Consider the following 144,179-nt stretch of genomic DNA (forward strand, 5'->3'; position numbering starts at 1 on the left):
AGGGCAAGCCCACTCCTGTTTGCCTCTGTTTAGTAATGAAGTAGAAACAGAAAGAGTATTTCCTAAAATCAATGAGTCATAATAATATTTCATGAATAACTCTTTTCTTTTGCCTGACTTCTAACTCTCACATGTTAATAAACCTTAAATTTTATTATTTAGGGGATTTAACTTACTATCTATGCTTAACATTATAACTTAGTATGCACATTTAATGGGAGTGTGATTTTAAAATCATGTTACTTTATGTGGCATGATTTGAGTCATGTTGCAACTAATTATATTTATTAAGGCTTAGCAGAGGGAAAAAGAAAAAAACATGGCTTCCTTGCCTTTGCGTTTGCCCATTTCTCACCCTGTTCCCAAGAAATGGAATTATTTTATTCTTGTAGAGAAACCTAAAGGAGATGGTCTTTAAGCTTTTCCTTTTTATTGCAAATTCAGAAATGTAAAGCTAACCTACAGTGCTTGTTTACCCAGAGGTTAACAGTTTAAACCAAAACATTTCCTGATTATCATTCTGGCTTTTAGCTAAAAAGCATTATGCTCTATTAGTTGCAGTCCCAAGTAGTATAAACTAAAAATTCCCCCCAGCATCATGTAGCAGCTAGTTAAAAGTAACTGATGAGGCCTCTCCACTGCCTGTCAACTACCAAGCAACATCTCTCCAATAAGTACCTTTGGATATGTTGAGCAGATTGCTGTCAATTTTCACCTAAACTGGGGACCACTTTGTCACCAAAGAGTTCTCTTCCTTTTTATGGGTTTATGTCTGAGGCATTGTTTCAACATGGAAGGTGATAAAAATAAGCAAATGTGAGGTGGCAACCTCAGAGTGGATACATATAAATAATCAGAGTTAACCTAGAAATTTTAGTTATTGCATACAAAGGGTTTGTCTACACCTCTTTCAGTTGCTAGAGGGAAGGTTCCACAGGCAGTAGAGATGATCTCCATGTTAACAAATTATAAAAGATCATTCGTGGTTGTTACTACTTATGTCTGGCTAATATTCCAATTCTCTGGGAAGGTCATGAACATCTATGACTACTTTACAAGAATCGCTTTGTTTTTTTTATTATATTTAGAGTACCTTTTGTATTATTGGTTAGGGTCGAGTTGTGATGTCACAGAGAGTGACAGCAGCCCATCAGTGACAGTCCCAAGAAGAATTGTACAGAGGTGGCATGAAAATTAGAGCAAGCATTAAGTTGCTTGCTGGTACTGTGGCACTTGAGGCAAGTTACTCCTGGTTCTCCTCCCCAGTTAGCATAGGGAGACAGATCTAATATCCTAAACTTCCATATTTTCTACACACATCATTCTAACTTGAACAAACCACCTAAAAAAGATTCTCTTTTCGATCTGTCCTCCCACTTTCTGTCAAGGAACTGTCACAGGATAATCAAACAAATTTAGAATTGAGAGGTCATCGAATCTACCCAATCCCTTTTAGAGATGAAGAAATTGAGGTAATAAAGGTAATAAACAATAGAATCAGGATTTGGATACAAGTGGTTTGCCTCCAGAGCCAATGATCTTTGTACCATACCAAAGATTTTGTTTATGAGAGTTTGGACTAAACTGTAGTACGGAAACAGGTTTGCTCATTGGTCAAATGGGGATAATAATAACACTTCCTTCTGAGTTGTTTTCAGGATATAATGAGACAATATTTGTATAGTGCTTTGCAAACTTTAAACCACTCTATGAATGCTAGTCTAAATAATTGCTAGAAAAGTTCTGTTTCCATGTGACTTCTACTTTTTGATCATGTGACCAAGAAAAGAACAGCCTAGAAAAATGGTAGGAGTATCACCAACGAAGAGGGGTTTTGAACTCACAAGATCCAGAACTGGAATGAATATGATCCAAACCACTCATATTAACAGATGAATAAACTGACACCCAGAGAATCAGAGTAAATTGCCAAAGATCATAGAAGCAGGGAATGAAAAAGATGGGACTTGGACCGAGGTCCTTTGACCTAAAAGGTCATTATACTTGACATTATACAGAGATACTTTTTGACCTGTGAAAAGTCCAGTAATTTCATCACAGTCATAGGTCAGCATGTGTAGTTATGAAATCTGTTCATAAGTATTGCTGAGCTCTGTAATCCTGTCCCCCTTCCCCCATGATTTTTTTAATTATGTATCAAGCTATAAAATTTTAATTGTAAACAAGAGCTTTTTTATTTGTTCACTGCTGATATCTGTTTTGTGAATTATTTCAGACATGGTAAATGCAGGACCTTCTGTGGTGGAGATGAGAGGAGGTCAGGAAGAACTCCTCTGGTGCTTTGTTATAAGCCATCATCAGTGATGTTACCAAATTGTTATAGTCAGGGGACTGAAAGCTGGGCACACAGAGAACCTTGCCACTGCTAATTATGGGTGCCACTGAAGAACCCCCTTCCACCTGTAAATTGTATATGAGATTTTGAATTCCCTTCAGTAACATTCATTGAACACTTCCATACAAAGTACATACAGGATAGAAGGGACCACAAGGCAGTAAAGATGAGACCTTTAGGTCGGTTACAGCAGCCCCACAGCCTCCTGACCATGAATAGATCAGTTAACAAGCATTTATTAAGCACTTGCTTTGTGCCAGGCACTATGCACTGTGCTGTTAGGATACAAAGAAAGACAAAAACGGTACCTGCTCTCAAGGAGCTGACATTTTAATGGAGGAGATAAAAAGCAAACAACCTTGTGCCTACAAGATATACACACAGTGTAAGTGGAAGCTATTTTCAGAAGTCAGAACAATAGCAAGGAGGTCCAGGAGAGGCCTCTTGAAAAAGGTTGGACTTGAGCTGAGTCTCAAACAAATACAAGTCTAGATAAGGAAGGTGATTATTCTAGACATGAGGGACAGTGAGTGCAAAGGCAAGAAGTTGGGAGATGGAGTGTCACATACAAAGAAGAACAAAATAAAAAAACCAGTTTCATTTAGTCTAGATCAGTCCAAGGGAATTTGCCTATATTGATTAAAAAAATCTTTAAGCAAAAGTCTGGTACGTAAGAGGACTTTAAAATTCATCTCGCCCAACTCCTTCACTTCACAGATAAGGAAACTGAGGTATAGTTTTAGGGACTTATCTAAGTTTACACAAGCAGTAAATAACAGGGTCAGGTTTAGGGAACCTATATCATCTGGCTCTAAATACAATGTTCCTCCAACTATTCTAGGGTATAAAACAAGCATAGGACCCACAGGATGAGACCATGTAACCTCTGTGGCAGAGAAAGGTGATCATGGGAACTATTATTAACTAATATTAACTATTATTAACTATGCATATTGTATATGGATTTGGGGAAAGTTCTGTAACTTGGACTGGGATATTGCAGCTCTTAGAATTCACCTGAAGTTTGGGAGGAGGTAACTTGAGGGCAGTGACAGCTAACGACAGCCATGGTGGATAAAATGGTAGCTACAGCCTGGGCAACACTTCTGAACTCTTCCAAATTCCATTTAGGTTTATATGTGTTACAAACAACAACATCGACAACTTCCAACATTTCTATCTCCACTGTATCTCAGCTAACTACAGGTGGCTACAACTTTGGCATCACCCCAAAATTGTTGAACTTTCATGATATTGAACTATGAATTTCCCTTCACTTAATGTAATCTATGTTTTCATCTCCCCCTTTGTTTCTTTCCTTCTAAATCTAGTCTTCATCCCCACTGGGTCTTCCAGTTTCTCTATCCCTCACTGTTCTCAGTTCATCAAACTCACTTCAGCTTCATTTTTTCCTTTTACAATCTTGTCCTTATGACTTAACTCTGCACTGTCATCTATCTATTGATTCCTTTGCCACCTTGTCCTTTCATTATTCACATCTTTCTGGTATTCAACCATGTGTCATTCCCATCACTGAATTTTCTGCTTCAACTCCCAAGTTGCTAATGATGGAGGAGGTCACACAACCATGTCATAAATGTGACCTAATTTCAAGTGGGCCCTTACTCCTACACTACAATGTTTTTTTTTGTTCTCAATTGTTTAGACCTTTAGCAAACTCCCCAAAACTGTTCCAAATCTTTTCTTCCAACCTCAACCCCTCAACTTCAGTCTCTCTCTTCCCTCTGCTCTCAAGACATGACCTTATTTCCTCCTATTTTGCTAAGGAAACCAAAGCTATTGATCTCAAGTTTCTCTCCACTCTCCCCACCCAGAACCAAATCTTTTTCCCAAATTATTAACTCACATTCCATTTTCTTAATCCAAGTTAATGAAAAAAATCAAGCATTTTGCTCTTCCTGCCACCAAGGTCCTAAATCTTCCTTGGGAAGGGAAGAGAATGATCCATTAACATGCTGGAGCTCAGAACAGAGCTTGCAGAAAAGGGAAATGACAAGTCACGCAGAAGGTTCTGGGGATTAACTGTGCCATTGCATTGGTTTCTTTAAAGAATTACATAAAAACACAGAGACTAACTATATCTGACTTTTTTGTAAAAGGACAAAATTTGGGATGAGGAATATACTTAAAAGGTAATAAAAAATATTCTTAAGTGCTTGAAATTGGGAAAATTTAACCTCACAGAACTAGAAAGAATATTGAGATATATCTGTGGTGGGTAACCAACTCTTAAGACAACTTAGTTTTACCTTGTTTTATTTTTGACTTAAGAAAAGTTTTTCAAATGCAATCCATGTTTAAAAAAAAAGACTGAAAGTTTTTCTTAGGTCAATCTTTTGTATTAGTGTGAAATTACTGAACATTGTGAAATCCTTAGCAACTTTATGAGCCAGTTAAAATGTTCTTGCTTTCTTTCTGCTTAATGACTGGTTGTGGAGCTGAATTCTTTTAAAGGGTTTTAGGAGCAAAATAAGCTATTTGTAAGGTCATATACCTACCTTTTTTCCTTAGGACTTCTGCTAGGACAAATTAAAGATTATAATCTGAGATGCAAATTTTCCTCCAATGTCGAACATTAGAGCAATGCTGACGTAGCAACAATTTTCTTGTTTGTACTAAGTACATGAAAGCTTTATGGTAAATGGAAGGCTTTGATACTTCAGTTTATGTTAAAGCAGTTTCCTCCTCTCAATTAATTCACAGAATCATAATATTGACCTCAAAGATCATCTAGCCCAACCTGTACGTGAAAAAGATACCTTTCCAAGACTTTACTTGAAATATCATCATATAACTAGATGACTAGACAGCAATCCATTTGAAAAAGATCTGGAAACTTTAGTAAACCACAAGCTGAGAGAGCTGGCAGTGTGATAGGACAGCCTATTAAGCTTTAAATATGTCCTCTTCTGAAGAAGTGATGGGAGCCTCCGAAGAGCCTCCTAAGATATCTCATGCCATTTCTGGATAGCTCTAATTTTCAGGAAGTTTGTTTGCTATGCTTTTGTTGTGTTTTCTTTCTTGACATTTTCTAAATTTGCCACTTTATATCTTCTGCTTTTCAGCTCTGCCTCTGCCTTCTGGCATTGTTCAGATCAAGTCTAACCCTTCTTACATATTTTAGTCTTTGAAATACTTCCCAAAATCATTTACGTAAAGCTGAAAGATCCTTTAAATGGCATCTAATCTAACCATTTTAACTTACACATAAGGAAACTAAATCCTATAAAGGTTAAATGAGTTGTCCAAAGCCCCATAAGTAGTGAGCTGCAGGACTAAGATTAAAACTCATGTCCTCTGACATGTCCAGGGCTCTCACCACTAAATGGCAGCTAGGCAGCTAGTGGGGCAAGTGGATAGAGTGCTGGACCTGGAGTCAGGAAAACCTAAGTTCAAATCCAGTCTCTAACACTCACTCTGACAAACATTCACTTGACCTTAGCCAAGTCATTTAACTGATATTTGCCTCAGTTTCCCCATCCTCAAAATTAAGACAATAATAGCCCCTACCTCCCAGGGTTCTGATGAGAATCAAACAATATTTGTAGAGTACTTGGCACAGTCCCCAGCACCTATTAGGTGCTATATAAAAGTTAGCTATTTATATTATTAGCTGGCAATATGTTGTTAACTAGTAGCAGTAAGATGTTGCTATATTAAAAATATCAATATTGTAGTTTAATATTAACTAGTTAACATTAATGTTTTAATATTATTAACAAATATATGAAATAGAGGTTATTAAATAAATACAATAATAATTAATACTATAAACCACATTGGCTCTCAGCTGTCATCTTCCCCTGAATATTCTTTTCTCTAGGCCAAATATCTCCAGTGACTAAAACTTCTCAGGTCCTTCTATGACCTGATTTCTACACCCTACACCCTACCCTCCTCTGAACATGTTTCAGCCCATTCATGTCCTTCCTGCAAGGTGAATATGAGCCAGGTGCTCTCTGACTAGATGACATTCCTGAAATGTACAGTACTATCACACTTCTACTTCTATAATCAAGGTTCCCCTAAATGTATGAATGTCATTTAAAAGTGCCTTAGCTTATCAGGCTCTCATATCACAACACTGACTCAGTGGGCTTGTGGTTCACTAAAGTCTCCAGATCTTTTTCAAATGGATTGTTGTGTAGCCAAAGCTTCTCCTATCTTCCTTTTGTGAAGTTGATTCATTGGGAGACTTTGCATTAATTTCTCCTGAATTTCATCTTATTAGATTTAGTTCAATATTCTAGCCTGTTTCTAAGATTCTGAATCCATAATCCAACTGTTAGCTACCCCTTCTTGCTTTGTGTCAATATGCAAATTGGTTAAAGAGTGTGTTAACTAATCTAATAATTTGATAAGTATGTAATAAGCTCTTAATTTATACAGGGCACTGTGAAAGTCACTGAAGATGCAAAGACAAAAGTGAAACTATTCATGGCTCCCAAGGGACTTACATTTTCCATTAGGGGATGCAGAGGAGACAGTATAAATCTGGAAGTAGTTAAGGTATGGCAGTAGACAGCTCATTATCTTGGGGCGGGGGGGAGAGAATGGAAACTTATAAATTCTCCTGGTATACATTTAAGTGTCCAATGGATCTAAAATCTATACCAGGTTAGAAGGTCAGGGTGAGAGGTGGGAGAGAAGACAGAAATGATAGTACTCTTCTATTTCCTGTAGTGAGTCAAACTGCATTCTGTTTTATGGAGTAAGTATAGCCCTTTCATGAGTTCCTACCTTATTCTCCTAACTTCTTATAATGACTCCTCTATCAGCCCAAAATTCTAAAGTGGCAGATAGTGAGATTGGGTTTCCTACTGAACAAAGGAAATGAAGAGGATGGAGGGCACTGAGATTCATATAGGCATGTGCTGGTAAATATTTAACAATCGGATATTGAGAAGGGGAAATGTACTAAGATACATCTTTAAATTTAATCTGAATTATTAACATTTTTTCTATCACTTCATAAGGCTAAGTAATCAACAAAACAATAAATCAAGCTCTAATTTGTTACATTTGCTGATTTTTGAAAAGTAAATGGTCATACTGAAAGTTTAACAGTCATAGAAACTGAAACTAGCTCCAGCCTATCCCTAGATCCATAAACAAAAAATGATTATAATATTCCTGATCTGCCCAGAAAAACTCAAAAAGAGTAAATCTTTGGGAAATTTGATATGAAAAAGCTATATACAAATAAGGGAATATGGCAATACTCATCATGCTTTGCAGTCTTCATTAGAAAGGAATGAAAAGGCAAACTGGGAGAAGTGAGACAAAAGATACCATCTTCCTAGAATGGATATTCAAAAGGAAGTTTGATGTCAAGAATTTCAGACACTAGGGAGTTTAAACTTGATAAATTCCCATCATCCTCATGGGCAAGAAAGATGATTTATTTAGTGTTGTTGCTGACATTATCATAATGCTCAAAAATACACACACATAGATTAGAGAGAGAGAGAGAGAGAGAGAGGGAGGGAGGGAGGTAGCTAGGCTGGTTAGATAGATAGATAGATAGATAGATAGATAGATAGATAGATAGATAGAGAGATAGATAGATAGATAGATAGATAACCTGTAGGTAAAAGTGAGAATATTCTTTTTATCTCACAAAAGTGATAGGAGGATAAATACTTTGTATTTCTAAAACATTTTGAAGGCATAAATGTAATAAAAGTACTAATTATTACAATTGAAATGGCTTTTAAAAATTAAAAGAACATAATTATATGTATCCTATTTGGTTTCATAAAAACTATCTAACTCCTTAATATCCACATAGTAATATTTCATTCCCATCATCTTTCTGTCAAAAGTAAATGCCAACTAATGTCTAAGGAGAGCAATTATCAAATCCATGAATTATTCTTCTGTTTGTTAAGCAAAGAAACTAATAGGTCATGCTTTGATTGTAGGACATTGGTAATCTTTAAAGTTTGGGGGGTTTTTCATGGTTGGAATTAAAGGATAATTTATTATTTTCTCTAATTGCTCTATCCCGGTGAGGAAATTATGAAACTTCTCTCTTTAGCAAAAATGGAGGAATTTGGTCCATCTTTATTACCCAAAATGCCTTTCTTTCATTTCTATGACCTAGAACGCTGGATTTTTAAAACATGAGACAGTATGGTGCAATCAGAAAAGCATTAAAGTAGAAGTTCAGAAACATGAATTCTTGTTCCTATTCAGCCTCTAAGTAACCTTGTGACTATACCTCCATGGACTTCAATTTCTCCATTTGTCATATGAGGGATTAGAACTAAATAAACTCTAAGTTCTCTTGAAGCTCTAAAATTCTATTCATTTATGCTACTTTTAAGTGAGATCACCAAGTCCAACACACTAAATTGAGGCCCAGAGAGCTGAGAAGCTTGCCCACAATCACACTACCCATTATAAACAAGTAATAAGAGAAGCTAGGCTTTCTATAAGACCAGTATTCATAATCAAGTTTCTTTGATTGAATCAAGAGCTTTTGATTAAATCAAGAGTCTTGGACTGAATCAAGAATCTTGAATTCAATCAAGAGTCTTTGATTGGAAACTGTGTATATATATGCATACATATATACATACATATACACACACACACACACACACACACACATATATATATATATATATATATATATATATATATATATATATATATATTGCTTGTAGGGAGAGGAGAGAGGACAGAGAGAAGCAGAGCTAAGAGAGAGAAGTGAGCATGAGCAGGCCAGGGGAGCTTGCTTGTGGAGAGGCCTAACAGAATGTTTGTGATATCAGCACCCCTTCTGTTCATCTGTGTTAATTTCTCACACAGAAGTCCTGTTTGTTGGTCTGTGTTGATTTCTCAGATAGAAGCCCTGTCCTTGGGTCTTTATGAGTGAATTTAGCTGAAGAGAGGAGATCTGCCTACAGGACAGGGTCTTAGCTTAAGTCCTTTTAAAGAACTGTTAAAGTGAATTGAGATGATGGTGTTGGTAATGTGTATAGATACTGTTATAGCCCTGTTAAGTTTTGTTTTCCTAGAAAGGGAAGCTATGGGCAGGAGACACTGGAGCCTGCAAAAGCAGGAAGAGTTTGGAGTTAGACAGTCCCTATGAGCTGAGTCAAGGAGCAGGAGCAGAGAGTTGCCTGTGTGTGAAACCAGGCAAGAGCAGGGGCAACTGGCCCACAAAGGAAGAGCTGTGAGGTTTGGAAGTCAGCCTCTAGTCAAGATGAAAGAACACTTTAATTGGACACTGTGTGTTGATTAAGAAGATTATTCTTACAGTGACCCAGGAGTAGATGGTGTGGTATTTTATGCTACCCTTCAAGGATGCATCACGCTAGGGAAGAACCTAGTCTGGGATCCCCTGACTTTGGGGATGCAATGATATATACCATATGACATACTGAGTGGTACAAGGTACATATATGTATTAGATGATATGTTTTTCTTGGTGATGTTGCTATGTTATGCTTTACTTTATTGAACAATGTTTAGTTTATTGCTGAACACATACAGAGTTCATTATACTATGCAATTAGACCCTTAAAATCATTCACAGCAGCAGTCCTCAGGTGTGCTGCCACGATTGGCATTACACCACATAACATAGTTCCTTACACATAGTAAATCACTTAATATCTATTGACTAAGTGTTCATTGACTGACAATACCAGACCAGATGTATCAGTTAAAACCATCACCATTAAAAATAGTTGCTATCAATCTGTGGCTCTAGAATGATGAATGATGACAACATAGAGGAAGGGGAAAGTTTATAGGTTGAGGGATTAGAGCTTGAAAGAACTTTAAGGCCATTAACTCCATCCTCAATCAACAAGTATCTGTTAAGCACTTTCTATGTAGCAGAGATTGGGGATAAAAGTACAAAGAATGAAACAATCCTTATTCAAAGCGAGCTTACATTCTATTAGGAGAGACAAGAACTTATGCAAATGCACAAAGGATAAATGAAAATGTCATTTTAACAAATAACTGAATAAAAATAGTCATTCACAAGTTAGTTTGAGAGGGAGGCACTAGCAGCTGAGAAAATCAGGAAAAATTTCACACAGAAGACAGTCCCTGAACTCCAACAAAAAAGGAAAAGAGGGATTCTTTGAGTGAGAGAATACCAGAAGAGGACAGCTGTGCAAAGACACATAAGCAAAATATGTGGTGTTGTGTATGAGGAGTAAAGATAAAGTCATTTTGACTTGATGGGAAAGGGTAGGAGGGGAAGTAATGCACAAAGAAGATGGAGAGATAGGTTGGAGACAGAGTGTGTAGGATTTTTGAAACTAAACAAGGTTGTTTTCGTTTGATTCCAGAGGCAACAGAAAGCCACTGGCATGGATGAAGTAGAGGAGCAATAAGGTAAGATCTGAGCTTACAGCATATTACTCTGGCAGTAGTGGGTAAAATGGAGTGGAAAGGTGAGAGGCTTGAGTTAGGGAGACCAAGATGTCCAAAATTGAACTCATACTCTTCCTACCTGAAATCTCCTCTTTTCTATATCAACACAGAGACACACTGATACATATACAGATGTGTATGTCATCAGCATAGAGATGATAATAAAACCTATGGGAGTTGATGAAGTTACTGAGAAAGAGTTTAAAGAGAGAAAAAAGAGATAAGAGAGGATTTGAGGGCACATCCACAATGTGGGAAAAAGGGGGAATGAAAGCTTGATATAAACGATGAGCCAGCTTTTTATAGATGAAGTCGAGAAACAAAGGTTTTGTGACTTATCCAGGTCCACAAAACTAGCAAGCCTCTGAGGGTGGGATTTGAACACAGGATTTCCTAAGCCCAAGTTCACATCCCTTCCACTAGTTAATGTTCTTTATTTTTTTTAACATATTAAAAAAAATCTTGGCTCCAATGCTATAAAAATGGAGCATTTTCTTCAGTGCTGATTGTGTGTTTGTAATTTTATATTCATTTTTGACCTCTTCAATCTAGAAAAGGAAGAGAAGCAAAATAGAGTAGAAGAAGAGGGGGTGGTTGAAGTTTGGTTTAAGCCTGACAACTCTAAAAACAGTGGCATACCTTTTACTTGTCTTTGGTAGGCAAAGATTAAGACCCAGTTGTTTCTTATGCAAAGAGAATGATGTGGCCTGTCAAAGAGGATCTACCATGAAAAGAATTGAGCTCTGAAAAAACAATACATCTTTTTTATTTATGTTTGGCAGAGCAATTTTTAGTAGCTGCTTTTAAAATGTTCCTAGTGATTTAGGAAGAAGAAAAACAGTATTTGGCAGTAATCATTACAGGAAGCAGTATTCAAGGGAGCCAAGAAAGTTGGGTGATTTAAGAGATATGTTTAGATCTACTCATCCTGCTTATTGGAGGTTTATGGATATGCACAGCAAATCTCCAGGTATAATTGGACATGAGTCTGCCTTAAGCAATGAATATAGGCAAGGAGCCTTCTAGAAAGCTTGCAAATTCAGACTAGATGCCAAACCTTCTAAGAGTCCTCTTAAGCCCTATGGTAATACAAAATTCTTAAACAGCCAGACATAGAATCTTGGAGGTGCAAAGGGACCTTGGGGCTCATCTAAGAAGCAGTGTGATAAGATAGAGAGTGTTCTACTCTTGGAAACAAGAAAACCTAGGTATGAATCTTGCTTCAGATGCTTAGTAGCTCTGTGCCTCAGTGTCCTAATCCATAGAATAGGGCTAATAACAACTATACGTAATTACCTTAATGGGTTCTTGTTAGGCTCCAAAGAAATTATATAAAGCATTTCTTAAACCTTAAAGTAATGGATTCATGTCAATGATCATTTTCCAGTTCAACTCCCTTATCTAATGTAAGGATCCTTTTCTATAGTATTTAAGACAGGTACTTAAAAACAAAATGCTTAACCCTTAACCCTCATGCTAAAGAAGGAAAGGGAAAAATGTATTCTACTGAGTATTTGTAGGCACAAAAATAAATGCATATACATATTTAAAAACACATTAAATACTTTAATTCCCCCTCAGACTCCTTTTTCTGTAGACCCTGGTAAGCATACACTTCCTGGTCTGCAGGACCTTCTTGGCAGAGTAAAAATGCAGGGTCCTGTCTGGTGGGTATATTAAAGTTTATACTATCAGAGAATCATGGATCAAGGGCTGGAAGGGCCCTCAGCAGTCTTTGTTTCCAACCCTTCCATCTTACAGATCAAGAAAACTGAGAGCCAGGGAAGTTAATTCACTTGACTAAGGTCACATGAGTAATAAGCTAAAGGGCAGTTGGAGATGATTTGAATACATACCTTATAATTCCAGAGTCAGTGTGTGTTTCACTGTATTCTAGGTCTTCCCTTACCCAGTATAGGGTTTTCTTTGGGTTCAGATTAAATCTAAAGTTCTAGGAAATTTTTTGGTGAGGCACATTTGAGACTATATGATTTTATAAGGATACCCAGGTTGAGCTTGAGCCTACCAGGATAGCCCAAATGAATGAGAAACCCTAGAAAGAACTGACTTCCTGCCTATATACCCAAGGAGTGTTCATATTTTTGAGAACTTTTCCAATGGCTTTGTCTCAAAATCAAAAATCTCTTAATTAAACAGAAGCCATGTGGTTCTACACATGTTCTCTTCCCCCACAGCCACCAACACCACCCCCTCACCAAAAAAATCTCATCACCAGGCTTCTAACAAACCTTGATTGATACCACCTCCTCTCTCCTTTGATTGGAAGGGTAGGATGCAGTATCAAACTCCTCTTTACTTTCCTTTATGGAAGGCTGAAACTGGACTCTACTGTTTTGTCTGGTTCCAACTCCATAGAATAAGAGGTGAGTACCCTCTGGGGTCCTGTCCATGTCCCACTCCTCACTTTCCTGATTCTTTTTGTGTATTATCTCCTGCATTAGATTGTAAGCTTCTTGAGAGCAGGAACTCTTTTTATTAATTGTATCCCCAGTGTTTAGCACAGTGCCTGATACATAGGAGGTGCCTAAAAAATGTTAATTTTGTTGGATTTGATTGGATACTAGGAGTTATCTTCTCATTTCCCTATCATCAAACTAGGTACATTTACGAGTAAGCTGTAGGTAATCCTTTACCTAAGTGCTCCCCTTCCCCCCCCCAATTGCCACACACACACGCACACACACACACACACACACACACACACACACACACACATCAGTTCTCAGCTATGGGAGAAAGACAACCTTATAGCCTGGAATTGTTGGTTCTCAGTGAATCCCCTCCAAGCTGCATCTAAACATTCTTTTTTGGTTTTGTTTTTGCCTCTTCTAGGCTAACGTGAATTGTTGTAAAGGTATATGTATGTTCTCTGATTTCTAACTCTTGTTTTTTTGTATCATAGTGCTTGAAGCTGACAAGGGAGCTTAAGATATTCAAATAAATAATGAATTACTCTCAAGTAATATTTTTATATGTCTTATAAATGTTGAAATACAAAAATACAGCCAGATACCCTAGGGTGTAACTTACACTGGTGCAGTATTAGACTTTCCTTTATTCAAACAAACAACTTCTTTTGCTCTTTCTGCACTCTAGTTTCTATACTACATACCACCACCCCCCAAACAGGCAGATCAAAGGCATAGAATTACATATGATCTATGTTCCTTAAATTGGGAGACCACAGGATTCTCAATACCTCACATCATATCCTGCGACCTTCTTTCAAAAGTATATCTCAGGACGATTCCTTCTCATTTTGTAATAACTTACCAAAAAGCTGGTATTTGGGTAAAAATTAACAATGTAACAATGAATATGATGATGCCAGGTAAAGGTATGTTTCAGAACTAAATTTGAGGGGACTTCAGGTAAGTCTTACACCAACTATTCTCTAGGGATTTGTTTTCTTGAATGTAAGCTTGTATCACCTACTGAAGTTATATAAGAAATGTGAGTAAAAAGCCTAGCATATAGTAATATGATATGGGAATACAATGGTTTTGTGGCGGTTTGGGGAAGATTCAGTTTCATTAGTACTTACTCAGTACCTATCCAGCAGGCAGTGGAAATGTCAAAGACAAATGCCCTCAAATAGTTGACACTCTGAGACAATTAAAACAAATTAAAATAATTAATTTATGAGACACAGAGAAGACTAACAAGCGAAGGTCAGCACAAATTCAACTTGCAGTCAAATGAGCAGGGCAGCAATTGTGGAAGAGAGGTGGGCCAGGCCCTTAGATCTAATCCCTTGGGAAAGAAAGAAGGCCATGGTGCAATTGCTATAAACCAGAAAAGAGAATCTCAAATTCGGTGCCATGAATAGAAGGAGCCATCACTCTGTAGTAGCAGGATACCAGGTAAGATAGGCTAGGTTTGCATAAGGACACCACAGTCCTTCCAAGAGTGTCCTGAACCTAGTTCTAACACAAAATTCCTGAAAGCAAAACTAAATGAATAATCAAAGTTAAAGACTTATTGTGAAGCCAGGAATATTCAAGAAAAATACTGGTAGAAACAAATAATATCAAAATACCTAGATGCAACACCTCAAAAAATAACATAGTTGAGTACAAGATAAATTAGAATTTCTATGTGAAGTAATACAAGACTTTAAAAAAATTATAAATTAGTTGAAATAGTTTGAAAAAATAAGAACTGTTAAAGAGAAACTTGGAAAGAGAGTTAACAACTTAAACCAAGAGGTACAAAACCTTACCCAAGTAAAAGACTTCTTAAAAACTAGAACCGACTGAATATAAGTTAATTACTGTACAAGGCAACAAGAAATATTAAAACAAAGTAAAAAAACTGAAAGAATAGAAGAAAATATAAGATGCCACATAGCAAAAAGGGTTGACCTGGAAAACACATCAAGAAAAGACAACTTGAGAATCATTAGACTACCTAATGCTATCACCTCCCCCCAAAAAAATAAAAAGGTCTGGATATTATATTTTAAGAAATCATGAAAGAAAACTGTTCCAACCTCTTTTATGTGGAGGAAAATGTGAAATTATGATCTACTCGTCACTTCTTCAAAGAAACCCCAAAGTGAAGGAGAATCATAGACACAGATCAAAGAATAAATACTGTATGCTGCCAAAAAGAAGGAGTATAAGTATTAAGGAACTATAGGGCAGGGGAGATTTCATGACCAAACAAGGAATAGAAAGAATCATAAAGGATGGACAATTTTGATTATGTAAAATTAAAAAGATTTTATACAAACAAATCCTAAGATTGAAAAGTAAAGAGTAAGGGGGGAGAAAAAAGGGAGAAGTCTTTGCAGCAAATTTCTGTGATGATCATCTCATTTTCAAGATATATAAGGAATGGGAATCAAATATATAAGAATAAAAGCCATTCACCAATTTACAAATCATCAAAATATATAGACAGGAAGTTTTCTAAGGAAGAAATCCATGTTATTTCCAGCCATATAAAAAAAATGGTCCTAAACACTAATAAGTAGAGAAATCCAAATTAAAGCAAAACTGAGGTTTTATCCCATAACTATCAGATTAATAAAAAAATTAAAATGTTGAAGGAGCTATGAGAGAACAATCACGTTGATACACTGTTGGTGGAACTGTGAGTTGTTCCTATCATTCTTGAAAGCAATTTGAAATTATGCTGAATTGTTAATGTATTTTTGCAAAATACATTTCCCATCCATTAATAGGCCCATGTGACCTACTTGAGTCACATGGAAGCCTGAGTCACGCGAGTCTGGTGGGAGGAGCTTGCAGAACAGGTAGAGTAGGAAAGGGTGGAGTAGGAAGGGTGGGGCAGGAAGGGTGGAGCAGAGCTGAGAGGAAGTTGGTCACAACAGTTAGAGCTAAGGGAAGGAGAGGAAGCAGGGAGCAAGCTTTGAGTATTGGTTTGTGGGAAAGCCCTAGCAGAGGGAAAGCTTGGGGAGGATGGTGTCCCCTATATTGTTATTGTGTATAGATTTCTTTGTTACTATGAGGGATTTGGCCTTTTGGTGTTGGGATTCAGCTTTCTGGTGTTTAAATAAACATTTTGGTTCTATCTTCCATGTGGAGAGTCTATTATATTTTGCAATTTAGAATTACACCAGCATATTCATAGCTGCCATAGGTGCTATGAATATTGTGTTGGTGCTATACATGCCCCCCAAAATATTATTAAAATATGCATATCCTTTGACCTAGACAGATATGCTATACCCTAAAAAGATCAAAGAAAGAGATAAGGTCTTATATATGCAAATACATGCATATATAAATATACATATATGCACATATCCACATATTTGAATTCTTTTTGTGATGGCAAAAAACAAACAGGTGCCCACCAATTGGGGAATGACTGAACAAATTATGATATATGAATGTGAATGAATATTATTTATACTGTAAGAATTGATGAAATGGACATTTTCAGAGAAATCTAGACTTTTAAGAAATGGTACAGAGTAGAGTGAACAAAACCAGGAGAAGAACTTATACTTTAATATCAACACTGTAATAAGTAAATGTTTGACTACACTCAAAAATTGAGATCAATACAGTGATCAGCCATGTTTCCAGGAAACTGATGATGAAGAATGTTACCCATGCCCTGACTAAGAGGTGATGGATCAACATGCAGAATGAGACCCACATTTTTTGACTTGGCAAATATGGGGATTTGTTTTGGTCAGTTATCCTTACTTGTTGCAAAGGGATTTGTTTTTCTTTTTACAGTGGGGAACATAAAAATAAATAAATAAATGCTTGACCATTAAAAAAAAATAAATTTAATTAAGATAGAAACTAAGGGGAATCAAAAAAGACTCCTTCTATCAGGTGATGCCTAAACTGAGCCTGGAGGGCTGGGACTATTTCATTTTCTTAATTAGTATCCTAATCACTTAGCCCAGAACAGATGCTTAAGAAATCCTTGTTGATTAATTGGTTGACTAATAAGCAGGAGCTAAGTGTTCTAAGAGACAAAGTTGAGAAGGGAGCACATTCCACATATGTAGGATAGCCTGTGCAAAGGTATGTGTGGCAAAAAGTAAAAATGTAAGTATAACTATATCATAAGATAGATACATGGAAGGAAATAAAACACAAAAAGACTAGAAAGATAGGCTGAATGGATTCAGAGTACTGTGGATTTTAAATGGCAATCATTCATTAGGCAAAAGGGAAAAAGCTGCAACTTTGTAAAAAAAAAAAAGAATACTTCAAAATTGAGAAATATATGCAATGAACTAGACTGAAAGTTGAAAATGGTGCAAGCAAACATATATATATATATATATATATATATATATATACATACATATATACACACATAAATCATCTTCCTCATAATACTCAACATCAACTACTATAATTGCCACTAGTGGGAACATAAACCAAAGAACCCCAGGAATGCCAGTACTCCCAGACCACTGGTCCTGCCTTCAATTCAACCCCTACAGTTATCATTTGGGGAAGCAACTGTTATGGAAAAGGGGCTAACTATCCCCAATTACCAACCAAATGCCACATACAGAGCTGAGAGAATTATAGGAGGCAGTATTTGTCCAGGCAAATCAAACAGCCATCACTAGCTCAACCACCATCTCCCCTCAGTCTCTGATGGAATTAACCCAGGACCCTCAACCCAAGAACAAAACATAGCAGTGCCCCCTAGACCACTAACAATGCTTCCCAGCATCGTAGAAGGAAGCGGTTTCTGCGGAGAAGGGCCAAAGTTCCTCACCATCGCCAACACCAACTACAGGCCAAATGTCACCAATGGGCACACAAGACCAAAAACTCTGAAAATTCTGGTCCCCACGCTGATGTCCTTCTTCACTTCCATTCTAGTCTCTGCAGCCATTACCCTGGGAAGCTACCTCAAGGGAAATGTGACTTGGCAACTGTTTCTGCAGATACTAAGGCCACCAACTCCCTTAGCAACAACAGCAACTGAAGACCCAGAAATAAAGCTCTTGACACCAAAGTTCTTAAATTTATTAAATGGTTCAAAATTAGAAACAAATAGGATTTTCATCAGTGAAAACAACATTAAAGACCCATTACCATCTGCTTTGCTGCTGTGTGCTCAGGACCATGGGATTTCCTCATCTGACTTGCAGCTGAAACCTATAAGTGTTGTCTCTTCTGTTACATAGTGAATTGATTCAGAAAAGGGACTGTCTCTCCTTTTCTACCTGTAAGTCTTTTACTTAGCACAATGCCTTGACTATAATAAGTATTTAATACATGCTTTTCAACCACCCATCCATCCATCCATTCTTTCATTTATTCATTCATTCATTCAAAGTCAATAGTAGACTCATTCTCTTCACTCAAGGAGTTTAAAATCTAATAGGAAAATGATGTGTGTTTCTGCATGAGTTCAGCATATGTTCGCATAAGTTGTTAACATAAGTCTACTGTTGTGATATTTTCAAGTGCTTATGAAATCATGTACTATAAAGTTATAAACCACAGCTCTGTGGAAGGAAAATTTATAAACTATCATTTAGCTAATCAGGAGACCTAGAGAAAATTGTATATGGAATATTTGCCCTGTGTCCTCTGAAAAAGAAGCATCTGTCAATATTTCCAAAGGCTAACATTTGACACAGCAAATTTTTACAATTTACTACCCCTAAAATTTACCTTTTTTTCTATATAAGAACATGCCTTGAAAGATGGGGACCAAATAAAAGACAAGGGACCCCAAATTGGTGTAAAGCTAGATATAAAAGATGTGTCTACTCCAAGTGATCTCTTTATGAGGTACAAACTAGTTTCTTGAATTTATCAGAAAGGAAACAATATTATGTAATGAAAAATGCTAAGTCATGCCTCTATATGACCTATAAGAGCAAAGCAATTCTTGACCAAAGAAAGGTAGAAGTAAGGTAGAAGAATGGAAGCTGAAGGAAATCACACAGAGCTAGATATTTCTTCAATTTTACAGTTAATTGAACACCTTATTATCCCATAAAAGTTAATCATCTCCAACTACATCAATTGAGTTTGAGAGCAGGCAACATCACATCACTTCTCCTCATATATTTTTTAATCACTTTTTATTGAAGAGATCCACTTTAAATTGACCTAGATACCTGAAGTACTGAGCAAAGGGAGGAAGTTTTAGAGGAAGGAGTGATATGGTAAAGGCCATAATGTACCAGTATAGGGCCATTTGGGAAAATGCTGTTCTTTAAGAAAATCCAAGGTCACTAAAACTTTCAAGGCCACCTGGTAATGACAAATACAAGAACTTGAAGAGTAGATCAGGCTTTGCCCTCCATTTTTGTACTCCAATGGTCAAAATTATCTTCCTAAAGCATATTGCTCCTTTCTCAAAAAACTTCTAGAATGTTGCTTTTAGGATAAAATACATTTCATGTTCGTCTCTAGAATTGTAACTGAAGATAAATTCATCTGGATTGAGGGGAATTTTGAGGTCAGTTCCCATCATCCTTGTGGTGATCCTCTTTGGTATAGGACCCCAAATCAGAGATTGTACAAGCATGAACCCCAGTTGAGTACAGTTGTATCAATATGGCAGAAGGAGAGTTGTCATTATTGCTACTGCTGCTGAGGATCCTTCATTTCTGAAGAGGACCAATTCCATCACAAGGATCATATCTTGACCTGGGTTAAGTGAGGCAGAACTGTACGAAGTCCTCAGCCTCACTTTGTCTTCCAGAGTCACCAGGGCCCAGTGGCAGGCCTCCAAGAAGTGCCATGAGGATGGGGATACCTTTGGAGAACAGCAACGTGGGACCTGCCCAAACAGTGGAAGGAGAAGTGTCGCTTCTCCCCCATAGACAGTGATGCCATGACGTATTAGAAAGTCTTTCCCATCTCTATACTATGCAAAGAAGAAAGGTCCCTGCTCTAACTCCTTCAGGGTCAAAGATTCATTCACCCCTTGCTAACTGGGGCCCTGACCATTACACTGTGGCTCCAACCTTCTTTTCTAGATATATGATACTCATCATGCACTCTAGGTTCTAATCAAATTGGCTTATTTTCTGAAATCAACTTTTCATCTCCAAGCACAGATACTTCCATGAAATTCATGCCTTCATCATCCTAGAGCCCTTAACTTCTTTCAAGGCTTATCGCATGTATCACCATCTAGGGTAAGAATTCTTTACCTGGTCCATAAACATTTTTTTAAAATTTCAATAAGCACATTTTTAATAGAATTGGATTTTTTTGTAATCAACTCATTTTATTGATTTTAAGACATTATTCTGAGAAGTGGTAGTCATAACCCATAGTTGCCTGGCCTATGAGATGGGGTGACTAGAATCCTGTGTACCAATGGACATTGTTTTTACTGACCTAAGGGTCACTAGGCTTCACCAGACTTCCAAAGAGGTCCATGACACAAAAGGTAAAAAAACCACTGATCCAGAGGAAACTTCCTGATGCTTCGGATTCTGAATGTTTTCTTCCTCCTGAATTTGTATTTGATTTGCTTGTATATATAACTGCTGCATCTTCTGAATAGAACGAAGGTTGCCTAAGGCCAGGGACCAGCCTTGGTCTTCTTTGTCTTGTCTGAGCACAGAGTATAATGTTTTGTATCTAGTAGTACTTTATAAATGTTCACTGAATTGAACTGAATTCTTTCAAGTATTTTTTACTAGAGCAGAGTCTTTATTCCTGGAAATGAAGATGTCCACTATTATGATCCTTTTGTGTGGTTCACTGCCGTGATTGAGAGAATTAAAATAATATTGATATTGTACTTTAAGATTTACAAAGCACTTTTATTTATGTTAATTCATTTGATCTTCACAATGTGTAAGGTAGATTATTATTCCCATTTTATGGATGAGAAAACTGAGACACTGAGAGAGGTTGCACCTCCATAAAGTTTCCTTTCTGAAAATGGCATAAGTCAGCATGGTGTTATTACTTTAGGCACCTTGGAAACATAGCCACTTTGCTGTTGTAGTTATAGCAACCATTTCACATTTTGAATTTTAAGGAACAATATGGTATTTTAGGAGAAAAAAAAAAACTGAACTAGAATAGAAATAAGAAAATTTGAGTCCTTGTTACAGCTCGGTGGCTTCCTAGCTATGAGAATTGGGGAAAACCTATTCAGGTCAATGGCACTGTGTTTTATGAACTCAATAAGCATGTATTAAACACCTACTCTGTGTCAGGCACTGGGGATGCAGTGAGAAAAATTACCTAGCTCTTGCCCTAAAGGAGCTTACATTTTGTTGTATGGGCACAGATTTTTTTTTTTTTTTAAGATGTTAATTTGAGAAAGGAGAAAGCACTGCTAACTGGGGAATGGAAAAAAGCTAATTGTAGGAGATGGCACTTGAAATGAGTTTCAAAGGAAAATAATGATTATAAGAGGTAGATAGAGGTGAGGACAAAATCCATTCCATAAGCATCAGGTCAGAATTCTAGTCACCCCATCTCCTATGGACTATGACTGCCACTCGAAAAGTAAGTCCCTTGTCTCCTACCCTTGTGCTTTTATCCTGTAGGAGAGAAGGGAAGATATTGAGCATTTGTTCATTGCCATTATGTACCAAGCACTGTGCTAACGGCTTTACAAAAGTTACCTCATTTGATCCTCACAACAACCCTGGGATTTATATGCGATTATTGTCCCCATTTTTACAGTTGAGAAAACTGAGGCACAAATTGAAGTGACTTGCCTACAGTCACACAGCTAATAAGTGTCAAAATTGGATTTGAACTCTGGTTTTCTGACTCCAGGACCAGTTCTCTGTGCATTGCTCCAAGTAGTTGAAAGTAGAAAGATTGTAATTGTTGTTGTTTGCTAACAATGACTACGGTGACATTCCTTTCCCCTTACCCTCCTAGGAAAGCATTGATCTGGTCCAAAATTTATGACTGTTTCTTTACAGTCAATTTTGGATTTTAGCTCACTGAGTCTAAACGGAAGTATTAAGATCAAACTGTGGTGAACCCAATGCATTTCAGTGTTGTATGTTTTTAATTTGCTCAAAGGCATCTGAGAGGAATGCTAGGGCAGGCGACCCAGAGAAAGAAGATTCTCTTTCTAATTTGCTGGGATTGCTAACTGGGAGACTTGACGCAAACAAGAGATTTTTACTGAAACCTATTATTAAAGCTCTCAACAGCAGGGAAAAGATGAAATTAATCCAGCCTCAAAATGAACCAGCATTAGTTTGGTCTGAATGAGCTTGGTAAGTAGAGAGCAAGTCGCTTCCATGGAAGTCTATGGCCTTCAGCAACTTCTCTTCCCACAGTTCTCTTCCCAAGTGCATTAAAGACCCCTGTTTTCCATCAAACCCAAGAAACAAGAGTCCAGGGTACAGGACATTGACTAGAGAAAAGTCAGCACAGGAAGGAGCTTGGGAAAGAGTGGCTCTGCTTACACCAAAGAGGAGGCCAAAGAGAAAGGCTATTTATGAAACCACCATTTTTGGACAATCATTTGGGACAGCTATTACAGAGGCAAGGCAATGGAATATTGAGGTGAGTAAAGAGCTAATAGGCCAGTCTGGCCAAAACATAGGGTCTAAGAAGATGAAATATAAAAAAAATCTGAAAATGTACTTAGGTTGGAGACAAATTCTGAAGTACTTTAAATACTAGATTTAGGAGTTTGTATCTTATCTTAAAGGCAGTAAGCAGTGGTTTGAGCACCAGACCTGGAGTTAGGAAGACTCATTTTCATGAATTCAAATCTGGTCTCAGACACTTACTACCTAGATGACCCTAGGAAAGTCACTTCACCGTTTTTACGTCAGTTTCTCATCTGTAAAATGGGCTGTAGAAAGAAGTGGCAATCCACTTCTTTGTAACTTTGTCAAGAAAACTCCAAATATGGCCACAAAAAGTCAGACATGACTGGAAACTGACCAACAAAAGCAAAGTACAAATACACTGAATGCATTAAACTGTTTTCTGCTTTCTCTGGATTTTTCTTGTTTTTGATATAAAGGGAGGGAATCAGCTCTTTTATAAACACAGAGGCAGCTTAGGGTGTTTTTGCCTTTGAAAGAAAAAGAAATCAATAAACCAGCAGAGTGGATAGGAAATCCATAAACTATCAACAAAAGTAAAAGCCCATGCTTTTGACAAGAGTCTGTGCCTCGTGATGCTAATGTAGATATGAATCCTAGAACCTAATGTTCTTCAGTGTCTTAGATCAGATAATATCAAAACTGTTAGAATAATCACAATCGTAGAGGAATTGAAGAGAAATGGGAAAATACATGGTTATTACAAACACATAGTAAAAATGAGTTGCACTTAATGAGTGATATATGATATCACCAAGATCATATATGACCAAAACCCAAAACAAAAAATATAACCTTATGCAATAATAAATTAATGAATAAGTGAATTAGTGAATAAATAAGCAAATAAAGAGATGTAGGATAATGAACAAATACATGGACAAAAATTGCTAAAAATTAATGAAAAAACAAGTAGATAAACAAATGCCTAATGAAATAAAAGACTGAAAATAAGAAAAAAGAGAATGAATGAAGAAAAGAAGGATGAAAAGAAGGAAGGAAAGAGGGAAGGAGGGAAGAAAGAAGAAAAGGAGGGAAGGAGGAAGAAAGATAGGAAAGGAAGAGGAAAAATAGATGTATGTTTTAATGCAGACTTCCAAACCTCAGGGTCACTAGATGTTTAATCTTTCCTATTTTAACTGCTGAAGGACTGCAAGTGATGACAATCCTTTAAATCCAGCATTCTGGAATTCTTCCCAGGCAGGCAGACAGGCAAGAAGGCAACAGGCATTTATTAAATACTTACTTTGTGCCAAGCATTGCTTTAACTCCAGCCTAGTTACAGTTCTAGGTAAAAGGATTCTTGATAACAATGAGATCATGGATCCTTTGAAGTTCTTAATTATCTTTCAACCATAAAAGAAAAGATACCAACATGAAAATTGATTTCCACACACAAAAAATATAACCTAGGTTAATCCTGATCAAAATTTTAGAAAAAAAAAAAGAGGGATAAAAAGTAAAAGAGAAACTAGTGTGATGAGTCAGTCACTAAATTATAAATGACAATGTTTGGTAAAATACATATTTTTGTTTTCTTTGTTTTTTATATGCTGAAGTGTTTAAACAATCAAGTAAGTTTACTGCTTAGAAAACACAAGTCAGCATACATCAAGAGAGAACAGATAAAGAAATAAAGATTACATTTGAAATAATAGAAACTTTTCCAGATAAAAATACTGATTTAAAGTTATAGAAAAAGTCACCTTCTATGAATTCAACAAAGGAATAAAATTTACATTGTTCTCCTGATGAAAGAAAGTCTGTAGAAAGCATCACCTTTCCCTAATAAGTAATTATAATATTAATGATTGAGTTTCAGAAATATTATCAGTATTTCATCTAACAGGACAAAAATCTGAAATATCACTAAGAAAATGAAAGCTATTACCTTATGAATTATGACAATAAATTTTATGCTAGTAAGAAATTTGAAAATTAAGAATGGGAAAGGGAATTCCATTTTAATTTTGATGTTCCTATTACTACAAATAGTAATAATAATAATAGCTAGCATTTATATAGCTGAAGTTTACAAAGGCTTTATATGTATATATATATATATACATATATATATTTATATATTAATGAATTTGAGTTATTCACTAAAGTGTTTGTTCTGTAAATCTTGAAATCTGCTATTTTACTTTTATAGAAGTGGTTTGCCATTTTCTTCTCCAACCCATTTTACAGATGAGGAACTGAGGCAAATAAGGGTGAAGTGACTTTTCTAGGGTCATACTGCTATATGTATATATACACATATGTAAGGTTATGTGTCAGCCAGGACTATGGTATCCAATCAGGAAACTTGTGGCTGGAAAAGTCTATAGAAGATGAATCCTGGGAAAAATAATTTTTAAAAGGTATAGATGTACATACCTACAACCACTGATGTGGTCCATAAATAATTATTTTATTTTCAGTTGTGTGTTTTGTGAATTCTTTTATTTTCCAATTCTTGAAAACTTTTGTATATTTCTGCTTTCATTCGGAGCGGTGGTGTGGGTCGTAATGGAGAACCACTCTTATAGGTAAGAAGACATTAGTTTAAGTCTTATCACTGACACCTACTGGTTTTGTAACCTTAGCCCAGTCATTTAATCTTGAAGTCCTCTAGGCAAGGATATATTTGTATTTAACATCCAACTCTCAAAAAAGTAACCACAAAATATGCCTTTAAGTTTAATCTGCATAATTTACATTTTCCCATTGTTTTCTCAAGAATAAAAAATCCACAAAAATAATGAATCAGATCTTAATTTGTAGCCTTTGTCATTTCTTAGGTATAAGGACTCATGTTGAAAATTTAACAATCAACTCTCCAGAGCCAGTATGAGCTGATTCCATCATGCCACTGCCTCTAGACACCTCTCAAAGGTGTTAGCATACATAGAGGAGTTTCTTCATACAACAGTTCTCTGTACCAGTGAAATCGCTGGTCTACTACCTATTTCTATACCTAATTTCATTGATGTGTGCTTCTACTAGATAGATGAGGGGGATTTTAACTTGAGGTCCTAAAACATTTTTTAAAAATTATTTTGATAATTACACTTCAAAATTGTTACATTTTCACCAATACGCATTTTATTTCATGGATTTAAAACTTTTTTTTTGAAAAGGTCCATAAGTCTCACCAGACCGCTAAAGGGACCCATGAGATGGAAAAGGTTCTAGACTAGAGGTTCTAGATTAAAGTCCTCTCTAGTTTTTAAAAGGTAATCTAGGATCTCGTCCCAGTTTCAGTGGCTCTGATTTCCTGTGTAGTTTGGTACTTAACAAATAGCTATGGGGAATCTGACCTTATCATTATGAAACTTCAGTGCTCTTTGAAAATTACAAGACTAAAATGTGAAGCTTTGAGACAGGTTGCACAAGAATCCAAGGACCTCTAAGTAAGCAATAAGAAAAGTTATAACTGGCATTTATATAGTACCTTTCATCCCAGGATCAGGACAAACTTGATGAGTTTCGAAGACCCTTTATATTTACCAGGGATCACTTAAATCCAGTGCTGAAATGCAGCCACACCCCAGCGAGGGAAGAGAGCTGCCTTAAAACCCCAGTACTCCACAATCCATTAGCATTTCAAAAGTTGAAACACTTTCTTTGACAACAAGATATTAGGAATAAATTACATAGCTGCTAAGTGAGCTGAATGAGCAATATCTTAAACTTTTAGTCCTCTAGGAGCTGAAGTCCTTAACCTGTAGTATGTTAATTTGCTACTTTCTTAAAATGCGAAAACTATATTTTAATAAAATTGGTTTCCTTTGTAATCGTATTATTTTATTTTATGTATTTAAAAACGTTCTACTGAGAATGGATTCATAGCTTTCACTGGATGGCCAGAGGGGTCCATCACACACACACACACACACACACACACACACACACACACACACACACACACACACACACACTCTGACACATCAGTTAAAAAACCTTGCTCCACAGAAAGCAAATTATTTCTATTGAAGGTAAAACTCCCTTTGTAGTAAGTACCATTAACAGGAAGGCTGTGTATAAACAATTTCTGTGACTTGTAGCAAACAGTGCTTTCCTGGATTTGATTAAGAGGAAGCCTCTACAAAGAGCAACTCTCTGCAACAAATGAATTTTCTCTCCTCAGTTCACGTTATAATTTTCTCAACTGAAAGTACCTTCATTGTGTGCTATTTGGATTCGAGACAAAGAGGGAAGATCAAAGATAACTTTGTTAAAGTCCTTTTAAGTTTTTTGTTTCAACTATCAAACAGAAGGTTGTTAATTCAGTCACATTGGACTTTTCATGACCCTATTTGGAGTTTTCTTGCAAAGATACTGGAGTGCTTTGCCATTTCCTTTTTTCAGCTCATTTTACAAAGGAGGAAACAGAGGCAAACAGGGTTAAGTGATTTAGCCAGGGTAACACAGCCACTAAGTATCTGAGACCAGATTTGAACTCAAGAAGATGAATCTTCCTGACTGTAGGACTGGCGTTCTAGCCACCTAGCTGCCCCTTCAAATAGGAAAAAGCAAAAACAAAACCCTACTAGAGTCATGCACGAAGTAAGAGTTCAAATCCCTGTTCTTTCATGTGTTTTCTATGTGGCATTGGTCAACTCACTCTCCCTCGGCCTGTCTTTCCTCATCTGTACAATGAAGGGGGTTAAACCAGTACCCTCCAGGTGCTGAAAAACTTCTCTGTTCTTCTAATTCATTAGAGAGAAGCCTGACATGACTTCCTTTTCATTTTCTAAGCCTGTGGTCTATAAATGCAATTTCTGACAACATATGCATTACAGAATTAATCTTCATTTGAACACACACACACACACACACACACACACACACACACACACACACCACACACTTTGGAATTCCTTATACTGAGATTTTATCCTTATCTCTTCAAATGCTCATATAATTGTTTTATCACTGTGTCACTTGACCTGTTCTTTTCCCCCCTAGATTCTTAAAATTCTCCTATCAACTTTTCATCATTTCATTCTCTCATATGCTCAAGGAGGTCTAAATTTTGTTCTGCAACGTTGCAGGAACCAAAGTGGTAAACCTCTACAAATAGTCACTATAATCTTATTTATGACTAATCACCTCCATCCCCCTAGCCTTTCATACAACTCTGGGAACGCAAATAGAAGAAATTACTTTGCTAACTCCCTTGTATGTCTATACATTCTAGGAAGAATCTAGCTAGGGCAGTGAATTTATTGTACTAGATGTAGAGTCAGGAAGAGCCAAGTTAAAATTCAGTCTCACACGTTAGCTGCCCCAGTTTCTTTATCTGTAAAGTGGGAATGATAGAAGTAACTGCCTCAGTGATTGTTATAAGGATCAAATAAGATAATATTTGTAAAGAGTCTTACAAACTGTAAAGAATAGAGGAACAAATTATCGTAGCTCGTGGTTAGCAAGTATAATTAGCTAAAATTAGGAAGTTATCAGGCGATAGTCATGTCCTTTCTCTGACTGCTGCATTCCATTCTGGGGGTAAGTTCTCCACTTCCCTAAGGCAAAAACAGCATTGATGTGGACTCTCTCTACTTAAAAAGTTGATTTTATATGCATAAATAAAATTAGACTAAAAGGAACATCAGCTATAAATAGAAAATTTTCAATGTGGGACAAGCTTCCCAAAAATCCAGATGGGGCAAGTTACCCCTCAAATCAGGGGTAACTACCCTTAACTTTGGGTAACTAACCCAAAACTACCCTTAAGTAGTTCACACTAATGCTGTTCCTGCCTTGGGAGATAGAGAACTCACACCAGATTGGAATGTCCCAGTCAGAGAACAGACAAACCTATTACCTGATAACTCCCTAATTTTAACTAATTATTCTTATTAACCAAGTGCTAAGATTATTTCTTCCCATGTTTCAGGAGAAGTCCTACAAAAGTCTAGGGGAGATGAGGGAGTGAAGCCCCTTTCTCACCATCCTATTTACAGTTCAGAAAAAAAAAAAAAACTCCTGAAAATAGGGAAAGCAATAACAATGAATGCAGCCAGACTTTGGGTATAGGACCCATCCATCTATGGTCATGGTAATGATGAGGTTTTTATTTTTGTTTGTTTGTTTTAGTGAGATGGAGTATTGGGAGCATAATAACTTCAGGAATTTATCTACTTCACAACATTCCACCCCAAAACTCTACCCTTCTATTCACCCTCTTCAGCCAAAACATCATGAACTTTGAGTGTCTATCAGATTGCTGGTGGAAATTGAAGCCAAATCCCTGAGAAGTCATCAATAGTGGGAATGAGGAAGAGTATCTCAAATTGTTTTCCCCTCTTCCTCACACTTAGCTAGAGGAATACCTTGTGAACTTAGAAAGGATGATTGGATTCATATTTCATGTGCTTCTTAGCAACATTCCCAGAATCACAGGGGATCGTAGGAGTGTATCCATCAAGAGCTGAGGATAGATTTGTCATTATAAGGAAAGGCAGATTCGAAGCTCTACACAATCACCCCAGAAGGAAAACTATACCACACTTAGCTACCACATACACTTGTCTAGCAAAAGTACTTCCCTGAATCTGATTGACCCCTTTGCTACATGTGGTCTCTAAGCTTGAGCCCACATTCCACTTCACAGGGTATGCTTTGGTAGGAGAACATGTCATAGAATTTTTTCGGGGGGTCCCTAACTGTGACAGTGATCCTGACTCAACTCTGGTCCCCTGTGTTAGTTTAAGTTTTGTTTTGGAATGAAATGAAATATTCATAGGTCATTCAACAGTTAACAAAAGTCATAACATAAAAAGGCTATTCAACAAGGATACTACAGATCAAGTAGATCCTGTCATTCACATACACAAAGTCTGAAGGACTCTAAGCCCCAATGAATGGGTCTTTTTATGTCTTTGGGGGAACAAGAAGTTATATCAATATGACCAAAAGCAACCAGGAAATCCAAGCCTCCATTTTAACCCCCGAGGTCAATCAAATCTTTGAGACATCTTCCTTGACTTTTAGGGAAAGAACTAGCCTTATCAATATGGAGACATGTGAGGAACCCTGGTAAATAGTGATCTTACCATTTGAGGAGGAGAGAAGGAAGAAGAGAGGAAAGAGATAAGGGAAAAAGAAAGGAAAAAAGAGAAAGAAAGTAGAGGGAAAGAGAGAGGAGAAGAAGAAAGGGGAAAAGGGGAAATGAGGAAAACAGTTGAAAAACATGGATGAGAATCATATAGGATGAGAAAATACATGCATTGTGAAATTCTGTACATTTGTAGAATACTTTTGTAGATGAGATCATGAATGTAAGAAAAGCAGCACAACTGATGCCAACCAGTCCTTTATAATGATAATTGGTTAACAAATTACGTTACTTCTTAAAATCTTGCTAGTTCAAAATAATAAAACCATTTTATCAGCATTGAGGAAGATACTTGTCTTCCCGATTTCATTAGCTAGAGGGCATGCATCCCATCTAATAATTGCATCGTTATTTTAAATATAAGTAACAAAGGAAAGAGCTAGAACATCCCTGTCTTTTATAGAACTTAGAATTTTAATTGCATGTGTCATTCTTCCTGTGTCACCCTAATTCTGACAGATATGATAAAGGCCTTGAAAAAGTATCAGCTTCAGATTTATACTGTCATGACATCTTTTTTTTTTTTTTTTTTTTGATCTAACCCATTGTGGCCATTGGGCTGAGAAGAACTAGATTTATTTGAGTACTTCATCAAACCTACATAGCTCTCCTAAAAACTGATGGGGAACAAGATTGCTGCTCATGTACAGTTGAAGTCTAGCTTCCCCTCTGGGTACACATGACCTCATATATTGGTAGCCACATCCCACTGTCCTTTTCATCACCAGGATGCTAACAGGCATTCTTCCCTTAATTCCCCCTATAAATGTCACTAAAACATCCATCTCTGATATCCTGTCTGTGTTGTTGTTTGGGCTTGTTATAATGTTTTTGACATGCATTTTCATAGTCTTGCACATGCTCAGTAATTGGAAGGTTTCTCCATTGTCCTGTTAACAATCTTAGGGCATTTGAATAAGCCTCATTTCGTGCTTTGGTTTTTGCTTGATCTGATATCTGCTGATTCTCCAATCCAATTCTTTTCTATAAACATTAAGTGTATTATAGTGTAATGGGTACTGTAGACACAAAAATAAAAAATCAGTCCTTGACTTCAAGAAACTTATATTGTACATTGTACAATGTACATAAGTACATTGAGAAATACAACTAGTAGTCAGTTGCCCAATAAACATTTAAGGGTTTACTATGTGCCAGGCACCACGTTAAGCAGCACTGGGGAGAAAAATACAAATAAAATCAAAGACAATTCTTCCTATTGAGGACCTTACAATCTTCTGATACATTAAAAAGAAAAAAAAAAGAAAACATAAACTCCATTCCTGAAGTGGAACTGAGTGTCTGGAGGGGTGCTAGGTCTACCAAGAGAATCAGAAGAGCCTAGTCTACAGTCATGGCCATCAGAGAGAAGTAGCCATTCCATAGTATAAACACCACCCTAAGCAAGGTCAGGTGGAACAAGGCATTTTTCAGCTTTAGATAACAGATCAAATGTTTAAAATGAACAGAGCAACTGAATTCCTCCCCCTAATTCCCCATCCTAGGAACATATAAGTGACCATGAGAATATCAAGCTGAGTGAAGTGGCTAGTCCAGTTATCAAGAGAGATTTATGCTTCTATAGTTCTTCTGGCAGAAACCATACCACAGGCACCAAAGTCTCAGAATCTGCATTTGTTATGGATTCTGATGGCTGTGTACAAAATCTCCCATTGGGATCTATTATAGTCCAGTTGTTATCTGAAAGGATAAATTGCTTGTTAAAAAAAAAAGGAAAAAAAAAGAGAGATGTGACCTTAATAAGTCTATGTGTGACTTCATCTGAGTTACACTTGAGATGTTGTCTGGATAACTTCACCAGGATGTTTTGGCTCCCTTACAATGCTTTTTTTTGAACCAAGACATAGAGGGGCTAGTCTTTTGATTAGCCAGGAGGTGGGCTGTCAAGGTTGGTTTCAGCAGGGCTAGAAACTATTGATGTATAGTTAAAGAGAAAGCTTCTCTCAGAAGACAGTCTGTTAAACATTCTTTAGTCACGAGAGCATTGCTCATGTAATTAGAAACACCCTGGCTCCATTTGAACCTCCCTATTTTATAATTTTACTGTTGAAACCATATTTGATCAGACTCAGGATCAACAATCTATAAGGCTGGTATACGTTAAGGGGAAAATGACTTCACTTTTGACTCGGTCTAAAACAGTCATGTCAGAGACTTCTGGAAGCCAAAATGGCAGAGAAAGCAGTAAATTGCCACAACTCTCCCATTTTCACCTCCAAACAACCATAAAATAGAGCCCCAAACCAAATCCTGGAACAATAGAAGCAGCAAAAAAGATGGAAGGGAATAATTGTCATGTGCCTCAGTATAGCCAGGGAAAGGGCAGACTCCAGCACCAAGAACTGCCATGCACTGAAGTATAGCCCATATAAACAGGTGACACCAATTCTATAGGTGCCTAAGCAAACATGAAGTCACCAACCCTACCCCCACCATGTGTTTCAGCACTGCCCTAGGCAAATAGGCAGCCTCCAGAAACTATCACATGGCTCAGTGTAGCACCAGGGAAAGGCAGAAACACTCCACTAGCATAACCACATACTAGCTACCAGTACTAGGACCCCAGCTCAGTACCAGGAAAGCTACCAGAACCAGGGGTGGGGAACCTGCAGCCACATGTGGCTTTCTAGGTGCTTGAGTACAGGCTTTTGGCTGAGTCCAAGTTTTACAGAGTAAATTTTTTTATTAAGATAATTACTTCTGTGAAGTTTGGGTTCAAAGGACCACACTTGAGGACCTGAAGGGCCACATGTGGCCTTGAAGTCACAGATTCCCCACCCCTATGTCAGACACTACAGCTTCCAACAGAGCCAACCACCCCCCACCCAACCCCTCAATACAACACCAGACAAGAAAGTTCACCATGTGCCTCAGAGCCACATCATTGTAGCAGCAAGTAAATAGTCAAAGCCTACAACCCCTAGCACAAGAAGCTTGAGAAAGTGCCAAATCTACATAGGTAGCAGAGCTCAAATTTAAAGGTCAGGAAAAAAGTGAGCAAAAGACAACAACAAAAGAGAAAGAATCTAACCATAGGAAGTTATTTTGGCAACATGAAGATCAAGATACAAGCTCAGAAGAGAACCACGTCAAAACACCTCTGTGCAAAGTCTCAAACAAAAACAGAAAGTGGTCTCAAGCCCAGAAAGAACTCATGGAAGAGCTCAAAAAGGAGCTTAAAAATTATGCATGAAAGGTAGAAGGAAAATTGGGGAAAGAAATGAGTGATGCAAGAGAATTATGAAAAAAAGAGTCAACAGAATGGTAAAAGAAAATAACTGCTTAAAAAGTAGAATTGGCCAAATAAAAAGGAAATACAAAAATCCACTGGAGAAAGAACCCTTTAAAGACTATAACTGGCTAAATGGAAAAGAAAGTACAAAAACTAACCAAGGAAAACAACACCTCAAAAGTTAAGATTGGGCAAGTGGAAACTCATGACTCTATGAGACATCAAGAGTCATTCAAACAAATCCAAAAGAATGAAAAAATAGAAGAAAATGTAAAATGCTGGTTTCAACAGCAAGATTATAAAATAAGGAGGTTAAAGTGGAGCCAGTTCTCATTACATGAATAATACTCTCAATAACATTTAGTTGAAAAACAACTGACCTGGAAAATAGCTCCAGGAGAGACAATGTCAGAATCATTGAACTACTCAAAAGTCATAATCTCATCTGAACAGCATCTTTCAAGAAATTATCAAGGAAAAGTGCCCTGATATTCTGGAACCAGAGGGAAAAATATGAATTAAAAGAATCCATCAATCACCTCAGGAAAGAGATCCCAAAATAAAAACTCCAAGGAACCTTATAGCCAAATTTCATAACTATCAGGTCAAGAAAAAGCAAGCAGCCAGAAAGAAACAATTCAAATGTCAGCGAGTCACAATCACAATTACACAGTACTTAGCAGCTGCAGTATTTAAAGGATTGGGGTCAAGGAACATGATATTCCAGATGGCAAATGAGAAAGAACTACAACTAAGAATAACCTACCTGTCAAAATTAAGCATAATACCTCAAAAGAAAAAAAAACAGTCATTTGTTGAAATAGAAGGATTCCAAGCTTTCATAAGGAGATCAGAAATGAACAACAACAACAAAAAAAAATGTTCTCCAATACAATATCAAGACCCAAAACCTGCAAAGATAAAAAAATAAAAGAAAATATAAATGATTCAATGGAGTTGAACTGTTTACAACCCTATATGAGAGAATGATGCTTGTAATTCTTAAAAATCATACCAACAATAGTACAGTTAGAAGAAATATGCATAGACAGAGGGTACGGGTATAAAACAAATTTGAGGGAATGACATATAAAAAGAATTAAGGGATGAGAAAGAGGAATATACTGAGTATAAAAGGAAGGGAGAAGTAGAATAGGGTAAATTACTTCATGTAAAGAGACACAAAATCCCTAATACAGTGAAAGGAAAGATAAGAGGGGAGTATCGGGCATCATTTTACCCTTACTCTCTTCAGTATTGACTCAAAGAGGAAATAATATACATAATCCGTTGAATATAGAAATCTACCTTACTGGACAGGAAAGTAGGGGGAGGAAGGAGATAAAGTAAAGGAGTAGGGAGTACAAGTGACAGAAAAGAAGGCAGATCAGGCAAGGTAGTGGACAGATGCAAAATACTGTCAAGGAGGGAAAGGGTTAAAAGAGAAGGAGAGGAAAAACAGAAAGCAAAAAAGAATAGAGGGAAATACAGAGTTAGTAATCATAACTGTGAATGTAAATGGGATGAATTCTCCCATAAAACAGGAGAAGATAATCAGAATCCTATAGTATGTTGTTTACAAGAAACACATTTGTAGCAGAGAGACACACACACAGGGTAAAGGTAAAAGGCTCGAACAGAATCCATTATGCTTCAGCTGAAGTAAAAGAAAAACAAAGCAGGGGTAGTGATCCTGATCTCAGATATCAAAAGAAAAAACAGACCTAATTAAAAGAGATAAGGAAGGAAACTACAATGTGCTAAAAGGTACCATAGACAATGAAGTAATATCAATACTAAACGTATATGCACCAAGTGGTATAGCATAAAATTCTTAAAAGAGAAGTTAAATGAATTACAGGAAGAAATAGAGAGCAAAACTATACTAGTGGGGAACCTCAACTGTCCCCTTTCAGAACTTGTTAAATCCAAGCAAAAAATAAACAAGAATGAAATTAAGGAGTTGAATAGAATATTAGAAAAGTTAGATATGAGAGACCTTTGGAGAAAACTGAATGGGAACAGAAAGGAATGTATCTTTTTCTTAGCAGAACATGACACCCACACAAAAACTAAGTATGTTGTTAGGGCATAAAAACCTCAAAATCAAATGTAGAAAGGCAGAAATATTAAATGTATTCATTTTGGATAATAAGGCAATAAAAATAATATTCAATAAAGGACCATGATGAGAAAGATTAAAAAGTAACTGAAAACTAAAAATCTAACCCTAAAGAATAAGTGAATCAAAGAAAAAATCATGTAAACAATTAAAAATTTCATTGAAGAGAATGACAACAATGAGACAACATCCCAAAGTTTATGGGATGTGACCACAGCAGTACTTAGGGGAAATCTTATTTCTCTAAATTCTTACATCAATGAAAAAGAGAAAGAGCAGATCAATGAACTGGGTGTACAATTAAAAACAACTAGAAAAAAGAACAAATTAAAATTCCCCAACTGAGCACCAAATTGTAAATCCTGAAAAATGAAAGGTGAGAGTAATAAGATTGAAAGCAAAAATAACTATTGAGCTAATAAATAAAACTAGGAGCTAGTTTTATTAAAAAAAAATAATAATAAGGGAGCCAAGATGGTGGAGTGAAAGCAACAACTCACCTAAGCTCCTGGACAAACTCCTCTGGATATCTCTGAAAGGAAAATCTGACCAAACTTTGGAGGTGTGGAATCCAGTGGGTGACAGACTTTGACAGATTTGGAGCCCAGGTTAGACTGGAAGGTCCACGGGAAGGATCTGTTCCGTGGGGGTAAGCCCCCAGCACACAGCGCAGCGCGGTCAGTGCAGCAGGGCGGAAGGGACCTGAGAAGCCCGAGAATGGCGGGAGAAACCAGCGGAGCAGGAGACAAGCCAAACCGAGCCGGTGAGAGCCGCTGAGCGCCAGATATCAGTGCAGCAGCCCTTGGAACCTTCAGCCTGAAGATTAAACTTTGGTAATTCACCTACTTGAACTTCTGGGAGCCAGGACGGAGGAGTGATCAGTAAATGCTCTCTCCTCCCCCCTGATGACCGTGAAAGAACCATAAAATATTTCCCCAGAAAAATCCTGGATCAGCGGGAACAGCAGAAGGGGGCAAATAGTCTCATAATACCAGAGGCTAGAAAAATAGCAAAGGGGGATTCTTCTTACCGTGGCGGAGGCGATCTGGAAGGACAGATGACCCAGGGCAGAGAAAATTCGCACTGAGACCCAGGCAAGCCTCAGCGCCAGGAGATGAGCCCCAGGAGGGGCGGGAACACGCATTAGCATCTAGGCGTGCCCCAGCCCTTCAGGGGAAAAGGGAAGACAATAGGGAAGCTGGGATCACCATCCCCTGACCTTGCCTTTGCCTCAGGTCAGCTGAGGAGATCTCCTGAGACCAGATCACCCCTCCCACACACCTAACAAGCTAACCCCAGGGTTGATCTGGGAAACAAAAAACAAAAACCTGCTTTTAGCCTCGACACACATCAGCTCAACACAAAGATCTGTACCTTCTGACTGAAAGAACCAGAAGCTACAACACTCAGTCAACATCATGAATTGGAAAAAGCAGACGAAAAGTGAAAAAACCATAGAATCTTTCTATGGGGATAAGGACCAAAACACAAACACCAAAGAGGTCAGAGCTGAGACTGTACTTCCATCTGAAACCTCAGAAGTGACTATGAATTTCTCGCAAGCTCAACTAGATTACCTGGAAGAGCTGAAGAAGGAAATAAAAGAAAAACTAGCCAATGATTTTAAAATTATAAAAAAAGAATTCACTGATGAGAACATCACTCTGAAAAGGAAAATTGAACAAATGGAAAAGGAAGTTCAAAACTTAACTGGAGAGAATAATTCCCTAAAAGGAAGAGTTAATCAAACGGAAAAGGAAATGCAAAACCTAATTGGGAAAATTGATCAAATGGAAAAGGAAACAAAAAACCTAACTGGGAAAATTGGTCGAATGGAAAAGGAAGTACAAAAATTAAATGGAGCAAATAGCTCCTTAAAGGGAAAAATTGGTCAGATGGAAAAGGAGATGCAAAAGTTAACTGAAGAAAACAATACGATGAAGATTAGAATTGGGCAAGTAGAAACTAATGACTCAATGAGGCAACAAGAATCAGTCAAACAAAATCTAAAGAATGAAAAGATAGAAGAAAATGTAAAATATTTAATTGGAAAAACAACTGACCTGGAAAATAGATCCAGGAGAGAAAATTTAAGAATTATTGGCCTGCCAGAAACCCATGATGAAGGAAAGAGTCTGGACAATATCTTCCAGGAAATCATCAAGGAAAACTGCCCAGAAGTACTAGACCCAGAGGGCAAAATAGTCATCGAAAGCATCCACCGTTCCCCTCCCGAAAGGGATCCCAAACTCAAAACCCCAAGAAATATCATTGCCAAATTCCAGAGCTATCAAGTGAAGGAGAAAATACTACAAGCAGCCAGAAAGAAACAATTCAAATATCAAGGACATACAGTCAGGATGACACAGGACCTTGCAGCTTCTACATTAAAAGACTGAAAGAATTGGAACCCAATATTCCGTAAGGCAAAGGAGTTGGGACTTCAACCAAGGATCAACTACCCAGCAAAGTTCAGCATAACATTTCAGGCAAGGAGAAAGTCATTCAACGAAATAAGGGATTTCCAGAGCTTCCTGACCAAAACACCAGAACTCAATAGACGATTTGATCTTCAAATGCAGGTCTCCAGAGAATCATAAAAAGGTAAACAGAGGGGAAAAAACAAAAACAAAAACTTGCTACTCAATTAGGGCAAACTGTTTACCTCCCTATAAGGGAAGATGATACCTGTTAATCTTGAGAACTGTGCAGCTATTATGATAAAAGGGATATATGTAGAGAGAACGGGCATAAAGTAAATGATGTCATGTCAAAAATATGATTTAAGTATGAGAAGGGATTGTAATAGGAGGTGTGAAAAGGGGGAAGCAGAAAATGGCAAATTATATCACAGGAAGAAGTACAAAACTATAGTAGAAGGAAGGAGGGGAGGGAGATGAGCATTGTTTGAGAAGTACTCTCATCTGATTTGTTCAAAGGAGGGAACAATAATCTTAAGTAGATAATCCTAACTAGCTCTATAGGTAGTAGGAGGGGAAGGGGGAAGAAAGGGGAGGGTGGCTAAAAGGGAGGAAAGAAGCAATAAGAGTAAAGGGGAGTAAAAGGGAGGGGGGCTAAAAGAAGGAGGGAAAGGCTGCAGGAGGAGGGGGAGAAAAGTGAATACTATTGAGGAGGGGAAGGGAGACGGGAGAGCTAAAAGCACAAATGGTGGGAAAGAGGTTGGAGGGAAATACACAGATTGTAATCATAACTGTGAATGTGAATGGAATGAACTCTCCCATAAAACGGAGACAGATAGCAGAATGGATTAAAAGCCATAATCCAACAATATGCTACTTACAAGAAACACATTTGAAACAGGGGGATACACATAGGATAAAGGTCAAAGGATGGAGCAGAATATATTGTGCTTCAGCTCATGTAAGAAAGGCAGGAGTAGCAATCCTAATCTCAGACAAAGCGAAAGCAGAAATAGATCTAAGCAAAAGGGATAAGGATGGAAACTATATCCTGCTAAAAGGCACCATAGACAATGAAGCAATATCATTACTACACATGTAGGCTCCAAGTGGGATAGCATCCAGATTCTTAGAGGAGAGGTTGGGGGAGTTGAAGGAAGAAATTGATAGCAAAACTATACTAGTGGGGGACCTCAACCTCCCCCTCTCTGAACTCGATATATCCAACCTCAAAATAAACAAGAAAGAGGTTAAGGAGGTAAATAAAACTCTGGATAAGGTAGATATGATAGATCTTTGGAGAAAATTAAATGGGAATAGAAAGGAATATACCTTTTTCTCAGCGGTACATGGAACATTTACAAAAATTGACCATGTACTAGGACATAAAAATCTCACAATCCAGTGCAGAAAGGTAGAGATAATCAATGCATCGTTTTCAGATCATAATGCATTAAAAATTACATGTAATAAGAGGCCATGGAAAGAGAAACCAAAAATCAATTGGAAACTAAATAATCTAATTCTAAAGAAGGGTTGGGTTAAAGAAGAAATCATAGAAACAATCAACAATTTCATTCAAGAGAATGACAAAAGTGAGACAACATGCCAAAACTTATTTGATACTGCAAAAGCAGTTATTAGGGGAAGTTTTATATCTTTGAATGCTTACATAAATAAAATAGAGAAAGAGGAGATCAGTGACTTAGGCTTGCAGTTGAAAAAGCTAGAAAAAGAACAAATTGAAAATTCCCAAGTAAATACCAAATTAGAAATACTGAAAACCAAAGGAGAGATTAATAAAATTGAAATTAAGAAAACTATTGAATTAATAAATAAAACCAATAGTTGGTTTTATGAAAAAACTAATAAAATTGATAAACCTTTGGTCAGTCTGATTAAAAAAAAAGAAAGAAGAAAATCAAATTACTAATATTAAAAATGAAAGGGGTGAACTCACCTCCAATGAGGAGGAAATTAAAACAATAATTAGAAACTACTTTGCCCAACTTTATGCCCACAAATTCGACAATCTAAACGAGATGGATGAATATTTTAAAAAATACAAATTGCCCAGATTAACAGAAGAGGAAGTTGATTACTTAAACAACCCCATCTCAGAAAAAGAAATTGAACAAGCCATCAATGAACTCCCTAGGAAAAAATCTCCAGGGCCAGATGGATTCACAAGTGAATTCTATCAAACATTTAAAGAACAGTTAATTCCAATACTACATACACTATTCTTGAAAATTGGGGAAGAAGGAGTCCTCCCAAATTCTTTCTATGATACAAATATGGTTTTGATACCCAAACCAGGAAGAGACAAAACAGAGAAAGAAAATTATAGACCAATTTCCTTAATGAATATAGATGCAAAAATTTTAAATAAGATTCTAGCAAAACGAATACAGCATCTTATCACGAGATTAATACATTATGATCAGGTAGGATTCATACCAGGACTACAGGGCTGGTTCAATATTAGGAAAACTATTAGCATTATCGATCACATCAACAACAAAGCTAACAAAAACCACATGATTATCTCAATAGATGCAGAAAAAGCTTTTGACAAAATACAACATCCATTCCTACTAAAAACATTGGAGAATGTAGGAATAAAGGGAACTTTCCATAAAATAATAAGCAGTATCTATCTAAAACCTTCAGCAAGCATTATATGCAATGGGGATAAGCTAGATGCATTCCCAATAAGATCAGGGGTGAAACAAGGTTGTCCATTATCACCACTATTATTTAATATGGTACTAGAAATGTTAGCTGTAGCAATTAGACAAGATAAAGATATCCAAGGAATTAAAATAGCCAAAGAAGAAACTAAGTTATCACTCTTTGCAGATGATATGATGATTTACCTAGAGAATCCCAGAGATTCAAGTAAAAAATTACTAGAATTAATAAACAACTTTGGCAAAGTTGCAGGGTACAAAATAAACCCACACAAATCTTCTGCATTCCTATATATTAGCAACAAAGTCCAACAGCAAGAGATAGAAAGAGAAATCCCATTTAAAGCTAGGGTAGACAGTATAAAATACTTAGGAGTCTACCTGCCAAAACAAACCCAGGGATTATATGAACGCAATTACAAGACACTTTTTGCACAGATAAAGTCAGATTTAAGTAAGTGGAAAAACATTAGTTGCTCATGGGTAGGCCACGCTAATATAATAAAAATGACAATTCTACCTAAATTAATATACTTATTTAGTGCCATACCAATTAAACTATCAGACAATTATTTTCTAGAACTGGATAAAATAATATCAAAATTCATTTGGAAAAACAAAAGGTCCAGAATATCAAAGGGACTAATGAAAAGAAATGCTTGGGAAGGTGGCCTAGCGCTACCAGACCTCAAACTGTACTATAAAGCAGCAATTATCAAAACCACTTGGTATTGGCTAAGAAACAGAGATGTAGACAAGTGGAATAGACTTGGCACTCAAGATGCAGTAGGCAAGGAATATAGCAACCTTCTGTTTGATAAACCCAAGGACCCCAGCTTCTGGGATAAGAACTCATTGTTTGACAAAAATTGCTGGGAAAACTGGATAACAGTGTGGCGGAAATTAGGCATAGACCCATACCTGACACTGTACACAACAATAAAGTCCAAATGGGTACATGATTTAGGTATAAAGATTGATACCATGAATAAACTGCAGAAGCAAGGAATAGTGTATTTATCAGATCTATGGAGAAGGGAAGAATTCTTTACTAAAGGAGAGATAGAAAGCATTATAAAATGCAAAATGGATAACTTTGATTACATTAAACTGAGAAGTTTTTGCACAACCAAACCCAATGCAACCAAAATCCGGAGGGATGTAGTAAATTGGGAAAGAATTTTTAAAGCTAAGCTCGGGGATAAAGGCCTCATTTCTAGAATATATAGAGAACTGACTCATATGTATAATCATACAAGTCATTCCCCAATTGATAAATGGTCAAAGGATATGAACAGGCAATTTTCAGAGGAAGAAATTAAAGCTATCTATAATCATATGAAAAAATGCTCTAAATCACTATTGATTAGAGGGATGCAAATCAAAACAACTCTGAGGTACCACATCACAGCTATAAGATTGGCAAACATGACAGAACAAGAAAATGATAAATGCTGGAGAGGATGTGGGAGAGTTGGAACACTAATTTATTGTTGGTGGAGCTGCAAGCGCATCCAACCATTCTGGAGAGCAATTTGGAACTATGCCCAAAGGGCTACAAAAATGTGCATAACCTTTGACCCAGCAATATCGCTACTAGGACTATATCCCCAAGAGATCATAAAAATGGGAAAGGGTCCCACATGTACAAAAATATTTATAGCAGCACTCTATGTAGTTGCCAAAAACTGGAAGTCAAGGGGTTGTCCATCAATTGGGGAATGGCTGAATAAATTGTGGTATGTGAATGTAATGGAGTACTATTGTGCCATAAGAAATGATGAACAAGAAGACTTCAGAGAGGCCTGGAAGGACTTATATGACTTGATGCTGAGTGAAAGGAGCAGAACCAGGAGAACTTTGTGCACAACAACGAACACAGTGTGCGAGAGTTTTTTCTGGTAGACTTGGAATTTTGTAATAACGCAAAAACTTCTTATAAAAAAAAAAAATCCCAAAGGTGGTTCTCAAGGCAAAATGCCTTCCACGCTCAGAGAAAGAAATATGGAAGTCATTCACAAAATGTAGCAGATCATGTTTGTGTATGTGTATGTGTTTGTGAATCATGTTTTGATTTGTTATATGATTTCTTTCATTTATTTTAGTCTGACTACATAGCATGACTACAGTGAAAATATACTCAATAGGAAAGTATATGTAGAACCTATACAGAATTGTATGCAGTCGTGGGGAGGGAGGGGGGTAGTGGAGGGTAGGTGTGGGGGGGATAAAATCTCAATTGTATGGCAGTGATTGTTAAACATTAAAAAATAATAAAAAAAAATGATATATTTTTTTAAAAAATCAAATCTCCAGTATCAAAAATGAAAATGGCAAAATCACCACCAACAAACAAGAAACTAAAGCAATCACTAGGAAATATTTTCTCCAATTATATGCTGACAATCTGAGCAAAATCAATGAATATTTACAAAAGTATAAATTACCTAAATTAAGAGATCAGGAAATAGAATGCCTAAATAACCCCATATTAAAAAAAAGAAAGAAAGAAAGAAATTGAACAAGCAATTAATGAATTCCCTAAGAAAAAATCCCCATAGCTAGATGAGTTCACAAGTGAATTCTACCATTTATAGAACACTTAATTCTGATACTATATAAACTATTTGGAAAAATAGGTAAAGGAGTCCTATAAAACTTCTATGACAGAAACATGATGCTGATATCTAAACCAGGAAGAACAAAAACAGAGAAAGGAACTTATAGATCAATTTCCCTAATGGATATTGATGCAAACATTTTGAAAAAATATTAGCAAATTGATTTTAGCACAAGGACAATACACTATGACCAAATGAGATTTATACCAGGAATGCAAAATTGGTTCAATATTAGGGAAACTATCAAAATAATTGACCACATCAATAACAAAATGAACAGAAATTATATGATTGTCTCAATAGATGCTGAAAAAGCTTTTGACAAAATATAGCATCTATTCTTATTTAAAAAAACACTAGAAAGCCTAGGAATGAAGGGAACATTCCTTAAAATTATAAGCAGTGTTTATTTAAAATCATCAGTAAACATTGTCTGTAATAGAAATAAGCCAGAAGCCTTCCTAATAATATCATTATCACTAGTATTCAATATAGTACTAGATATGTGAGCTATAGCAATAAGAGAAGAAAAAGAAGTTGAAGGAATTAGAAGAGAAAATGAAGAAAGCAACCTATTACTCTTCGCAAATGATATGGTATACTTATAGAATCCTAGAAAATCAATTTAAAAAACTGTTCAAAATAATAAACTTTAGCATAGTCACAGGATATAAGTTAAACCACATAAATCATCAACATTTCTTTACATGACCAGCAAAGCCCAGCAGCAAGAGATAGAAAGAAAAATTCCATTTAAAATAACTGTAAACACTACAATTGACTTGTGAGTCTACCTGCCAAGAAAACCCAGGAATTCTAGGGACACAATTACAAAACACTTTTCACACAAACAAAAAGACATTTTAAAAGCTGTAAAAATATCAATTGCTCATGAGTAGGTCAAGGTAATATAATAAAAATGACAATTCTACCCAAGCTAATTTACTTATTCAGTACCATACTAAACTAAAAAGAAAAAAAAAGCTAGAAAAAAAGAGCTAGAAAAAATAACAACAAAATTCATCTTGAAGAACAACTAATGGAGAATAGATTGAAGTGGGAAAATACTAGACCCAAGCAGACCTATTAGCAATTTATTGTAATACTGCGGGTCTGAGGTAATGAAGGCCTTTACCTCAGTGGTGACAGTGTCTGAGAAGAAAAGGATGTGAGAGATATTGGAAAGGTAAGATTGACAGACCCTGGCAACAGATTGGATATAGGACGTGAGAGACAGTGAGGAAAGAAGGGAGCCTGAGGGAAAAGGGAGGATAGTGTTGCCCTTGATTAATCACAGTGAAGTTAAGAGGGCAGAAAAGTTTAGAGAGAAAGATGATTGAGTTTAGTTTTGGACATGTTGAGTTTTTAATATGTCTACTAGATATCTATCCATTTTGAGATATCTGTAAGTCAATTGGCAATGAAAGACTGGAGGTCCACAGAGAGGGTGAGACAAGAGAAGTAGATTATAACTCTACAGGAAAGAATTGGTTTTTGCTATCCCTAGCACTTAACACAAGGCTTGACACATAGTAGATACTTAATAAAACTTATTGACAAAAGATCACTAATACTGTCACTTTTAGAGAAACTGGAATACCTTGATTTATTCTGTAGTCAAATTCTCCTGAGACTTAGTCTACTCTCCAATGTACCTTTGGGTCTTCTGCGATTATCATTTCTGTGCCAAATAGATCGGGCTAGGAGAATTGCTAGAATAGCTTTTCTGTGTGTTTGAGTGTTTTCTTATTCTAATATTATGCTAGGATTTTGCCTCTGAAAGCAATTACCTCTGTATGATTTCATTACTCAGACCACACATTTGTTTTTCTGTCAACAACTCATTGAGATCATCTTCAAGATCAATTATTGGAAATGTTTAGTTGTGTGTGTGTGTATGTGTGTGTGTGTGTGTGTGTGTGTGTGTATTTTAAAGCATTGAAGAATTAGTCAATTTCTTTAGTTCTTTCCATAAAAGAAACCTAAATTTTTTAGTAGTCACTACTGGCTTGGAAAATATATATAGGAAAACAGAAGGCCAACCAGTATTTTCTATGCTGTCATAAGGGTTAATTTATTTAACCCATAACTTTAAAAGTTATGCTTCATTCCAAATTTTTTGTTACAATATTTATGGGCATAATTGTACTAAAAAGAGAACTAGGTTTAGAGTCAGACGAACTGACTCTAAATTCTATTACCTGCTGTCTTTAGAATCTTGTTAACAACCTCTGGGCCTCATTTCTTTATCTGTAAAATAACCCTGTTATATTAGATCACTTCTAAAGGTCCTGTGAATTCTAAATTTATAATTCTGTATATGGGGGTTCTAAACCTTTGCCATTTGAACTGGAATTAGTTTGGATTGGAGATCAGAGACAACCTTGAAAATGAACTCATGAAGACTTTTCAGTCAGTAGATAGTAACACTGTAGATGAACTGGAAATTTCCTTATGTCCATGTGTAATCAAGAATTCACAAGAATTTGTCTATTTGAACTTTTGGAGAGCCATGAGACAATGACTAAAAGCTTAGCTCCATCTCTGGGAGAGAGTAAGACAAGCTTAAAGAAAGTGATGGATAACATGTTACTAAGGCAGATTAAACTTCACTGAGGGCCAAGGGATTACATATTTGTTTTTCCCCCTGGGAGACAATTGTTAAACATTTACCAGCACACTCCTAGGGCTAGGTCACTTCATGTCACTGCTGTAGCCCTGTGTGCCTCGATCACTGTTACCTCTAACTGTATCTTAGGCTGATGGTACCAGGGATAAAGTCAGAGAAAGAAAGGGAACTTGTACCAGGAAACAACTTTACTATAAACTAAAACAAGGAGTGAGAAAAGAATTTAAAAGAGAGACCAATAACTAGTAGCAAATTTACCAATCCCAATGTTTATTTCTGTTTTTTTTTTTTTCTATTTTGCATTTCGGTCCACCCCTAGTTGTTTGGTTGGTTGTTGTTTTTCACTTTCAAAGAGGACCAAAATGACATCACCATGACAAAGTGAAGTTCCAGTGTGTCCAACTGTGGCTGATCAGACCAATATGAGCTCAGAATGCTCTACCACAAGTTGGGCACAGATAGTCCGTGTGAATGTTTGGGGTGGATATTCCAAATTTGAGCATTCTACAGTTACTTTGTGCATCCTACATTTACTTTGTGCTGACTCAATTCTGCTTTGCTCATAGAGCACAGCATCCTTTATGATGTGGGCATGCCATGCTGAACGGTCCTGTGCCAATGTCTCCCATGTTACACAGTCAAATCCAAATTTCTTGAGAGATATCTTGAGAGTGTCCTTGTATCGCTTCTTCTGCCCACCATGTGATAGCCTGTCCCATGTGAGTTCTCCATAAAACAATCTTTTTGGCAAGTAAACATTTTGCAATCAAACAACATGGCCAGCCCATTGAAGTTGTGCTCTCTGAAGTATAGTTTGAACACTTGGCAATTCAGCTTGAGCAAGGACTTCAGCGTCTGGTACCTTTTCCTACCAAGTGATCCTCAGAACCTTCCTAAGACAGTTCAAATGGAACTGATTCATTTTCTTGGCATGGTGCTGGTAGACTGTCCATGTTTCACAGGCATACAACAACGAGGTCTGCACAACAGCTCTGTAGACCTTCAGTTTGGTAGTCAGTCTAATACCTCTTATACTTTCCTTTGGAGCCTCCCAAACACTGAGCTAGCTCTAGCAACTTATGCATCAACCTCATTATCAATGTGTACATGCTTGAAAGTATACAACCAAGGTAAGTGTACTTATCCACAGCATTCAAAACTTCTCCATTTGTTGTTACTGATGGTTCCACACATGAATGGTGTGGTGGTGGCTGATGGAGCACCTGTGTTTTCTTGGTACTAATTATTAGGCCAAAATTAGCACAGGCAGCAGAAAATTGATCCATACTTTGTTGCATCTCAGCTTCAGAGGCTGCATTGAGTGCACAATCATCTGCAAACAGAAAATCATGCACCAGCACCCCTCCACTTTGGTCCTGGCTTGTAGCCTTTTCAAACTGAAGAACTTACTATCAGTACAGTAGCTGACCTTGATGCTGTGTTCATCCTCATTGAAAGCATTTGACAACATGGCTGAAAACATCATGCTAAAAAGCATGGGAGCAAGTACACAGCCCTGTTTCACAGAAGGCATGAGAGCATTGTCTACTATCCAGAACCCAGGCAAACATACCATCATGAAAATGAGATCCAATACTGATGAACTTCTCCAGGAAAACAAATTTTGACATAATTTTCCACAAACCCTCACAACTAACAGTGTCAAAATCCTTGGTCAGATCTACAAACATTGTGTACAGACCTCTGTTCTGCTCCTGGAATTTCTCCTGGAGTCGTCAGGCACCAAACACCATATCAACTGTTTCTCAGCCCTTTTTGAAGCCACACTGCCTCTCAGGTATATGACCATCTTCCAGGTGAAGGATTAGCCTAACAAGGAGGACTCTAGCAAGAATTTTGCCAGCAACAATTAAGAGAGAAATCACCCTGTGATTGTCACAGGACAACCTATTCCCTTTACCTTTATAGAGATAGATAATGGAGGTATCCTTGAACTCCTGGGGGATGACTTCCTCCTGCCATATAACTTGGAAAATTTCAGTCAGCTTTTGTATGAACAATGGTCCCCCTACCTTGTAAATCCCAGCTGGAATAGAATCAGCACCAGTTACTTTACCACATGAAAGGAGCCTTTTGGCCCTCAAAATCTCTTTTTCAGTTGGAAGTTCAGCTAAGGAGGGATTGACTTTAACCTCAGGCAAATGGTCAGTGGCCTCAGCATTGATTGATGATGGTCTGCTGAGAACACTCTGGAAGTGTTCAGCCCATCTCTCTAGGATCATGTCCTTATCACTAATCAATATGACTCCATCAGCTCTGAGCAGTTGTGATGCACTATAGGTTTTTGATCCATAAATAGCTTTCAGGGAATCATAAGAGCTCTTTGGATTGTTACTATCAGCATAAAACTGAATTTGATCTGCCTTCTTACTGAGCCAAGAATACTGTATCTCTCTAACCTTTACTTGCACTTTGCTTTTGATGGCACTAAATGCTGCCTTAGAAGTGGATAAATTATCCTGCTGGTATATCGTGTAGAGTTCTCATTTTTTGTTCAGCAGCTTCTGAATTTCCCCGCCATTTTCATCTAACCAGTCTTGGTGTTTGTGAGTGTTCTGACCCAGATGAGCAAATGCAGTGCTATAGACCAAGTCACTGAAAGCTGCCCACTCTTTTTCTGCTCCACTGTTCCCAACTATGTGTTGACTGAACTTTCCTTCCAAATTAGCAACAAACTGTTCACACTCAGTGAAGAGCTCTAATTTGTTGACATTATTTCTTCTGGTAGGCATTTTGCCTTGGGTTGGCACTTTTGATGAATGTGAATATTTAGCTTGAAAATGAGAAGTCTATGATCAGTCCAGCACTCTGCACCACACATTGCCTTTGTTACTCTCTCATCTTGTCTGTCTCTTCTCCTTACAATCGCATAGTCTATTAGATGCAGTGTTTGTTGTGAGGGTGCATCCATGAAGTTTTATTGCATTTAGGTAAACAGAAAACAGTGTTCATAACAAGAAGGTCATGCAATGCACAAGTCTTCAGCAGTAAATGACCACTGCTGTTGCTGTATCCAACTCCATTCCTCCCTAGGACCCCCTACCAAGTTTTGTAGTCTGAGCCTACTTTAGCCTTAAAGTCACCCAGAATTATAAACTTGTCTTCTTTTAGCACATTGATGATAAGGATCTCTAGGTCTTCATAAAATTTTTCTTTGACCTCATCGGGGTTTGTCATGGTGGGAGCATACGCACTGATGAAGGTGGCATGGCGTTTTCCTGTGAGTGGCAATCGCATTGTCATGAGCCTGTCATTCACTCCTTTTGGCAGGCATACCCACTTGCTGACTAGATTAGTTTTGATGTAAAATCCATGCCAGCTTCACAATGCTTCCCTTCACTGTGCTCATTCCAGAAAAATGTGTACACAGTTCCAACTTCAGTAAGCTGACCTTCATTTGTCAACCTTGTTTCACTTAGGGCTGCTATTTGGATGCGATACTTGTGTTCTCTTGCAATGAGAGCACTTTGTATTTCAAGTTTACTGGATTTTGAGTTGTCTATAAGTGTGTGCACATTCCATGTACTGATGGTGTGTGGAATCATTTTTGCAGATGGTTTTGTACATTTTGTACGTTGTGTGTGTGTGTGTGTGTGTGCGCATGTGTGTGTGTTTCAAGCACATCATGGGATTCCCTGCCTGCCATGGTAATCATGCCAGCGTTGGATAAGAAGACAATGTTTAGGGCACATTTTCTAGCCCCCTTCCTCACATCAGGAGGTGAGCAGTGCAATCCTTAAAAGGCTGCTCAGACACCCAGGTGGCTGCCAAGTCCCGCTGTTGCTTCCAGTGACAAATGACTTTACGGTCTGGGTGTCCTGTATGCAGGGTTGTGACCATAGCTTCCAGTGTAGCCACACCTGCTGTTTTCTCACTTGCCTATTGCCACAGGATTTTGAGGCATAATAGTAAAATGGCATGGGTGATGTCTTTTGATTTGTGTGTAAATTGGATTTAAGTGAGGCAGAGTTTCAGGAAGTCATCAGCCTCGCTCTCTCCTCCAGAGTCATCATAGTCCAGTGGCAGGACAGAGTCAAGATGGCTGGCAATGGCTCAGGATGCAGTGGATGACCTTGGCATCTTTGGTGTCTAATCAACCTCTAAGCACTCCACATCACCTGCTTCAGCTGCCTTCATGGCCATTGGAACAAATTGTTCTCATCTGCTCATTCCACCAGAGGAAGTCTTCACATGTTTTGGGGTAGACATCCCCCTAACTCACCAAAGGGTTTGAGACTCCTTGGTTACTTTCAACCAGGTTTGGCTCATCTGCTAAAATGGTTTATTGGGCTGTGGCCACTGCACGTACTGCAGCTTCTTGGAGCCACAGGTGAGAGTTGGGTGGAACAGGTAGATACCAAAGGTGTACCAAAAAGCCCCCAAAAGTGCCTGACGGCCATCACACCAAAGTGTAGGACATAGGGTGTGTTCAGGGAGGACCAGTAACTTTGGTGTCCACTTAGTATTGAAAAGCTGGCATTAAGATAAAACTGTGTTTAACTATTGCATTGGTACCGTCTGTATGTCTGTCATTTTCCCTAAAGGCTTCTAAGAAAGAGGGTAGGGTTGGCTAGTTACACACAAAGAGAGCTTTCTTCTAATCGATAAGACAAAGATGTAGTGTCTAGAAACAAAGAAAAGGTTCGGGTTTTGTATGTGTGTGTGTGTGTTGTTTTGTTTTTTTACATATTATTACAGCTTTCCAAAAGCAGAAAAAAAAACAAATGAGCCTGAACCTGGCACAAAATGAGCCAAAGAGCTTGGTGGAGTCTAGATGTGGTATCAGCCTAGGGGTAAAGGGTAGTGTCCACTTGAGAATGGGAGCTAGTCAAGAGGGAAAAACAATTCTCAGACAAATTTCTTTTGCCAAACAAACTGCCAAAACATATCACTAGCAATGCCAATATTTCATTGGTCTATTTTAGTTTTTATGGGATGCACTTCTTGGATAAGGTTAACCACTTTTTCTTTTAAGCTGTTTTATGCCCCTTTCAATTCTTTCCTGAAGAAATTTAGTTCCATCTTTTATTTATTTCCTTTAGACATTCATTTTATCCTTGGGGAAAATGACACCCTCCTCCTCCTGCCTGCCATTGATTCTTTGCTTTCAATTGTTATTGAGTTACTTTCTCCTTAAAGAACTCTGGAGCTACATAACTCTTACACTAGTGGATGTCTTCTTTGGTTTACTCATCTCAACAGCTTTAATTCTTATAAACTGGAGCTCCGGGCCAGTGACAGGCTCTCTTGCCTGGTACATTTTTGCATTGGGTGTTTGGCTCTGTAATGTCTCACTCTAAGACACCTGGGTTCCTGCACCAACCACCAAGTGCAAGGGCTACTGGAGTTTCAGCACTCTATGGCATCATAGGCTAGAGCGGTAGGAATCTCCAAGGCCCTAGGCAATTGGACTGTGCTGTTATACATGCTGTTATCCCATACTGGTCACTGTAGGGCTTCCAAATCCTCATTTTTTCCCCAACTTTATAACCATCTTAGGGCTGCCTCCAGACATGGAAAGGGCAGGATAGGTGAGTCTTTGGCCCACTTCTGGTTGTTAGTTTGACTGTGCTTATACTGGTTTTGTTTGATATCTCTTTTCTAAATCATACACCTATTTTGATCTCATCTCGTTAAACTTATTATGTGATGTTAGATGTGAGTCTATCCAGGGGTAGGGAACCTGCACCCTCCAGGCCACATGAATCCATCTAGGTTCTCAAGTGTGGCTCTTTGCCTGAAACAAACTTCACAGAACAAATCCTCTTAATATAAGAATTAAAAAAGTCTTATGTATACCCTTTGATCCATCAGTAAAACTACTAGGTCTATTTCCTAAGTTACTAGGGAAAAAGAAAAAGATCTTTTATGTTCTAAAATGTTTATAGCAGCTCTCTTTGTAGTGGCAAAGAATGGAAAATTTCAGGGATGGTCATCAAGTGGGGAATGACTGAACAAGTTGTGGTATATGATTATGATGGAATATTACTGTTCTATAAGAAATTATAAGTTTTGTGACCTTAGAAAAACATAGAAAGACTTGCATAAAATAATGAAGAGTGAAATGATCAGAACTGAGAGAATATTGTATATAGTAATAGCAATACTGCTTTGAGAATGACTTTGAGCAAATAAGTTATTTTGACTATTATAAATACCCAAATTAACTATAAAGGGCAGATGAAGAAAGACACTATCTGTATCCAGAGAAAGAACTGATGAATAGAAGTATGTATAGAATGAGATTACAAACACATATATACACATATGCATAATACATATATATGTAAATTATATATATTTGAGTGTGTGTGCATATGTGTGTATGTGCATGTCTAATGGGAGCCATGCAGGGAGGGAAGAAAAAATAAATTTACATGATAATCATGTGCAATCATCTTTTCTATTGTACTATGTTATGGAAATGCTGATTTTATTTCATAAATTAAGAATAAAATTTAAAAATATATTGAAAAAGTAAGACAGAAACACAGGTGGGTATTCATGAAATGACTTCTTTTTCCATAACTGATTCTCTTTTTGATTGACTCTCCATAGTCCCATCGTTAAACTCTTAATTGTTCCATTTCCTTACATAAATGAGTAAGCATTGCACTAAGATTAACTATCAGGGACAAGTTCACTTACTCTGCCAATCCTGACTCTTATGCAAATGACTCTAATGCTCTTACAAATTAAAAATGGATCACTTTATTGTCTAAAGCCTTTCCAGTACTGAAAAAGGGCTACTCAAAACGTAACACTTTTAATTTCAACAAGTAGATAGGGGTAGTGGGGACCCAGTTGTTCAGAAATTCCCTGATCAACTTCCAATATACTTGACAAATTATTTCCATTGGACCTTTGGTTTCATTAGACTTGTCCAAAGGATCCTGAAAATGAACAAGAAAATGGTAGAGTATGGGACAGGATCCAGTCGACCTCTTCCAATATTCCCCTACAAACAACTTTAAAATAATGTTGAAATCACATTTTAAAGTGGCAGAGCCAACAAAAGGTTAGAAACAGACATTTCCTAGCTTGACAACTGAGGTCCTCAGGAGAGGTCTGTAACATGGGTGCGTGTACAGGTCAGGAACATGGCAAGAGCACTAATGGTGGGCCTTGAAGGCAGCTACAAAACAGCAGCATCAGTAGCTTTGGGAACTTTCAGCCCAGAGATGGTAAGAGAGTCAGACAAATGGTCAAAAAGAGACTACACAAGACCCTTTGATGGCACTCAGTAGAACTGATACTAATTGGCAACTCTACTGCCCATAAGCATCTCTAGATCACAGTTACAGAGTGGAAAGAAGTGCCAGTGGTCAGACACAGGGCAGCAGGGGCCCTGATCACAGTTTCAGGGCCAATAGCCCTCGTGGTTTCAGGAGAGCAAGGGCCTTAGATAAAGACCAAACCCAGACCAAAAGATCAGTCACCACATCTCTCCCAAGATAATTCCACCTCAGAAGCATCAAAAACTTGCAAACTCCCCAGAACTAGCTCCGAAAGTAACTGCATGAAATAGCCTGAAGCTTGGCACAGTGCCTCCTCACACTCAGGTGAGCAGAGCCCAATTTCAAAATAAAGTTCAAAGTGAAGAAATAGCCTAGGAAAATGAGAAAACAAGTAAAAAAGAAATTTGATCATCAAAAGTTACTACAGTGTGAGGGAATTAATTTTTATCTTGTATTTTATATTTGATTTTATACTATAACAATTCTGTTCAGTGTTGGGTGAAGCAGACAATTTTTAGGACACCTTCTCTAGACCAGGATGTGAGCAGAGTTGTCCTTTAAAAAGGTTGCTCAGATACCCAGTGTGCTGCCAAATCCCACTCCTGCTTTAGTCCAGTGAGAAAACACTATGGCCTGGGCCACCTGTGTGCAGGGTTGTGACTACAACCCAGTGTATCCTCACCTGCTGCTTTGTCACTTGCCTTTCACCACAGGACTTTGAGGTAGGTAAAAATGGGATGGGTAATATCTTCTGACCCAAGAATAAATTGGATTTAAATGAGGTGAGGTTGAGGGTAGTCATCAGCCTCTCCCAATGTCATCAAGAAAAAATATAAATTATTATGGCATTAAGAGCAAAATCCAAATATGTAAGTTTTTTGTGAATAGGGGAATATTTGTGTATTATTGAGTAGTTCTTGGTAGAACCAAAACCCCTCTTTCCAAATATTAAAAATGATCTCTTAGTTGCCATATTCAGTGGCCTTTTCTCAGTCTTCATTTTCTTTTACTTCTCTGTAGCGTTTAACACTGTTGAACATCCTCTCCTCTTTGATATTATCTTCTCTCTAGGTTTTCCAGACTTCATTCTCTCCTGGTTCACCTCCTACCTACCTATGGGACCTCTCCTTCTCTGTCTCTTTGGCTGCATTCTCTTGCTGATAATACCCTCCAATTGAAAGTGTCCCATAGGGTTCTGTCCAGCTCACTTTTCTCTTCTCTCTATACCACTTCCCTTGGTAATCTCACCAGTTCCCATGGACTTAATTACCATCTCTATACACATGATTCTCAGATCTCCCTATCCTGTCCCAACCTCTATACTGACCTCCAATCTCACATTTCCAGCTGCCTTTCAGAACCATGAACTGGGTTTCCAATAGACATCTTAAACTTAATATATTCAAAACTTCATCTTATCTTTCCACCTAAAGCTTCCCTCACCACCTGCCCTATTACTATAGAGGGCAACAGCACCCTCCCGGTCCCTCAGGCTCACAATCAAGAAGTCATTCTGGGATCCTCACAGTCTCTCACTTCCATATTCAATTCGATTCTAAGACCAATCAATTTCATCTTTGTAACATCTTTCATATGTGCCCCCATCTCTCCTCTGATGCTGAACCAAGCTGGTTCAGACTTTCATCACCTCACATCTGGACTCTTGCAATAGCCTGATGGTGTATTTGCCAGCCTCAAGTCCTTCCCCACTCCAATCTATCCTCCATTCAGCCACCAAAGTGATTTTCCTAAGGCATCAATCCTACCATGAGATTTCTCCATTCAATAAACTCCAGTGACTCCTCATTGCCTCTTGGATCAAATAAAACATGTTCTGTTTGACTTAGCTCCCTCTTATCTTTCCAGTATTTGACTACCTTACTCCATGCCACGTACTTTTCAGTCCTTTGAAAAGGGTCTCCATGTTGCTCCACAAACAAGATACTCTCTCAGTTCTGGGCATTTTCTGTGTTTGTCTCTCATGACTAGAATGCTCTCCCTTCTCAACTCTTCTTACTGACTTATCTAGGTTCCTTTAAGTCCCAACTAACATCGCATCTATACAGGAAGGTTTTGCCAAAACCTTTTAATTCTAGTGACTTTCCTCTATTATTTATTTCATAATATGTGGGTATACAAATACTCACACACACACACACACACACACACACACACACATATGTTTGCATGCTGAGCCACCCATTAGATTTTAAGTTCTTTGAGTGAAGGGACTATCTTTTGTCTCTTTCTTTTATCCTCAATAATTAGCACAGTGTCTGGCACATAGTAGAAGCTTGATAAATGTTTATTGTTTGATTTGATTCATATCATAAATAATGAATGGATTAAAAATCAAATCATAGAAACAATTAAAAATTAAAAATAAAGGAAACAGTAATAATACACATCAAAATTTATGGGGTATACTTAACATAGTTCTCAGACACGTGTGTGCATGTGCATGTACAAACATACACATATACACACGTGTACTTATGCATACATATGTATATATACTTCAACATTAATATAACAAAACGTAACAAAGAAGAATAATAAACTGGTCATGCAATTTTAAAAATTAAAAAAGCAACAAAACAACAAACTCTTATGAAAGCAAAAGGAGGAAAATTTCAAAACTAAACACAAATTAACCAGAATTTTAAATGTCAGTGATACTGCAGAAAACAAGCACAAGAAATTTGTTAAAAAATTAGTTAATTTAAGAATGAGTAAGAAAAATTAAGATTTCTAAAACTCATATATGAAGTGGAAGAAAATATATGTGGAGAAATGATAGAGAAAAATAATAAGAAAAAACCTTAAATAAGTGGACATTTAAACATAAAATAATGAATCAGAAAAAAAGTAAATTGCTTTACCCTAAAGAATTAAACTCAATGGTAAAGTCATAAATGAGTTGCTACAGAAAATATATCATATGTTAGGTATAAAATATATTTCATTTAAAATTGAATTCTTAAAACAAAAGGATAAATTGTCTCAATTCCAAATAAACATTTTCAAAACTGAAGACAAATGTCTAACAAGTTCCTTCTATGAGATCAGTATTGTTTATACCCAAACCAAGGAGAGATAAAGGAAGAGAACCAAGGTTAATATGATTAATTAATAGATAATGAAAGAAAAAATATTGAATACTGACAAATAGTGGACAAAAAGTTGATTAGTTGTGCCAAACTTGAATTTCTATCAGCAATACCAGGATGATTTTAAATGAGTTATATAATTAGAATAATAAAGTAAATAAATAACAATAAAATATGATTATGTAAATAAATGTTGAGAAAGACTTCATGAATCTAACTTACTTATATGACAACCAAAATGATGAAAGAATATCTCCTTTATACAATTTGTTGTTGTTGCTCAGTTGTCTCAGTCATGTCTGACCCTTCATGAACCCATTGGAGGTTTTCTTGGCAAAGACAATGGAGTGGTTTGCTACTTCCCTACTGGATATAGGATGCAGTAGATGCATTTTGTCAAACAATAAGAGGTTGAATGGATTCTCAGGTTCGTATAGCTAGGAAGTGTCTGAGGCTGAATTGGAACTGAGGTCTTCCTGACTCCAGGCCCAGTGCTCTATCCACAAAGCCACTGCCTTCCCTTCACAGAGGGAAGCTTCTATGCAAAACTAAGTGCAACACAAAGAAGAGGGGTGCATCAACTCTTGTTTATTTTAATTATTTGTATGGTACACTGTACTAGAAATGCTGGTTAAAGCAATAAAATGACAAAATAATTAAAGGAATAAATATTAGCAAAGTAGAGACAAAAATATATATCTATTTTGGATAATATAATTGTAATATCCTTAGAAAACATGAGGAGGGAGGGAAAGAGAGAGAGAGAGAGAGAGAAAGAGAGAGAGAGAGAAATGCCATTTAGATTAAGAAAGAAATCATTATAAATTAACTAATAAAGACAGATAGGGATTGTACAAATACAAGAAAATATTTTATACAAATAAAGATCTAAGAAAATTATGGAGGTATATTATCTTGATGACTTATATGTGATAATGTAGATATTGTGTATGTAGACAAATACAGATATAATTTACCCTATGACCCTTTTTACCCACTGCTTAATTTAGACTTCAGGGAGATTATTGAGAGGAAAGATCAATCTGTACAAAAATACTTATAGCAGGAATATTTGTAATAGCAAAAATGCCATGCACCCAGTGACTGGGAAATGGCTGAATAAACTGTTGTACATGAAAATAATAGAATGTTTTTATGCTATAAGGAATATGGAAATATGGAAAGATTTATATGAAGTAATACAGAATAAAGAAAAGCAATAAAAGTTACATATACTAACTTTATAATTATTCAAGGTAAGAAAACATTAAAAGTCAATCTGAATCAAGTTAAGTAGTAACACTACTTTTTTAAAGGAAAGAAAGAAACAAGCATTTTGTAAGTGTCTACCATGTGCCAGGCAGACTATTTTCTCTCTTATCTTTCTCATGATTTTTCCCTTTTGTTCTGATTCTTCTTGTGGAAATAAATTTAATATGATTGTACATGTATGGCCTATATCAGATTGCATGCTGTCTAGGAGAGAGGGGAGGGGAAGGATGGAGGGGAAAAAAAGAGCTTGGAACACAGAATCTTATGGAGGTGAAAGTGGAGAGTTATCTTTGCATGGGGTTGGAACAAATAAAGTGCTATTAAGTGGGTAAAAATAAAATAAAATAGTCAGTGAATGATTAAATATACAATTCATTATAACAATTGCATCATTCAGTTTTATGAAGAAAGTATTATTGCTTCATTTGTATATTTTTCGTTGAAACAAAATTTATCCAGTTTTAAGTCATAATGAGAAAGATATTCTCTTGCAAATTCCTCCTTTTTGTTGGTTTTGTTGTTTTTTGGAGGGCAGGATTTTATCAAACTACAGAATACCACCAGAACTCCTGAGGTATATTCAAACCTATTATTAAATATATTGAAATAATTACTCGCACATTAAAATTAAGTGAATAAAAATGCAAACTACCTAAATTAAGACACACTGTTTGAACAGTAGCCTGTTGAGTTAGCTCATTTCTATATATATGTATCTTAGATTAGCTTTTCAGATGAAACTGAATGAGACCCAGATTAAATAAAACAAGGAGAGACGACTAGATTTCATTTGGGAAATCATGATGTCCATTTAATGATCCCAAGCTTTTCCCTGACACAAAGATCAACTTTTTTTTCAACACCAATATTCTTCTGATGATACTACATGGTTTCAAATTATGGAACTTCATGATCTACAGAAAAACAAAATCAAATAGAGGGTGACTGAAAGGGCAACAGAAAGATAAAATGGTAGAAAACCGTCATTAAGGATATGTGTGGTATTAAAAGTGAATAGGCCTATACCGTAAGAGGAAGTAATAAGTGTATGATTAAACATGACATTGACACTCACAATATTAAAAGATCCAAAGAAAGGCCTCCAGCATGTTGGATAGGTCTTTATGACAGAATTATTAAAATTAATGGACAGGAATAACACAGAAATTGAGAAAGTATAAATGGGTTGAAATATATATCAGGGAGTGAGTAACCACACCAATGAGATCCTGTGTCCATTAGAATATTGAATTATTTGACTTTCAATTAATCTTTTGTTCCTTGAAGATCTGATTAATTTAGTTATCGTTCATTTTTTTTGCATAACAACACCACATTTGTTTCCTAAATCTGATTTCATTCAGACAGAGACTTTATTCTGACATGCATTGCTAAAGCCAGTGAAATATTAATACAGGTGAGCTCATTTGGGAGACATAAAGAAGTATATAGACTTCCTTCACAGTAACTACTAAGAACTAAATAATGCAGAGCTCTACACAAGTCTTTGGTAAAATTCAGTAGATGCAAAATGTGAAAACTGCATAATCATTATAAATACCTTAGCAGCATGAAAATGAAAGATTAGAAATTATCTGGGGGAAATGAAATAGGCACAGTGCATCATGAATGGTAATAAATTACACTGGAAAAAGTGATTCTTAAGGCTGTGGAAAAATCAGCTCTTCCATTCCTTTCCCACAAAGCTGTGGGGAGTGACCATCAATCTGGAGAAAGGCAAAACTTGGACTACATCAGGAAATAAGATAATAAAATGAACCACCATGTGTATAAAGACTCTTTTCCCAAAGGTTGCACTGAGAGTAGAGAGGGAGGAGGACACTCAAGGAATTTGTAAGGAAGAAAATCCTGTTTCATTCAGGGAAATAAATGACCTTGGAAATTCTTTTAAGTCTCCTCATTTACAGTGAAAATGGAGTTTTCTTACAAAAGGAACAAAATGCATATTGTTGATTTATTCAATTTTTACAGTGACTTTTTAAAATTAAGTCATTAAAATATTATGCCAACCTTTCTATCTGACTCACACAAATATGAAACAAACAATTATGGCATGGAAGATTTCACAAAATCCATTCCATTTAAAATTAATTGTACATGAATTATAAAACACTAGGCTTTGCACAAATGGGCTATAAACAAAGTTTCCTTTTATTCCATTTAATTAGGTCCCATGTCCCCACCAGGGAGGTTGAAGAAAAAAGAAAATTTCTGACTCCTAAATAGAATGGGTTTTATTTTGGGGGGGGGGGGGGGAGGCAGCAAATGAGAAAAATATATCCTAATGGCTAGACTGTTTGATTTCAATGACCTTGCAGGTGGGTTTTGCATGGCTTGTTTGGAAAGGACAACTGTGTTTTCTAAGCACCATTATGCACATCTCCAGCCATAAAGGACAGAACCTTTCTGAGTTTTTGACTCCTACAAAATAATCACCTCATACAGATCTTCTTTAATAATATCTCAACCTTTCCCGTCCTCAAATCCCCCACACACTTAGGACTATAAGCATCCTGGGGCACTTTATAACACTAAACAAAATCATTTAACACAAAACCTTGGTTTCATTTTCTGTAAAACAGGGATAACTCTTGCACTGTCTGCCTTACAATTTTGTGGAGATCAAATGAAATAATGTATATACAGTGATTATTTTGGACTCACTCTGTCAAAGTGAGAATAGCTATAGCTCACCATGTCCATGTCAGCATTCTAGGGATACCCTGAGGGATTGGATAAAGATTTTTCAAATGTGAATGACTCAAACCTCCATTCCAATATGATTCTTCCTAATTCCTCCAGTGATTAATGTCTGCAATCCACTTAATTAATGTCAGTTAACTTTTATAAATATTTAATTCAAAGATATCAAAAGTAAATAATTGATTAATATTTTCCTCAAAAAACTAAAGGCACACTTATTCTTTGCCACCTCTATCCCTGAGGAGAGCAGACTAGGCTCAGACATCGTGCAGTTGATCCCTCCAAGTTCATTTCCAAAAGGAGCATGGCCAAGGTATAGATCAGCCGAATCTCTGCTGCGACTGGACTGCCTTGGACTGGGCACTTGAGATTTTGCTCTTCATCTTTTAGTAAATTCCTAGCATGGACTCTGCTTTAGAACCTTCTCGTGGTTCACTCTTCTGACTTGGGAAGCCCCCATGGTTATAGCAATCTACAATCTCCTAAAGTAAGGAAAGTATAGAAATAGAAGCAATAAATAAAGAGGAAGAGATGGGAGGAGTCATGGCACTTCAACTTCCCTTTCATTTGAATTTATTAAGGGAAGAATATACACAGAGAACTGGGTACAGAAATGAATCCCACTAAAAAAGGAAATAGGAGGGAAAGGGAAAAGAACAGAAGAAGAAGGGGAAGGGTAGATTAAAGGATTGCAAAAAAAAAAAAAAGCCCAAATTTTTTGTCATGAAGAGTCAGACAGAACTGAAATCAGTCAACAATAACAAAAAATTAAGGGAAGGATTTCTACTTAGCAAAATAAACTATTGAAAGATGTACAAAAATATTTATAGGAACTCTTTGAGGTGTCAAATTGAAAATTGCACTTCAGTTGGGGAATGCTGGACAAGTCATGGTATAAAGGTTCTATGTAATGTTATAGTGTTGTAAGAAATAATGAAGGAGATGGTTCCAGAAAAAGCTGAGAAAACTTACATGAACTGATGCAGAATGACATGAGAAGAACCAGGAAAAGGTTTATACAATGACAATAATATTCTAAGGACCAGCAAGTTAGAAATGCAAGAACTCTACTGGGCATAATGATCAAACCATCAATCGTCCCCATTCCAGAAAATTCATGATGAAACATTCTACCCATCTCCTCATAGAGAAATGAGAAACTCAGAATACAGAAATGGCTTATTTTCTGACATAATCAATGCAGAATTTTTTTCCTTGCCTTTGCAATGGAGTTTTGTTTTTCTTTTTTTTCCTCAATGGAGTAGGGTAGTGAAAGGGGGAGAAGACAGATTTTTGCTGATTGAAACAAAAATTTAATTTAAAAAAAGAAATGCCCTGTTCCCCAAATTAGAGCATCTGCAGATGTTCTGTATCTAGCTCCAGTCTGCCAGCCATGTGATGAGGAGATGAACTGTTGTTTGGCTGCACAGATGGAAGTTGCATGCATTCAAAAAAGAATGGAAATTTTTATTTTGGGTTTCTCTTTCAGGAGGTGAGAGGTGGATCCTTTCTATTTCTATTTTACCCTCTCATCTTAAGATATCTGAAGAGTTTTATTTTATGATTTCTGTAAATATAATTAGACTAATTTTCTCATCATGGCTTTCAGGTAGTCCAATTTTACTTAAATTATCTTTCTGCAAACTATTTTCCAGGTTGATTGCTTTTGTTATGGATTAGCTTATGTTTAATTCATTTTTTCATCTTTTCACTTTGTTTTTAACATTTCTTGTCACATGAAATTACTAACTTTGATATGGTCTAATTTTCAGGGAGTTTGTTGCTTACACAAAGTTTTTTTTTTGTTTGTTTTTGTTTTTTTTGTGTGTGTGTGTGTGCCACTATTAATTACCTTTCCAATTTTCTTCAGTACCTCTCATTTCTTTTCCAATTCTTTCCTCTAGCATTTTCATTTTGTTAATAAAGAACATTTTTACTTTAAAAAAAAACCTACCTATTCATGTCTTTTAGTAATTCTAGTTGAACTTGTGCTCAAACTATGATTTTCTTTGAGACTTTGCTTCTAGACCTTTTGGAGTCAATTCTTTTTGGGGGTTAGTATCTTAAGTATTCCTAGAAACATAATAATCTTTTTCATGGTGATTCTTTTTGTTGCTGTCTGTTTGCTCATCCTTCCAGACTGCTTTTTGACTTCAGGCTTTATATAACTATTAAGTTCTGTGAATTTCTTGAAGGAATGTCTGGAAGAATCCTACTTCTGCTTTCTTGGGGTAGCAAGTATTATGCTATTCCAGGATCTCAGGAACTGCTCAGACAGAGTGACTACAAGTTCCCAGTGATCCCATAGTGATAAGGTCCAGGTTCAACTCTGACCTTTGCTTTTCTTATCTGAGCTGTACAAGTTCTTTATCTGAATTGAAGTTAAAGCACCGCTTTTAGGGGCTTGCTCCATTTAGAACATGAGCAGACTATTTCTGGACTCAGCCATTATTAACTGTTGGGGTGTAAGCTTGGTTCTCACGTGAACGGTCTCGGATCAGGTAAAGGTGAGGGCTCTTGAAACCACCGAGCTCTCACGAGGCCCCCCAGGGAACAGCTGGGAATTGAGGAGTGAGACACGAACTATCTTGTTTTTCCACCTCTTCTCAGTGGAACCTTGCTGGGGAGAGCATCCCACCCTTGAGATTGGTCCGTGGTCTGAGCACACCTTTTGTTAATTAGCTAAGGGGCTGAGAGCATGCACATGTCCCCGAGCGAACTATGCAGCTGGGAGAGCTTAAATGGGGACAGGAAAGCCTGAGGGTTCTCTTTTTCCTTGCTCCTCAAGAGGAGGAAGGGGGCTCCTCAGAGAGAAGTAGCCCTGCATGTTGACATCATGTAGCTTGTATCAGGAATAAAGCCTACAACCCCTGTTTGACTCTGGAGGTCTCTTCTTTCATTATGTTTATCTGGCTGGCCTAAGAAGGACCTAACTGCCCACGGCAGTTAGGCTGGACAATTAACCATCTGGAAAACTGGTCAGAGTGACAGAACAGCAAGACCCCTTTTAGTCTGGGATTTCTGTCCTGGTCATTTCTCTGTGGGTTAAGACTGAACTGGAGGCTGGCACTGAGGCCTTAGAATCAGGACCACACAGCTTTTGCTTGCTTCTGAACTTCCTCTGTGGTCAATAGGCTAGGGCCCTAATGTTCCTCATGCTGGAATTCCATTGCTAGTTCTCCTCTTTAATCAGCATTGGATCTGTGACCTGAATCTAAGGAATGAGAAAATTACTTCTAGTTTGCACCTACTGTTGTACCCTGGGCAAGTTTAGAGCCCCTAGATTGGATCTGGGACCTCTTTTTCCCTTGGTATACAACCTCTTCTTTCCAGATCTATCCTCAATGTCTGTAGACCTCTCTTTTGCTGACTAAGACTGGAAAAAAAAAATGATTCACTGTGTATCAAGATTCAGTCCGGCACTTTTTCTAGATCTGTTTGGAGGAGTTGAGTGGGAATAGAAAGGAGAACACTGTATATTTTCTCATTACTACATTGTCTTGGCTCCCTTCACTGCCTCCCTCCTTGGTCAGTGTACTTCTATTACATATCAACTGCATACTCTAAAACCACTCATAGTTTCTGCCTCAGTCTCCCTTCCTCATGACCTATAAACCCACAGAGGATGACTGCAACATGATATAAGCCCACTTTCTCTGTCTAGAGACAAGACTTGGCCTTGATAATGACACAAAACTTTCGAAAGTTACATCAGCTATAGTGAACATTTTCTGGGAAATGGTCTGCTGAATTGTCGGATGCTTATCTCAGCACTGAGAAACATAACTCTAATTAACCAGAACCATAATCTCCACCAGGCTTTAGTGCTAAATGAAGTGGAATATATGAACCTGTTGGAGAGCTGTATAGGGTCTCTGGTTGTAGGTCCTTATTTCATATTCATTTCAGTGTTATATACACATTACACTCCCCCTAGGATGAACTTTTCATAAGGCAAAAGACCAGGGAAAGAGCTCTGCAGTGAACAGCCTGCTTCTAAAACCAATTTTAAAATCAATTCTTAGCTTTAAACAAACCGCCTATTGCCTCATTAATCATGGTGACCTCCTCCTCATGGAGCAATATAGTCTCCCTTAAAAGAAAACAGAATAATTCTCATTTCAGGTTCAAGCACTTGAGATGTTGGGGAGCAAATGGGGCAAGGGAGGAAACAAGTAGAGGAAAGGGAAGGAAGATGCATTTTTATTGTGTCTACCATGCTCCAGGCTCTGTATGAAGGTGCTTTTGACAAATATCTCTTTTGATCCTCAGCACAATCCTGTGAGATAGGTATTATTATTTTCCCCATTGTACAGTTGAGGAAACTAAAGCAGAAGCTAAGTGACTTGCCTACGGTCACTGCTAAAAAGTGTATTAGGCTAGATTTGAACTCGTTTCCCGACAATAGGCCCAACTCTCTGTGCTCTATATTACCTACCAAGGACTGAGAGTGCTCAATATTTTGACATCTTTGACTCCTCCCCCTCGCTCCTGAGCAGCAACAAAAATCCCTCCAGATTGTCCCCACCACCCCATTCTTGTCTCCTTTCTTCTGTCTTTTTTTTTTCCTTTCCTTTTTTTCTTTCCTGCTTCTACTGAAAGTCTAATAATGAGTAGAAATAGGGAGACAATGTGAGGGAAAGTGATCAGGTCTGAAAAAAAGAGGGAATAATGAAAGTTTTATTTTATTCTGACCTCACCTTTCAGAAGGCATGTTCTATTCCAGGCCCTTCCTCCAAGTCAGAGAGGGCTGCAGACCCAGCAGGAAAGGATCTCCTCCTTTCCTGAAAACCTCAAGGAAAGGTGAGGAAATAAAGGCTTTACTTTGGTGAGGCATTCTGGCATTTTACAACCCTGTAAGGCATAATGTTTACAATTCTAATTTAAATCTGACCCTGCACAACTTTTGCAAGAGAAAATATCAATCCACTGTTTTTACTTTCTGCAGGTGGCCTGGATTTAGATGCATTTGTGAATACCTTTTCTCTAGGTCATGCATGGGATCTTAACTTGAGGCCCAGGAACATTTTTAAAATATTTTGATAATTGCATTTCCATATAATTGCTTACCTATGTTATCCTGTGTATTTTATTTTATGGACTAAAAGACATTATTTTGAGAAAGATCCAAAGGTTTTACCAGAACACCAAAGGGGTACATCACCCCCCACATCCACATATCCACATCCCCACACACACATACATCCCCAGACCAGTACCCAGTTTCTTCATTGCCTTTAGTAGTTTAAAGGAGAAAGTAAAGTCCCCTCCAAAGATCTCTTCCAAATCCTCCACTATTTGAAAATTCGTTTGAGTTAATAATACAAACGTCTGCTTGGTCACACCTTGTGTTTAACTACTTTAATAAGAATGTCTGCTCAAGATCTTAAATGAAGACAAGGATTATTGCTGTAGTTAGGGATGAAGGATCAGGGAGAAAAGGAAGAAGGACAAAAGGGGAAACTGGGAGCAAATGTGCCAGAAAAGCAAGAGAAATGCATCAGGAAGCTCAGAATCTTATTTTCCATGACTCTCCTCACCTTTCTTCTCTCTCGATTCTAAGTAGGTTTGTTTTTTATTATTATTAATGTCTTTTGCTTTTTAAGTCAGAATTTCTCCCCATATGCCTTCCTCTCCATCCTTCCCTCTCAGAGAGCCATCTCATATAATAAATAATATGTTTATAAAAGAGAGGAAGAAAAGGACTCAATAAAACTGATCAATACACTGAAAAAAACTGAAAAAAAATGCAATGTACCACACCACACCCATTGACCTCCAGTCTTAGCAAAAGAGTGAGGTAAAGGTTTCTTCTCATATTTCTTTGCTGGGGCTAGGTTTGTTTTTTATAATTTTGAAATATTCACTTTTAACACATTAGTGGTATCCTTTCCATTTACTTTGCTCCACTGTTCTCTCCCTCTCTCTCTCTTTACATATATGTACACATATATGGGCATACAGCTAGATTTCTGTCTCAAAGGCCGAGCCTTAAACCCAATTCATTCTGGAGCTCATAGACTAGACTACAGGTCCCCACACTCCTAGTACAGAGTGAATGTAAATAGTAAATAGTAACTATTTCTCTTTTAGAGGAACCTTGAGGGTCTTCCCCTCCCAGTTAGATTTTTTTTTTAATTAAAGGGGCCATCCCTTGAATTGTTGTGTTCATCTTTCATTTTCAAAGAAGAGAAAGACCATGGCATCAGAGAAATGATGACATGCCTTGCAATTGACTTTGATTTGAGTGAGGGAGGGCTGTGCAAGGTCACCAGATTCACTTTCTCTTCCTGAGCCATCTGGATCCAGTGACCAGATATTCATCAAGATGACTGGAGATGGCCCAGGATATAATGGGAGAACTTGGCCTTTTTAGCCTGACCTTTTCAGGTACTCACTTAGAGTGAGGGTGTGCCCATTGAGTGAATAGGCCTTACAAGTAGTCAGGAAATGGGCCTTTTAATGAACAAAAGAAAAAATAACTAAATCAAGCTGGGAGGGAAACAGAAACTGTTACTATTGATAATCACTCTAAGCCAGCCATTAAATGGAGCTTGAGCAGGGACTTGTTGTCCAGTCTATGGGCTTCAGAGTGCATTGAGTTTAAGGTTTGGGGAAGAAGAAAGAAGGAAGTCCCTTGAGTAACTACTTAAAGAAGTCTATTCATTGAATAGGTGTATCTCACTCAAAGTGAGAATCTGATAAGACCTTACCCTAAAATGGCCAGGGTCTCCCATTGCAGCCTGGGCCATTTCCAGTCATCTTGATGAATATCTGTCCACTGGACCCAGATGGCTCTGGGGAAGAAAGTGAGGTTGATGACCAGGTCACTTCACTCAAATCAAAGTCAACTGCAACTCATGTCATCATCTTGATGTCATGGTCTTCTTCGAGAACAAGGACAAACACACCAACAATAATACTTCACGTATACATACACATGTACGTGTATGTATGCACACACACACACACACACACACACACACACACACACACACACACACACCATTTGTTTACCTTGATCTTTATTTTCAATCTAGAGTCCAGGCCTCTAGAACTTTTCTCCTAGGAATCCCAAATACCTTCTCCACTGTATTCTACTCTCAGAAAGTGTTGAGTTTAAATGTTAAATAACTGAACCAAACGTTTAGATTCTCCTTATAATAATTTAAACACTATCAGGTTTTTTTGGTCTTGTCCTCAGACAGAGAACAATTATCATTCACCTTCCCAACTTTGATTTAGTTCATCGTTAGCCTTTTCTCCACTCCTATAATTATTCTTCATTCTCCACTCTTTCCCCATGAAGGAGTGATTTACTTTTCTTTAAAAGATTCAAGTCTTACGATTCTTCTTTAGACTTTCCACAGAAAATAGTCTCTTCCTATTCCCTGGAACAGTCTCAATGAGGTCTTTTTAAGGCTTTGGCATGCTTCTTAAAATGTCCTTCTAGAAGAGCCTGTTTTATGTGTTCAAAATGGGCTGATATTTTAAACTGTTTTCCAATGGACTTAAAGTCCTATGAAAAGATATTATTTGATATTTTATTGTTCCTATCATGCTCAAATTGATGTCTGCATGGTAAAAGTAAATTTAAAAATATCTTTAAAAAAAAACCATGGGTAACTCAATTAAAAAATTCAACAAACATTTATGAAGGACATAACATGAAAAATGTAATATTTAAAATTATGTTACAGCATAGCAGGAATTCAAAGAACAAGTAAAATTGTCCTTACTCTCAAATACCCCAAAATAAATGAGGGGAGGGGAGAAAGCAATGGCATATAAACAGATAAGTTAAAAATAACTGACATTTACATGGTGCACTGAAATTTGTAAAGCACTCTATGTTTTCTCATTTGATATAAAGTACTTAAAGAGTAATGCACAATAATTATAAGAGAATATAGAAAGAACGACTGGGGGAATCAAAGAGGAACTAAGCTGTGTTTTGAAGGAAGAAAAGATTGTAATAAACAGAGGTGAAGTGGGACTGTGTTTTAGACATAGATCAGCTTGTCAAAACTATGGGGTCTGGAGATGGAAAGTAAGGTCCACCAAATAGCAATGCATCTATTTGACTGGAATATGTGGTGCATGAAGAGGAGTAATATGAAATAACATTGGAGAGGAAGGTGGAAACCAGAGCGTAGAGGGCACGGTCTTGAGTCTCAGGGAACTTACAATACTATAGGGAAAAGTCAAATGAATATAGGTATAAAGCAGAATGCAGAGTACAAAAATTAAAGACTAAACAGTATGCTATGAGAAATTTAAAGAGGAAAAGATAGCATTCAGTAATTTTGTAGACATAAAACTTTTCCTAACCTAGTACTATGGCCTAAACTGGGGGGTAGGGGGGTGGGGGTGAGGGGTAAGGAAGAAGCAGTAGAGGGCAGCTGATGTTGAAGATTTTAGAAAAGAGGCCTTGTGGATATAGTGTACAGATCTAGATAAGGCGCAAGGTTTGAGGGTGGAGTAATTCAGTGATAGGAAACCCACAGCCTTCCATATATGCCACACTTCTTCAAGTCATATACTGAAATGCAGCATAATACATTGAAAAAGGCACTAGTATTTGGAGTCAGAAAAGCCAGGTTCAAACCCTCACTGTGATCATTCCTACTTGTATGACTTTGGGTTAAGTCACTTAAATTCAGTTTGTTCATCTGTGTAACGCAAGGTGTGATGGCAAGTAAAATAGGATCTTTTGCTGATTTTGTTTTAGTATAATCAAGTTCCTCTGATTGAATCTTGCCTTTATCAATCTTTACAAGGAGTAAAGTACAGGAACCAGAGTTTCTTTAACTGGAAACAGTGTGTGCATTTGTATTATTAATTATCTTAATGTGATTAAAGATCTCTCCCACCCATTGATGGGCCTGCCCATTGTGAGTAGCTTGATTAGGGGAATTGTTTTGTAGGAGGGTCCCAAGTACCTTTTGTTTTTTCTATTGAGGCACTGGGTCAAAGGATTGTGATGCCCTCTGGCTCTAAAAAATGTATAAATATTCTGAGTTGAGGTTTTACTCTGCAGCTTGGCTTTTGCAAGAAGGTTTGAGTGCCAGATGAGGACTCTGAGAAGCTCCTTTAAGGAGACCCCACGCTTTGAGAACCCAGATGTCATGCTTTCCTCTCTGGTAACTATGGTCAGAGTTGAGGTCCAATTGTCTGTTGAATTCAGGCTGAGGAAGTGATGTCTGCTGATTTCTCTGCATTTTCTTTGAAATTCAGGGTGCTGACTCCCTGAACTAACTGAATGATATATATACTTGGTTAAAGGAATGATACATATGCTTGATTGAAGTGATTGTTATCCCCTTGAAAGCTGTTTTCTCTTCATGAAAGAAGATCTAAGAACCTGTGATAGCAGGCCCCACTGTGCATGTTGAGGTGCTTACTGTTACACAGGGTCGGACTAGATCAGAAGTAGGGAACCTGCAGCCTTGAGGTCACATGTGTCCCTCTAGGTCCTCAAGTGCAGCCCTTTGACTGAATCCAAACTTCACAGAACAAAGCCCCTTAATAAAAGGATATGTTCTGTAAAACTTGGATTCAGTCAAAAGGTTGCATCCAAGTACCTAGAAGGCCATATATGACCTTGTGGCCGTAGATTCCATGCAGTACTCTGTAGTAAAGACTACTCAGTAGTCTTTGCTAATGATTAATGAGGTACAGACTCTGGAAACCTCCTTGAACTCTCCTTGAATCTTTCCACTTAATCTAGCTTTTCATACCCAAAGATATTACCCTTAACCTAGTCTGGCCCTCTCCATTGTCTGTTAGCTTTGACTTGCCCTGCCTGCTTCCTACTCTAGCCATCTACTATCTGTTATCTCCCAATCACCTGCAGCAGCTTTCCACCCTTGATCAAATCAGAATCCCACTCTCTTGATTCTGACCTGTAGTCATCCCAGTCCCATTAAGATCCTCCTTGGACTCCTCCTTGAGACCTTCCCTAAATCCCCCTTCCCATCACACCAGACTACCAGACCACTCCCAGATCCCTCCCACAGTTTTCTTGTATGGTTCCCTGATCTCAACATGATAATTGAAAATGTGACTCCAGAGACACCTACTTTTGAATGCCATAGAGATAAGAAATGGGAAAAAAAAAAAAAAAAGAGGAATCCATAAACACAAAATGCTTCCAATGATATCACTAAGAGATAACAATCTTCAAAATGATGAACGTAAGGTATTGAGGTTTAGCAAGTCAACAAGAGATGTCTTGGGAAGCATTTATTAATCTCTCTTGTTTCCCCACTCCCCACTTCCATCTCCATCTGTCTTTGTCTCTACCTTCTGTTTCTTTCTCTTTTCTCTATTTCTCTTTGTCTCTCCATCTCTATCTTTGCCTCACTCTCTTCCTTTCCCTCTCTCCTTTTCTGTTCTATCTTCTGGAATAAAACTGGTAGGGCAATACCATCTACAAATATAAATTGTAATTTGTATGTAATTCAATCTTAATGAGGTTTTTTTTTTTTGAGGCTTAAATTTATATATAGATATAGATATATAAATTTATTTTTCAGTTCTTAACATTCACTTCCACAAGAATTTGAATCCAAAATTTTCTCCCCATCTCTCCCCAACCCCTACCTCAGAACAGCATGCACCCCATCCACCCCTTCCTTCAGTCTGTCCTCCCTTCTATTACCCACCCTTCTTCCATCCCCCTTCCCTTCTATTTTCCTGTAAGGTAAAATAGATTTCTATACTCTGTTGCTTGTATATCTTAATTTCCACTTGCATGTTAAAAACAATTTTTAACATTCATTCTTAAAGCTTTGAGTTCCATATTCTCTCCCTTCCTCCCCACCCACTTTCACTGAGAAAACAAGCAATTCAATACTGGTCATACATCTGTAACAATGCAAAGCACTTCAATAATATTTATGTTGTAAAAGACTAACCACATTGCCCTCTGTCCTATCCTGTCCTTCATTTACTTCATTCTCTCTCTCCTGATTGAAGACCTCCCACAAGTGTTTGCTTCTGATTATCTCTTTCCCCATTTTGCTGTTCCTTCTATTATCTTCCATCTCCTATCCCCTTCCCCCTTGCCTTCCTATAAGGTAAAATAGATTTGCATATCCAATTAAGTGTGTGTTATTCCCTCCTTAAGCCAAATCCCATGAGAGTAAAGCTTAGTTATTTCCTTTCATCTCCTCCCTCTCCCTCTCCATTGTAAATAGCTCTTTGTTCCCTCTTTTGTGTGAGTTGATTTGCTACATTCTACATCTCCCTCTCTCTAGCTACCAGTACCTTCCATTCAACAGCAAATTTTATTTTTTAGGTGTTCTCCCTTCATATTCAGCTCACCCTGTGCCCTCTGTCTATGTGTGTGTGTGTGTGTGTATGTGTGTGTGCGTGTGTATGTGTGGGTGTGTATGTGTATATATGTATACTCATACACACATGTACATATACATACCTACACATATATAATATAATCATATAAACATACCCATACACACACACACACACACACACACACACACACACACACACACACATATATATATATTCCCTCTAACTACATTAATACTGAAAAAGGTCTCATGAGTTACAAATAACATCTTTCCATGTAAGAATGTAGACTCCAACTTTAATGAGTTCTTTAGGGCTTCTCTTTCCTGCTTACCTTTTCATGTTTCTCTTGATTCTTGTATTTGAAAGTCAAATTTTCTATTAAGCGCTGGTCTTTTCAACAAGAATGCTTGTAAGTCCTCTATTTATTTCACTGAAATTCCATTTTTTTCTTCTGAAGTATTATACTCAATTTTGCTAGGTAGGTGATTCTTGGTTTTAATCCTATCTCCTTTGACCTCTGGAATATCATATTCCAAACTCTTTAATCCCTTAGGGTAGAAGCTGCTAAATCCTGTATTATCCTGATTGTATTTCCACAATACTTGAATTGTTTATTTCTCACTGCTTGTAATATTTTCTTCTTGACCTGGAAATTCTAGAATTTGGCTAATATTCCTAGGTGTTTTCCTTTGGGGATATCTTTCAGGAGGTGATTGGGGGATTTCTTCCATTTCTATTTTATCCTCTGGTTCTAGAATATCAGGGCAGTTTTCCTTGACAATTTCTTGGAACATGATGTCTAGACTCTTTTTTTTTGATCATGGTTTTCAGGTAGACCAATAATTTTAAAATTATCTTTCCTGGATTGATTTTCCATGTCAGTTGTTTTTCCAATGAGATATTTCACATTGTCTTTCATTTTTTTCATTCTTTGATTTTGTTTTATAATTTCTTGGTTTCTTATAGTCATTAGCTTCCATCTGCTCCATTCTAATTTTTAAAGAACTATTTTCTTTAGTGAGCTTTTGAACCTCCTTGTCCATTTGGCTAATTCTGCTTTTTAAAGCATTCTTCTCCTCATTAGCTTTTTGGACCTCTTTTGCCAAATTGAGTTAGCCTCTTTTTAAGGTGTTATTTTCTTCAGCATTTTTTTTGAGTCTCCTTTAGCAAGCAGTTGACTCACTTTTTCATGATTTTCTTACATCGTTCTCATTTCACTTTACAATTTTTCCTTCATCTCTCTTACTTGATTTTCATCCTTTTTGAGCTCTTCCATGCCCTGAGACCACTGCATATTTATTTTGGAGGTTTTGGATGGAGAAGCCTTGACTTTCTCTGATAGTATGCATTGTTCTTCCTCACCTGAAAAGATGGAAGAAAATACCTGTTCCCCAAGAAAGTAACCTTCTATAGTCTTATTTTTTTTCCCCTTTTTGGGGCATTTTCCTAGCCAGTTACTTGACTTTTGAATCCTTTGTCAAGAGGAGGGTATACTCTGGGGACCTGTAAGTTCTCAGTTTCTCCAAGGTGGCACAATCAAGGGAGAGGAGTTCACTCCTGTCCTGGCCTGCACTGTGGTCTGGAAACAACCAGAAGCACTCTGTTCTACCCAGGATCTGTCAGCAGAGTTCTCTCTCCAGAGCCACCCTCAGCTTCACTGCCAGCACTCTTCCACAACCCAGGAGAGCCACTCTGGGCCAAGATCAAGATCAGTTGCTCAATTCCCCTAGGGTCTTTAAGCAGAGAGCTCCAAAAATGGATGCTAATGCTGCAGTGGCTGCTCCTGGCAGGTCCAGATCATGTTCCCTTCTCACCCAAGTGAAAGATTTTTCTCACTGACCTTTGAAGCTCTTTTTGGCATTTGTGGGTTGAGCAGTCTAAGAACTGCTGCTTCTGGTGGTGCCCTGAAGCCTGTTCCATTCCTGTCCCTGCCACACCATGTGGCCCACATTGGGCTGCACTCTGCTCTGTGCTGGTGTAAGAGACCTTTCCTGTTGGCCTTCTAGGCTGTCTTGGGCTGGAAATCTTTTTTGCTCTGTCATTTTGTGGCTTCTGCTACTCTAGAATTTGCTTAAAGTCATTTTTTACAGGTATTTTATGGGATATGTGGGGGAGATTCTACAGGCCTGTCTTTCTACTCCACCATCTTGGCTCCACCCCCAAGTTAGTCTATTTTTAATGGTGTTATTTTCTTCAGTATTTTCTTTGGTCTCCCTTGCATCACTTCCATTTCTCTTTCCAATTTTTCCTTCATCTCTCTTACTTGATTTTCAAAATCCTTTTTGAGTTCTTCCATGGCCTGAAATCATTGCACAGTTTTTTGGAAGTTTTAGATGCGCCTTGACTTTGACATCTTGCTCTGATGGTATGCTTTGTTCTTCCTCATCTGAAAGGATGGAAGAAAATACCTTTTCACCAAGAAAGTAACCTTCTATAGTCTTATTTTTTCCCCTTTTTTGGGCATTTTCTTAATCATTAACTTGACTTTTGAGTCCTTTGTCAAGTGGAGGGTATACTCTAGGGACCTGTAAGTTCTCAATTCCTCCAAGGTGGCACAAGGAGAGTAAACTCTTCTTCTGGCCTGCACTCTGGTCTGTGAGCAACCACAAGCATTCTTATCTTCCCAGGATCTGTGAGTAGGATTCCCTCTCCACAGCTGCCACCAGCTCCACCAAGCCAGCACTCCTCCTCACTCTAAGACCGCCACTCAGAATTGATCAGCCACTCAACTCCCCCAGGGTTGTTAGGACAAGGGCTGCAAAAATGGACACTGCTGCTACTCTGGCTGAGGCCAGACAACACACCCCTCTTACCCATGTGAAAGTTCTTTCTCACTGACCTTTGAAGCTGTCTTTGGCATTTGTGGGTTGAGAAATCTGGGTACCGCAGTTGCTATTGGTGATTGTTCACCCTCAAGCCTGCTCCAGTCTGGTCTGTGAAGTGCCACATGGCCAAGGCTGAGCTGCGCTCTGCTCTGAGCCTAGTGCAATAGACCTTTCTTGTTGGCCTTCCAAGCTGGATTGGGCTGGAAATCTCTTTCACTCTGTTGTTTTGTGGCTTCTACTGCTCTATAATTTGTTTACAGTCATTTTTTTTAGGTGTTTTATGGGCTATGGGGGAAGAGCTAGAGCAAGTTCATCTTTCTACTCCACCATCTTGGCTTTGCAATCTTAATGAGTTTTATTGTGCCATTAGATGTTTGGTGACTTCACCGGAGTGAGAGGAAGGACTCCAACATATGTCTTTTTGATTTAAAGGGAAGCTTGTTATATATACCATTGCCATGCTGCCTCTGACCAATATTCTTAGAGGCTTTAAGAGTTTAATGCATTTGAAATTCCTTAGTTTTAAGAGTATTTTGCACTTGGAATTTTCCCTTATCTTTAGCTTTACTGGTTTTACAGAAGAGATCATTTTGGGAATTCTCTTATCTGACTGTACAAAGCTATCAAATGAGAGAAACAAATTGTGAGGGTCAACAATCATGTAGTTCTAGGAGAAGGATTGAAAATTGCATACCAACTAATGTTATCAAAAATTAACATAATAGCTATATTACTTCCTGGGTAGACACTAGGTCCTTCTACCCCCAAAGAGTGAAGAACAGAGAGCTAGAGTCACACAAGGACATATAAAGGTGAAGTAACTAAGGTTAGAAGTTAGTGACAACAGGATCTCTCTCATCCTATGCACCAGCCTTTTGGTCACTGGATAATATAGTGACAGTATTTCTACAGTCAGAACAAATTGTAAAGTCTTGAAAATTCCTGATTTGAGAGGTTAGATAATGTTTGTAAGCTAGTAGCAATCTGCTGAATATTCCTAAGACCAAACATCACCTTAAAAAAGTCCTTGTTATTTTGACACTTTATCACTATGCATCTCAACCTGCAAAATATACATATTAGCATGTTAGTCTAAAAAAAAATGTTGCTGTGCGTACTTGCTAAGCAAAAATTTGAAATAGACCCTATTTACAGAACCCAGCTTATTCTGAATAGCTCATTTTTTTCATGCAAATTGTAGGTTGGATTGCCCATCCTCTCCTTATTACTAAAGCCAAGCACACACCAGGGGACTTTTGTGCATGATATGCTTTTAGATATTTGATTTGAATGGAGTGGTTTAAGTTCTATTTACTCTTTTTATTTTCCTCTCTCTTTCAAATATAAATAGCCATCTTGGAGCCTCTATCTGACATAAAATGTCCAACTAGGGGACAAAACATGATTCAGGAGAGAAATTCCTCACTCTCACAGTGATAGAGCATCTTTTAATACTGAGGAGTTCCTGGAGAGAGTCAAAGGCATTTTTGCAATATGGTAAGTCCATGGTTTCATGATTGTGTTTCAAAGAGTAACCATTTATTCAGTCAAGAAGCAACAATTAAGCATTTATTACATGTCAGTCATTGTGCTAAGTGCTGGGAATACAAAAGAAGGGCAAAATGTGCCCTCTGCCCTTAAGGAGTTCACAGTCTAACAGGAGAAAGACAACATGCCAAGAGCTATACACAAACAAGACATATAGAAGATAAATTGAAGGTAGTCAATAGAGGAAGGCACTAGGATTTAGAAAGATAAGGTAAGGCTTCATGTAGAAGGAGGGATTTTAGCTAGAACTTGAAAAAATCCAGGGAATTCAAGATGTAGAGCATGAAGGACAATCAATGAAAATGGCCAGAGCCAAGAGGTGGATTGACTTGTATGAGAAAAAGCAAGGTGGCCAGGGTTATTGGATGGTAGAGATTATGTGGGAGGCCTGGCATAAAATGAAAGAAGACTAAAATGTTAGGAGTAGGCTAAGTTATAAAAGGCTTTGAATGCCAAACAGAAAATTTTATATTTCATCTTAAAGGTGACAGAATTCACTGGTATTTATTAAACAGAGGAGCAAGATGGTCAGAAGTGTGCTTTAGGAAGATTTGACGATTGAGTGGAGAATGGACTGAAGTGGGGAGAGACTTGAGGCAGCAAATGCCAATAAGCAAGCAATTGCAATAGACCAGGTATGAGGTGATGAATGCCAGATCAGGGTAGTGGTAGTGTCACAGAAGTAAAAGGGAGGAATTTATAATAGAAGTACCAAAAGTCAACCCAACACAAGACTTAGAGACAGATTGGATATGGGGCAGTGAGGTGGCTCAGTGGATAGAGCACCGGGCTAGAATCGATGCCATGGGGGAATCTAATAGAATCACATAATATGAGATCTGGAAGTAACTTAAAAGGAATTCCCACTACAACGTATCCAAGAAGTTATCTACCTTCTGTTCTAAAACCTCCAAAGAGGCAAAATTCACCCCAACTCTGGGCATCCCATCTCATTTTGAGGCAGCTCTAATTGTTAGGAAATTCTTCCTGACATCAAGCTTGAATATGCTTCATTGCAAAGTCTACCCATTGTTCTGTTAAACAAAACGAATCTAATTTCTCTTTCACCTGATAGCCCTTCAAGTACAGGGGGACCCAGCTAGTGGGTAACCCAGCTCATCCTCTCCCTTCTGTCCCACTCTCCCCTTTATTTGGGGTTTACTGGTTAGATGTTCCTTCCTTCCTTCCTTTCTTCCTTCCTTCCTTCCTTCCTTCCTTTCTTCTTTGTCATTCCCAAAACCTTAAACCTAGTGCACTCTGAAGGCCATAGGTTGGACAACAATAGGTCCCTGCACGACCTCCACTTCATGGCTGGCTTAGGGTGATTATTAATACTAAGTTTCTTTCCCTTCCAGTGTAATTTAGTTATTTGTTTCTTTCTTTTACTCATTAAAAGGGCCATTCCCTGACTACTTCTTAAAGAGACCTACTCACTCAATGGATGCTACCTCCTTCTAAGCAAGTACATGAAAAGTCTCCCATTGTATGCTGGGCCATCTCCAGTCATCCTGATGAATATCCTGTCACTCAATCCAGATGGCTCAGAAGGAGAAAGTGAGGCTGGTGACCTTGCATAGCCCTCCCTCACTCAAAACAAAGTCAAGTGCAAGTCATGTCATCATTTGTCTGATGGCATGATCTTCTTCTGGCAAGGGAGGACAAACACACAATCCCTAATCAAACTCCCCTTAATGGGCAAGCCAATGGTTGGGGAAGATCTTTAATCGCATTAACAATACAAATGCATATACTATTTCTATTTAAAGAAATTCTTTTTCCTATACTTTGCTCCTAGTAAAGATTCTTGGTTGATAAAAGCAAGATTCAATCAGAGGCATTTGATTATACTCAAACAAAAACAGAAAATGATCCCACTTTGCTTGCCATCACATCTTTGGAGTTACAAATTTCATCTTTCCATGTAAGAATGTCAACAGCTTAATTTTAATAACTATGATTTCTCTTTCCTGTTTTCCTTTTCATGCTTCAGAGTCTTCTATTTGAAAGTCAAATTTTCTATTTAGCTCCCATCTTTTTTTAAGAAAGGATGAAATTCCTCTATCTCATTGTATATCCATTCCTCTTCCTCATGGACTATACTCATCTTTACAGGATAGATGATTCTTAGTTGTAATCCTAGGTCCTTTGTCCTCCAGAATATTATATCCCAAACCCTCTGATCCATTAATTTAGAAGCTGCTAAATCTGGTGTTATTCTGACTGTGTTTCCACAATAATTAAATTGTTTCTTTCTGACTGCTTGCAATATTTTCTCCTTGACCTGGGAACTCTGGAATTTGGCTAAAATATTCCTGGGGATTTTCATTTTGGGATTTCTTTCAGGAGGTGATTGGTGGATTCTTTCAATTTTTATTTTACCTTCTGGTTCTAGAATATCAGGACAGTTTTCCTTGATAATTTCTTGAAAGATGATGTCTAGGATATTTTTGGATCATGGTTTTCATGTAGTTCAATAAATTTTAAATTATCTCTCTTGGACCTATTTTCCATGCCAGCTATTTTTCCAATCAGATATTTTAGGTTGTCTTCTATTTTTTTTTCATCCTTTTGGCTTTGTTTTATTGCTTCTCAAAAAGTCATTAGCTTCTCTTGGCTTCATTCTAACTTTCAAGGAATTATTTTCTTCATTGACCTTTAAGACCTCCTTTTCCATTTGACCAGTTCTGATTTTTTTAAGGCATTCTTCTCCTCATTGGCTTTTTGGAATTCTTTTGCCATTTGTTCTAGTCTATTTTTAAGGTGTTATTTTCTTCAGTATTTTTGGGGTCTCATTTACCAAATTGTTGACTCATTTTTTCATAATTTTCTTCCAGTACCCTCATTTCTTTTCCAAATTTTTTCTCTGCTTCTCTTACTTGATTTTCAAAATTTTTTTTTGAGCTCTTCAATGGACTGAGACCAATTCATATTTTTCTTAGAGGTTTTGGATGTAGGATCATCGACTTTGCAGTCTTGTTTTGAATATGTGTTCTGATCTTCCCTATCACCATTGTAACTTTCTAAAGTCAGTTTTTTTTCCCATTGTTGGCTCATTTTCCCAGTCTATTACTTGACTTTTTAACTCTTTGTTAAGGTAGGTCTCTACTTCCAGTGTTGATGGTGAACTGTCCAAAGCTTCAGGGGTGTTGTGCAGCTATTTTCAGAGATACTTCTAGGGACCTGTAAGTTTTTAGTTCTTCCAAGATGGTATGGTTCAAGGACAAGTGTTTACTCTTCTCTTGGCCTGAGCTCTGATCAATGAATGACCACAAGCACTCCTTTCTGCCCTGAAACTGAGAAGGGTTCCCCTTTCCACTACTGCTGCAAGCCCTGCTATTCTGTGCTCCTTCTTTCCCAGGACTGCCACCTATATCTGTGACCCAGATCCAAATATGGGTGAAGCAACAGAATCCTGCCTCAGTACTATCAAAGAGAAACCTATAATCTCCTGACAAGTTGTGCAATTCCTTTACCATCTGTGGGCTGACATCTCCAGTAACAACTGGATGATGGATGATAGATGATGGATGATGGTGGATGATGATGATGATGGATGATGATGATAATGACTACAATAATGATGATGATGATGATTCAGTCACTCAAAAGACCTGCTCCTGTTTTGCTGGGGCCAAGCCTATGATGGTGAGGCCTGCACTGTACTGTGCTCATCTCTCAGTCTGGTACAACCAACACTTCCTTCCAAGGTTGTCTTGGGCTGGAAATTTGTTTCACTCTGTCTTTTTGTGGGATCTCCTGTTCTAGGATTGTTTTAGAGTCATTTTAAATGTATTTGGAGGGATTTGGGGGAGAGCTCAGGTGAGTCTCTGTCTGTACTCAAGTCATTTTGACTCCATCTCAGTTCTGACCTTTAAAGAGCACAGTCATCCTTTCCTGTGCTTCCTAAGTATCATAACCTGTAAAATCCACTCCTCCTGCATATTGTACTCATCTCTTTGCATTGAATGAGCTTTTTTTTTTGTTTTTTTCTTAGTATACTCAGTTTATCACATCATGTATCATACAGCAGAGAGTTACAAAAACTTGAAAAAGCTCTAGGCATAATGAACAAAGAAAATGGGTTTCACTGTTTCAATTACCTGGGCATTGTAGAATTTTTATACCCGAAAGTGAACTTAGAGATCATTTAGCCCAACTACCTCATCCTACAAGTGAGGAAAGGGAGACCTAGAATGTTGAATGGCTTGTCCATGGTCACTGTCAAAGTTGAGACTACACCAAGGTCTCCTCCTGATTGTCCACTCAGGGACCGTTATATGCTATCTGCATTAGAGTGTACAATATGTGAAAAGTCTCTTTGCCAACATTATGGTGTAATGAATGCTCGCCTAAGAGATCCTTTTCTTTGTTCCCATCACAAAAGGTATTCAGAGCTGGCTTCCTTGCCTTCTGGCACAGTTGGTTTGGAAAACAGAAGACTTCCTTCTGAAACTCTCTACTTTACAACCAACTTTCTTGAACAGAAACTAGTACATTAAATGTGTGCTTGGGAGAGCAGGAGCATTTGCTCCCTCTTCCCTCCATCATAGTTGAAATAGTAGCAGAATAGAAAGAGTAGATAACTGATAATGAGATATGAATGTTTAATAATGTGTTAGTGTCTACTGATCTCTTTATGAAGTATGAACCATTTTCTTTGAGTGAATAAGAAGGGCCAATATTATTGACTTTGCTGAAATAGCTTACACCCCTGGATGCTTTAAATAGCTAAACTCTGGAGAGATGAAATATGGTTTAGTAGTTTAGGCAAGGGTATGTCAGGAACTGTCTTTTGAGGAAACCTCCTCATTGGAGAAGTAGGAAATATCTCTCCTCTTTTCTCCAATGTCCCTTCTGGCTATGTCTTCTTGCCCAGAAGGAGACACCACAGCCATCAATTGGAGAGTCATTTTGAGAGATATTGAGGCATAAATCATAAAACAGGGACACACACAAACTCCAGATAGATAATGAGAGAAAGCATTCTCTCTCATTAGAGAGAAAGAGAGACAGCCACTTTCAGAAGCAGTACTATGGTAGCAAAAAAGAGAGTTAATTGTCAGTTACGGACCAAAGAACTACCTTCTCTGGCAATCAAGAATCAAGATATGGAAATCAACAAATGCTGAGGGCTCAGATGAACACCCTACCCACCAGAGGCACTGTGTCCAGGAGTGAGCTTTGTGAGGATCCCTTTAAGAAAGATAGCATTTCTAGCCCTTCAGGATCTGAGTTTTGAAAAGCCTTGAGCACACTCATGCCTCATTACCATTGCCTTCTAGGTCTGTGCTCACTCTTGTAGTTGACAAGATGTGCTTTAGTGGGAGAGTATGCTCCATATTTATGGGGAGATGGTTGTGAATACCATCTTTCTGGTGATGCCATCTTGGTAAATGCTTTTGCTGGGAGTTAATTTTAAGTCTTGGGAGACTGTGAATTGGAATGAAGTGGAAGTACACCCATGGGAGATTGTGGGAGAGTGTACCCACAGGGTGCTCCTCAAAATGGAAAGTAGCATGTGTTTTCTGAGGACCCAATTCCCAAAAGTGAATGCAGAGTTAAGAAAAGAGCTCAAAAGAAATAAAATACATGTAATCAACACTGAACTACAACTTTCATTCTTAAGGCAATATTAACATTTTAGGGTATTTTGAGGTTGGGATCATAAATTACAAAGATTTATACACAAATATAAAAATCAGAACTAAAACTATAGCTATCCACAGATAATTCATAGGATTTAAAACTGACAGAGCCCTTAGAGATCATAAAATCCAACAGTTCTCAATATTTTTGGCCTCAAAACCTCCTCACACTCTTAAAAATTATTGACCATCCAAAGAGCTTTTATTTATATGGGATATATCTATCAATATTTACCATGTTAGAAACTAAAGAACCTTAATTTATTAGGAAAATAGTTTTTACCTCATGAACTCTGAGAGAAATGATTATTAAATGACAAATTATTGGGGAGATTCCTGATCTTTCCACAAAATTTATCCCACCTAGACTTTCTTATCTAGGTGGAGCTGCTGCCCCACTCAACTAGAAAATCTTGCAAAGAATTTAACCTAAGGTAAATTCTGGATCATTGTAGGGTCAGGTTTGGGCAGAGGGGTAGATTTTTTGTCTAGATTGCCCAAGGCTGGTAGTGATTTGGAAGTAAATGGCAAAATCAAAGTTATATCCCCCAAATTCTCATTAGAATAAGTCCATTTCTCATTATAATATTCATTCTTCTCATTATTCATCAATCAGAGTTGATTGCCACCCTCAGGAACACCTATTCTTCCAAAGACTATTAAGTTTTGAGTAGATTCCATGAGTGGCATTCAAGAGTACCACTGATCCCTTCTATTAATTATTGCTAGAATTAAATAAAATGATTAATGACCTAGAAACTATGTCTTTCAGACATTTTATATGTCACAATTCCCTAAAAGACTCCAGGACTCCAGGAAACCACACTTTGAGAACCTCTAATATAATCCAACTCTCTCCCCACAAGAGAACACTGAGAAGTGATTTGTTGCAGTCACTGAGGAAACAATATATAGTCCTAAGATTTTTAACCCACTTCTTCTGGCTACAAATCAAGTATGTTTACTCTTTTCTCTAGACATCATTTATTTAGTCGCATGGCAAAGAAAGACTAGTGATTGACTATGTGGTAAGTGTTCAAAAACAGTACACCTCAGTGCAGATAATAATTGAAATAACTGTGCCATCCCAATAATCATAGCTTTTAGAGCTGGAAGGGAACTTAGAGACCATTAGTTTCAACTTCCTCCTTTTTTTAGACAAGAAAACCTAGACCTAAGAAGGTGGAGTGGGTGGTCTAATGATCTCATCAGTGACATAGCCAAGACTGAGTACCAAGTTCTTTTTTTCTCCTTCTACTACATTATCATGTTCTCTTGCCAGAGTCCTCAGTGGTAGGAATTAGAGAAAGGTTCAAAACATAAATGTATTCATCACATGAGACTTGAATCAATTTGCCTTCTAGTACACATAGCTCACTGTCAACCAATCTTGGATTGTAAGTTCTTTGAAGGTAAGAATTACTTCTTCTTTGTCTTTCCATGTACCCAGAACCCAGATGATATACAAGTAAGCAATTGATAAATAATGCATGAATGTATGACTGAATGAATCAATGAATGAATGGACATACAATGAACAAAATGTCCACTTGACTTTTTCATTAAATCTCCTCACCACTATTCCTTTAGTTTTACAAACTGAATCACTGTGCTCTAGCTGTTTCCCTGGTAAGACAGATAACACTGATCCTTACATACAGTTTGCCAGTTGATGCAGAATAAATACAAAGAATAAGTTGAGAATAAAGGTTAAATAGGCCAAGGGTTCACGGTACTTCAGTACAGTGAATGTGGTGTGTCAGAAACACATTTGACACTAAAAGGTATCAAGGAAAATTTATTACAGCAGAGTTGAAAGGAATTGAATGCTTTGGCCAAAGTGAACCGCACCCCTCTTTTCAGGAGGAGGAAGTGTCTAATACAGAAGTGAGGGCATTATTATAATGTTAGTTCAGGACAGATTCTCCCATCAGAGGACTGATTGATCCATTCTCCTTCAGATCACAAACTCTTTGACAAGACCACTACACATCACTCCTTGGTGTGTTCCCCCTCCCAAGCATGTTTCAACATAGGACTCAAGAACAGAAAATGGAGGGATAATTTTATGCGGGGTGTGTCTGTTTATGTATAAATTTCTGACCTTTTAACCTAACAATGCTAGGTTACAACTCTGATTAACTGTCACCACTCAAAGTTGGGAGTTTTGATCCTGTGGAAACATAACTCCTTTGTTTCTCACGGTGAAAGTAATAAATTCTCTTTTTGTTGGAGTGGGGGAAGTTTCATCAAGGAAATACTGTTTCTGGAATTGTTGGAATAAAAAAAATATTTAAGAGTCATTAAAGTTTTACAGGGGACGGGAGCTATTCTAAATCAGGAGTCTTTAAGCTAAATTCATATGTTTGGATAAAAAAATATATTTAAAAAAATTTTCACTATCAACTGTAAAGTAGCATTCACTTTAATTATACAACATAATCAGGGGGTCTGTATATTTCACTAGAGAAAACTGAACAGGATAGAAAAATTGCTTAGAGCCCCTGCCAAAAAGAAAAAAACCAATGTTGTACTTGAAGTGAAATCTCAAATACGGTAAGTAGTAAGACACTGGCCAAAAGGAGGGGAGAGGGAAGGAAGAATTAAGCACGTAGCCTATCAGAGGGATGGGCAGGAAATAGTCTCGAGGACAATATAAGCTATTTTTTTCTTCAAGAAAGACACTGTCATTTTTCATCTTCACATACCCAGTACTTAACACATAATAGACACTTAAGGACTATTAGTTGTGTAGCACTTGTGTCTCCCAGGTACTCTTTGGTCTCAAGGCACTCTTTGCCTCTCTTATCTACAAGAAAAGCATGGCTCATTAATGTCTACGCATACTTTTTTTCCTTCTTTTTTAAGCAAAAGTAAGAGTTGTCATTGACATTTTTCTTTTATTTTACATTACTTGTATTTCCAAATACAGAATATGCCTCCCCCAAGGTCTACTAGGTGAGGACACATTGAGTTTAAAGCAAAGTCATTTAATGAAAAAGCATAACCATAGTAGCCATGGAACATTTTCCTCATATGCTCCAGGCGCACTCTCTCACAAATGCATCTACTATCAATGGAAAGAGTGGACACTCTTAGGCAATGCACATAAAGTGGCACACAGACACACTAGTTCTGACCCAGGATCCTAGGGCATACGCGTAGAGTACACATGATGTAAACATCACATGTAGTCTGATGCAGGTGTGGGAAGAAGGAGGACAGACACATAGAGGCTGGGGAACTTACAAGAGGGCGGCAATTCAGCGTTCTGCTGCAGCAGCACAGATGCAGTCTTCTAATGCTATCACCCTTTGGCTCCTGTAATGTTCCTCCCTGCTAAGCTCCTCACTTGCTGTAAAGTTTCTGCTGACCTCATGGGTGTGGCACGTGGTATCTGTTGAGCATTTCTCCCTTCCCATCTTCTGTGGCCAATGTATGACGATGTCTGCAGGGAGAGGCTTCTTTGGGCATGAGGTTGGGCAGCTATTCTGTCTCAGCAGTTTCTGGCTTCTGCTGGAGTCATCTTCTGAGGAGTTGCTAAGACAAAGAGTGGGCTCTATATGAAATCTAAAGACTTTTAAGCCTTTTAGAGATCTTTTAGAGATACAGGGTTGTCATGCAGTCATCAAATCACAGAAAAACTGCCCTATCAAAAGAGTCTGTCAGCCATCAGCCTTTTGCTTGTTTCTTTTTTAAAAGCAGAGTCCTCATAACAGGGACCATGCACAGAATAGCCAATTAAGTATTGGCCACAGACTTTATGTCTACATTCTGAATCTAAATTTCTTGTTCACCTTGTTGTCCTGAGGTTGAACTGAATTGAATTAAAATCAGTTACAAAAATGTGATAGTCTGGGTTGAGGATCTCAAGAACAGTATTGGTAGGAGTATTAAGAAAGTTGATATTGCTCCAGCCAGGGAACTCAGAAAAAAAAGGAAGGTTGAAATAAGACAAAATACAACCAAGACCTGAAGCAAAGCTGTGGATGTCAGATGAAAGGGAAGGACATCTGAGTGTGGGTGTGAGGGTGTGTTTGGGTGTCGGGGAAGGAGCTGGTATCTCCACATTATGCAACACTGTTTGTTTTTATTTTTTACATTTTATTAAATAGTTGCCTCTTTTCCTTGGGAATATCAGTAAACTTAATTTTGTCTCCTCTTTCTTCAGAATAAGATTTCTTATTTATTTATTTTAAGGATGCACATCTCACAATGATGCTACAGGATTCTTATAGAAATTAACCTAGGATCTCCCTTTCTCATTAAGTCTCTCAGATCAAACTGGCTCAATACTGATTGTTCTTGGAGTGTTGTCTCTAGAATGTGTTGCTGTCAGCGTGGGTCTCCTGCTTCAAGAACAGTTAGCAGCTGGCTAAGCATTCACCATTTTCCTCCTTTCCCTTAATTGCAGAAACCTTCTCTGTCTCAAACACTTGATTCCAAAGGAAGAAAGCTAATTGATTTTCCTTTCGCCAACATTAACAAGACCCACCTTTGCTTTGCTGCTTAAATCTTTTGCATTTCTGACTTGAACACACACTCTGTCATGAATTTTAGCAATTCAAATGCTTATGTTATTGTTAGTCATATAGTTGCAAACCTATAATTAACACTTTGGTACATAATTAATATTAACATTTCATCCATGTCTTACAGCTGACACATTTCTGATTAACTGAACTAACTGAATAATTACATTTTGCTGTCTGAATAATTAAATGCTTGATTTTTTTTTTCCTTGCTTACTTTGATTGGGGGGATGAAGAGGTTTATGGAGAGCAGGACAAAAATAAATCAACCTCTTTGGTGATTCTGACAATATCTTGAAAGTAAGGATCCTGAAAATTTTCCTGAGGGATAGGTCTGACATACTTACTCTAAGGTAACTAGAATAGAAGAGGACTTTCTTTTAAAATGGCATATAACTATGTTTCTGTGTATATGTAGCTATTTACTAGGTGTTGAACAAATAATTTCTCTTTATTACTGTTATAAGAAAAACTATTCAGTTTTCCTGATAGTTAAGTTTCACATAAACAAATAAACAAAGAGACAAACAAGGATTTGTATCTTGGATCATTTGTTTTCATATTACATCCCTCACAAATAGACACAGTAATTCTATATAGAGAAATCCCAGAGCATATCCAAATTCTTAATGCAACTTTGTATCAGAGGACTTAATTGTTTGGCTTTTGTAATATTTTTATCTTTTTAAATTATAAATATGTTCGTAATTGTATCTTTAGAAGGGTAGCAAAAACCTTTTTAGGGGGGGTGTATATATTCTAGAACAGGAATCAGCAAACTATTGCCCACAAATCTGGCCTAAAGTACATTTTAGTGGAGCTACTCACTGAGTAGTTTTTACATTGGTAAATAAATTATTTTATTCAAAAATTAAAAAAAAACAAAACACCGTTAGCTCCCTGGCCTTACAAAAAAAGTAAGCTTCCCAATTTGGCAGTTTTTATTGAATGCTGACTCCTAACCAAGAAGAATATAATTTTGCTGCTTCAAGCCTTGGGAAGATTTCAGAGACTCCTAAATGAAATGTAAAATCACTCAAAAATTCAGCCTAACAAACTATTCAAGAAGAAGCAAGTGGATAAAGAATGTCTGTTGTCCAAACACAAATAGTTCCATAGATCTGGTCCCTGAGTTCATATATGCTGGACAGGCACTACAGATGGACAATGAACTAAGCCTAGAACTGAACAAGAGAAAAACTACCTTCCTGCAGTAATCTTTCCATGATGCTATATGGCTACATTTCATGTAATTTCAGTTTCTAAAGAATTAAACTTGAAGGTTATCCAAGAAGTAGAGGAGAAGCATCATAGGGGCATGAGTAGACTGCAACACTTGACCAATGGAGAATTTTGTAAGAGAAGCAGTATCATCACCATCACAGACCCCCTTATATGAAGGAATTACGGGAAGATGTGTATAAGGGTCCCACAAGATAAAAAGGAATGTGGTGTTGCAGTCTACAACATTGAAAGATCCTAGGGTCATAGATTTAGAGTGTCAGTGGGGGTGGTGATAGGAATTCATTTAATATAATCTCTGATACAACTCATATTGAAAAAAAGATTCATTAAAATATCAAAAAAGGGATTCATGGGTAGAAAGTATTTCCTAGGATCATATTATTTTAGAATTGGAAAGAACTTTATAGGTAACCAACTTGAAGCATGATTTTCCTATTTTTCTTTCACCCTTTCAAAATGATTGGTAATAAAGAGCATGGACCAGTAGCTATTTTACAACATCTGATAGGTATGATAAATCCATTAACATTTTTACTCTCAAAGATTAGGTTTCAGCATTCTCTACTATTTCTTTATAATCTACCACATTTTTTCATACTTAACTAAAAAACAAACATACAAAAAACACTGAGACCTTCCTCAAGAGATTCTACCATTCCTCATTTTTCCCTGAAGAAATGAGGTGAACAAGTCCCTTAACATGTTACTTTAAAAAGCAGTTCTAATTTAGACATTATTGATCCAATTTGGTCTCAATATCTTAGTGCCTATAAGTAAGAGGGAAATTTTATAACTGTCTTGAGAGTTTATTTTCAGTATAAAAAGCAAACACCAGATTTTTGGCAATCAGCTTGATGAGATTTCAATGAGACTGCCTATACCAGTGAAAGAAAAGACTATTGAAGCATCCGACTTTAACATCATGGCATAATCAGGGAAAATTGCCCAACTGAGACATCCCATCCTTCCATTAAGTGACTAAACCAAGTACAATTGAATGCATTTTCATGTAGGAGAGAATTTTATGTTTATACCATAAAAGCAGATTCAATTATAAAATGTGAATATTTATGGTTTTAATATGAAACTCAGACACAAAGCAAAGACGATGCCATCTGTAATGTATCTTTATTCCCACACATAAAGGGACAGAGCAATTCTTCATTGTTCTCAGCTCCTAAAAGGAATCATATAATGGCATAAACAATTTATCATCAAGTACAAAGAGAACCCCACAAAACAACCATCAATGTTTTCTAGATAAATGAGAGTGATAGTACAAAGGAGCGGTATTCAATATTTTTAAGTTGTCAGCTAATCAATTTACCTTTATTACTGGTATAAGGCACCTACAATGCTATTTTCCTAGAAGTAAAAAGCAGTTTTAGTCAATGAATGGTTTGTTTCCATGTCATATCTCTCCTAGATGGACAAAATGACTGGCATTTTGGGCACATATAAGGATGGAGCCTCAGGAAAGATAAACCAAAAGATAGATGAGAAGAATATATTTCTGCTTGTGTAGAGTAGTTGAGAGCTGACAACAAAATACACAACCAGAAATATACTATTGTCATAAGGAGATAGGAGGCAGAGGCTTTGAAGAAGCACTGAATTTCCTGTCCAAGGATATCAAATGGAACGTTGAAGAACTACCTAAAGACTGCAAAGGAAATGCTTCAGATGAATTATCTTTAAATCTTTTCACTTGAATCAGAACCAGAATGGAAAATTCTACCCACACACGCACTGTAGCCAGTTTTTACTGGCTCTTGACTGTACTTCTTTGCCCTGTCCAGTTTCAGAAAGAGGGAATATTGAAAGGGAAATTTAAAAAAGGAAAAGTCAAAATGGAATTTCTTTTCTTAACTTTTTAACTTCCTAAACTTCCTAACTTCCCCATTTTTCAACACTTCAGGAGCCTTAGGAGTTACCCTCAACTTTGCACTCTCATTAATTTGCCCACATCCAATTAGTTGACAATATTATGGATTTTGAGCCCCTAACATATCTCAGAATCCATCTCTCTGCTTAGATGGATACTTAACCTATGCTTTCAACACCTCTCTTTATAATGTTCAGTAAGGAGGGTACAGGAGAAGAAGTGTGTAGAAATATGATGGAAGGTGTACAGCAGTAGACATCTCTTGATTCTCACTATTATCTCAATGATAAAAGAAGAGTTGAATTAACACATGTGGAGTTGAACTTACACAGACAATTATGAAGAAATTCATAAACTCATTGGGGTCCATGTAAGACACATTTTTTAAGTTTAATGTACTGTGCTGAGGAGATAGGCACATGGCACTGCTAGAGATCATAGGTGTCTGAGAGTTTAATTCATCTTTCCCCACCCCCACTTCTACCCATTAATAGGCTTCAGGTGAAGCTCAATTGAGAGAAGCTTGATTAGGGGACACTTGTTTTGTTGGAAGGCTCACACCTTTTGTTAATTTCTATGAGGCACTGGGTCACAAGGGGGATGATGCCCTCTGGCTCTGAAAAGTTTATACATACTCTGAGGTGAGTTTTTCTTTAGAGGCTTGGAAGAAGGTTCACGTGGTGGATGAGACACTGGATAGCCTTTAAGGACCTTCCTGACTTTGAAAACCCAGATGTTGGCACTTCTCTTTCTGGTAACTATGCATGTATATAATGATCAAACAGTTGGATCTGTCTGTTGATCTGTATTGCTTATGGCCAGATAGTTAGAAGCCCTGTCGGTTGGTCTTTATTTCTCTGCTTGTATTTCCTCTGATGGTGAATATAATTAAAGTAGATGTTGACCCCTCAAAAGTTGCTTTCTTTCTAGAAAAGCAGACCTAATAACTTGTGCTAGAAGGTCATCCTGTGTACACAGGAGTCCTGGCTGTTACAGGTAGCTTAAATGGTGCTTAGCTGGGGTCCTACTGGTGGTATCTGGCAGGTGCTGAGGCCTGGTGGGGTGTTTCTGCATTTCTCTGGGGCTACACTGAAGCAAATGGAAGTCTGGCCCCTGGAAGATTCCTCCTCTAAATACTTTTGTCAAAAAAGTGAAAAGGAATAAATCAAGGAACTGAGTACATAACTAACAATGTTAGTAAAGAAGAAAATAAAATATGTTATTAAACACAAAGAGAAAAATTCTTAAATTAAAGAAGTGATTGGCAAAATAGAAAACAATAAATAAAAGTATGAGCTGTTATCTCAGAAAGCCCAATAAATAGGAAAATAATATAAACTAACTTGATTTTTTAAATGAAAGAAAGCCTGTATCACAAAGAAAGGGGTAAAGGACACAGACAGACAGACGCATACACACACTCACTCACACATTTATACATACATACATATACATAAACACACCATATCTATCTTTTTGTTTATGTACACATGCAAATAATAGTAGCAAAACCCTAGAAACTGATATGGTATCCATCATTGGAGAATGACTAAACAAATTAAAATAAATGAATATAGTGGAATAAAATTGTACCATAAGAAATAACAAATTAGATGATTTAAGAGAAATCTGGGAAGACCCATATGAACTGATGCAGAATGAAATGAGAAAAAGTAATATAACATTTTTTTACCATCAAAACAGCCTTATAGTTTTTTTTATAAAAAAGGCTTTGAAAGACCTTAAAACTTTGATCAAAGCAATTACAAACCTTAATTTCTGAAGACCAAAAGTAAAGCATATTACCACAGCTCAAGAGAGATAATTGACACAAAGCAAAATAAGACATGTTTTTGGACATAGCTACTGCAGGAATTTGCTTTGCTTGACTATGCATATTTACGAAGACTGGGACTTTCTTTTTCTATTTTTCTTTTTTATTTGGGGAAGGAAGGTGGATGAGAGAAAAGACAAATACATTAATTGAAAAAATAATTTTTAAAAAAGTCAAATTGCTAATATTAAAAATAAGAGAACCAAAATAAATGAAGAGAAAATTAAGATGATCATTGGTAACTGTATCCAAATATATACCATTGAAATGATGACTTAAATAAAATGTATGGACATTTGCAAAAAATAAACTATTCAGATTAATAGAATTAGACATAGAAAATATTTAATTAACTTAATTTAATATTAATTCAACATCAGGGAAAAAAATTGAATGAGCCACAAAACAATTCCCAAAGGGAAAAGAAAAGGAAGATGTGGATTTCAGGTGAATTCTATTAAACTTTCAAAGAACAATTAATTCTATTTACATAAATTGTTCATAGACAAATAGGGAAATAACGAATAATAGCAACCTCCTTCTAAAAGTTAAGGATAGATTATTAGACAAAAAGAGCAGAAAAAATCAGAAAGTGACTCTCTAGAAATTAGACCCTACTGCATACCACAATAAATTCCAAATGGATACAAGATCTAAATAGAAAAGGTCATAACATAAACAAGGGAAGGAACATGGAAGTAGATATCCTTCACACTTATAGGAGTGGGAAACCTATTGACTAAATAAAATATAGAGAAAATCACAAGATAAAATGAACAATTTTAAATGCATAAAATTAAATATAGAAATATCATAAAAATAAGTTAAAAGTATCAATAAATCAATTATAAAATAAAGATAATAGAGGAAAGGGAAATTCAGAAAGAGATAAACAAGCAGGGCCATGATATAATTACCATGATGAATCCATTACATGCTTTAAAAATCAAAGATTTTTCTCATATACAATTTTTTTTCCTATTCTTCATATATGGAAATGGATAATTTTTTAATGCTTGTCAAGTTCTTAATAAAAAATAAACTTAAAGAATCAAAGATATTATCCTACAGACAAAACTATTTGGTGGGCAAAGTGCATGATTTCTGTTTTGAATTTGAAGGACCCCTATGGGAAAGTGGAATCTGACTTGTTCTACTCAGTCCTAGAGGACAGAACTGGGAGCCATTGATGGAATTGACAGAGACAGATTTTAATTTAGTATAAGGAAATCCCTTTGAACAAACAGACCTGCAATAAAGAAAAAAAAATTGACATTAGTGGATTCCGTATTTTTGGAGCACTATCTGGGTGACCATTTTATTGGGTTTGTTTCAAAAAGGATTCCTATTCATGCACCAGTTGGACCAGATAACCTGTCAGTGTTGTTATTATGACACAGGATTACCTCATTGCTATCCAGATTGGGTAGAAAATGATCAAGACAAGGTCCTGAATTCTTATCTCAGCTTTGCTGTTAAGCTGTGTGACACTGGACAAGTTAGTTCATTTCTCTATGACACTCTTTCCTCATCTGTTAAATCATCATTAAGATCCTTTCCTCTAAACAATCATGATGTTTGTGTGAATTGAAAGCTTGAGCCCCAAACAAGCTGTTCATGGGGCAGAATGCTATACTCCAAATTATGGTCAATCATTTTGCAGATCCATTCTATTACTCAAAATGAGGACACTTTAAGATAGAAATTCATTCCTGCTATTAGCAAAGTAACTCAAATTCAGAGTCTAGCAAATAAGAAAGAGTTGCACTATCTGTAAACAAAAAAAAAAATATTTTCATCATTTTATTAAGGGTTCCCAAAACACAGAATAGCCAGCTAAGTGGTGCAGTGAATAGAGCCCGAGGCCTGGAATCAGAAACATTCATCTTTCTGAGCTCAGTTCTGACCTCAGACACTTTGTTACCCTGGACAAATCACATCCCTGTTTGCCTTAATTTCCTCACCTATATAATGAACTTCAGAAGGAAGTGACAAACCTCTCCAGTATCTTTGCCAAGAAAACCCAAAATGGGGTCATGAAGAGTGAGAAATGGCTGAAAAACATCTCACCAACAAGAAAACATAGAATTCCTTCTTTGATACTAGTTTATAAGTAAATGGTGACCTTTCCAATATTCAATCATTACTTTATCAGAAAGCTGTATCTTAGTAATAGCTTCACTTATATATCCTGAGTCTGTCCAGTTAATATATCATATGTAGGCATCAAAATGATTCCCCTCATCCTCCAATAGAATACAAGTCCCTCAAAGTCAGAAATACTGTTCTGTTTTGGTTTTTATTTTTCTTTTTTCATAGTTCCAGTGCCTCACAGGCAGCATGATATAAAAGCTAGACACCTGGACTCAGAGTCAGAAGACATGTATTCAAGTCTCTCCTCTTACACATAGATAACCCTGGATAAATTATTTAACCTCTTAGAACTCCAGATTACTTTCTAAAATTGGAAAGTACAGCAGAGTTGGTTATCTTCATTGATACAGGTTAATTCCTTTCTGGGATCCCTTGAGTAATGAAATCACAGTTATGGACAAAAACAAACAATCACAAAATAAGAACTTCCAGTGCCTACTGGATTCCTTGCATACAGTAGAGTTTAGATTGAATTGAAAGTTATCCCAAATGTACCAATTTGAAAATTATACCAAATATATATTGGTCTAATAGCTTTGAGAGATTTTCTCAACAGTCAGTTGTTTTCACTATTTCTATCAACGTCCAAAATCATTGAAACAGTCCAACTAAAGTTATGTTCTACAAATCTACGTAATAATTTTTAGGTCAAAAGAAATACGTAATAGTGAAGAGAGAGGAAGATTTTTTTTCAATCCTTTTTTTCAGAAGTATTTTTGTGCAAAGTGGAATTGTTTCATAAGGTCCACATTAACTAGTTGAAATCTCCTCACAACCTGTATTATGGAGCTATAAAATTTTATCTGCTTGAATGCCAATGTAGATGTGCAGACTCTGTCTTTACTATACATGAGCTATAAAGAGTCTGAATCATAATTACAGAATTTAGGAGGCACAGAACAACATTACTGCCACTGATTTACCACATCAGCCTCGACAAGTCTCAATTTTTAGTGCCATAGCTATTGCACAAAAGTTGCAGAGTGATGGAAGGAAGAAGAAATGAGGATTTTATAAATGTAAATTGCTAGCACAATATGGAAGCAACCCAAAATAACACAGAAGCTTGTGCTTATTTTCCACAAGGAAGATTCAGAGACCCAAATATGTTCTGTTTATGTCAGGCATGAGTGGAGAACACATGTAGGTCTAGGTAAACTAGTTATTGCTTCTATCAGTATCACAAAAATGAAACAAAAAGTAGCACATTAGAAGGGTTTCATAATATTTGTACTAAGTTCATTGCAAAATAGGTAAATGTTCTAAAATGCATACATTTCTTATCAGCATGTTTTGTAGTAGTTAATGAATAACTATATAGAACTAATTCTGCCTGAAATCTATACATAGTTAGTCTAGTTGATGAATGTATGTTGTAAGTAAGGCAACTTAATTATGAGCTCCTTGAGGTAAGGAGCACTTTTGGGGTTGATTTCATGTAACACTCTCTACAGAAAGCTCTTTCCTGATGACTTTGGCTGTTTGAGGTTTTACCCTCCATATACATATGTAAACACATACAAACATACATGCACATGTATTTGTACATACATACACATATGCACATGTATGCGTATATATGCATATACGCATACATGCATGTATGCATATACATATACTTATATGTGTGTATAAAGAGAAAATGGGGAGAGAGAGAGATGTTATATTATCTCCTTTATTCCTCCCCATGCTACGGAGAATATAAGTTCATGAATGGAGAGACTTTATTGTTGTCTTTGGATCCCATTGCCTAACAGCAGTAGCTGACACATAGTAGGCATTTAATGAATTCATTTTAGATTGGATTGCATTGCATCTCTGCCACTGTACCCAATAAAGCATTAGGCATATTACTTAAAACTCACAATTACTTGCTTATTGCTTACTAATGAGGCAAGGTTGCACTTTTAATCCTGCATGGGCTAGTTAGCTTCAGTCTGTTTTATGACCCCAAACTGTACCTCTGATCTTTCAAATGTTTGTCATTAGTCATAAAACAATAAGATGGATACATGTGAATAGAGTCAGCATAAATCTAACCCTATTGCAAGAAGACTTCAATCTCTATCCCTACTAAGAAGAAAAACAGACATATGATAAAGTCTCTCATTTCTCCTATTGAATACCTAATCACTCTTCTTGCCTGAGGGAAAATTGGTCCATCTCCTAAGGGCTTGTCACTCCTCTGTATCCTCAGTATCCTCAGGAACTTGCCCCACATCTCTCTTTCTCTCTGTCTCTGTATGTTTGTCTTTCTCTCTGTCTTCTTCTCTCCCAACTCCCATAAATTCTCACATCTCCTATTCTTGAAAAAAGCAAACCAAAAAAATAAAAACACCCCTCTACTTTACCCCTATAATGACTTAAGCCATTGTCCCTTAACTTTCCCACCTTAAACTTCTCAAAAGAATCATTTACGTTTTCTGTCTCCATGTTCTCAATACTCATTTCTTACTCTCTTCCTAGGTAATTTCTAATCCCATTACTTTGCTGAAATTGTTCTCGTCAATGTCACCAGTATCTTAATTGTAAAATATTACAGCCTTTTTTTCTGTCCTCATCTTCCCAGACCTCATTGCAACTTTTGACATTGTTAACTGACTAGATACTTTCTCATCCCTTTGTTTCTTTCTCTGGATTTTTCTCTTGTATCTCAAGCTCTTTTGCTGTATTGTCTGCTGACTCTTCTATGGCAGCTGGGTAGCTCAGTAGATAGAGAGCTAAGCCCAGTCAGGAAGACCTGTATTCAGATTCAAACACATTAGCTATGTGACCCTGGAAGACACTTAACCTCTGTCTACCTCAGTTGTAAAATGGAGATAATAATAGTACCTACCTCCCAGAGGTGTTGTGAGGACCAAGTGAGATAATATGTGTAAGTAGCTTAGGAGAGCATCTCTTCCCTCAATCTCCTGTACCCCAAGGTTCTATTCTGCCAGGCCTAGAGGCCTGTATTGGGCTACCCGAGTCTTTCTTACCTGTCCCAGGTCTTCGGTTGGCCAAACCGGATAAACGTATGAGAGAAAGGTTGTTCCAGAGTCGAACAAGGGTTGAGCTTTATTACAGGGTCTAGTTACAAGTGCAGGGGGGTCTTCCTTAGGAGGAAGAGGGGGAGATTTCCTAAGGAGGCTAAGCTTAAGGGATTGGAAGTAGAAGTATAAGCGGGGAGAGAGGGGGAGGGGAGCGGAGCCTACTGTCCTCTTGGCTCCACACTGCTAAGAGAAAACTTTCAGGCTTCCTCAATCCTACTTAACCTTCAGCCGCACAGTTTGCATCTCAATACAGTGCTGTTAGGTAACTAGGTGTGCTCCAATCCGGGACAATCTCAAGGGCAGGGAGACTCCACCCATCACGTATCTCCCGGGGAGAGGCGGAAATACCCGAGCTAGCCGAGCTAGCTCAGTCTGACCTTCTCGAACCCCCGCTGTTCATGGAGGGCCTCGTAAGACTCTAAGATTTAGAAGTCCCACTTTTACCCGCCCGAGACCATCCACACGGAATTGAGCTTCCAATCCCAACACTATTCTAGGTCATATTTTCCTCTCCTGCAATGTGTTGACTTATCAATCTCCTTGGGTTCAATTATCAGTGCTGTCATATTAGAGGTGTTGGTTGTCCTCTCTGTGTGTGCCTTAGGCATAAATACCTTTTGCATGTGCATTCTTTTCATTCGTAAGTCCTAGATACACTCACACACACAGATGCTGAGGCCAGTGCAGTCTGGCAGGTCCGGGGCAGTTACGGGGCTCACAGAGTGAGGATGAAAAGACAGGCGGGACACAGCAGTCTGAACAAGCTGAGTTTATTCTGGACATACTGAGCCAATAAATCAGGGGATCAGGGTGTTTAAATAGTAAAAAACCATAAGGGTAGCTATTGAGGCATGAAACAGAACAGATCATGATAAGTAGCAAGGGAGGCCTCAAGGCCTCTTTATCGGAATGCTATCATGTATAACAGGGGCCCTGATTCCTGGAACTTCAACACCCGAGTTTGAGGACGTGCACCTGAGAACAATATATCACTTAACTTCTCAAGTCAGCTACTCTTCATTAGATGAGGGGAACTCTTGATAAGGGGCTCTTTCAAACCCCTCACGGTTCTCTACACACAGACACACATGCACATACAAATTAATACAAACACACACAAATATATACATATATAATTTGTATGTATCCTAACATATGATCCCTAAACATGGTCACTTTTCATTTGAACTCTATTTTTACTGGTGAGAGGAAAATGTTTTGTTGTTATGTTATTACTGTTCTGTTTTATTAAATTACTTTTATTTTAATAGATATGTCCTTTGTCTTAATGATTATAAATTAACACACTAATGGGATCATTGAGGTATGATTTGAAAAGTATTCTGACCAGTTATCCAATCTATTCCTCTGCTTTATCCTCAACTGTATGCCAAACAATTCATGGGTGATCCATTGGTATCTTAAACTCAAAATGTCCAAGAGAACTGATTATCTTCTCCCCACCACAAATTAACCTTTCTCCAAATATTCTTGTTTCTTTTCAATGTTTCAGTAACTTCTTACTAACCCAGTTTTATAGCCATGGAATCATTCTCAAATTTTTCCTCTCTTCCATTCTCCATATATGCCAGGTTGTCAAATGTTGATTATACCTCTACATTTCTCACATCCATATCCTTCTCTCCAAAAACACATATATCAGCCTAGTTCAGGCTTTTATTATCTTTTGCCTAGACTATTGTCATAGTATGTAGTATAGGCTTAAGACTTTATAAGAGATCTTGGGAAGATTGGAATGAAATGGCAAACTCTGAAACATCATAGCTCTTTTAGATTTGGCATGGCTTTCACAGACCATCACATCATAATTCTGATGGGTGATGCAGATAATTATAAGTCATAAGTTTAGAGCTAAAAGGGAGCTTAAACGCTACCAAATTTGGCTTGTTTTTAGATGAGGAAGTAAGACCAGAGAGATATAGTGATCTTCCTAAGGGAGGGGGATGAAAGAGGCAGTGAAGAAAGAAAGATCTGAATCCAGATCCTTTGACTTCAAATTCAGTTCTCCTTCCAGGGTAGCATACTGTTTTTGGTACATTATAATTCTGTGGTTGCCAAAACACTTTCAAATAAATTATCCTCATTAGATCGTCTTAATTATATATAGCTTAGAACACTATTAAAATTAGTTTATGTGCCTTGAGCATAGGTCAAGTAAATAGTGAAGGGAGATGACCTAGCCATGAGTTGGGCCATAGGCAGAAATTTGTCTGTGATGGTCAGAAGTTCCAATTTTGTTCTATGAGATACCAGTTCTCTGTAGTAAGGGCTCAGAGTGCCAAAGATTAAATTCCCTTTTAACTAGAAATCAGTGCAACGTCCTGAAAAGGTTTTACTAATTTTTTTTTAAATTTATTTCCGGGGGTGGAGCCAAGATGGCAGAGTAGAAAGACGCACATACACATAGCTCCGAACCCACGACCCATAGAACATCTGTAAAAAGGAACTCACGGTGAATTCTGGAGCAGTAGAGGCCACAGAACAGTGGTGCGAAGGAGATTTCTGTTCCAGAGGGACCTGCAAACTTCTCACAAAAGGTCCTTCGTGCCGCGGACTGAGCGCCAGGACTGGGAGCCAAGCAGAGCCCTGCCACGCCTGCGGCACCAAGAGGAGCTGATCTGAGCGGACTTCAGGGACGGGATCTCCAGCGGCCGCGCGGGTCCCTCCACCCACAGGTGACAGGGGTCGGTGAGAGGGTCTCTTTGGCGGGTCGAGAGGGGAGTGGGGTGCCCCCATAACTCAGGCCCCCTCGGGAGGCAGCAGCTGAGACAGCTGCAGACCAGGGCTCCCCAAGCAGGCAGGAGCCTGGATCCATTGTTGAAGGTCTGTGCATAAACCCCCTGAGGGAACTGAGCCCAAGAGGCGGCCCTGCCCCCACCTGAGCACCTGAACTTAATCTCACACTGAATAGCAGCCCCACCCTCACCAAAAGCCCTGAGGCTGGGAAGCAGCATTTGAATTTCAGACCCCAAGAGCGGGCTGGGAGGATCAGGAGGTGAGGTGGGTGTGAGGAGAATATTCAGAGGTCAAGTCACTGGCTGGGAAAATGCCCAGAAAAGGGAAAAGAAATAAGACTATAAAAGGTTACTTTCTTGGTTAACAGGCATTTCCTCCCTTCCTTTCTGATGAGGAAGAACAATGCTTACCATCAGGCAAAGACACAGAAGTCAAGGCTTCTGTATCCCAGCCCACTCAATGGGCTCAGGCCATGGAAGAGCTCAAAAACGATTTTGAAAATCAAGTGACAGAGGTGGAGGAAAAGCTGGGAAGAGAAATGAGAGAGATGCAGTCAAAGCATGAACAGCAGGTCAGCACCCTGCTAAAGGAGACCCAAAAAAATGCTAAAGAAAATAACACCTTGAAAAATAGACTAACTCAATTGGCAAAAGAGGTTCAAGAAGCCAATGAGGAGAAGACTGCTTTCAAAAGCAGAATTAGCCAAATGGAAAAGGAGATTCAAAAGCTCATTGAAGAAAATAGGTCTTTCAAAATTAGAATGGATCAGATGGAGGCTAATGACTTTATGAGAAACCAAGAAATCACAAAACAAAACCAAAAGAATGAAAAAATGGAAGGTAATGTGAAATATCTCATTGGAAAAACAACTGACTTGGAAAATAGATCCAGGAGAGACAATTTAAAAATTATGGGACTACCTGAAAGCCATGATCAAAAACAGAGCCTAGACATCATCTTTCATGAAATTATCAAGGAAAACTGCCCTAATGTTGTAGAACCAGAGGGCAAAATAAGTATTCAAGGAATCCACACATAACCACCTGAAAGAGATCCAAAAAGAGAAACTCCTAGGAACATTGTGGCCAAATTCCAGAGTTCCCAGGTCAAGGAGAAAATATTGCAAGCAGCTAGAAAGAAACAATTCAAGTATTGTGGAAATACAATCAGGATAACACAAGATCTAGCAGCTTCTACATTAAGGGATTGAAGGGCATGGAATAGGATATTCCAGAAGTCAAAGGAACTAGGACTAAAACCAAGAATCACCTACCCAGCAAAACTGAGTATAATACTTCAGGGGAAAAATTGGTCTTTCAATGAAATAGAGGACTTTCAAGCATTCTTGATGGAAACACCAGAGCTGAAAAGAAAATTTGACTTTCAAACACAACAATGAAGAGAAGCATGAAAAGGTGAACAGCAAAGAGAAGACATAAGGGACTTACTAAAGCTGAACTGTTTACATTCCTACATGGAAAGACAATATTTGTAACTCTTGAAACTTTTCAGTATCTGGGTACTGGCTGGGATTACACACACACACATGCACACACTCACACACACATAGAGACAGAGTGCACAGAGTGAACTGAAGAGGATGGGATCATGTCTTAAAAAAATGAAATCAAGCAGTGAGAGAGAAATATATTGGGAGGAGAAAGGGAGAAATGGAATGGGGCAAATTATCTCTCATAAAAGAGGCAAGCAAAAGACTTATTAGTGGAGGGATAAAGAGGGGAGGTGAGAGAAAAACATGAAGTTTACTCTCATCACATTCCACTAAAGGAAAGAATAAAATGCACACTCATTTTGGTATGAAAACCTATCTTACAATACAGGAAAGTGGGGGATAAGGGGATAAACAGGGTGGGGGATAATGGAAGGGAGGGCATGAGGAGGAAGGAGCAATTTGAGGTCGACACTCATGGGGAGGGACAGGACCAAAAGAGAGAATAGAAGTAATTGGGGGCAGGATAGGATGGAGGGAAATAAAATTAGTCTTATACAACACAACTATTATGGAAGTCATTTGTAAAACTACACAGATTTAGCCTGTATTGAATTGCTTGCCCTCCAAAGGGAAGGGGTGGGGAGGGAGAGAGGTAAAGAAGTTGGAACTCAAAGTGTTAGGAACAACTGTCTAGTAATGTTCTTGCCACTAGGAGATAAGAAATACAGGTAAAGGGGTATAGAAAGTTATCTGGCCTTACAGGATAAAAGAGAAGATGGAGACAAGGGCAGAGAGAGATGATAGAAGAGAGAGCAGATTGGTCACAGGGGCAATTAGAATGCTTGGGTTTGGGGGGGGGAGGGGATAAAAGGGGAGAAAATTTGGAACCCAAAATTTTGTTAAAATGAATGTCAATTAAATAAATAAATAATAAAAAATAAAAAAATTTTATTTCCACTTTTAACTTATTCTAACCTAAATGCCCTGCCTCTGATATATAAGAGCTTGTAACTATGGATGTGCCAATTAATAATTTGATATCCCACGCTATAAATTCCAGATGGATTTCCCATTTGCTTTAGTGAAAGTGGTTTCCACTTTTGAAGTTCCCCAAAATTGATTAAGTTCCTGACTGGGTCATGTCCAGTTGTCCTGGTCTATATCTGTCCATTGGATGCAGAGGGCTCTGGAGGAGAAAGTGAAGCTGATGACTGTGCACAGCCTTCTCTCACTGTAATTCAGTTCACTTAAAAGTCATAGCATCATCTTCCTGATGTCATGATCCTCTTTGAGAATGAAAGGCAAGTCACAACCTGTGAGTAGTCCAAGTTGCTCAATGGGACCCAATTGGCCAGATCTAGTTGGGCAACTCATCTCCTCCTGTCCAGTCCTGACCTGTCCTGTCCTGTCCTCTCCTCTCCTCTTTTCTCTTCTCCTCTCTTCAGAGTGTCATGCCTTGTCCTGAGGGTACTCAGCAAAATGGAAGGTAAATTTTGAAGGATGAAGTCTACCTTGATATATTGGCTAAATTTCTTTCTTAAAGACTACTCCTAAAACCCAGTTCACTCTAGCCATCATAGATTGGCCAACAATAGCTCCCTGCTCAAGCACCATTTAATGGTTATTTTTTGGGCCCTGATGACTCAGAGTGAATGTAAATAGTAATTGTATCTCTTTGGGCCAGAAACTACCTTGAGGGTCTCCTCCTCCCAACTGATTTGATTTTTTTTTTTTATTAAAGGGTTCAGCCCTTGACTCACTTCTCAAACAGCCCTAATCACTGAATAGATGTTGCCTCAGTCAAAATGAGATGTTGGAAAGATTTTAGTTTTAAAGATCAAGTTCTCCCAGTATTTCCTGGGTCATCTCCAGTTGTCCTGTTCTGTATCCAGCCACTGGATCTATATAGCTCTGGAGGAAGAAGTGAGGCTAGTGACTACACAGCCCTGCCTCATTGTAATCCAATTCACTTGCAAGTCATGGTATCATCTTCCTGATGTCATCGTACTCCTTGAGAAAGAAGGACAAAACTACAACTACACACAAATTTCTGGTGCAGACCAAAACAAAACCAAATAAAATGAAAACACCACATGGATTAAAAAACAAGAGCTCTATCTCTCATTCTAAAGGTTGGCGCTCGTTACGTTTCTTTATTCTAATGCATTTAACTTTTATTAATATTGATAGCCACCTCCATTCAACACTGAACACTTCCAGAGGTGAAGAAAGTGATGTCTGAACATCAACATTTTTGCAGTAAGCTATTATATGAACTATATTAGTTTGTCCTAGTCCATTTGACATCAATAGTTGGTTACTCCCACTTGGCCAGCATTGACAACAAGAGGAGGGAGACAATGATGAATTGGTGTCAGATTGCTTTCTAACAGTCTGTCTAATTCCCAGAAAGCATCTTCTTCCAACCTAGCCATGAAAAATGAACATTAATCTCCTATTCTGAAGTTTGCTGTTTGTGTCACCATAATTAGTATGCATGCATGTCCAGAGGGGTATATTGTAATGGAAATCCAATCATGGAGGTAGGGTGGGGGGCTTATTTGGATCCTACATTTTTCAGCTCATCATCAGGTAAACTGGAGAATTATCCTACCAAATTATATTCTCAGCAGGGGTGGATTTAAACAGTCTAAAAAACCCTGGGCATAGTGACATCTGTATCTCTGGAAAGGGACCAATTTACATACCATCTGGTACCAGAGAGTTGAGGTACTTGAAGTCATAATGGAGATATTTTGGCTCTGGCAGTAAATGATCAGGGTTACAGCTATGTGGAGAGTTAAATGTTCCACACAGAGACCCTGACAGAACTAAGTACAGCTACCCTGGAAAAAGAGGAATTTGGTAATATCATTTAGCTGGCAAGAGATATTAGAAGATAAGGCAGACAAAGGTTGGGAATTTCTCCTCTCTGGCTGGGGAAAACTCAGCAAGAGTATTTTTGAGTACTAAAGGAAAGTTCATCTTTTTTTTAATGTGTCATTGAAAAGAAAAATCACTGGACTTGAGCCTTAGTAAAAGGCAGAGAGCAAGGATATTCTTTCCAAGGTGCAGCATACTGTGTCTGTAAGTAACAGCTTGAGAGGAAATTACAGTCATTAGGGTGCAATGGTAAATAGTTTTTATTTCTATTTAATTCAAATTAAATCTGATTCGAAATACATGGGAAACAAGGGTGGTTATTGCCAAGAATGCTATTAAAGCTTCTGCTCAGCCTTTCTGCAGACCCTTTATTAGGATGAGACCGACGGTAACATTTCCCTCAGTTGCCCTTCTGCTGAATCATCTCTCCATGCTCCTTCCCTTTTCCAGCCCCCAAAACAAACTAATGGAGAAGGGCTACAAATTATGGGATAAAAATGGAGAGTTAAGAAAATATTTAGCAAAACATTTAACTTACCATTTCCTGGATTTTTTTTTAATTTCCAAAGCAACTCTTTAATATTTTTATAGGACTTAATAAATTGAGGCACTGTGATTTCCTTCCTTCTCATGCCAAAATGACATTCATGTGTGATTCTTGAGACTTGGATACATAAATAAAGCAATTATTAAACATTTACTATGTACCAAGCACTGTGACATATCTTTGAAAGTAGGATATTTTTAACTATAAAAACTGTGCTCTCCAAATTAAAAGATTAGCTATTTACCTTTGCTGGAGGAAATCAGAATAGAAAGTTCTGAACACATATCATGAAAGTCAATGAACAGAATGGCATTATTTAGAGGTAATTTCAAATCATTCATTTCTAACTTACTATTGTTTGTAAGGTCATGAGGTTGGCAATGGAGTTAAAATGCCACATGGTACTAGATTGTTTCAGACATTTAGTCATCAGTAGTGCAAATCTAATATCAAGATGAAATTTACTCAGGACCTCTTTTTTCACTTTCATCTTCAATTTCAGTGCCTTAGAAGATGTCTGGCAAATAAATTGCTCCCACAAGCCAGTACTTGCAGGTATCTTTAGCTGGAAGCAGTCTCCAGCATCAGGATAATGAAGCTTCTTTGACTTGAAAACAGCCACCTGCTCTTATCTTCCAGCTGCACTTGTACTGTTGCAAGCACAAGATTGTGGTCCTTTGAAAAGGATAAGTTTAAGCAACTTTTATTTTTGGTATTCCCCTCCCAGCTGTACTTCTGACTTTCTGGACTTCGGTGACATGCCTCATAGTCAGTGTCCCTCTGGAACTGCCCTCAGTGCCTGGGGCTTCCTCATCCTGGAATATCCATTTGCCATGTTGACTCCTTTCTCACATTGGTAGGCTCCTCCAGTGCCCTCCATTTTGAGTGCAGGATCAGGACGGTCAACTTCCATTTCCCACTGGCTGTGCTTCTAACTCTGCAGACTTCAGGATCATGCTTTTATGTTAGTATTTTCATCCCTCCTTCTCCCCTATCCAACCATTAGTTCTTCAGTTCCCATTTGTATGTTCTCTTCTGTTCTTTGCATATAAGCTCCTTGAAGGCAGGAATAATCTTTCATTTTGCTTGTATTTGTAACCTCTGCACTTAGTACAGTGCCTAGAACGCAGCAAGTTCTTAATAAATGCTCATTGCCTTGCTTTGACAATTTTCTTGATCTCTCTAGGCATTGAATTAAATTATACTTATTTTGTGTATTAGTGGATAGAATCCTGGGCTTCAAGTCAGAAAAACCTGCGCTAAGTTCCCATATCCAACATTTAAAGATCCTTTGTGACCCTGTACAAATCACTCAACCTCACTCAGTCTCAGCTTTCACATCTGAAAAATGAGTACAATAATAATGTTGCCTAGCATGCAGGTCAAATGAAATAATCCATTAGTAAATTTTCCAAATCTTAAAATGAATTATTTTATTTTCATTATTGTTAAATAAGATAATGTCTGTGAAGTGCAATATAAGTGTTCATTATTATTATTATCCAATAATAAAGACTACCTAAAAATTAAATGTTTGTAATATAGGAGTCTATAAAACTATTACTCGTTACATTGATTTGACTGTGGAAGAGACCTTATCAGGATTTCATAACATGACTACATCATAAAAGTCTAACTGAGTCCTGTAGTCAATAAAAGGGTTAATGCAATCGCTTTATAGAAATATTATAAGGAGGTTCTATTGCATATTCTTACACTTTAACAGTAGATGCACATTTTCTCTAAAAGTGGGGTTAGAGTATGTAAGGAGATTTATTATTTTTCATGAGCTTTGAGCTTTATCTTCTTTGGCTCAGGAAAACTGAACAGATGTGAGAAAAAAATATGATTCTGTTTCTCTTAGAGAAAATAGCCAATTGACTTAAAAATTTTTCTCCTTCACTTTCATGTCTGCCTTTCTAGCTACAATCATCCTTTCTGTGTCATTTTGGGAAAATTTATTTCTTCAGACTATTCATTCTTGACCTCTTTGTTCAGACCACCAACAAAAATGTCAGCTGTGGTGATAGTTTCTCCCTCTACCCCCAACGTTGATATCTGAATCTCAGGAACTATATAGAGAGCACCAAGTCATTACCTGATAGCTATCAATCATCCATCACAAGGTGACGATTTCCAGGCATCCTCACTTCTATCAGTTCCAGACAGTTGACCTCAGTGTGAAAAATGTGGGGTTCTATGAGAAGCATATGCAATGCTTTTCACAAGGAGAGTAAGTATAGAAGATAGTTATACTGCTTGTTAAGATTCATTCAATCATTTATTCAACAAGTATTTCCTCACTGCCCACTATTTGGGAGGCATTTTGCTATGTACTAGAGATGATATAAAGACACTGTCCTTGCTTTCAACTATCTTACAATAAAGGAGGGAAGTAGACTCTAAATAAAGGAGTAGGAGACACTGTACAATAAATTACTTTAGAATGATATGAACCAAGTTCTGTAGGAGTTCATAAGACAGGGAGAGCTCTCCTAGGAGGACTAATAAGAGAAGATTTAATGAAAGACATGACAACTCACCTTGATACAGGGCCTTTAAGTTTATAAAGTCTGAACAAATCATTTGAATTACCTAATCTAAAGGTATTTTTAGGCAGTCAGATATGTGATTCCAAAAGTGTAGGGAACTCCCAATATAGAAACCTCTTTTGATTCAAATAGAGAAGTCATCTATAGCTTTAGAAAGTTGACTGGGATTAGGTACACAAGACACAGCAGTGAGCGACTATAGTAAGTTAGTGTTTGACAAACCCAAAGACCCCAAATTCTGGGATAGAGATAGATCTGGGATAGAAAAGAACTATTTGGCAAACACTGTTGGGAAAACAGGGCATACATCAACATCTTACACCGTATACCAAGATGAGGTCAAAATGGGTACAAAATGTAGACTTGAAGAGTGATACCATAAGTAAATTAGGAGAGCAAAGAATAGTTTACCCCTCAGATCTTTGGAGAAGGGAAGAACTTATGACCAGAGAACATTACAGAAAGTAAAACGGATAACTTTGATTATATTAAATTTAAAAGTGTTCACATAAATAAAATGCAACCAAGATTAGAAGGAAAATAGAAAGCTGGGGAAATGCTTTTTACAGCAAGTATCCCTGATAAAGACTTCATTTCTCAAATATATCGAAAAAAATACATACATATATATGTGTATATATATATGTACATATACATATATATGTGTATATATATGTATATGTACATATATATATATATATATATATATATATATATATATATATATATATATATATATATATATATATATACAAGTCATTCTCCAATTGATAAATTTTCAAATGATATGAACAGGAGTTTTCAGATAAAGAAATCAAAGCTATAGGCATATGAAGAAGTGCTCTAAATTGCTACTGATTAGAGAAATGCAAATTAAAACAACCCTGAGGCACAACCTCACACCTATCAGATTGGCTAAAGAAAAATGATAAATGTTGCTGGAATGTGGGAAAATTGGGACTCTAATGCAATATTGGTGGAGTTGTGAATTGATCCAATCACCCTGGAGAACAATTTGGAACTATGCCCAAAGGGAAACTAATCTGTGCATGCCTTTGATCTAGCAGTACCACTATTAGGTCTATATCCCAAAGAGATCATTAAAAGGGGGATAAACCCTACATGTACAAAAATATTTGTAGCAGCTTTTTTTGTAGTGGCAAAGAACTGGAAAGTGAGTGGATACCCATCAATTGGGGAATGTCTGAACAAGTTCTGGTATGTGATTATGATGGCATATCATTGTGCTACAAGAAACAACAAGCAGGATGATTTCAGAAAAACCTGGAAAGACTTACATGAACTGATTGCAAAGTGAAGTGAGCAGAAACAGAATATTGTACACTGTAATAGCAACATTTTATACGGATATGCTATGAATAACTTAGCTCTCCTCAGCAATACTATTATCCAAGACAATTCTAAAGGACCTATGATGGAAATGCTATCCACCTCCAGAGAAAGAAGTGATGTAGTCTGAAGTACACTATTTTCACTTTATTTTATTTTCCTTCTGGTCTGTTTCTTCTCTTACAACATGACTAATATGGACATATGTTTTATATGATTGCACATATATAACCTATATCGAATTGTTTACGTAAAATATTTTTAGGGAGAGGAGAAAGGAGGGAGGAGGGAGAGAATTTGGAACTCAGTTTTTTTAACTGAATGTTAAAAATGCTCAATCATATAATTTGAAAAAATAACATGCTATTTTTAAAAAGTGGCCTATGGCAGTAAGACATTGACTCGACCACTGTCATACAACTAATACCTGGCACATACTAGATGCTTAATACATGTCTGTTGATTGATTGCTAGTACTTGAACCTACATTTCCTGAAATTCAATTTTACCATAATTCTACAAATTTGATATGAAGTAATTCCAGGTAGAGGAAGCCACATGAAAAAGTATGTGGAAATCACAAGACATGTTTGGAGAATAAGTATTAAAATTGTCTGAAGTGTAGGATTTATATAGAACGGTGAGACAAAAAAACATTAGGTAAATAGGTTTTAGTCAGATGATAAAAGATCTTGAACGTCAGGATAAGGAATTTGAATACTATTTGGTAATAGATACTAGGAGGCCATTGAGAGTTTTTGAGGAGGATAGAGACATGATAAAAGGACTGGTTTTTTGAGTAATGAGATGGAACAGGTGGAATAAAGGAGATGGGAAGAGTTAAGGCCAAAAAACAGGTTCCTACCACTTGATGAGTGGTAAAACATAGATAAGCCAGAACTGCCAAAACTAGGAAAACAAGGAACTACAAATTACCATTGAAAAACATATACCAAGCATTATATGAGGAGTGATGTCTCAAACAGGATATTCTAGTTTGCTATACACATGTGAAAGTTGTCAACTGCTACTTCCTACATTCTTTTCCTATTAGTAATGCTCTATCCAATCTTAGGTTATCTTGTTTTTGGAGCACCCCCCCCCATCCCATACTTCTAAAAGCAAATAGGAAGAATAGTTCTTTCTTGATTCTCCTCCTGCGTCTATTACTTAACTTCTTCAGTCTCTTTGCTGGATGTTCATCCAAGTCATGCCCTTTTAACTGTGGTTGTCTCCTAAGGCTCAGTTCTTGACCCTTTTTGCTCTTTTCACTTTATTCCATTTTGTTTGATTTTCTTATGAGCTCTGATTGCTTCAGTTATTGTATCTATGTCAATAATTCCCATATCTAAATATCCAACCCTCATCTCTTTCTGAGCTCTTCTCCAATATTACCAGGTGCTCTTTATCTTAAATTGGGTGTTTCATAGACATCCCAAACTCAACTGTCCAAAACAGAACTCATTATATTTCCCCACAAATCTTCCACTTCTCAATTTTCCTATTACTATAGAGTACACTGGCATTTTCCCTGTCACCCAGTCTCCCAAACTCAATGTCATTCTCAACTCTTTATTCACACTCACACCACATTTCTATCTTTCTGTAGCTGCCTAAGTATGTTGAACCCTCTGTACTTTGTAAATCAGTTATGATTCATTTTATAAATCGGCTATGATTTCATTTTATGAAATCATTCACTGAAACTTGAATTAAGTGTTCATTGTTTTAGACATTTCCTTCCCATGAAGTTTTGGATTTAGAATGCCATTAGGTCTCAACATATTCAGCCATAATATTCTTTGTGATATGCTCAATATGTCTTACCTGAAGGACACCCAGGTAATTTGTCAGTATTGTTTTCATCCAATGGTTCAATGTGACCTTCAGATTCAGTCTCATTATTGATCTCTATCAATCCTTGGTTTTCACTGAGAATTTTGGACATATCAAGTCCAACTAGAATTTGTATGATACCACAAGATGAAAGAGTTATTTTCTGTGTTTTACGGTGGAGTCCCATAGTTTCATATCATTCATGTACATAGGTGATTAACAGAATGTTTTATTTCAACTCACTCTTTAATTGGAAGTCATATTCAGTTCTGTTAGGAGAAATGACAATGGATTTAAGTTTATCAGAATCATAATGCGCTTAAACACTCTGCAAAAATGCTACGTTATATGAATTTTTATATTATTGTGTTGTTAAAACATTTTAAATAGAAAAAAGTTATCTATGTGAACATCAAATGTATTCTTACTATTCTTGGATCTATTTTATAAATTTAAAATACATTAATAAGCCAGGAGTAAGGAATTGAGTCTAAGGTTTGCAAATAATCAACCAAATCTATTTAAATCCTATAGATCTTAAGCCTTATAGAATCTTCAGGTAGCTTATGATAATAAGCTGATCTAAGGAGTACTTTTGGGACTTTTTAGCACTCCCATTTTTCTTCTCAGTGCCTTTTTTCCTTTGTTTACAGATTAGTTTTAGTGATATAAGTTATGAATGAATAAAATACATGAACCAGCAGTTAGTCTATACTTGGAGGGATTACAGGTACTCTCAACTTTTGGTAGTGGAAATGTGATGCCATCTGTTAAAAAAAAAAAGATAGGATTATGATGGCATTTGAGAGGAAGCTGGCAAAGTGCTTTGCTAGTATTTCATATGCCCTTGTTAAGTTTCTGAACAATCATTATGGATCTTATAAAACTCTGTTACTTATCAGTTTTGCTGGGAAGATAGCTGTTGTCGTCTCCACTGATGTAACCATTCTGTAATTGATTACACTGAAAATGTACATGATTTCTTATGGTTTTGTAATGTTAGATCTATTGCAACTACATAGATGACCAGAAGTTTTCCACTTCTTCCTTATTTAGTAGTTCTACTTTTTAAAAATCTTTTTACTTCTCAAGTTATTACAGTGAAGTTTTGATTGATATTGAAGAGTTATTGGGCTCTTTGTGTATACTCCTTGTTATTCTTTTAACTTCTGCTTTTTGCTCATTAAAGTAATCTAGAATTTCCATTATCTTCTGTTTCCCAGATTCCTTTCCACATTTCTCTTTTGCTGTCTCTAAATGGGCACGATGTTGTTCAAGTTTTTTATTTCATGTGCCTACTACATATTGATGTAATCTTCCAATGTTTTCCTATAGAACTTTAATAGTTCTCTCAATAATGATTACTACAGTGACATTTGGCACCTGTCCTTAGGGGTATTCCATTATAGTATCCCCTTTTCCTGCTCTGGTTCTTATGACCATAGCTTCCACACATACTGCTCTTTGTAGATTAATTTTATATTGCAATTTCAGTGAATTCAGTTCCTCTGTCTTACTGAATTCAACCAGACTCTAATTTTGGATTTAGACAGAAACTCAGTAATGGCAAAGGAGTCCCCCAAAGATATAAATAGAAATTGATCAATCCCACAAGTATTTATTTAATTTTTATTTTGATATTTTAATCAGTGTCAGCATTCTGTTCACAGGTAGGTAGGAAGGAAACAAGCATTTACTCAGTGTCTACTATGTGACAGGCACTGTGCTAACCACTCTACAAATATTAACTCATTTGTTCCTCACAACAACTCTGGGAGGTCACTATTGTTATTTCCCCCCACCTTATAGTTGAGGAAACTGAGTCAGGCACATACTAAGTAACTTGTCCAGTGTTCCACAACTAGTAAATGTCTGAACCTAGATGTAAGTTCAGGTCTTTCTGACTCCAGATCCAGACCCCTATCCACTGCACCAGCTGGCCATAGATAAATCTACCCATGCCCTTCTCATCTTGTATGATTCTTATCTAAGTCCTCCTGTAAATCTTCAGAAGAATCATCTACCCAATACTCTAATGGCTATATGCTAGGTCTATGGATAGTGTATAGATATGTGTACCACTTGTGTTTTATATCTCTTGCCCCTCACTCTCATTTAGAATACTAATATCTCCTTTTCTAATTCCACCTTTGTTTTACATCACTTTTTACATATACAATTATTGGTAATATGTTTATACTACTGCTTACAATGTCTCTGCTGGTAGCGTTCTACAATTCATTTAAAATTAGACTCTTTCACTCAATATCTATCACTCTATCTCCTGTACCTGCTACAGAATTTTTATAGCAGGAGTAATCTTGCAAATAAATAGGTTGTCTAAATAGCCTACTTAATATTTGCCAGCTGGCTGAATGAAACATCAGAAACCAGAACTGGGAAAATTGTGAAGATTCACTGGCAAGCATTCATGCAACATTACTCACAGCAACTCATCCTATACTTTTATAGCATGAGGAATTCACCTTAAGGTTAATTAATAAGTTAAATGCTGGCAGTTCTAATAGGGGCAAATGAATATGAAACATTTGAAAAACAAAACTAGGTATTAACTTTCTTCTAAAAAGCTTGGCATTTTCATAGGACTCTTTAAATCCAAAGGAAAAGAGGGTGAGGATGGGAATAGGGAGGGGTAGGTATATGTGTGTCTATTTCTGTGTGTGTCTGTGTCTGTGTGTGTCTGTGTCTATGTTTATGAAAGGGACAGATAGACACAGAGAGGGAAATCGAGACAGACACACAGGGAAAGACACAAAGACAATCAGAGACATACAAACACACGGAACCACAAAGACAGACAGAGAGGGACACAAAATTTTGTTGGTATTGAAATGATAACAGAGATCATACTCATCCCTGAAATAAAGATTTATGTCAAATTTATCCTGTTAAGAATTTTCCTATCATGGAAGTAATCTCTTCAGTTGAATCTGGACATATTTCCTACTCAGTTTATTAGGAGTATATCTATGTTTCACCAAAACAGCCATCAGATTCAGTTTTAAAAATCTCCTAGATTTGTAGAAAAACTATCAGTTAATTGGTGCAATGGAAATATTTGGAGTTTGAGAACATGGGTTTAAAATCTGAACTTTGTAACTTTCTAGTAATGTGATCTGTGTCAATTCCCCTAATATTTTTGCAGTCTCAGCTTCCTAAATTGTAAAATAAAGGGGCTGGACTAAATAACAGCTCTAAATCTATTATGCTAATTTTGATGGTGTGTGTGCATACACACACACACACACACACACACACACACACAGGGGAAAAAAGAAAGCAACTACTTGGTAATGGAAATTTTTGATTTGGTAGGAATTTTAATTAGTAGGAGTTTGTTTTTTTTTATTTGATTGTGGATTTACAACCATTTCTTTTGGATGTTACAGAGAGAGCCTATATAAGAGCTCTGGTTTTTGAGTTTATGTGCAGGAAGTCTATACAGATCTTTTCTACTGGATTAATCATTCTTAGAAAGGATTGCAATCTCTGCAATCTTATAGTAAGTTGTTTAATTTGTTTTTAAGTTCAATTCATTGTATTCTGAATGATTTTTTATGCCTTTGGCAATAGAGTTTGTTATTTCACTTTAATGATGGAGTGGAAATGATTTGGTTAATAGTATAGGCTCTGGAATTTTAAAACACTTAGAAAATACAGTGGATGTTAAGTCAATTCTTTTTTCATCTTAAGTTAAAAGCCTTATACATTGGAGATTACATTAATTTGGAATTCTCAAGGTTAGGTTGAAATTTGTAATTATTCTGATTATAAGAGGTAAATACAGAGTATTTGGGTGGGTGAGTAACATTTAAGAAGGGATACTGAAATTATTTAAGAGAATAATCTCTTGTAAGTCTTATATTTACTTATAAATTTATCTTATTATACAGCATATTTTCTTATACTTCAATGATTTGAAAATGTAGTAAACACTTTAAATCCTGGTCACTAAAATATTTTTTCAATAAATACTATGCATTCATTATTTAAAAAGTAGCATCACTGGCAATTCTGCCTCACTGAGGCAGTACACTGAAATATGGGGCAGGTGTATTTGTATATATATGTGTGTATATATGTGTGTGTGTGTGTGTGTGTGTGTGTGTGTGTGTATACATATCCTCATTGAAAGTATTTGTCAGCATGGCTGAAAACATCATGCTAAAAAGCATAGGGGCAACTATACAGCCCTGTTTCACTCCGTTGGTGACTGGGAAGGCACGAGAGCATTGTCCATTATCCAGAACGTGGTCAAACATACCATCATGAAATTGATGTATAATATTGATGAACTTCTCCAGGCAACCAAATTTTGACATAATTTTCCATAAGCCCTCATGATTAACAGTGTCAAAGGCCTTGGTCAGATCTACAAACATTGTGTACAGACCTCTGTTCTGCTCCTGGCATTTCTCCTGGAGTAGTCGAGCAGCAAACACCATATCGACTGTTCCTTGGCCTCTTCTGAAGCCACACTGGCATATATGTATACATATATGTAGCTAAATGATGCAGTGCATTTTTGCTATTTCTCTTTGGCAGTGTCTTTCAATGTCTGAATTTTAATTTACATCAACACTGTATATTTACATATTACATATTTACATATACAGTAATAAATTATGTTGAGATAAATATAGTATAACAATTATCCTCCTTTTTTAAAAATCGCACCTATTGAGCTCATTAAAGAAAAATTCAAAATTAAGCTCTCAATACATAGTTGCAAAGCAAATTTCCATGAAAATATATATGTCTCCTGCATTTTGAGTTTATCATCGTTCTGTCAGGAGGTAAGTAGTATGTTTCATCTTCATTATGTTAATCAAAAGTCTAATAAGTGTTCCAGAATTGTATTTCACTACAAAGTTATTCTGATTTTATAAACTGTTTTCCTCATTTTCCTTTGCATCAGTTCATAGAGTTCCTCCCAATTTTTTCTTACACAGTGCAATATGCCATTATATTTATATAATATATTTTGTTGAACTGTTCCCCAATTGGTGGAGAGTTCCTTAGTTTCCAATTTTTGGTTACCAAGAAAGTATTTTAGATGCACCCCTTTGTGTGCCCACAACTGATATGCAAATTACAAACATTGTTACCAGTCTCTTAAAATAAATAGCCCATCTGCCTATACTCTGTTGCCTTAATTTAAGTTACTAGATGTCCTTTTGAAAAAAAAAATATTTTTTGAATGAAAAAAATCAATAATCCAGACTTCCCATTAATTCAGAAGGCATGTATTATATCTTCCTGCTTAGAGATAAAAACACACATGTTTACAGTTTAAAACACTGCTTCTATACTGATTTTAAAGAAAAGCTTTAGGACATAATAGTGTGTGTTTTCAGATAATGACTGAACTGACATTTTTTGGTAAAGTGTTGTAGAAACTGTAAGGGCATATTATTAGAAATTCAGGAATAGCTTCCTTGAGATGAGAAGTAGCTCTTGAATTAATGCTATTGTCACATTACTCAGTTTTATTACTTCTAATTTTAGTGACTGATTTTAAATCTAATTATAAACATTATAATCCAGAACATATTTCACAAAAGGTAGTATAGATTATCTATAACAAATTTTGTCCACTCTGATTAAACATAAGATAGTATTAGAAGGCCTATATAATTACAGGTATTAATCTGGAGACAAAAATTAGATGCTGCATCAGCATATAGATACTACAGATAGAAAGTGCCAATGTTAAGTATCCAGAAACCACATTTTTTTTAAGAAGCAGTGACCACTATAGACTAAAGAGACCTTTATAATATAATCTGTTTCAGTCTTCTGGACCTCCTATATAAAACATCCAGTTAACTGCAACTGCAAATGGATGGTTCTACTGAGGAGAGAGAAAGAAAGTGAGACAGAGAGAGAGAGAGAGAGAGACAGAGGCAGAGAGAGACAGAGAGAGACAGAGAGAGAGAGAGAGAGAGAGAGAGAGAGAGAGAGAGAGAGAGAGAGAGAATTCTAGCAACCTGAGAAGGCACAACTTGGCACTTTGGGATGAAGAGGCTTCAGCTTTGGTCTTACCTGGGTATCCTATCCCTCCCTCCTATGTTAGCTGAAGGATGAACCTGTGAGCTTTGAATATTTCAAAACATTACTTATCATTTCCCATCCTATCCCAACCCTGGATGCTGAAAGCAAAATCTTCATTGGGAGCCAAACATAGATTGGATGCAGATGCATGGCTTCACAAGTAAAGAAAATTACAGCATTCCCAAAGAGAAATTTCTTAAGCACCCCATGCATGGTAGAAAAGGAACACCCAAAACCTATGGGTTGCCCATTTGCCACATGTGTTTCCTGATCTTATCCTGTATTCTGTATGAACTTAAGGGACAGTGTAGGGGCAGCTATGTGGTGCAGTGGATAGAGTACCAATGCAGGAGTCAGGGGGACCTGAGTTCAAATTTCACCTCAGACACTTGACACTCACTAGCTGTGTGACCTTGAGCAAGTCACTTAATCCCAATTGCCTCATCCTGGGTCATCTCCAGTCATCCTGAGGAATATCTGGTCACTGGATTTAGATGGCTCTGGAGGAGAAGTGAGGCTGGTGATCTGCACAGCCCTCTCTCACTCAAAAACAAAGTCAAGTGTAAGTCATGTCATTATTTCTCTGATGGCATGGTCTTCTTCGGCAATGCAGGACGAACACACAAGGGACAGTGTATCAAAGACTTTGGAGAGGGGAATATATTTGTAGTTTTTTTAACTGTGCCATTTGAGTAAATACTCCTTAATTTTTTTTAAAAAAAGCTACCTTTGAGGGGATGCCCATCTATTGGGGAATAACTAAACAAGTTATGTTATATGAATATAATGGAATACTCTTTATTGTGGTATAAGAAATGATGAACAGGCAAACTTCAGAAAAAAGACTGGAAAGGCTTATGTGAACTGATGCTGAGGGAAGTGAGCAGAACCAGGAGAACATAATACACAGTAACAGCCACAGTGTATGAGGACTGATTTTAATAGAATTAGCCTCCTCAAAAATGCAAGGACTTAAAACATTTCCAAAGGACTCATGACGCAAAATGCCATCCACATCCAAAAAAAGAACTATGGAGTCAAAACGCCAAATGAATAGATTATTTTTTCTTTTGTTATGCTATGTTTTGTTTGCTTTCTTTGCCTCATGTTTTCTCCCATTCATTATAATTCTTCTACACAACATGACTAATGCAAAAACATGTTTAATAGGAATGCATGTGTAAAGTCCATATAAGATTGCATGCTCTCTTGGGGAAGTTGTGGGGAGAAAGTTTAAAACTTATGGAAGTAGGGGGGAGGAGCCAAGATGGCAGAGTAGAAAGACACACATATGGTAGCTCCTAACCCACAGCCCATAAAATATCTGTAAAGAAGAATTCCCAACAAATTCCGGAGCAGCAGAAACCACAGAACAACAGAGTGGAGGAGATTTCTGTTCCAGAGACACCTGCAAACCTGACGAGAAAGGTCCATCACGTGCTGACCTGGAGCAGAGCCCAGCCCTGCCTTGGCTGTGCAGCACCAAGAGGAGCAGATCCCAGCAGGCTTCAGGGACAGAATCTCCAGTGGCCTGCAGGTCCCTCCACCCACAGGTGACAAGGGTTGGTGAGAGAGTCTTTTTGGGTGGCCAACAGGGGAGTGGGGTGTCCCTGTGGCTCAGGCCCCCTCAGGAGGCAGCAGCAGGGCGGCAGCAGAAAGGGTCTCCCAAAGCAGGCAGGAGCTCAGATCCATTGTTGAAGGTCTCCACATAAACCCCTTGAGGGAACTGAGCCCTGTGTAGCGGCCCTGCCCCAACCTGAGCACCAGAACTTAATCTCACACTGAATAGGAGCCCTGCCCCCACCCAAAGCCCTGAGGCTGGGAAGCAGCATTTGAATCTCAGACACCAAGCACTGGCTGGGCAGATCTGGAGGCAAGGTGGGGGTGGAAAGAAAACTCAGAAGTCAAGTCACTGGCTGGGAAAATGCCCAGAAAAGGGAAAAAAAAATAAGACTATAGAAGGTTACTTTCTTGGTGAACAGATATTTCCTCCCTTCCTTTCCGATGAGGAAGAACAATGCTTACCATCAGGGAAAGACACAGAAGTCAAGGCTTCTGTATCTCACACATCCAAAATAAATATACCACAGGCTCAGGGCATGGAAGAGCTCAAAAAGGATTTTGAAAATCAAGTTAGAGAGGTGGAGGAAAAACTGGGAAGAGAAATGAGAGAGATGAAAGAAAAGCATGAAAAGCAGGTCAACACCTTGCTAAAGGAGACCCCAAAAAATGCTGAAGAAAATAACACCTTGAAAAAAACTTATGGAAGTAAATGTAAATATTGAAAACTGTAAACAAATAAAATTAATAAATTTGGGGGGGAAGAGAAACATGTAACAGAAAAAGCTACTTAAGATTGGCTAAATTGATTCTCAACTGAAAATCATTGAGGAAAGCACAATGATAGGGGCTCTAGATGATGGCATTAGAACATGATCTCCAACTCCTCAATGGTTCCTATAGAGCTCTTCAAAGATGTACCCTTACTCTCTGCCAAGATGGCAGAGTAGAAAGACACATATACTCTAGTGCTTCCCCCACAGCTCACAAAACACCTGTAAAAATGACTCTCAACTAAGTCTAGAGCAGCAGAAGCCACAGAAAAACAGAGCAAAAGAGGTTTCCAGCCAAAGGTAACCTGGAAGGCTAACAGGAAAGGTCTATCTCATGAGATGCTGAGCACAGCCCTGGCCACTCAACACTGGGAGGATCAGGACCTGGACAGAGTTCCTAGTAGGGAAGGTCTCAGATACCTCAACCTACAAGCGACAAAGAAAGCTCCAAAGGCCAGTGGAGGAGGGTTTTCCCAGCTAAGCGAGAGGGAATGGGGTTTCTCCAGCAAGTAGGCAGCTACAAAGGCTGGCAAGCAACCTGGACCCATTTTTCAGGCAGCTCAACTTAAAGCCTCTGGCAGGACGGAGTAGCTGATCTAAACCCCAGCCCTGAGTGATGGCTCTACCCCCACCCAAAGCCCATGGGAACCAAGGAGCTGAGTCTAATCTCTTGACAAAGGATTCAGAAGTCAAGTAGCTGCCTGGAAAAATGCCCCAAAAAGGGAAAAAAAATAAGACCATAGAAGGTTACTTTCTTGGTGAACAAGTGTCTCCTGCCATCCTTTCACATGAGGAAGAACAAGGCATACTGTCAAAGGAAGTTAAGGCCCCTGCCTCCAGTGCCTCCAAAGTGAACTTAAAATGACCTCATATAATAGAAGGGCTTGAAAAGTGAGTTAGCAGCTTGCTAAAGGAGAACCAAAAAAATGATAAGGAAAATAACACCTTTAAAAAGAGACTAGTTCAACTGGAAAAAGAGGTACAAAAAGCTAATGAGGAAAAGGAGGCATTAAAAAGAAGAATTAACCAAATGGAGGAGAAGGTTCAAAAGCTCACTGAACAAAATAGTTCTCTGAAAGAGAGAATTAAGTTCAAGGAAATTAATGACTATGAGTTAAACCAAGCAGTTAGAAAACAAAACCAAAAACAGAAGATAATGTGAAACATCTCACTGGAAAATCAGCTCACCTTGAAAATAGATCCAGGAGAGACAAATTAAAAATTATGAGAGTATTTGGAAGCCATGATCAAAAAAGAGCCTAGACATTATCTTCCATGAAATTATTGAGGAAAACTGTCCTGATATTCTAGAACCAGAGGGCAAAATAAATATTGAAAGAATCCACTGATCACCTCTTGAAAGAGACCAAAAAAGAGAAACTCCTAGGAATATTGTGGCCAAATTTCAGAGTTCCAAGGTCAAGGAGAAAATACTGCAAACAGCTAGAAAGAAACAATCAGGAAATACAATCAGGATTACACAGGATCTGGCAGCTTCAACATTAAGGGATCTCAGGCCTTGGAATGCGATATTCCAGAAGTCAAAGGAACTGGGATTAAAACCAAGAATCACCTACCCAGAAAAACTGAGTACAATACTTCAAGGGAATAAATGGTCATTCAATAATATAGAGGACTTTCAAGCATTCAAGACCAGAATTGTATAGAAAATTTGCCTTTCAAACACAAGAAAAGGTAAACAGGAAAGAGAAATCATAAAAGACTTTCTAAAGCTGAACTGTTTACATTCCAACATGGAAAGAAAATATTTATAACTCTTGAGACTTTTCTCAGTATTTCAGTAGGTGGAGGGATTGTACATACACACACACACACGCACACACACACACACATACATATACACAGAGAGTACAGGTCGTGTTGAATCAGAAGAGATGACATCCACAAAAAAATATATAAAATAAAAATTAAGGGGTGAGGGAGGAAAATAGTGGGAGAAGAAAGGGAGAAATGGAATGGGGAAGGCTATAACTCATGAAAGAGACAAAGAAAAATCTTGTTCAATGGAGGAGAAAAGGGAGAAGGGGAGAGGGGAAAAGTGAAGCTACTCTCTCCACATATGGTTTAAGGAGGGAATAACATGCTCACTAAATTTGGTATGAAAATCTATCTTATACTACAGGAAAGTAGGGGAGGAGGGGACAAGTGGGGTGAGGGGAATGATAGAAGGGAGGGCAAATGGGAGAAGTGAGTAATTAGAAATAAACACTTTTGGGAAGGGACAAGGTCAAATGAGGGAATAAAAAAATAAGGGGGTGGATAGAGTAGGATAGAGGGCAATATAGTTAGTATTATACAACATGATTATTATGGAAGTCTTTTGCAAAACAATACATATATAGCCTGTATTGAATTGCTTGCCTTCTCAGTGGGGATGAGTAGGGAGGAAGGGAGGGAAAGAAGGTAGAATTCAAAGTATTAGAAACGAATGTTGAGAATTATTATTGCATATAACTAGGAAATAAGAAACACAGGTAATGGAGTATAGAAATTTATCTTGCCCTACAAGAAAAGGGAGAAGATGAAGATAAGGGAAGGGTGGGAGGGTGATAGAAGGTAGGGCTCATTGAGGGAAGGGGCAATCAGAATACAAGGTATTATTAGGGAGTGGGGGAAGGGAGAGTTAGGGAGAAAAATTGGACATTACAAAATGATATAAAAGCAATTAGTATTAAAGCAACTGACTGAATTTATTACTGAGACTAAGTCAGAGATGTCTTTAGTTTGGGGAAATGAATTTTAGCCTAAGTCTCCTAGAGGCAGGTAACTTCAGGTAAAATTTGGCATTCATGGAAAAGTTAAGGTTTTAATGGTAAATTTGATTTTATGATTGTCATTTAAGCAGGAACTAGAACATGTATAGAAAGGCATGTAAGCCACTTAAGACTGGTCTCAAAAGATGTTCCTTAGTCAATGTGAAATTATAGTCATATCTGAAACCTGGTTATTGGAACTTGGTATTTTAAGATGTTCTGGGACTATTAAGTGATTGTTCTTCTGAGTCTAACTCCAGGTATGGATAGCAATAAAGGTGGTCTGAGCCTCCAACCCATGATGCCAGTAACCCTGTGAGATGCTGGAATGAACTGAAAAAGTTGATCTCATAGGAAGGGTGGGAGAGTTTCTGTTCAGCATGGGCTGAGGTAGGATTCTCCTGACTCAGATTCTCCACTGACACCTGACAGGCTCTATGCCTCACTGAATGCAAGTGGACAATCTACTCCTGCCTGGAACTGACATGAAGATGGGAAGATATTGTTTCCCTGCAATGTCCCTATTCTTAGTGGCAATTTCCTATAGTCAAAAGGTTTGTAAGCTTAATACCAGATCTATTAAATTATAGATTGTTGGTAGGGGAACATCCAAGGTCAAGTCTAAAATTAAACTATTAAGCTCAGGACTGTAGACCAACAATGATAAGTTAGGGTCCTTTAATTCTTAGTGATAGTGTGGAGACAATTAGGTCAAAGGCTTATGAAGTTAGCATACGTAGTTATTATTTGGGTCTCAGTTAATGTTAAAATAAAATTGGTTTGTGGTCTATATTGTAAATGCTTTAAAAGAAATATCACCTGGAAAACAAAACTAACTAATGTGTACTAACTAATCTACTAACTAATTAAATAGAAATTAGAAAATGCAAAGATTAGGTGTGAATACTATTCTAACAATCCCTGTCTTGCAGGTGTTGCATATTCATATGATCTTATCTGAAAGTTAAAGGAATCTATTTCAGAAATATTTGCTTGAGGATTAAAATTTAAGCTCATTATGATGCCTAGTTCATATTTTTAATACTTTGTAGTTTTCTTGAGGTCATTTTTTACTTTTGGCTTTAGAGAAATAGTGTATATGAGTTAAAACATGTATGCTCTTAAGATCTTTATACTTTAAAAAACCAAAATAAAACTTCATGACCTAAAAAAAATAAAAGGAGGACTAGACTGATGGATGAATCCCTTGCAGCTAAACTGAATAAAATAAAAAGACATGAGGTGCTACAGGTTTATAAGGGGGGAAAATAACCTCTATTTGACACTAGAATTATCAAGGGACTTGAATTCTTTATTAATAGTTTGTGGTCAGGCCTCCAACAACTACCAACTATTTCTTACTGAGTTTACTTTCTAAGGAAGAATTTTCCAAATTGTGGTGGACATGCTGGAGAAAGTGTGATGATGGATCTCCAGGGTGTGGGAAGGAGAACTTGAAGTATGGACTATAATTACTGAGTATTTAAAAGTACAATTCTTGCATTAAAAATCCACTTTTTTAAAAGAAAAAAAATCCAAAAGAAAATCAATGAGAACAAGAACTTAACTCCAACAAACAGTGAATTCAGTGAAACTTCTATTTAGCAAAAATAGATGACAAGGTCAAATGTGGTTGGTACATACCTAGTGAGACACCATGGCATTTTGGAAGGAGCTGTGAACTTGAAGGGCTGAATTAGGAATCATAGGACCTAAGTTCAAATTCTGACACTGTCACTACCTGTGTGACTTTGGGCACATAACCTGTTTGGGTCTTAAGTTCTCTCACTCTAAAATGAGTATGGGGGGGGAATAGTCTTGATGATTTCTAAAGTCCCTTACATCTACAGATCTAGGATCTAATTAATCTAATGTACCTAAAGCAGGTAGAATATGCCACCATCAACACCAGCTAGATTAGGCTTATAACATAGTTGTTATTATTACTGAACTGAATTACTCAATTTAAGCATGAAGTTTGTAAACTCAAAGTTACACAGTCTTCACACAGAAATTAAAAATTAAGTGATTGCTGTTATATTTCTCAACACTGTTCATTTTGGTAAGTATAACAATATGATGACATCCAAAATTCACACAACTTTGGAAAAAATTAAATGTCAGTATGCTCAACATTTCTGAAATTCTCAATAATTAGCTACAAATTTATATTTGTTGAATGTTTCATTGTCTTTTTTTTTTAACCAAGTGATGATTAAAGACATAACTGGTTTGAAAAAAGATCATTGGAGCAGCTGAAATTTGTATAACCAAAAGCAAAAGAGACAGTTAACAGAAACACAAAATAAAAAGCCCAGATCCAGAAAATTCAAGTCATTATTTTATCATTGGAATTCACAATTCCTGATAGAGAGTTTTGCTTTGAATGAATGCTTTAGCTGCAGAGGGCATGAGAAGTAATAAATTTAAAAGATATAATAAAAATATATAGAATACTTTGGCAAGAGAAGTTTTCTAGGAAGTAATTGATGCTTTTAATTTTTATATTAAATTATATTTTAATAAAAGAAATATATTTTCTTTCCTTCTCAGACCTGACTCCATTGGAAAAAAGAAAAGAAAAAGAAAGTCCTTGTAATAAATATCTGTAGGCAACCAAAGCAAATTCCCTCATTTGGCATCTTCAGAAAATGTCTCATTTTGTACCTTGAGTCCATCATTCTTTGGAGAAGGTAAATAGCATGTTTCATCATAAGTAACCTAGAAGCATATGCAGTCAGATTTCTTACAGCTTTCAAAACTATTGACATTCACAATGTTGTTGTTATTGTGTAAATTGCTATCCTGGTTCTGCTCATTTTTATTCTTCAGTTCATAAGGTATTCCAACTTACTCTTTTTAAAAATATTGATATTATAGCATAAATTATTCTTCTGATTCTCTTATCCATATCAATTCATTCAAGACTTTTCAGTTATTTATAAAATCACTTATTGAGAGGGACTTCTGGGAACCAAGATGGTGGAGTAAGAAGTACGTCACTCTTGACCTCTGAAAGCCCAGAAAATATTGCCTACGGAGAAACCCTGGAATAGCTGAGCCAACATAAAGATGGGGTGTAGCAGTCTTGTAGACCAAGGAGCTTGGAGGCTTAACTGGAAAGGTCCCCTTGCTCTGGAAAAGGGGAGCAGCATAGCACAGAAGGTGTCCCAGCAAGCCAGCAGCAAACCCCAACCCAGTAAACCAGAAAGAGATCTTGAGCCCCAGGGTGGTGGAGAAGGCAGGTGATAACATCATGAAAAGGAAGGGAAATAGGATGGAGGGAAAGACAAAGAGAGTAATCATAACTATGAATGTGAATGGGATGAACTCTCCTATAAAAAGGAAGTAGAGCAGAGTAGATTAAAACTGTAATGCTACAATATATTGTTTACATGAAACACATGCGAAGCAGAGAGATACACAAAGAGAAAAGGTAGAAGGCTGGTGCATAATACATTTAGTTTCAGCTGAAATAAAAAAAATTGCAGAGGTAGCAATCATGATCTCAGACAAAACAAAAGCAAAAATAGATCTAATTGAAAGAGATAAGGCTACAGGAAGAAATAGACAACCATACTATAGTGGTAGGGGGCCACAACCTCCCCCTCTCAGAACTAGATAAATCTAGACACAAAATAAACAAGAAAAAAGTTAATGAGATAAATAGAATTTTAGAAAATTGAGATATGATTGACTTCTGGACAAAACTCAATGGGGATAGAAAGGAATACATTTTTTTCTCAATAGTATATGATGTCTACACAAAAACTGACCATGTACCAGGGCATAAAAACCTCACAATCCAATGCAGAAAGGCAGACATATTAAATACATCCTTTTCAGTTCATGATGCAATAAAAATTACATGTAGTAAAGGGCCATGGAAAGATGGACTAAAAATTAATTGGAAACTAAATAATCTAATCCTAAAGAATAAGTGAGTCAAACAACAAATCATAGAAACAATTGATAACTTCATCCAAGAGAATGACAATAATGAGATTACATACCAAAACCTTTAGATGCAGAGAAAGTGGTTCTTAGAGGAAGTCTTATACCTCTAAATGCTTACATGAATAAAATAGAGAAATAAGAGATTAATGAATTAAGCATGCAACTAAAAAACTGGAAAAAGAACAAATTAAAAAATATCCAATTAAATAACAACTTAGAAATTCTGGAAACCAAAGGAGAGATTAATACACTTGAAAGTAAGAAAATTTTTGAACTCATAAATAAAACTAAGATCTGGTTTTATGAAAAAGAAACAATAAAATAGATAAATTTTTGGTTAATTTGATTCAAAAAAAAAGAAAGAAGATAACCAAATTACCAGCATCAAAAATGAAAAGGATGAATTCACCACCAGTGAGAAGGAAATCCAAACAATAATTAGGAGCTATTTTTCTCCACTGTATCCCAATAAATTTGATAATCTTAGTAAACTGGATGAATATTCATAAAAACATAAATTGCCCAGATTAACAGAAGAAATAAAGTATTTAAATAACTCTATTTCAGAAAAAGAAATTAAACAAGCCATCAATGAACTAACTCCATAAGAAAAACCCTCCATGGCCAGATGGATTTGCAAGTGAATTCTATCAAACCTTTAAAGAACAATTAATCCCAACACTATATTAATTATTTGGAAAAATAGACAAAGAAGGAGTCCCACCAAATTCTTTTTAGGATACAAACATGGTGCTGATAGCTAAACTAGGAAGAGCCAAAACAGAGAAAGAAAATTATAGACCAATTTCCCTAATGAATATAGAAGCAAAATTTTTAAATAAAATATTGGCAAAGAGATTACAGCCAGTTATCTTGAATAGAATACACTATGACCAGGCTGGATTTATACCAGGAATGAAGGAACTATTACATATATTTTCCCTCTCCAAATTGCAGTCTTTTCAAAGTCTCTTGGTACAATTGTTTGATGGCATAAAGGCAAGAGCATACGGCACATCTATATCATTATGAAACAAATTCTTTGGTTTGCATGCATGTGGATATGTAGAAAATTACAAGATGTTTCAGCTAAATTAAGAAATTGTCATTTTTTTCTTAGAGTTAATGATAGCAAGGAATCAAACTGATTTTATGTAAAAAAAAATGCCTTTAAAATGTATTTATTTGCTAGGTCTATCTAAAACATGAGTACTCTAAGTAGATCAATGCAAGATTCCCATGTTCAGACTAATCCAAAAAGACACTTTGATACACTGTAAATATTGACATGGCAAAACATTTTCAAATAATTATATGTTATTTATAATTACAAGTTTAAGGTATGTTTATTGTTATACAAAGTATAATGAATTAATGTATTGAAAGAAATACAAGCTAAGAAAATTATTAATGTAGTTTTATGAAAGGTGGAAGAGCATTTTTAAAGGGGCTTGCTAAAAAAAAGTTTGGAAATCATGGCTCTCAAGTATGACTGATGATAGCTCCTAAGCTTATTATTTGAATGATGTCTCTCATAGACTGAAGTGCATCCTTCCCATGTTTTGTACTATTTGAAATAAAGTTATGTGTTAGGTCTCTCTGGGTTTTGCCAGTGGATAATGGATAGACTTTGTGAGAGAACCCTCAGGCATAATTTATAGCTGTGTACAGCTAATACTGTAGTCATTCTACTATGTTATGTTCTGCAATATAGAACACAGCAACAGAGAACTTCTGTGTAGTGTAAGACATATAATTCTAATGATTAATCCATTATGTTATCCACGCATGATTTCTTTTTACATTATGGCTAGCCCCATATTCTGAGAAGTTTAGAGAAAGTCATTAAAACATCATTTTTATGCATTACAATATTTATATAGAATGACACTGTTTATCACACAATATTGTAAATGCCATAGCAAATTAAACTGCAAAATGCAGTTTTAGTTCATATGTTAATGACTATATGAAGGAATTCTCAACTATCTTCTTTGCAGATCATTCCCATATAAAAATTAGTGCCTTTTCCAATAGCCTACAAAGTGAAAACCAAGTCAATTAGATTCATTTTTCAGAGGCATTTTTAAGTTTTCTGTACTGGATTGGAATTCTTTTTTTGGATTCATGCCTAGAATTACATGATGGCTTTCCTCAAACCATTTATGGACTAGACTGACATACCTCATTTTATTGCATTTCACTTTATTGTACTTCACAAATATTGTTGTTTTTTTTTAATAAATTGAAATTTTTTTGGCAACCTGCTTTGAGCAAGTCTATTGACACCATTTTCCCAACAGCATGTATTCACATTGTATCTCTGTGTCACATTTTGATCACTCTTGCAATACTTCAAACTTTTTCATTATCATTTCATCTTTTATGATGATCTGTGATCAGTGATCTTTGATGTTACTATTGGCATTGTTTTGGGGCACCATAAACAATGTCCATATGAGATGGCAAACTTAATCAACAAATTGTGTGTGTTTTGACTGGTCCATTGACTGGCTGTTTTCTGTTTCTCTCCCTCTGCTTGGGCCTCCCTATTCCTTGAGACACAACAATATTGAAGAATATTATGGAAACTTACTTGATAAAGCAGTGTAGGGCTTGATAGGATTGACTTTATTTTGAAAGGAGTGCTACTGCGGATAAAATGCTATCAAACAGCATCACATGCTACTGAGAAATCTTTCGTGAAAGGAAGAGTCAATCAATGAGGCAACTTCATTGTTCCTTATTTTAAGAAACCGCCACAACCACCCCAACCTTCAGCAAACAGCAGCCTCATTAGTCAGCAGCCATTAACACTGATGTAAGACCTTCCACCAGCAAAAAGATAATCATTCACTGAAGCTTCAGATGATCGTTAGTATTTTTTTTAGCAGTAAAGTATTTTAATTAAGATGTGTACTTAATAGACTACAGTATAATGTAAATATAACTTTTATGTGCACTGGGGAACCAAAAAATTCATGTGACTATTTATTGTAATATTGTCTTTATCACAGTTGTCTGGGACTGAACCTACAATATCTCTGAGATATGCCTGTAGTGTGGAATATTTTCTAAGAATGGATTGGAGAAAAAGAGAGGAGGAAGGATAATTTCATACCATCCAAATGGGATTGTAGCGAAATTACCTGAAAGACCTCTGTGACGTAGGACTTGAGAATGACAAGTATAGTATATTACATGTTCATAACAAAAAAAAAATCAAAGTGGATAAAATGTCAAAAACAAATCCATATCTTGGATATACGAGAGAAGGGGAGTAAATCTATATAGAGAGAGGTAAAGAGGAAGAGTTAAAGAAATAAATAATTTCTATTATTCCTGAACAAAGAATTGCCCATTTTATAACCCTTTCCCCCTAGAAGATAGTTTACATCATTTTATAGACTTGTGGGTAGAAGTGCCATAACTTTGTAAACAAGGAGCTGCAGAAATCAAAAAAAGAAAGCAGATGTTATCAAGTAAAACTATATTGAAAAAACATAAAATGGGAATCAGAATTGGATGACTTTCTAAATCCAGTAACAAATGAACAAGGTTGTAAATAAGCTGATGCCAAGTATCTGTGGTGAGTAGATTCAATTGGAAAAATGATCTCATACCTCATAATAAATGTTTAATTTGCTGCTTAGCAGTACAACTCCTTTGAAAGCCCAAGGTGGTATGGTCAAAGTATTATGGACATAAAAAATGCTTTTTAATAACTACAAGGAATAGTTTGTGGGATTTTGAAAAACTAAAATAAATCTTTTGTAAATGAATGTTTCATACTCTGATATACAAAAGCACATAGACTTAAATCTCTAATCAAGATTTAAAATAATCTCAAAATACATTATTTTCTCTCGTATTTATTTATTTTTGGCAGAATATGTTGAATCTTTTAAAATTGAATTGCAATGCTTAATAAGGTGGAATAGATCCAAACAGAAGGGTATTGTGGCAAGATTTATTAACATTAGAATTAGACAAAATACCTATATTATGTGTCTGCACCTAAGAATTCTTAACTGTATTTACCACACTTCTGTCATTCTTCTAGCAGCAAAGACAGTGTGGTAGAAAAGGAAGGGAGGAAAGGAGGAAGCCTTTATTAGGTGTGTACTATGTCTAGGTACTGTGTTAAGTTCTTTAAGAACATTATCTCATTTTATCCTCACAACAACCCTGGGAGGTAGGTGCTATTATTATCCCCATTTTACAGTTGAGGAAACTGAGGCAGTCAGCAGTTAAGTGACGTGGCTAAAGTGACACAACTAGTCATTGTCTGAACCTGGATTTGAACTCAGGTCTTCCTGACTCCAGGCTCTTCATTATAACCATGGTGTGTCTTAGTTGCCAATATTCTTTAGCTATATTATATACTGGAATTGGCCAAAATTAGCACAGACAGCAGAGAATTGATCCACACTTTTTGCATCTCAGCTTCAGAGGCTGTATTGAGTACACAATCATCTGCAAACAGAAAATCATGCACCAACACTTCCTCCACTTTGGTCTTGGCTTGTAACTTTTCAAATTGAAGAACTTACCATCAGTACAGTAGTTGACCTTGATGCCATGTTCATCCTCATTGAAAGCATTTGTCAACATGGCTGAGAACATCATGCTAAAAAGCATGGGAGCAAGCACACAGCCTTGTTTCACTCCACTGGTGACTGGGAAGGCACGAGAGCTTTGTCCATTATCCAGAACCTGGTCAAACATACCATCATGAAATTGACATACAATATTGGTGAACTTCTCTGGGCAACCAAATTTTGACATAATTTTCCATAAGCCATCACAACTAACAGTGTCAAAGGCCTTGGTCAGATCCACAAACACTGTGTACAGACCTCTGTTCTGCTCCTGGAATTTCTCCTCGAGTTGTTGGGCAGCAAAACTATATTGACTGTGCTCCATCAGCCACTACCACACCATCCATATGTGGAAGCATTGCTTACAACAAATGTAGAAGTTTTGAATGCTGTGGATAAGTTCACTTACCTTGGTAGTATACTTTCTAGAGATGTACACATTGACAATGAAGTTGATGCATGCATTGCCAGAGCTAGCTCAGTGTTTGGGAGGCTCAGAAGAAAGGTTTGGGAGAGAAGAGGTATTAGACTGACTACCAGACTGAAGGTCTACAGAGCTGACCTTGTTGTTATATGGTTGTGAAACATGGACAGTCTACCAGCGCCATGCCAGGAAAATAAATTGCTTCCATTTGAACTGTCTTAGGAAGATTCTGAGGATCACCTGGCAGGATAAGGTTCCAGACACTGTAGTCCTTGCTCGAGCTGAACTGCCAAGTATTCAAACTATGCTTCAGAGTGCACAACTCTGATGGGCTGACCATGTTGTTCAAATGCAAAATGTACACTTGCCAAAAAGACTTTTACGGAGAACTTGCATGGGGCAGGCAATCACATGGTGGCCAGAAGAAATGATACAAGGACATTCCCAAGGTCTCTCTCAAGGACTTTGGATTCGACTGTGTAACATGGGAGACACTGGCACAGGACTGCTCAGCATGGCGTGCCCACATAAGAAAAGGTGCTGTGCTCTTTGAGCAAAGTAGAATTGAGACAGCACAAAAGTAAATGCAGGATGCCCAAATTTGGGATATTCACCCCAAACATTCACATGGACTATCTGTGCCCGACCTGTGGTAGAGCATTCCACGCTCATATTGATCTGAGCAGCCACAACTGGACACACTGAAATTTCACTTTTCAACGGTGATGCCATTTCGGTCCTCTTCAAGACAAAAGACAACAACAACCATACACTGGAATTGAGGCATATATTTTTACCTACTAAGGCCTATAAGGCAAGACTTTTTGATGGACATTCAACAGTTGAGTACTATCTTTGGAGATAAATAGATATCATGCCCTGTAGGGCGTCCAAGGTAGCATGATTCATATCTATGTGAAGAAGCTGGTCTTTAATATTGCAGACTTTCAAGCAACAAAGCTAAAATGCAAACCAGCGTTCCCAGATTTAAAATCTAGTCTTCTTTCTATTCTTGGTTCTGATATTAGTCTGAACACAAATACCTAAAAAAAAAAAAATTAGTTTTTAATTAAATTTGTCCAAGAATTCATGTGTAAAGGATACAATGAGGCACAAGCAAAATAGAAAATCAAGCTGATTAGACAGATAATTAGACTAATTACTCTGGGAATAATAAGGAACACTGAACCCAAAAGGTAAGAAGTGGAGATGTGTTATAACTGCAAACAGGGAAGTAAATTAGGATCATTCACCATAGCAATTTGAAAGAAGACTCCCTGGATTTGAATTTTAAAAGGAAGAGACCACGATCTGTTTCTGCTTTCCGTTCCAATTCCTTCATATGGTGGCAAAAGCTACTCTACAATAGTAATTATCTGAGAATCCTACATCTTCACAAGAGATGAGAAAAGGAATCCTATTCAGATCACTTGTATGTCCAAAAAAAATTTATTTGTGGATATTCTCTGCAGCTGGTTAGAACTAAGAGTTGAATGATGTGGGCCTTTAAATCTGCATCTGATTGGGATGACTATATGACTTGTCTGGATCAGAGTGGTCTGGTAGCTCTGATGATGGCTTCCTGGCTTCTCCTTTTTGTATAGGAAAAGTTTCATTTCTGTTGCATATTACACTTGATCCCTCCTTTGGAGCAGGTGGAGTTCCAAGATGGTAAATTGTGGGGAACAAGGTGTTATCTGTTATGTTTGCTTCTAGATTTGTGCTGTGGGATCTTGAGTATTATAACTGGTTGAGGGTGATGGTAATATGGAATTTGATTGCTTCCTGATTTATTCCAGGTTACTAAGAAGGGAGACATGGAGTTTCCTAGTTACACTCCCAAACGGTTTTGGGTATGAACATAGGCAGAACTCAAGAATGTGCAATCCAAATATTTATTCATTTAAGATGTACCAGACAAAAGAAATACAAAGAGAAAAATAAAATGGAATAACTTACATTCTAACAGAGGAAACAATATGCAAGTATACAGGTATTTACAAAATACATATAAAGGAAACACAAGGTTACCTGGGTAAAATATATTAGCATCTGTGATCAGAATAGGACTCATGCAGAAGACAGAACTTGAACAAGGACTTGGGGTAAAAAAAGGACTCCGAGTGTTAGAGTGATGTTCCTAAAATCAGCTCAACGTGATAATTCAATGGGCCAATTATATATATATATATATATATACACACACATATATATATAAATATATATATACACATTTTACATGAGTGCATATGTGTACATACATATGAACATACATACATACATTTTATATATATATATATATGTGTGTATATATATATATATATATATATATATGTATTACTAGGATAAAAACATCATGAGCTAAGGATAACTTTATGCCACCGTCCTTTTTCAAGCACCATACTATGGGCACCTAACATATATAAGACTTGCGAACAGTAACTGAATGAGTGTATTCAAGTCATACAATACAATAAGAGAGAAAAATCCCTAAAAAGAAGGAAAAAGGAGTCTGATTTTCAAGAATGAAAAACTAAATTCCTTTTTTTCACACACTGAGCCTGTCTGATTATTGAGAGGAAAAAGAAAAATAATGTGTTATATAATTGCTATCTTGTTCATACATTTTTGTTTTTAATTTTGATAAAAACGTATAATCAATAAGAGTCATTACAATGACAAAGACACCAAAGCCCAAGGAACATGAAGATCCCTGAGATGCAGAAGTGGCTAAAGATATTAGCTGAGGGCAGGGACAGGTGTCTGAGGTCCAATGGCTCAAGGATTTGATTACCATCTCAGTGCTGATGATTCTTAAATCTACCTTTTCCTGGCCCAACCTCTCTGCTGACCTCCAATTTCACATCTCCAACTGCCTTTCAGAATTTGAAGTGGATGTCCATTATACATCTTAAATATGTTCAAAACAAAACCCCTAATCTTTCCCTCTAAACTCTGCCTTCCCACCTTTCCTATTAAATTGCAGAACAACATCCTCCCAGCTCACAATCTAGGAGGCATCCTTGACTCTTAACTGTCTCTTACCTCCACATCCAATGTATGGCCAAAGCCTGTCTATTTCACTTTTGCAACATCTCTTGTATGTGACCCCTTCTCTCTTCTGACACTTCCACTACCCTGGTTAAGACCCCTGTCATCTCATGCCTAGTCTATTGCAATAGTGGGTCTGCCTACTTCAAGTCTCTCCCTATTCCAATCCACCCTCCATTCAGCCACCAAAGTGATTTTCTTAAGTACAAGTCTGATTATGTCACCCCCCACTCCCTCCACAACTCACTAAACTTTAGAGTCTTTCTATTGCCTCCAGGATCAAATATAAATTTCTCTGCATCTGAAGTCCTTCCCAACATAGTCCTTTCCAGTCTTTCCAGTTTTTTTACACCTTTTTACACCTTACTCCTTCTTCTTATGTCCTCTTCCATCCAGTGATATTGGCCTCCTAGCTATTGCATAAATAAGACATTCAATCTATCAGCTCTGGGCATTCTCTTTGACTGTTCCTCATGCCTACAATAAACTCCCACCCCCACTCTGACTACTGACCTTCTGCCATCCTTTAAGTCCCATCTAAAATTCTACCTTTTATGGGAAGCCTTTCTCAAACTATCTTAATTCCAGTGCCTTCCTCCAGCTAATTATTTCCTATTTATCTTATCATTCCAATTTGATTTTGAGCTCCTTGAAGACAGGGACTTGTCACCTCCTTTTTCTATCTCCAGCACTTAGCATATATACATAGTAATAGCTTAATAAAGGTTTATTAATTAATTGATGTGTGTGAACTCATAAATATCATTGTACTTAGTGGGTCATAGTTTCCTAATTTGTAAAAAGGAGGACATGGGACTAAATGACCTCTGAGCTTCTTTACATTTCTAAATTCTGAGATTCTAGGCTGAGGGTAGGGTTAAGGTGTTCAGGGTCAAGATTAGAGCAAAAGAACAACTTTGAAGAAGGTCTTCTACTGCCATCCTGTGCTACAGAGTCTGATGCCAGTCAACAGGGTTAATGAGACAATTTCACCCCTAATGACAGAGCCAGAAAATATAATCTCAAAAGAAATTGCTTCAGTTTGAACAACCAGAAATAAAGAGAATGGATTAAGGGAAAAGAAAGAAATGTCAGAGATAACAGCTTTGAGATCTTCAAGGGGGTAAAGGAGACAGAAGATGTAAAGTCAAAGAGAGAGAATCTTTGGGGAGGTCATGTAGCAAAGAATCTTTCTCATCCAGAGAGTCAAGAACAAGGTCATTGCCTCTTTAAGTCTGTGGGTTATAAATCTAGTGTAAGGACAAAAGGCCAGAAAAAAAAGAGTTATCTGCAGGAGGGCATAGGAGAAAAGTACCTGGCTAGATTCCAAAACCCAATTTTAAGTTTAAGAGGCAGAGTCCCAAAAGCTAAAGATACTAAATAGCCTCAAGGATCAATTTTACCTACTATATAAAAGACAAAATCTAACAGAAAAGGGTGAGGAGGAAAAAGGGAACTAAGAAAGAACAAGGCCAAGTTCTCAGTGTTTTTTTTTCATGACCATCAATAACTAATAACCATTATCATTTCTAAACTCTATCATTTTTATTTATTTCATCCTCTTTCTCCCTTCCCCGACATACACATATTCCAATGCATTTCCATGTTTCTTCTACCGTGCTTTGTAGTAATCCCTGGTTGAGATGCTGTTTTTATCAAGCATGGGATAATAAGGGAAGTAGGAAAAATGGCATTTTTCCATCTTCAGATAAGCTTCAGTTGGAAAGCATAGTCCAAAAGGAGTGAGGGAGAGGGGAGAGAGGGGAGGTGGCAGTAGGATTCATTAAAAATCCGGTAAAGAGATATATTAGGGCAGAAAAGTGAAGTGATATTATATGTCAGGGATATATATGACAGCAGCGGTGCTCCCATTTGTGAAATTTATGATCCCCTCTCACTAAGAGTTGATAATCGGGTGTGAGAAAGAAAACCTCTATAAAACCTAGACTATGGAAAGGGAGAGCAGAGCAGTGGGTGCAACAGAGTCCATTGCCCTGTCAGCTGTTTCCACACTTAATGGAATTCAAGTCTCCTTATTATGTGCTAATATAATCATATGGCATGTCTCCCACTCCCCTCCATGCTTAGTAAAATAACTTTTTAGTATAAAGAAGCATTAAGTTTACCATAGCCATAGTCACACCTACTGGCTATACCCTCTAGGCATAAGTTTTGCATAAATTAACTTTGTTGGTCCTGCCTCATCACCTGAGCTCATGTTGTGTGTGCACTCCAGATAAACCTCACACCTCTCCCCTAACACTTAGTTACATCCTTCTAAAGATGTATTAAAAAACAAACAAAAAAACCAACCCTGGTTTTGTCTACTAGTTAGCCAGCCTATGCCATAGCAGAGTAGCTAACTTGGTCACTGAGGTTAACTCCCTAGCAGGACAAGAAAGACCACCTGACTCTGTCCAGGGGCAGCCACAATCTGGTCTAGCCTGGTAGCCTTAAGGGAGAGGTCTCATATATTTGACATACAGTCTGTGGCTTTCCATTCTTAGAAACAAATCTCTACCCAGGGGGGAACAGTGACCTATTTTGCCAGCAGCTTGATGGGACCTTTCCATATCCCTGTAATTGCAAACAGGTCCAGCAGTCTTGCCTAAATGTAGCTTTGGGCATTTTTACCTACTTTTACAATAACATTGAGCATCACTCTTGAATGGACCTGAGATACTCACTGGCATGTCACCTCATGTTTCACACATCCCCAGATCTTGCTTTATTGTAGCACAACCACAAAGGTAAGATAAATTCAAAGGTACCATACTCCAAATTTCTCTTAGTCTTATGAACATAAGACCCACAGGATGGACAGCTGAGAATTTTCCCTCTGAAATTGTTCTTTTCGTCTTTTGCAGAAGTCTATGAGTACTTCCAATCATTGGAATAGCTAGAAAGTTAGAGAAAAGAGAGAAAAAGTAACAAAGACTGAGAGCAGCAGTACATTTTTGGGGGGTGGAGGAGAGTGTAATGGTGATTTAAGTAGAAAGATTTTTCCCATTCATTCATAGGCCCATGACCCACCTGGGTCATATGAAGTCTGTGTCATATGGAGCTTATGATGAGAGGAGTTTGCTGAACAGTTGGAGCAGGAAATGAGTCAGAGCAGTCAGAACTGGATAGACAGAGAGCAGGCAGCAACTAGCATGAGTGGGAAAGCTTGTTTGTGATTTTGTTTAAGGGAGCTGGTTTATGGGAAGCCTAATAGAGGGAAGGCTTGGGGATAGTAGTGCCCCCTGCATTGTTATTGTGTATGGATTTTTTTTTGTTACTATGATAGATTTGGTTTTCTGGTGTTGGGTTTTGGCTTTCTGGTGTTTGAATAAAAATACTTTTCTTCTGCTTTCTATGTGGAAAGCCTGTGAATTTTGTGTTTCAGAACTGTGCTGGTATATTCAAGGCACTGTGCATATCACATTGACGCTACAGGGGGTTGCTGAATCCTTTTATTCTTCACATAGAAGTCACTGAGGATCTGGCTTGTGGACTCTTCTAGGCTGCATCACAAGAACATGGTTCTACACATCAACACCAGGGATGGGGGTGAGTGAGAACAGGTCATTCTATCCCAGTCACAAGATGATAAGGTTTTCAAACAGAACACCAGATGATCAAGACAGTTCTAATGAAGCAGCAAGACTCTTCACTGGGAGATCATCCCCTACTACCTTGACATCTACAGCAGCAGTGAAGTTTTTCCAGTCTTCCCAATTAGAGCAGCAGTGCTTTAGCATTCTGTACTTATACCTATTATTGACAATAGCTAAGGCACACATAACTGAGGGGCAGCTAGGTGATGCAGTGGATAGAGCACCAGTGCAGGAGTCAGGAGGACCTGAGTTCAAATGTCACCTCAGACACTTGATACTCACTAGCTGTGTGACCTTGGGCAAGTCACTTAACCTCAATTGCCTCATCCTGGGTCATCCCCAGTCATCCTGATGAATATCTGGTCACTGGATTCAGATGGCTCTGGAGGAGAAATGAGGCTGGTGACCTGCACAGCCCTCCCTCACTCAAAAACAAAGTCAAGTGCAAGTCATGTCATCATTTCTCTGATGGCATGGTCTTCTTCAGCAACGAAGGACAAACACACACAGGAGCAAGAAGAGTGAGAACTTTCCATAATGAAGGAACAGCCACTGTTGGGAAGTGAAGTTCTGGAATAGCTTTGCCTGTGTTTGTATTTGTGCTTCACTGTTCTGGGAAAGTACTGAACCTTGTGCCAGGTCGCTGTGGTACCTAACAACTTGGGTGGTTCAGAACCTCCAAAGGTTTGGTAGTGATGACCAATTCACAAGCTCAGTGGTAGCTATGTCTTTGGCAATACCTTCTGAGCCCTTCCCTTTTTTTCTTTCATTTGTGTCTATATCAAAAACCTTAGACCTCTTGCCATCAGAGTTAATGAGACCCTTGACAGTAAGACATCAAAATACCTGGTGAAGTGCAAGGGGCACCAGAGCATTCTACATGAGAAAAGGTATTTTCTATACAAATTGACAATGGTATTTTATGGCAGTTTAGGAGACAAGAAGATGGTGCCAGTTGAAAAAATCTTCACTATAGCTATTAATTAGATATTTTTGTCATTGCATTTTCTAGTAAATTCATCTCTTGACAATACCAGGATGTAGAAATGCTCATTAAATAACTTTTGCTGAACAGACATGTATTTGAGTCCATTGAGGATAGAGACAGGACATCTTATATGTACAACATCTTTTTTATCAGTAACAAATGTTAAGTCAGCTGAAAAATAACACTGGCAATTTCCTGCAGTCACTATACTAATCAAGACATTAGAAACTCAAGGAATCTTCTAATGACAGCATTCTTAGTGTTCAGAAAATTTTCCCACAAAAAGGGGTGGGGGAGAGAGAAGAGAGAATTCTTGATCAGTGACTTTAAAATTTTCAAAGGGCCTCAAAATTCTGCCCTTACTCCTTTCTTCATTTCTCCTCTTTGAAATTTCAAATTTCCTTATATAAACAAGTCAATCTGAAAGTCGAAAAGAACAAGCTAAACATTGGATCGAGAGTGTGATTTCAAGAGCCTGCCAGGAGGTTTGAAAAAGAAGGCTTTTAAGCTAAGGAACAGCTTCTATGAGCTAAATTTCTTTAAGAAAAAGGGAGTATTTTAAAATCCCTTACAGCTTTCAGTAGTGTATAAAAAGTTACTTAGAAACTAGGAAGCATGTTTGCATCTCATTTACCTAACTGATGAGAGATAAATGAGTTAAGCATGGAAAGTATAGCCTTGAGGTGTTTTTTTGCACATGAAACACAGCCTGAGCTCTCCTTAAAGACAAGAGAATCATTAACTCTCTCTGCCACCACAGGGCCAACCATGGTTACTAACCTTTCCTACAGCTATAGTTGCAAGGACAGTAATAGAAAAATTAGAAGTCATAATTTTTAACCTTAATTGCTTTGCAATTGAGATAAAACTCCCTTTTTGTTGAGGGAGGGTGGGGACATGACTTTGAGCAAAAGTCTCAGAATTAGGACAGTTTATGAAAAGAGAAATGTTTTGTTTTGTTTTACAATTTTGTAAATGAATATGGGTTTCAACTGGCCATTGGGTTTCATTGGTCATCTCCAAACTATCTTTCCCCCAAGTGTACTCCATGTCACCAATGTTCTCTCTCCCTACCTCTGCTTCCTGGTTTCTCTGGCTTCCTTCAAAGTTCAACTTGAATTCCATCTTTTATCTTCTATATTCTATCTATATTCCATCTTCTATATTTCCATCTTCTATAGGAGACCTATCCCAATCCCCTCCTCCCAACCCCACCCCACCAGTTCTTATAATGCTAGTACCATCTCTCTGAGATCACCTCCCATTTTCACTGTCTATATTTTGTATAGACATAGTTGTTTCATATATCTCCCCTACTAGAATACAGTTGCTTGAGGACAGGGAGCATGTTTTATGCCTTTCTTTGTATTCTCTGTGTTTAGCACAGTGCCAGGAATACAAGTGCTTAATCAATGTTTGTTGACTGACTAACCTTTAGCCCTCCACATAGAGCTGTGGAAATCAGCTTCCCTGCTTGAGGAAGTACTTTTTACTCTGGTGCAGGTTTAGAGCTCTTTAATTTTAGAGGCTACATTTAGGAAAAGAATAATTGACCACTTAGTGAGGAAAATGAAAGGCAGCCTTTCCTAAGTAGCTTTGGAATCTTGACTCCAGGCTGCTGCCAAACAGAGAATATCCCTTTCTAATAGAATACGCTCAAATATTTCTGAGTAAAGATATCTTTCTAAAAGGTGACAGAGAAAAACAATCTCTTTTATGCTGATGCTTCAGGGAACCATCAGTGGTTATTTCCAAAATATGAGAGTCTATCCTAGTTATGCCTGCCCTAGAAATGCCTCCCTTATGATCACTTTTCAGTGAAATTGTAGTGAAATTAGCATGCCTGGGAAACATGGAAACAGCATGTATCAATGCTCTGGATTCTGTCTTCAGAGGACATTACTCCCACCAAGACATTCAGAGAATGTAAACAGTGACATCTGATTTTTATCTGTATAGCTATTACTTTTAGTTTTCTTTCTGTAACATGTACAAGGACTACCCTCAAAGGGATAGTTTTTTATTAGCAGAGTAGAAAATGAAAATGATTTAATTTGGACACTCTTTCTTAGAAACTCTTGAAATTGAAGTCTCCATTGAAAAAAGTATAAGGAAAAGTCATAAAAAAAAATCATGATGTATTCTTAGATCAAGAGTAGTAAGAATTGGTGACCCAGTCACAGGAAAGAATAAAAGAGTGGCAATTTGTGAGAAAATTGAACGGAATCACAGCTGTATTCACGGGAATCAAAAATTTCTGAGCAATCACCTTGAATGTATTTTGGCTACATAAAATCATAATGGAGTTTTTTTTAATATACATGATCTCATCAAGGTCTGAAAAGATAAAAGTGTATTCCCTGCTATGAAAGAATTTTTTTCCCTCTACTCTGATTTTTCCTACTCCAGGTGCACTTAGACTCCATTATGTTAACTCTCTCTGTGTGTGCCCATGTCTCATTTAATTTCTCTTTCTGTTGCAATATGAGAAGAACTTTTCAAAGAAAGAATGATCTTCATTAATGATTCTCCTGCCTAGAAATGGCATCTTGGTCTATCATTAGGCTAGTGACAAGATTTAAATATAAACTCCTTAGGGTTTCTTTTTTCCCACACTTTTCTCTTCATAGACAGGTGGCACTCTATAAAAGAGAGTAATGGGAAGATAAGAGCTACAAATCTAATATTCTGCTTTAAGCTGTCAGCAAATTTTCCTTTCATTCTTCAGAGTTGCTAGAGGAATTCCATAACAATCAAGGAGAATGCATGTGTAAAATGCCACCAGACTGACCTGTCACAACACCTGTAATTATTTTAATGTCATTTCTGTAGCTCTATGCATTAGGGGAGAGACGCCATAAGTGAAGACATGTTAAAACACACCCACATGATGTGCCATGTGGAGCTCATTATCAACATTGGCTCCCTTGCCACAAGACAGATGCTACATATCCTCAAATCTGCCATTAGAGAACATTTACATTGTTTAATGGAATGCCCAAGAGCATGCTTCATGTCCCCAAACTGGCCGAAGAATATTATTTTTAATCATCCTACTATTAGTAAGAATTGACTGAGAACCTACTCGAATCATACAATCTGAAAATCTCAGAATTGAAAATGACCTTTGACATAGTCTAGTCCAACTAGATCTAGTCCAAGTTCCTTCCCCCTCAAGAATGCCCTCTATCACATCCGTGGCAGGTGAGCATCCAGCCTCTGAACATTTCTATCTGAAAACAGAGGATTAATAGCACTTGTTTGCGTCATTTCACAAGCAAAATGGATTGGTTCACAGAACTAGAGATCCAAGGATCATAGCTAAAGATGTGGAATGTTCTTCAGAGTCTATCTAGTTCAACACCTTTATTTTACAGATGAGGAAACTGAGGCCCAAAAAGGTCACACACCAAGTTGCATAGGTAGGAAGTACTGGATTGAATCTGAGCGCCTACATGGAGGCGAGATGGAACTAAATACAGAAAAGACTGCAGGAGGGATCTGGGGGTGGTCTGGTAGTCTGGAGTGATAGGAGGAGGGGTTTAAAGAGGGTCTTGAGGAGCAAAGGTTGGAAACAGCTAGAGGCAATCAGGAGATATCAGACAATGGAAGATTTGTGTGGGAAGCAGGTGGGGCAATCAAGAGGTAACAGATAATGGCCACAGATTTGAGTATGAAAAGCCAGATTACATGGGGAGATTCAAGAAGAATTCAAGGAAGTTCCCAGAGTCTGAATCCCCTCATTCCCCCCTCAAATAGATTGGACCCAAATTCTTTTGGGGTAAAGGGTGAAGGTCTCAGTTCCTGCAACTGCTTCCTGCTGGCAAGGGGCATACAGCTGCCCCTGCATTCATGGGTCCTGTTCAAGGGGTCAGACTTCAGAACATGGGTAGTGCCAGGTCCAGTAGGCTGGAGACCTTGGATTCAGTTGGAGGTTGGTATATAGCCTGGGCTGTCATCTGGAAGTTGATGGTTTGCACTCTGGAAGATAAACCTGGCAAGGAGGTAAGGCAAACACACACCGAACAGGCACAAAATGAGTACAAAGAAAAGACAATTTCCCTGACATAAAAGGCAATTTCTCTGGAGAGAATCAAAGAAGACTATGGCAAGGCCAAAACATAGAAGGCAGTGTTTGATAGGGGAGTTATTTGCTGTCAGATATCCCCTTTCTTTCCAGATTGCTCCATGGGCATATAGAACAAGGAACGCATATTTTGAGTAAATAAAAACATCAACTTGACTGGGGTCGGGTCCTAAGGAATGGGTTAAGACTCCCAAAGCCTGTCCACTCCTTTCATCTACATACAGAGTGAAAGGTTTTCCCAGATTGGGTAGGTCTAGTGATGGAATGGTGATCAAATTAGCTTTCAGAGTCTCAAAAGCTTTAGCCTGGTCTGAGTCAGTGCCCTGAGTAGGGTCATAAAGGAGTTTAGCAATAAAACCAAAACTAGAAATCCAGAGTCTACAAAATCCAGTCATGCCTAAAAACACTCTAACTTGTTTCTTAGCGACTGGAACAGGGATAGACAGGATTGTCCTTTTTGTCTCAGGGGTTAAGTAGAGAGAGGTGGGAGTGAGTTCATGGCCCAGATACTTTATGGACTGGTATGCTATCTGGACTTTGTTCCAAGAGACCCTATAGCCTAGAATGCCTAAGAAATTAAGGGCTTCTGTGGCAACAGCCAAAGAACCTGTCTGGGTTGGGCTACAAATAAGAATACCATGCAAATACTGAATTAAGCTACTACCTGCAAGTTTCAGGTACCTTAAATCCCTTCCCAAAGTCTGGCCAAATAAATGAGGGTTATCTCCAAAGCTTTGGTGCAAGACTGTCCATATTAGCTGATATGGACTTGATTCCCAAGGAAAAGTACATTCAAAAGCAAAAACAAATTGTGAGTATTCTCCATTAGGCTTTTTTGTGGGAAGGGTTGCAGTGCTGCATGGAGATGAACAAGGGACAAGGATTCTATACGTAAGGAATTTTTCAATTAAATGTTGTAGTCCTTCTCAGGCTTAATCAGATACTGGCTGAGATGGGGGAGCACTTTAGGGTCTGGGAGGCTAACGATGGCTGGAGTGACAGAAGTAGCTCGCCCTGGAATTCCCAGATCCCAAACAATTGGTTCAACTGTCTCCCACACTCTCAAGTGAACATGGGGAGATTTAGTGAACAGAGAGGAAAAAGGAGATGGGAGGATTAACTAGAGAAAATTGGCTCCCCAATTTCACCATCAGATCCCTTTCCAGCAAGGGGGCAGAGCTAGAGGAAGGCATAAGGAAGTAGTATTTAAACAACAGATCTTCCAGAGGTCTGGGGAGGGGGTATGTCTGGAGACATTCCTTAGTTTCCCCTTCAATGCCTATGACTCGAGGGGTCAAGGGGCCGGTAGGGCTAGAGTAACTGGTTAAAGCAGAGAACTTAGCCATGTTAAAGTGGGTAACCTTACCTTCAGCCTTCATTTTTGCCCAGGGCTTGGCGAGAGAGATGGAGAAAGTGGGAGCACTGACATCACCCAGGCTTTTCTGTAGTTCCAAGTCTTGAGAAGACTGAAGGACAGGGTATTGGGGGGCAGCTCCATCACTTTTCCAAACTGAGGATCAGTCTTTCCCCCAATATCCCTCCTGGTCACATGGGCACAGTTCCACAGGCATTGGTTCCTGGTGCTCCCTCTGGGGGGTTGCTCTGGAGGGGCACTCCTTGGACCAGTGACCCTCTTTGTGACAACAAAAGCAGGTTTCCCTACTGCCCAAGTAGCTGGGCTTCCTCCAAGGGGGCACCCTGGAGGGGTGTTCCCTGGGTTTCTTCCTGGCCATGGCAGCAGCCAAGAATTGAGCATGCTCCCTGGCCCTGGACCTTCTCCTTCATTCTCTTTCCTCTGCTGCAGTGAGGCCTCTGTTGTTAAAGACTCCAAAGGCTGCCTCCAGTAATTGGGCCTGAGGTGTTTGGGGTCCCATTGCCAATTTCTGCAGTTTCCTCCTAATATCTGCGGCAGACTGATTAATAAAATACATGCTAAGGATTGCTGCCCCTTCTATGAAGTGAGGATCCAAGTGTGTATGTTTTTTAGCTTCTAGTCTTGAAAAAGGACAGGGTTTTCCTCTTCTCCCTGAGTAATTTCCCTAATTTTTTGAAAATTTACTTGTTTTTGAAATGCAGTTTTTAGGCCTTATAACAGGCAAATTACCATAAGGTCTCTCTTTCCTCTATCCTCATTCTTTTGACAATCCCATCCTGGGTCACTTGTGGGAACAGCAGCTGCTCCTGGGGGGTATTTTATGGGATTATTGCTGGCCATAAGATCCCCAAACTTTTGGGCATGTTCCTAAATTCTCCCCTTCTCCTTAATGGTTCAACAGACAAAGAAAAGAATATGCAGATCCTTCCAAAAAAGTTCGAATTGTAGGGATATGTCCCTAAAACCCTCAGTAAACCTACTGGGGTCTTCTGAACATCTCCCCAGTTTCTCTTTAAAGAGAGAGTGGAACATGAACCCTGGTTGTCCCACTGGGTGGGGTAGGCACTTCTCTCAAGAGAAACAGCCCTGATGGCCCAATGGGGACAGGGGCTTGTGGAGGAAGATAGGAAGTTCCACTTTTTTGATGGAGGGGCTGGGGAATGTCTGCTGAACTGGATTAGTCTACAGGGCCAGGGGATCTGGCTGGCAAGGGGAAAGATTTGCTGGTACCTGAGGAAGAGTAGGGGTAGAAGGTGGACATGCCCCAGAGAGTGCCACGGAGGCCTGAGTGAGTATTGTCATAGAGAGAGGGGCTGCAGAGGGAGGCACCTAGGTAAGGCCTGTAGTTGGGGCCTGAGGTAGAGTTCCCAAGGAGGGGTGGGCTATAGGCAGTGATACTGTAGAGAATGCTGTGGGGGTGGGGCCTAAGGCCTGAGTGAATGTTGCCAGAGCGAGAGGAGTTGCAGAGGGAGGAACATAAGCAAACATGG

The sequence above is a fragment of the Notamacropus eugenii genome, chromosome 3 (genome assembly GCF_028372415.1).
Source record: "Notamacropus eugenii isolate mMacEug1 chromosome 3, mMacEug1.pri_v2, whole genome shotgun sequence".
Taxonomy (NCBI): domain Eukaryota; kingdom Metazoa; phylum Chordata; class Mammalia; order Diprotodontia; family Macropodidae; genus Notamacropus; species Notamacropus eugenii.